The sequence below is a fragment of the Dunckerocampus dactyliophorus genome, chromosome 20 (assembly GCF_027744805.1).
Source record: "Dunckerocampus dactyliophorus isolate RoL2022-P2 chromosome 20, RoL_Ddac_1.1, whole genome shotgun sequence".
NCBI classification, from domain to species: Eukaryota; Metazoa; Chordata; class Actinopteri; order Syngnathiformes; family Syngnathidae; genus Dunckerocampus; species Dunckerocampus dactyliophorus.
The window spans coordinates 15840544-15983234 of NC_072838.1; the positions used below are offsets into that span (position 1 = coordinate 15840544).

General features: G+C 42.2%; 10 protein-coding genes across 12 annotated transcripts; 6 read left to right on the forward strand and 4 right to left on the reverse strand.

The window, feature by feature from the left end:
* The first annotated feature begins 6360 nt into the window (after positions 1-6360).
* kpna6 (karyopherin alpha 6 (importin alpha 7)) lies at positions 6361-21664 on the forward strand. Its single transcript, XM_054764312.1, has 14 exons — positions 6361-6680; positions 8565-8698; positions 8788-8880; positions 15367-15466; positions 15553-15647; positions 15723-15854; positions 15942-16030; positions 16108-16207; positions 16475-16638; positions 16707-16785; positions 16875-17000; positions 17071-17198; positions 17293-17474; positions 17750-21664. The coding sequence occupies exons 1-14, from the start codon at positions 6677-6679 to the stop codon at positions 17935-17937; spliced, it is 1614 nt and encodes a 537-aa protein (XP_054620287.1). The 5' UTR covers positions 6361-6676; the 3' UTR covers positions 17938-21664.
* A 230-nt stretch (positions 21665-21894) lies between these two features.
* Positions 21895-27759, forward strand: txlna (taxilin alpha). Its single transcript, XM_054763839.1, has 10 exons — positions 21895-22037; positions 22664-23078; positions 23159-23250; positions 23334-23504; positions 24482-24676; positions 24749-24868; positions 24953-25027; positions 26320-26412; positions 26483-26578; positions 26815-27759. The coding sequence occupies exons 2-10, from the start codon at positions 22673-22675 to the stop codon at positions 27097-27099; spliced, it is 1533 nt and encodes a 510-aa protein (XP_054619814.1). The 5' UTR covers positions 21895-22037; positions 22664-22672; the 3' UTR covers positions 27100-27759.
* Positions 27760-28055: 296 nt separating this feature from the next.
* Positions 28056-31256, forward strand: eif3i (eukaryotic translation initiation factor 3, subunit I). The gene is made up of 10 exons (XM_054764351.1): positions 28056-28189; positions 28462-28554; positions 28620-28707; positions 28818-28883; positions 28958-29107; positions 30138-30265; positions 30338-30448; positions 30527-30616; positions 30688-30854; positions 30919-31256. Exons 1-10 carry the CDS (start codon positions 28187-28189, stop codon positions 30998-31000), a joined length of 978 nt encoding a protein of 325 aa, XP_054620326.1. The 5' UTR covers positions 28056-28186; the 3' UTR covers positions 31001-31256.
* On the reverse strand, positions 31248-37388 carry LOC129173430 (probable histone deacetylase 1-B). Its single transcript, XM_054764350.1, has 12 exons — positions 37279-37388; positions 36650-36762; positions 36462-36579; positions 36306-36380; positions 36096-36234; positions 35267-35408; positions 35107-35199; positions 33683-33791; positions 32388-32768; positions 32121-32273; positions 32023-32056; positions 31248-31946 (listed from the first exon to the last, which is right to left on the reverse strand). Exons 1-12 carry the CDS (start codon positions 37325-37327, stop codon positions 31919-31921), a joined length of 1434 nt encoding a protein of 477 aa, XP_054620325.1. The 5' UTR covers positions 37328-37388; the 3' UTR covers positions 31248-31918.
* A 521-nt stretch (positions 37389-37909) lies between these two features.
* Positions 37910-40844, reverse strand: sh3bgrl3 (SH3 domain binding glutamate-rich protein like 3). Its single transcript, XM_054764049.1, has 3 exons — positions 40742-40844; positions 39856-40023; positions 37910-39105 (listed from the first exon to the last, which is right to left on the reverse strand). Exons 1-3 carry the CDS (start codon positions 40784-40786, stop codon positions 39040-39042), a joined length of 279 nt encoding a protein of 92 aa, XP_054620024.1. The 5' UTR covers positions 40787-40844; the 3' UTR covers positions 37910-39039.
* Positions 40845-41191: 347 nt separating this feature from the next.
* paqr7a (progestin and adipoQ receptor family member VII, a) lies at positions 41192-49122 on the reverse strand. Of its 2 annotated transcripts, XM_054764473.1 has the most exons (3): positions 48977-49122; positions 45375-45520; positions 41192-44111 (listed from the first exon to the last, which is right to left on the reverse strand). In XM_054764473.1, exon 3 carries the CDS (start codon positions 44068-44070, stop codon positions 43006-43008), a length of 1065 nt encoding a protein of 354 aa, XP_054620448.1. In that variant the 5' UTR covers positions 44071-44111; positions 45375-45520; positions 48977-49122; the 3' UTR covers positions 41192-43005. The 2 variants fall into 2 exon arrangements, with proteins under 2 accessions (XP_054620448.1, XP_054620449.1); XM_054764474.1 differs by lacking the exon at positions 45375-45520 and having other exon boundaries at positions 48977-49091.
* On the forward strand, positions 47703-51727 carry tmem222b (transmembrane protein 222b). 2 transcript variants are annotated; one of them, XM_054764476.1, is made up of 6 exons: positions 47703-47863; positions 48305-48389; positions 48474-48505; positions 48579-48675; positions 48742-48894; positions 48986-51727. In XM_054764476.1, the coding sequence occupies exons 1-5, from the start codon at positions 47745-47747 to the stop codon at positions 48874-48876; spliced, it is 468 nt and encodes a 155-aa protein (XP_054620451.1). In that variant the 5' UTR covers positions 47703-47744; the 3' UTR covers positions 48877-48894; positions 48986-51727. The 2 variants fall into 2 exon arrangements, with proteins under 2 accessions (XP_054620451.1, XP_054620450.1); XM_054764475.1 differs by having other exon boundaries at positions 48742-48872.
* Positions 51728-54313: 2586 nt separating this feature from the next.
* On the forward strand, positions 54314-60719 carry tpbga (trophoblast glycoprotein a). Its single transcript, XM_054764776.1, has 2 exons — positions 54314-54962; positions 55539-60719. The coding sequence occupies exons 1-2, from the start codon at positions 54697-54699 to the stop codon at positions 56389-56391; spliced, it is 1119 nt and encodes a 372-aa protein (XP_054620751.1). The 5' UTR covers positions 54314-54696; the 3' UTR covers positions 56392-60719.
* A 4603-nt stretch (positions 60720-65322) lies between these two features.
* On the forward strand, positions 65323-67002 carry LOC129172974 (uncharacterized). The gene is made up of 4 exons (XM_054763329.1): positions 65323-65798; positions 65873-65934; positions 66089-66915; positions 66988-67002. The coding sequence occupies exons 1-4, from the start codon at positions 65776-65778 to the stop codon at positions 66991-66993; spliced, it is 918 nt and encodes a 305-aa protein (XP_054619304.1). The 5' UTR covers positions 65323-65775; the 3' UTR covers positions 66994-67002.
* A 2043-nt stretch (positions 67003-69045) lies between these two features.
* On the reverse strand, positions 69046-113354 carry arid1ab (AT rich interactive domain 1Ab (SWI-like)). Its single transcript, XM_054763328.1, has 20 exons — positions 112068-113354; positions 93104-93325; positions 91288-91881; positions 90508-90624; positions 80237-80477; positions 79645-79734; positions 79329-79499; positions 78589-78889; positions 77698-77840; positions 77060-77157; positions 76770-76979; positions 76483-76687; positions 74616-74748; positions 74347-74522; positions 74137-74266; positions 73920-74039; positions 73724-73820; positions 72850-73651; positions 72225-72355; positions 69046-72148 (listed from the first exon to the last, which is right to left on the reverse strand). Exons 1-20 carry the CDS (start codon positions 112941-112943, stop codon positions 70286-70288), a joined length of 6720 nt encoding a protein of 2239 aa, XP_054619303.1. The 5' UTR covers positions 112944-113354; the 3' UTR covers positions 69046-70285.
* Positions 113355-142691: the final 29337 nt, after the last annotated feature.

Genomic DNA, 142691 nt, shown 5'->3' on the forward strand with positions numbered 1-142691 from the left:
TGGCCATAAATCTAACACTGTGATTGGAGAGAGGAGGTAATGAGGGGCCGAGTGCACTATGTAACTACACACACACACACACACACACACACACACACCAGCATTGCTCGGTAAATAACAGCAGCATTGACCTGGACAGCAGTCAGAGCATTCTAGTCTGCCACAAGCGCCTTACCTCTAGTAAATCTGTCTAATTAACTGCAGGCAGCAACTGAATCAAGAGAAAAAGTTCCCTGTTTTTACTTCTTGCTTTTATCTGTTGTTGTTTTTAAAAGTGTTGATCTATTCATGTCACATCAAACCACTTTCACTGTCTCTCCCTGTTTCCGCCAATGGAATAAGACGAGAAAGGTAAAGCAAGATTGCGGCAACGAGCGCCGCTATTAAATTAAGTCGCCTATAGCCGCCGGGCGCGTGGTGCACCAAAGCAGATAGACCGCCAGGGTCTCTACTTAGAACACAAAAGCACAGGCATTAACAGCAACCTGCTGATGTAGTTTTTAGGCCTGTCACAAGATCTTGCGAGATTAAAACATGACAAGATTTCTCGTTCAGAAGAACACAGTATTTTGCCATGTGCATGCGTGTCTGTTGTCCTCCTCTCTCGCCTCCAAACACGTAGGATGAGAGTTCACTCTGTGCATTGGTTTCAGCACCTTGGCGCATTTGTTCCACAGAACAACGGCATGACAGGTGTGAGCCCTTCTGTCAGTCATACAGTCTCTTTGTCTTGGTGGGGAGAGGCGGGACCAGTAGCATACACACAGAATGCAAAAGAGTGTTACATAGTAGAAATAATATTAGTAGATTGCAATATATTGTCATACTGTATATGTTTTAGATTTTTTCATTGTACTTTTCTTCAAAGTAATATTAAACTCTCGTCTCGTTCTCGTAGACTCAATCCCATGTATCATCTGGCAAACTGAGTGTCTCGTGACACCCCTACTAGATTTGCATTTGAAGTATCATGAGTGGTCAGCATCCAGCAGTCTTATCTAACTCTGTGTGCGCTTTAAAATGCCAGTTGCACTACTTAGCTGTTGGTGTGAAACTGGACTCATCTGCGGTATTGATGCTGGCCAAACAATTTGCTCCTTACCACTGTTACAACACTGGTTCTATTGCTGCTGTGTCATGCTACAGTGTAGACTGTAACAGCTGTGGCTATATGCAACTTCTTGATGCCGCTGTTTTAGTAACACCACAAGATGGCAGTAGCCGCATTCAAAGTCATGAATGGTCAACTTTATCTACCTCTGCTTGAGCTTTAAAATGTTGCTACTCAGCTATTTTGGTGGGAAGCTCATCAGCAGTATTAATGCTGCCTTACCACTTACAACAATATGCTTGTTAGTAAACAATAGTTTGTTTTCCTGCTCTTAACCAATTTCCTCAATCGGTCTGGTTCTGTTTCATGTTGGATAAACTGCTGGAAGAGACGGGCTCCTTTACAGGATATTTAAAGTTAACAGGATGTACTATAGTGTCCGCCTTATTGGTATCACAAGCAGATTTAGTGGAAAAATGGGGGGAAAACATCCCCTTTTGATGATAAATGAATTAGAAAATTGCCTCGCTGCCCTTTCGCAAGCTTCAAAAGGTCCTCCCTCGTTTCTTTCCTTTTGACTCCAACAAGCCGATCGCAACCTCTGCTGACCTTTTCCGTGTAGCGACTGAGTGATGGAATGAAGAGCGGGATAAAGTTAATTAGCTGCGGCCAAACTCTGTGAAAGCTACTGATAATTAATCAGGGAGATCAAAAAGCCTCAGCTTCACCAGATAATTATAAGTGAGCTCCATCCAAAAGCCTGGCTGCGTCTTCTCTGACCTCCAGTGATTGTATGTGTGTGTTTGTTTGCTGCACTTCTGCTCCATTACACGTACAACAATAGGCGTTGAGCTTATTGTAACATATCACCGATATCTGGAATCGTTTCTCAAAACCTAATTAGCGGATGATTGCAGAGCGTCAGCAAGACATGCGAGCAGGCTTTTTTTTTACAGATTAAAATGACTTTTGTGTGGAGAATAGTTCAGATGGAGGGCCATATTTACCCCCCCACACATGCGACTTTGCCTTACAACATTGTAAATGTCAATACCTGTAGTACTAATGGTCACGTATGAGGATTATAGACGTAAACAATCTAATGACATGACGACAAATAAATCTACCTTTGTAAAAGTTTGAAGTGAAACATTTCAGGTACACTTCCCGAAACCTTCCAGAAACTTACCATGGGAAGTAAACTGAGGAATTGTTGAAGAATATGTTATGGTACCCTTAAAATGGGAAGATGATTAACTCCAACCCATCCAGCCATGCATTTTCTATGCCACGCTGATCAGTCGCAGGGCAGATTAACTGGAATTAACTGGACATTTGGGTGACATTTTTTTTTTACAACCGTAAGACACACAAACATAATAACAAATATTATTACTTTATTTTTTAATTGTTTTTTATTTTAATCATTTTTCAATTTTCTACCATCATTTTATGTGACTCATCATTGAGTAGATTTGTTTTTTTCATATTTACACATAACTTTAACACAATAAATTGCATATGAAAATGTTTACATTTAAATTTCATTTGGAGAAAATTGGCATAAAATTGTCATGTATTTAGTAGTTGAATTTTCCACTGGGTATGATAATTTGTGTAATAAGTAATGAAATATAAATTAATACAAATTCTATTAACAACCATTAATTTTCATGGAAAGTTATTTTTCTTTTTTTATTTCCAAACCTAATAAAAATTGGCAGTGATATAGTCTTTGTAGGTACATAGGCCTACTTACTGTACTCCAAGCAGTATTTTTTGATATATCCCTTATATACGGTAGTTTAATGGATGTCTTGGGGAGTCTGTAGGGAGTTTTAGCCATTGTTTTAGTATTTTACAACCTAGACCCAAATGTAATGTAACTAACCATAGCACCACATAAATCAGACAGGCTTGTCAAATTAAAGCAAGATCTGTACAACTGTCGCCTTCTCAAATCAAAAGTATTTGCCGTATTTTTCGTACTTGCAATAGATTTGTCTCTCTCTGCGTCTATTATCCTTTCAGGTGGGAATTACTCATTGTTATTCACACGGCTCTCGCAAATCTCCCACCTCTTGTACAAAGAGGAATGATGGAATGATCCTTAAGAATATTCCAAAATCACCTCGTCAGCATGGTACTTATCTGCTCCGCCACCTGCTAGAAGTCACAAAGCTAGCGCCAGACAGCCGGAAAGAGAAGGCACTATTCATCAGATAAAAAAGTAGGGAAAAGACAGCGGCGGATGAATTTTGAACACTATATTAAAAAGATATATCTCCTTTTTTTTCACCCTCCATGTGTGCCCCACATGCACTGACACACAGCATTCTCCACTGCCCACATAGTGTTATCACTAGCTCTGTATTTCTCTCCCTGCTTGTTTTCACCAACTATCACATTGCATGTAATTGAATTAAGCAGCTGTTTTTAATTGGCACAAAAATAAACCGATGCTTTTTACTCAGCAAACATGCCCCTGGATGTTGTCAGCTCCCTCCTATGGACTCAGTAGCCTATTTGACACAGAGATCACACAAAGGTGTCACATTAGAGCCACAACAGAAGATCCAGGATGAGGCCTTTTACACAGAACCATGCAAAATGGGGATATTGCAGCGACTATGTGCGCTTTTACACAGCGACATGGCAATTAGATATTTAAATGCGTAACAAATAAAATACTAGTTGGACAGCCACAATTGCTTCCAACACAACAGGGCATTAAAAGTGTGTAGCCCCTGTCACACATACCTGTAAAAGCACTGTTGTGTGTGTAATGGCATAATGTAATAGGGAGACAAAATCAACCCGGCAATTTTCCACCTTGTGAGGGAGTATCAGAGCCAAATCTGATTGCGGGATGCCTTGCCAGTTTGTGAGAGCACACCCAGTTGTGGCAGTATCCCCCTCTTTTGTAGGGTTCTGTGTAAAAGCCAAAGGGAGATTACTACGGATGCGGCGCTTCTGTGTAAAAGAGGTTATTTGGGTCCCGTCCACCACCCTGGCATAAACTCTTACACAGCCCCTTTTACACACAATGAAAAAATCCAGGATCTTTCCACCTTTTTTTCTTGCTTGCAGTTCTGTTAAAGTGGCACCGACACAGACTGGACCTACAAAGTCATCCCACCAATGTTCCATCTTCGGGAGAAGTATCAAAGGTGTAGCAGAGGTGGGACAGCACCTGTGTAAAAGGGAATCCTGGCTGTTGCAGGCAGTGTAAAACGAGCTAATGTGTGCTTTGAAGGCAGAAAATAGTCCATTCTCCACCCAAGTGGTTGTCAGGTCTCCTGTGTGCAGAGGTTATACACTGACCGCAGCTCTCACCTACACATGCCCTGCATATATTACTTACTTTTGCCACCACACTGGTCTTTTACCTGCTCTCTCTCACACAGGGGTCAACTAACCTGAGAGTCCCTCCACGTCTCAAGAGGCCTCACAGCATGCCTAGCCCTATTTTGACTCAATCTGCGGTGGAGAGTACAATCACACTTCCTGATCGTGAACCCCCAAAGCTCATTGATATGGCCAACAGAGGAGAGGCTATTTTGTTTGTGTGGAGATTCGTTTTGCCAAGTGTATTATGCAAAAGGAGTGCATGTGAATCCTCTCCACCGGTGGTCTTAGAACAATCAAAACACTAGTTAACATGCACAGTGTATTCTTGCACAAAGGGGCTCCAAAATATGCAAGTTTTGTGCAGAAAAATGGAATAGAAATGATTGTTTATTTGTTGCATCTTGAAGCAATTAAAGCAAAATGTATTGCATATCCTCACTGTTACTAGCAGAGGTGCCATTGACTAAAAATGACGGAATAATATTTAAAAATAACAATGAAGTGATTAATTTTCCTGAATGTCAGTCAAGCAATTTTACTAATGTTGATACTGGACGGCATTTCATTCATCTATGTGTGTTCAATGTGCTGAATGGGCCTTTTTAATTCACATAATGATGACTCATCCTTGTGGTCTCTAATGAGGCATACTGGAAGGGGTCCTTATGTCTGCTAATTATCTCTGCCGTATGGAAGACAAGATGAGCAAATAACCTCCAAACGTTGTTGTCTTTACAAAGCTTTCCATTATTAATAATCATTTGGTTGAACAGGCACAAATCAAAATCTAACACGTGAGGTACACCTCGAGCACTTGGAAATGTTTGCCATTGAAGAAATTGCAATCATGACAGAGTATCTGTGATCGTTTGACCTCCCACGCCCTTTCTTATACGCGCTTTTGTGTTTTATCTGTGCAACATTGCCCCCTATTGTCTGTTTTAGGCGCATCTCATATACAAGCAAGCCCCACTGGGACACGTTCTACAGAGGACAACGCTGCATAGCAATAAAGCACAGCAATTTACAAGCAAACTGACCATGCATGTGCAATAACCACCTCTAATGTTTGATTTGTTAAAAACACCAGGGAGCCATGACTGTTCCCACAGATGGAGATATGCAGATGAAACGAGCACTGAGTGGAGCCATCCCATTGGTTATCGTGTTTTATGTGCATATCCTGTATCTCCACCTTCTCCCTTGCCTTTATTTTCCAATATATACCCAAGGCTCCAGAATTCAGCACACTTATGTGCAGGTGAGGCTAAAAGCTTCCCTGAATTGAAACACACACAAGCTTGTGAAGGGTAAACATTGGCAGCAGCATCACAGCACAATTTGCTCTATTTGAAACTCACTGTCATGGCCAGAGTGGGACTCGCTTTTAGCCAAGGGAGTTGTCCTTCCTCCCTTCTGATGCATCTGTGAATGCATGAGGTGGTGTTTACCAGCTGTAGCCAGCCTGAGTGTCCCGCATAGAGCCCAGAATCACCAATTTACTGTAGGATTTATCCTGCCATAAATTAAAAACATAAATATACAGGTAATTATCCATTGTTATATTTCACATTTTAATTAATTAATTTATAAGTTAATACACGAATTCACATACTATTTAATTCAAATTGTAATTATTGATTCAATTAACTTTATTTAACTTACAAAAAATCACACCATATCATTATATATTATGGTTATTGTTGTTTGTTATAATTTGATTAACAAGTCACAACATTTTACATTTTCTTATCTGTGCTATGTTTTATTTAAAATCTTATTATATTTTAGATACAGTGTGGCAACCTAGTCAATTATGAAAATAAGTTCTCTAAAATGACCAGCAGGCGTCAGTGTCGCCACTGAGTGCGATAATGTTGAAGGGAAAGTCTCGCGTGATTTCGTGAGACTGGACTAAGGCAGACTGGTATTAAGAAATTGGGATATTTTGCTTGTTTGCGGGGCCAAAATCACAAAGCTGCAAAGAAATGACTAAATCCAAACGATAGGATTGCAATGAATTTTCACTAATCATAAGAAAAGACCATTTGACAAATTAGTGAAGAATAATTAGGGAAGAATGTGGCCGTTTGTGGATGTGGGGCGTCCCCTGTTGGCAGGAAGTGGTCGTTATATTAAGGTTTCCGCCTCCGGCAGACATATTGCCGAACTTACTGGAGCAAATTATTGAACATAAGGAAAGAGAAAGGACTTCAAACTTGATTAGTTTTTTTTTTTTACTACACTGCGCCATACAACTAAACATAGAGCACAATGGGTAAGTTGTGTCGTAACGCTGGAATGTAGACGTACGCTTGGGGCTCTCTGCTAACTCATAGCTGTAATGCTTATGAAATTGACATTCTGTACTTGCTAGCTCAACCAGGTGGACTTTTGACGGTTTACATGAGTTACCCTTTATTAACACGTTTAAAGTGGACTTTTTATCGTAATTGTACTCGTCTGTCAACAGTTTAGAATGATTGGCGCAGTTCATGCACACTGTAGCTCAGCTGACGTTATGCTAGCACCTTCGTTCATTGCTGGTTTATTTTACTCAAATGCTCCCACTGATGAAACATTTGGTGATTTTTCAAGACGGTCTAAGTCATTGCATGTATATTCAAGACGGTTGAAATGCAATACAAAGTACAACGTTGAGCATAGGTGACAGTTATTGTCACGAGGCTTGTCAAACTCGCTGCTCAAACCAGGTCATGTGACAACAGGACAGGGCTGTAATGCTCATTAATAATGTATCACAACATATCATAGCAATCCACAATTAAACAATTGGGAGGAGTTAATCTGCCAGAAATTGCTAGAACCACTGCATGTTTGTGTGAAATCTTTCTATGTAACCCTACAGAGATCCTGGGTACAATTTGTGCCATTCTTTTCATTCTTTTTTTTGTAATTTTCAAGCCATTTTGGCTGTTTATTCATTTTTAAAATGTAGAATTGTCTTCTGTCTCTAAAATCAGCCTAAAATGGCAACACTACACTAAAACCGACACCTTTTGTTCCTTGCATCAGAAATGTCGCAGTGGAAAAGCCATTTCATAAAATAGACATTATGGCACTACTCCATACCCTTTCACAGCCTGCAGCACCTTTTGCTGTTTTCTGGGAAATATATTTAAGTAATTGCAAATAAATGGCTGAAATACCCAAGATACTAGTAATATTTGATATGTATATTTCAGGCAAAAGTAGTTTTAAAATATTGATTTGTTTAAGGTGGAAAGAAATATTTATTAAAAATATAATTTGTGGTATATTTACAGCAGTTTCTCAGCCCTTTTTTGAGTTTCTGATGTTAATCTGACGCAGCACATCATATAACTGCATGAATATTTATGTTGTTGTAGAACGAGACCCATCGTAGTGCCTAACAGTTAAAATAAAGAAATTTCTCCTTCCTGCGCCGGCCCCGAGACTGGGCGCGGTGGCAGTTGAAGGCCCTAAAAATCAAAATTCTGTATGTATATTTCAGAATGGCCCAATTGAAAGTGTAAGGATATATTAATGTATATTTTTCCAGCATTTTTTTTGTTAAGCTGACATTTTTTGTCATTATAGTCCAATGTGTGATTGAAGTTTAATATCCTCTGAGCTTTTTTTTTTATGGTGCTAATGCCCCTAAACCAGTATATGATCTCAGTGTGGAAAGTTGTTGTGACATTTAAACTCAGATAGCCTGCTGTTGTGATTAAGGCCCTCTGACTCTGAGGTTTGGCACCATTCTGCTGTTGGTGGCAGAATTCACTCCCTGTTGCCGCGGGCAACAACCCAGCTTCCTGCCTGGTGCCATGCTCTGGTGGCATGGCGGCAGAAATGCTGAGAATGGTCAGTTGTGTCCATTGCGTGGGCAGCGGTTTATGCAAACTCTGCTATTTAACTCAACTGACTTTTGTTCTTCTGAATAGTTTTGCTATGTGTGTGTTTGTTGCCGGGTTGTGAGTGTGGGTGTGTGTGCGTGTGTATTTTTAGGCTGTCTTGTCCACTCATGGCCACTCGTTATTATATTTAGTTGTTTACAAGCGTCATGATGTCCTGCTCTTGGAGAAGTATCAACTTTGGCCAACTACCCTATCTTCCCCATTCACTTAGTTCTCTTTCTCGAAATGAAAGCATTCTCTATGTGTCTGTTGCCCAACAGAGCCGTCAACCAGTCCGGCCAAGGATACCTCCCGGATGAACCGCTACAAGAACAAAGCACTCAACCCAGAGGAGATGAGACGCAGGAGAGAGGAGGAGGGCATCCAGCTCAGGAAGCAGAAACGAGAGCAGCAGGTAGGGCTAATCTTTACACATCTTGAACCTCAGTGTGTACAAATATAGCCGTCTATTTGTGACAAGAGTTGTCTCCTTTTTGTCCAAAGCTCTTCAAAAGGAGGAACGTGGACGCCCTCACTGAAGAGGAAGCCATGTTGGAGAGTCCCCTAGTGGACTCGCACATGAGTCTACCAGTAACTGTGAGTTTCTTTATGCCCCGCACACAGCAGATTTACTTGTTTTCAATTCAGTAGTTTGGGATAGAAAAGGAACACACCCGAGATTGTATAATTCACAATTTCGAAATGTATGGGGGGTTTGAAGCACTTCTGAAGTTACACATAATCAGTCAGCATAATCCCACACCAACACATACATACAGTGGAGTGAAAAAGTGCTTGCCCCCTTACTGTTTTTTTTTTTCCCATGTTTGTCACACTTAAATATTTCAGATCATCAAACATATTTAAATATTCGTCAATGACAACACAAAATGCAGTTTTTAAATGAAACTTTTTATTATTAAGGGAGAAAAAAAATACAACCTACATGGCCCTGTGTGGAAAAAGTGATTGCCCCCACCCCCTGTTAAAACATAACTTAACTGTTGTTTATAACACCTGAGTTCAATTTCTCTAGCCACACCCAGGCCTGATTACTGCCACACCTGTTCTCCATCAAGAAATCACTTAAGTAGGACCCGCCTGACAAAGTCAACTAGACCAAAAGATCCTCAAAAGCTCGACATTATGCGGAGAGATAAAGAAATTCAGAAACAAATGAGAAAGAAAGTAATTGAGATCTATCAGTGTGGAAAAGGTTATAAAGCCATTTCTACAGCGTTGGGACTCCAGCAAACCACAGTGAGAGCCATTATCCACAAATAGCGAAAACATGGAACAGTGGTGAACCTTCCCAGGAGTGGCCGGCCAACCAAAATGACCGCAAGAACGCAGCAACGACTCATCCAAGAAATCACAAAAGACCCCGCATCAACATCCAAAGAACTGCAGGCCTCACTTGCCTCAGTTAAGGTCAGTGTTCATGACTCCACCATAAGAAAGACACCTGGCAAAAATAGCCTGCATGAGTTCCAAGACGAAAACCACTGCTGAACAAAAAGAACATAATTTCCTAAATTCCGTTTTTTACTTTTTACACTTATTTTATCACCATAGATTGTTTTTTGTGTCAGTGAATAAAATCAATGAATGAATCAATAAATAAAAAAAAATGTAACACGTCTTACATTTATTGATGCAATACATCATTGGACAATTTTGTCCAGCATTTTAGAAACGGATGTAGCTAACTTTTCATTGCTACAAAATCCTCATCAAACGATCGTATCCATACTTGTTAAAGAAGACGTACAGTGGTATGAAAAAGTATCTGAACCTTTTGGAATTTCTCACATTTCTGCATAAAATCACCATCAAATGTGATCTGATCTTTGTCAAAATCACACTGATGAAAAAACTCTGTCTGCTTTAACTAAAACCACCCAAACATTTATAGGTTTTCATATTTTAATGAGGATGGCATGCAAACAATGACAGAAGGGGGGGGGAATAAGTAACTGAACCCTCACATTTAATATTTTGTGGCCCCCCCTTTGGCAGCAATAACTTCAACCAGACACTTCCTGTAGCTGCAGATCAGTCTGGCACGTCGATCAGGACTAACCTTGGCCCATTCTTTTCTACAAAACTGCTGTAGTTCAGTCAGATTCCTCGGATGTCTGGCATGAATCGCTGTCTTGAGGTCATGCCACAGCATCTCAATGGGGTTCAAGTGTGGACTTTGACTTGGCCACTCCAGAACATGTATTTTGTTCTTCTGAAACCATTCTGAAGTTGATTTACTTCTGTGTTTTGGATCATTGTCTTGTTGCAGAATCCATCCTCGTTTTAGCTTCCACTGTCTGACAGACGGCCTCAGGTTTTCCTGCAAAACATCCTGATAAACTTTTGAATTCATTTTTCCATGAATGATTGCAAGTTGTCCAGGCCCTGAGGCAGCAAAACAGCCCCTAACCATGACGCACCCTCCACCATGCTTCATGGTGGGGATGAGGTGTTGATGTTGGTGAGCTGTTCCATTTTTCCTCCACACATGACGTTGTGTGTTCCTCCCAAACAATTCAACTTTGGTTTCATCAGTCCACAAAATATTTTGCCAAAACTTCTGTGGAGTGTCCAAGTGCCTTTTTGCGAACATTAAACGAGCAACAATGTTTTTTTAGACAGCAGTGGCTTCATCCGTGGAGTCCTCCCATGAACACCATTCTTGGCCATTGTTTTACATATAGTTGATGTGTGCACAGAGATATTGGACTGTGCCAGTTATTTCTGTAAGTCTTTAGCAGACACTCTAGGGTTCTTTTTTTACCTCTCTGAGGATTCTGCGCTGAACTCTTGGCGTCATCTTTGGTGGATGGCCACTCGTTGGGAGAGAAGCAACGGTGCCAAACTCTCGCCATTTGTAGACAACTTCTCTGACTGTCGATTGATGAACATCCAGACTTTTAGAGATGGTTTTGTATCCTTTCCCAGCTTTATACAAATCGACAATTCTTGATCGCAGGTCTTCAGACAGCTCTTTTGAGCGAGCCATGGTGCACATTAGACAATGCTTCTCATCAAGACAATTCTTACCAATTCTGTGTGTTTTATAGTGGGCAGGGCAGCTTTAAACCACTCATCAGTGATTGGGCACACACCTGACTTGAATTGTTTGGTAAAAATTGGTTTCAATTGCTCTTTAAGTCTCCTTAGGCAGCGGGTTCAGTTACTTATTCCTCCCCCTTCTGTCATTGTTTGCATGCTATCCTCATTAAAATATAAAAACCTATAAATGTTTGGGTGGTTTTAGTTAAAGCAGACAGAGTTTTTTCATCTGTGTGATTTTGACAAAGATCAGATCACATTTGATGGTGATTTTATGCAGAAATGTGAGAAATTCCAAAAGGTTCAGATACTTTTTCATACCACTGTAGTTGCAGATGCAATTGTAATAGCTTTATTAATGTAAGCTTTTTTTTTTTTTAATTACACCCTACTTTTATTACCACTATTAGCCAGGGATGTGCGCCGCTCTTATTTTGAAGTCTGGAAATGTGATGTGTGTTGAAAATGCTTTGACCTTTGCTAAGTGAGTTAGGTATCCGAGTGCCTCTTGCAGCTGTGGCTGTCATCCCTATTTCACACACAACTTGCGCAAAGTCAGCGGCCAACCTAAAACGCACGGTCACATTAACAAGCACTAAAGCGCAACTCATACAGTCTTGAGTGGCACACACACAGCCGCATTAGTATGCGCCACGTAACTAAACTAAACCAGTTAGCTTACACTGGCTATTGCTGTAAGCGAGCTCACGCTCGGTGACAAGAGTTTCCAAATTTTTCCGCCGACATAGCCATTGTTTCCGGTTGCCGCCTCGACATGTTTAGTTCAGGAGGGGGCTGGTTAGTGTTTGTGAGGACTCGCCGCGATGAATGAGCGGTCCGCAAGGGAAATATTTCCCCACATTCGCGTCCCTTCTCCTCACTGTTACAGCATTTCATTCACACTGTCAATTTCCACGAGGTTACGCATTTAACAGTAGATTCCGTTTTTATTGGCCAATTCCGCGATTCCGTTAACGCCAAAATTATAGGGCCCTACAAGATCTTTGGGGAAAATACTCTGTGGTCTGGTGAGACAAAAGTTGAACTTTTTGTAAGATGTGTGTCCCATTACATCTGGCGTAAAAGTAACGCCATACCAGCAGTTAAATGTGGTGGTGGTAGTATGATGGCCTGGGGCTGTTTTGCTGCTTCAGGATCTGGAAGACTTGTTGTGACAAATGGAACCATGAATTCTACCAAAAAATCAAGCTCAAACCAACCTAGGTTCTGCAGCAGGAAAATGATCCAAAACACCAGCAAGTCCACCTCTAAATGGCTGAAGAAAAACAAAAAGAAGACTTTGACCTGAGTCCTATTGAGATGCTGTGGCATGACTTTAAAAAGGCGCTTCATGCTGGAAAACCCTCCAATGTGGCTGAATGACAACAATTCTTCAAAGATGAGTGGACCTACATTCCTCCAGAGCGCTGTAGGAGACTCATTGTAAGTTATCGCAAACGCTTTGTTGCTGCTAAGGGTGGCCCAACCAGTTGTTAGGTTTAGGGGGCAATCACTTTTTCTGCACAAGGCCATGTAGGTTTGGGGGGTGTTCTCCCTTAATAATAAGCTTTTCATTTTAAAAACTGCATTTTGTATTCAGTTGTGTTGTCATTGACTAATATTTAAATTTGTTTGATCTGAAACATTTAAGCGTGACAAACATGGAAAACCCCAAAAAAAAATCAGGAAGGGAGCAAACACTTTCACACCACTGTATATGAATTCTGATGCCCTTTTTTGTGTCAAACTTATTGAAAAAAATAATAATAATAATTACTCCGAGTTAATAATTATTCAAATGTTATTTAAGGATCAAATTATTCATTCATTTATTTTGTTATATTTATTTTTCAACAGAACAAACTGAAAGACATCAATATGTAAATATATGTACACTCCATTACTTGTAAAGTTAAGGTAGAGTTTTCAGGGAAAAAAATGGAAGAAATAACTAGAGATCCAATAAAGTAAATGATATAGTATTTGGGATTTTAATGATCTTGTTGCATATTTATTGATGGCAAGACAAAAAAGCTATCAGTCTGCTTTGTTACTTATAAAGTTATGGTACAGTGTTTTAATTAAGACGTGTTAACTTCTTTTTACACTTAGTTGACTTTTAATAATGTAAAAAATTGGTCACCCTCATCATTAAACTTACATTTATGCATTGCTATTAAGAGTACTAAACTTTATTTTTCATACCTGAATGTGAAAATACTACCTACCACATACAACCCCTGGCAAAAATTATGGAATCACCAGTCTCGGAGGATGTTCATTCAGTTGTTTAATTTTGTAGAAAAAAAGCAGATCACAGACATGACACAAAACAAAAGTCATTTCAAATGGCAACTTTCTGGCTTTAAGAAACACTAAAAGAAATCAAGAAAAAAAGATGTGGTAGTCAGTAACAGTTACTTTTTTAGACCAATCAGAGGGAAAACATTATGGAATCACTCAATTCTGAGGAAAAAATTATGGAATCATGAAAAAAACAACAACAAAAGAATACTTCAAACACACCACTAGTACTTTATTGCACCACCTCTGGCTTTTATAACAGCTCGCAGTCTCAGAGGCATGGACTTAATGAGTGACAAACAGTACTCTTCATCAATCTGGCTCCAACTTTCTCTGATTGCTTTTGCCAGATCAGCTTTGCAGGTTAGACCATTTTCTTCAACTTCCACCACAGATTTTCAATTGGATTGAGATCCGGATTATTTGCAGGCCATGACATTGACCTTATGTGTCTTTCTTCAAGGAATGTTTTCACAGTTTTTGCATCCTGAAAAATGATTTCATCATCCCCAAACGCCCTTTCAATTGATGGGATAAGAAAAGTGTCCAAAATGTCAACGTAAACTTGTGCATTTATTGAAGATGTAATGACAGCCATCTCCCCAGTGCCTTTACCTGACATGCAGCCCCATATCATCAATGACTGTGGAAATGTGCATGTTTTCTTCAGGCAGTCGTCTTCATAAATCTCATTGGAACGGCACCAAACAAAAGTTCACCTTGCCCAATGCAGATTCGCGATTCATCACTGAATATGACTTTCATCCAGTCATCCACAGTCCACGATTGCTTTTCCTTAGCCCATTGTAACCTTGTTTTTTTCTGTTTAGGTGTTAATGATGGCTTTCGTTTAGCTTTCCTGTATGTAAATCCCATTTCCTTTAGGCGGTTTCTTACAGTTCGGGTACAGACGTTGACTCCAGTTTCCTCCCATTTGTTCCTCATTTGTTTTGCTGTGCATTTTCTGTTTTCAAGACATATTGCTTTAAGTTTTCTGTCTTGATGCTTTGATGTCTTCCTTGATCTACCAGTATGCTTGCCTTTAACAACCTTCCCATGTTGTTTGTACTTGGTCCAGATTTTAGACACAGCTGACTGTGAACAACCAACATCTTTTGCAACATTGCGTGATGATTTACCTTCTTTAAGAAGTTTGATAATCCTCTCCTTTGTTTCAATTGACATCTCTTGTGTTGGAGCCATGATTCATGTCAGTCTACTTGGTGCAACAGCTCTCCAAGGTGTGATCACTCCTGTTTAACTGCAGACTAACGAGCAGATCTAATCTGATGCAGGTATTAGTTTTGGGAATGGAAATTTACAGGGTGATTCCATAATTTTTTCCTCAGAATTGAGTGATTCCGTAATTTTTTCCCTCTGATTGGTCTGAAAAAGTAACTGTTACTGACTACCACATCTTTTTTTCTTGATTTCTTTTAGTGTTTCTTAAAGCCAGAAAGTTGCCATTTGAAATGACTTTAGTTTTGTGTCATGTCTGTGATCTGCTTTTTTTCTACAAATTTAAACAACTGCATGAACATCCTCCGAGACTGGTGATTCCATAATTTTTGCCAGAGGTTGTAGTTTGACCCTGATAAAATCAGATTGTATTATTTCCTACGGGAGAAAGTGTTGTGAGATTGCAACACTCAAAGGTGAAACATTGTTATTGTAGAGGTTGCAATGCTCAACCATTGTGCGTGTGTGTGCCAGGAAGGTGTCATCACCAGAGACATGGTAGAGATGCTTTTCTCCGAGGACCCGGAGCTTCAGCTTGCCACGACACAAAAGTTTAGGAAACTTCTTTCTAAAGGTATTCTGTAGTAGAACTTATATGAGGTCATCATGAAGGGAACCAAAAAAAAAGGTTAGCCCATTTTCCTTGTTCCTTTCTTCCAGAGCCTAACCCTCCTATTAATGAAGTTATAAACACGGCTGGAGTGGTGGAGAGGTTTGTGGAGTTCCTAAAGAAGAACAGCAACTGCACACTACAGGTGAGTGTAAACAGAGTGGCGAGACATGAAGAGAGACGGGTTTAATGGATGCATTTATTGCACTCGTGTGTGCAGTTTGAAGCTGCCTGGGCTCTCACAAACATTGCATCAGGCACGTCCATGCAGACCAAGACAGTCATTGAAGCTGGAGCTGTGCCCATCTTCATCGAGCTACTAAATTCTGACTTTGAGGATGTCCAGGAGCAGGTAAGTCGTGTGTAGTGTATTGCGCCTTATACTGGTTGTGCCCAAGTTAACTTGTTTTGTGTGTGTGTGTTTTATTTTGTCCTTCAGGCTGTGTGGGCACTGGGGAATATCGCAGGGGACAGTGCTGTGTGCAGGGATTATGTGCTAAACTGCAACATCCTTCCACCTTTATTAATGTAAAATGACGACTGACACATAACTTTGAGATAAATTCTAGATCTATTTAATGACATTTTTGTCTTTGCTGTTGCAGGCTCCTGACTAAATCCACAAGACTGACCATGACCAGGAACGCTGTGTGGGCTCTGTCTAATCTCTGCAGAGGAAAAAACCCTCCACCTGCTTTTGAAAAGGTTGTTGCCATGAATCAAACACAGCAAGCGTTTTTGGATTCTTTATTGGGCACAACTGCACAGATCTTGTGTAAAACATAGTAAATATATTCTGCCAGAAAAAAACAGTCTAAAAATTTACATCAGGGGGTTCCCCACAGACACACTGTTAATGCACAAGTTTCAAAACACAGCATTGTTATCCTTTTTAAGAGGGATGTTAATGCCACTGGGTGTCTGCAGAGATATATGAATGATCCTTCTCACAAATATACACCATGCTTCCAGGTGTCGCCCTGTCTCCCGGTACTCTCCAGACTTTTATTTAGCAGCGACCCAGACATGCTGGCAGATGCGTGCTGGGCGCTCTCCTACCTCTCAGACGGCACCAACGACAAAATCCAGGCTGTCATCGACTCCGGAGTCTGCAGGCGCCTCATAGAGCTGCTCATGTAAGGCCACATCACGACACGTCGCACTGGTGAAATTCCCATCCTGTTAACACACCTCCTGTTTGCAGGCACGCAGACTACAAGGTGGCCTCTCCTGCCTTGAGAGCAGTGGGGAACATTGTGACAGGAGATGACATCCAGACACAGGTGGGAGTCTGAAGAAAGAACAGGCCCCGGCCTTAAAATGATGTATCATTTTACAGCTGCTTTTGTTAAGATTTTATCGCTGTGAACAGGTGGTGTTGAACTGCTCTGCCCTGCCTTGTCTGCTGCACCTTCTCAGCAGCGCCAAAGAGTCCATCCGCAAAGAAGCCTGCTGGACCATCTCCAACATCACAGCAGGGAATCGAGCACAGATACAGGTGTGACCCAGCACACACTGGTGGTACTTGTGGTTCTTCAGCTCTGATGTTTGGTCATTATTATCTACAGACGGTTATTGATGCTAACATCTTCCCGGTGCTTATTGAAATTCTACAAAAAGCCGAGTTCAGGACCAGGAAAGAGGCCGCCTGGGCAATCTCGAATGCCACTTCTGGAGGAACGCCGGAACAGATCAGGTTTTTTACAAGATTATCTTTAAATAAACTCACCTACAAGTATTAACCTCTCATTGGGTTTAACTGCAAATGTTTTTTGGTGTTATCATTTTAGGTATTTGGTGAACCTGAACTGTATCAAACCGCTCTGTGATCTGCTCATCGTGATGGACTCTAAGATTGTTCAGGTGGCCCTCAATGGCCTGGAGAATATCCTGCGACTGGGCGAGCAGGAGGCCAAGCAGGAGAACAGCACGGGAGTCAATCCGTACTGCAGCCACATTGAAGAAGCATATGGTACCGTGCAGGACATGCAGTACACAACATTGTATTGCCTATTTTCCACTGCACAGTACATACTTGGCCCACTACTGAGGCTTTTCTAAAGCCAGGTTCCCAAGCAAATAAACACACATGCTAACATAGTTTGCCCTGTTGCAGTATTATGCTCCATCACTCTGATCTTGGATAAAATGCAATCTTTTTACACACTGGATGTCCACATTCTCCATCATTGTTGTTTGTGAACTCTTTCCAACGGATACATTCAGTACAGTGTCTCCCTGGTGCAGGTCTGGACAAGATAGAGTTCCTCCAGAGCCACGAGAACCAGGAGATCTACCAGAAGGCCTTCGACCTCATCGAGCATTACTTCGGAGTGGAGGACGAGGACACCAGTCTGGCCCCTCAAGTGGACCAGGCCAATCAGCAGTTCCTTTTTCCCCAGCAGGAGGCGCCCATGGAGGGCTTCCAACTGTAAAGGATAAGATTTGTCTCATTTGATTTGGGAGCTGGTGTAGCGATTTCTAGGTGTCATGCCTCTGTTCTCTATCGCTGATCTGAAACCAGCCATACCCCGACTTACAGCGCACACACACATCTTGCTGCCACGTTTTTGGGGGCGGGATCTGTTTGTGGCAGTAATGATACAAATATTTATAGACATTTTATTATTTTCTTTTCCAAATGGGACATTCCTACTTTGAGGAAAGACGCTCACCTCCTTGATATCAGCCTGACATAGTGCAATTTAACAAATGTACTTAAAAGTATATTTTCTTTTTTTAATGTTCTACCCTAAACACATAGGAATTTTGCTTTATTTTCTTGTCAGAGAGGCTGATGTTCCCAAGGGAGGGATCAATCTACACACAATCCAATGCGGGAGGGGACACAAACTAACATGTATCTTTGTTTTTTTTTGTTGTTGTTGTTGTTGTTTTAATGGGGATTTTTTTGTGTGTGGAGGGGTGCTGGTGGGAAAAAAATGTAGAATGAATCTGCACTTGAGAATGACAACGGGCGAGGTTCAAAGTTCTAGAAATATCAGGGTTCCTGAAGGTGGTAAAGTTAGAGATCAAATGTTCGTAGTGTGCTGTGTTATTAATAATAAGAGTTCATTTAAATTAGGAGGTGATCTAACAAGGCAAAAGCTGGGGGTGAGGAAAGAGGGGGCAGCAATACAAGCAATCCATATTTACAGAAAGGGAAATTGCAGTGGAAACATGCTGCCCCCTCCCTATCTGCTGCATGTATTGCATGGTGTTTTGTCGCACACTGTCTCTGCACATCCTCAGCCACCAAGCAGGTAGCAGGAGTCGGGTGGTCAACTACTAATGGTGTAGAGATGGTGTCATGTACTAAATGGGATGTACACCAGTGAGACCATTGACACGGTTCTGTTATGAGCTTGTGTTACGTAGCCCCTTTCTTCCTCTTCATGCCACGGTGGTGGATGTGTCTCAGACAGCGGTGATTCAAAAGTGTAGTTTCAATCGGGTAAAATTATCTGCATTGATATTCATGTATTTGTTTGCGCACGCACACACACACACACACACACACACACACTTGCATACAACACCAGCACACTGTACACGCACACATCACACTGATGAGTGGCTACTAGCAAGATCTTTTCTTTTTTTTTTAAGTTTCCAGTCTTTAAGTTAGTGAATTGGCATACTTTTTTGTTCTTTGCCAAATAAAATTTAGTTCAAATAAAAAGCCAAATCTTTATTAATCCGAAACTACAAAGGTGTATTAAGACCACTGGTGAAAAAAAAAATGCTATGAAGTGCAGAAATGATAAGACTCAATTGGTCATTTTTCAAGGAAAAAAGTTGTAATATTACACAAAATAAAGATGCAGCTTTACAAGATAAGTCTTTTTTTTTTTTTATAGAATTAAGTCAATTTTTGCAAGATTGAAGTGGTAAAATGAGAGTATTGTCAGGTTCCACTTCAGTATAACTTTCACAAACAATGCTAGTCCTAGACTGTTGATTTTGTCAGGTGGGAATTTTGACATTCAAATGACAACAGGTTGTAATGTAACATGCTCATTACTTTTTTTGTGTGTGAGCCTAATCATACTTCTGATAAAAAAAAATCCTATTTTAATTCTTCGTAGTAGTATGATGATTTTCTGAGTATTACAACTTCATTCTACACCGGCTACATTTTTTTCCAGTGTTACCCAAATACTCACTGTAAGTGCATATAAACAAATTTGGTTATTTGTTTTGGGGTTTTTTTTTTTTCGGTTATTCTGAAAACATGCAGCTTTTCTTCTAACTTTTATTTTATGGTAAGATTATGATTTTTTTTCTTGTAATTGTACTTAATTTTCAGACCTTCATCCAAGGTCTGGTTATTTCATATGGAAACTGTTTTTGGTCCTTGCTTTTAGCCACTATGACTTTTGTTGATTTGAATGAGCCGTGTGAACGCTGACCCTTGGCTCGCCGGGGTCGGGGGTCAGTGTGGAGGCTCGTAACGGAGTGGAAGCGTTGTGGTGTGATGTTTGATGACTGAGTGGCACCGTGTGAGGAACAGCTCGTTTGCTTGACTCTGTGACTTGGTCCCCCATCAGAGTCCAGAGAGCCTCTTGTTCTGTGGAGGACTTGTTGGATACCAAACATCCCTTTCATCAACATCCACATTGACTTACCATAGCAACGATGAAGCTGTCATTTCTTGAGATGTTCTCCACAGAACATGTGCGCTCTTTGAAGACATACACTAATGATAATAATTGAGCATCAACAGCATCTCTACATGACAAATGTGCAGAGCAGGATTCATCAAGGAAGTCTTTGATTTCATGGAAAAATTGCAATGTTTAAAGAATCAGGAAGGTGTTTAATTTCCGCAAAACTGCACTCCTTTTCACAAAAGTGCCAATCTGACCAACAAAGACTGGAGGTTCTTATATATCCTTCTTGGACCTATAGATTTATCTTTTCTTTTTATATAAATATATATCTTTTATTTACTTGAATGTGCACATATTGTGCAAAAAAAAACAACATTGCTGCTCTATTTTCCTTACCTTTTTTTAAGTTACATTATTTTGCCATTGGAAAAGATGGCTTTCTTTTCTGTGGGCACCTGAATAAGAAGTGATGCATTTAACTAGTCTTTCCAGCTAGCCCCGCTTCAGTATATTGCAGTCTAGCAATGGCTTTCACTGTCATATAGTGGAGTGCAAACCACTGTATTGGGAATGAGTCTGCAGCCAGTCCTCTCTTTACACATGCTGCAAGTTAAGTGAACAATTTCAGGCGCTTTCCTTCAAGTTTACCAAAGTTTATCTTCCCAATTTTAAGGCTGTGACGTTTACTTCCCAGCACCTTGTCACAATGGGAGCTTTCTGCAGGCCATTCTAAGTCACACTTGCTCCTTTTGCTTCATTTATGGGTTAAGGAGTTGATGAACACACAAAGAAAACCTCCGAGACTGCAATATATATTTTTAAAAAAACAACATGAGGCCCTCTTGAGGCAGAGATGACATCTGCTCATACTTGACGTTTTTCTAAGTTATAAAAAAATCTGGGATTCATAAATGCAGTGATTTACATGAAAAGGTATTATATGTATGTTCTGATACATTGACAGGGATTCACATAATTGTAATCACTTCTGAGAAGTGGGCATTTGGAATATGTCACAGGAAAATAGGCTTTTTTTTTCCTGATCGGGATATTCTGAGATATATTTTTGGATAATTGTGTTTAGATTAAAAAGAAAAAGCTGCCTAATCATGAAATCATGTTCAAGATGGAATAGTCATTACAAAAAAAAAATTCCCAAATATGACTTTATATGTCTTCCGTCCTACAGAAACTGTTGGCGTATGTATCACAAAACAACGCCACGCTTGGCTTAGTCACATCATGTCGTCTAACGCTGCAAATGTTTACAATGTTTGTATACTACTTTTCATGTATAACATCACTGACCAGTCCTCATCTTTTCTACTCTGGTCCTTTTCATTTCTTTTTATTTATTTTCTCTATCCTTTTCCCTGTTTGTTTCCATTTGCTCCAAAATAACCCCATCTCTCTTAAACTGTGACTCGACTTGACTTAACCGACGGTATGAATGAGTGACAAGAAAACACTTCAAGTGAACATGACACACAAACATGAACATGGGGAAAAATACATGTCAATAAAATATGTAATGGTATTAAATTACTGTATGAAAATAAAATTATGAAAAAAAACGTTTTTGAGCATACTCTTGTTTTTAAATTGTGTAATTTAACCTATTCTAAATATTTTTGGCTATTTACTGTCACCTTTCGCAACAAAATAATATTCTCAGCAATCTCCAAACATCTTTGTTTCCTTTTTTTCTTTTTGAGATTGAGATTTTCTTTTTTTCATATACTAATTTTATACGTGTAATACATTGTAAATCCTGCAGATGGCGGAACACTGATGTACTACAAAAAGCGCCTTTATAACTAAAAACGAAGCAGAAGTTAAAACCGGAAGTGTAACCTGTCTAACCTCACGTTCCTCACAGCCATTGACTCAACAGGAAAACAAGTGCAATATCATCTACAAAGGTTGGATATAGTTCAAACATAACGTTCATTCGTGTTCATTAAATCGATGTCATATTTTAATGAATTAAATTACTTTGCCACCGACGCTAAGTTAGCCCACAGTGTTAGCTATCCAGTATTAGCTTATGCTAGCTTGTGTTAGCTAGTGAATAGCGAAGCAAAAAAGCGAGGTTAAATTGTACATTACAGCCTGCCAACTTAGATTTATACGTTATAGTAAAGTAATAAAATACACCATATAAGGGCCGCATACGTGACAGGTAATGTTTTGGCGTATACGTGAGACTTTGTTTTGCGAGTAAGCTACATCGTCGGAAGTTTCACTTTGTATTATTTCCTCAGCTGTAAACAACCCACCAGTGTTACATTTACGTGCTGCTGTTTTGTCATTTTATAGCATATCGTTTAGTGGTTACATTAGCAGTTATGTACGGGTGTAAGTCACTCATTGCCTTCATCAGTTTGATATTTGAACGTCACTAAGTAGTTTGACACGTTAATGTTAGTTACATTTGCATCTACAGTAAATACAGTGTATTTATCTGTAAGGATGAAGTGATAGCAGGGTTTTTGTGAGAGTACGGGCTCAAATACTGTATCGATCCCAGATTTATTTTTTTTAACAGAAACTGGATATGAAGAAGCAAGACACGGAAGAGTCGGTCGCCTCATGCAATGAGGATGCTCCATTTGCCATAGAGGGAACGGAGTCACCCGCAATTGCAAAGGACAGACTGGACAGCGGCCCTAAAAAGTCCCAAACACCACCTGGGGGCGACGAGGCAGTGAGTGAAGGTACGTTAGCTCACTCTCAATGCGACAAGGCTGACGAGTTGAGCCGGCAGCTGGAGGACATCCTCAGCATCTACTGCAGACAGAGCCGTTCCGACGATGCTGGCGCCCTTGCCAATGGCCAGTCGCACAGTCCTGAGCTAAACGGGGTGGAGAAAGAGGATGACAAGCCGAGCAAATCCAAGGGTGGCAGCGGAGGTGAGAAGGAACAGAAGAAGACACAGGAGAAGAAAAAAGTGAAGGGTCTAGGTGAGGAGCAGTTGTCGTCTTGTTTAGTTTGTAAGTGTGAAATATCTATGAATGTTTTTGTTGGGGGGTTTTTTATGCAGGCAAAGAAATCACACTCCTCATGCAAACTCTCAACACACTGAGCACACCAGAGGATAAACTAGCAGGCCTCTGTAAAAAGTATGCTGAACTGGTGAGAGCTTTCTGCTGCCTTTCTGAGCATTTCATCAAGACTTTATGATGTCTGTTTGTCAGTGAATTCCATGTGTATTACAGCTGGAAGAGCACCGCGATAGCCAGAAGCAGATGCGAGCGCTGCAGAAGAAGCAGACGCAGCTGGTGCAGGAGAAGGACAACCTGAGGAACGAACACAGCAAGGCCATTCTGGCTCGCAGCAAACTAGAGAGTCTCTGCAGGGAGCTGCAGAGACACAATCGCACACTCAAGGTGCAAGCAAACACTAAAATTATGACTCTTAATACACTGGTACTGGACACGTTTCTAGAGACGGCCGCACGGTGGCTGACTGGTTAGCATGTTGGCCACACAGTCAGGAGATCGAGAAGACCTGGGTTCTAATCTCCGTTGCACATCTTCCATTCACACTCACATTCATACCTATGGACAATTTAGACAATTAACCTAACATGCATGTTTTTTTTAATGTGGGCGGAAACCGGAGTACCCGGAGAAAACCCACACACGCACGGGGAGAACATGCAAACTTCACACAGAGATGCCCCAGGGGAGATTCAAACCCAGGTCTTCCTGATCTCCTGCCTGTGTGGCCAACATGCTAACCCACTACAACATTTCCAATATTAAAAAATACAACTTGATGGAATATTACAACTTTGATTCTCAAAAAAATAGTTTTTGTTAGTCAAATGTGTTTTTATTTTAGATTTTTATAAATAGTTTTTCTTCAAACTTATCCTTATAACTAATAATTATTATGACTAATTTCTTTCTAATGTAACTTTATATTCTCGTAGTATTAAAATCTTTGTGGAAAAATTGCAGCTCTATTTTTGTAATTTTACTTTTATTCCTGGGACATTACAAATAAATACATTTATCTACATATTTTGTCTTGTAATATTGGAAAAACCAATCTTGCAAAAAATATATATTATATATTTTTGTCATATTGCAACATTACTCTTATTGCTACAACTTCTTTCCTCATTGTTACTTTTTTCTAAATAAAATATATCTATACATTCACATTGACTTAACATGTTTATCTATATTTTTACTTTACTACTATTTATTATTATTCTGTGCTTCCCCCTCCAATGTATTCATGGGTTTTAAACACCATAGTGGGGAGATTTAAAAAAAAAAAAAAAAGTTTATTTCTGTCTTTATTAATAAATGTTGTATTAATGTGAACTAATATTTCCATCCTGTTGTCTCCACAGGAAGAAGGCATCCAGAGGACCCGTCTGGAGGAGGAGAAAAGAAAGGAAGTAACATCTCATTTCCAGGTGACGCTCAATGACATCCAGGTGCAGATGGAGCAGCACAATGAGAGGAACGCCAGCCTGCGGCAGGAAAACACGGAACTGGCCGAGAAGCTCAAAAAGCTCTACGAGCAGTACAAGTTACGGGAGGAGGTGCGTCACTAACTGCAGTATCAGCAGTAAGATGGCTAAATTGGTGCCAACTGTGATGGTGTTGTGTGACAGCACATCGACAAAGTGGTGAAGCACAAGGACCTGCAGCAGCAGCTGGTGGACACCAAACTTCACCAGGCGCAGGAGCTGCTCAAAGAGTCGGAGGAGCGCCACGACAGAGAGAAAGATTTTGTAATTCTTATTACGCAAGCGTTCACAACACACACTTGGCTGCTAACTGCTAATGCTAGCTGCTAACCCGCTCTGTGCCCGCAGCTGCTGAAAGAGGCAGTGGAGTCTCAGCGGATGTGCGAGCTGATGAAGCAGCAGGAAGGTCACCTCAAGCAGCAGGTAAGCCTCTCCCATTCCTTGCATCTTTATCGTGACTGATTGCTTTATTTTCCATTAATGGAAAATGAGAAAAAGGTCAAATCTTGGAAGCGGTGAAGTTATCCTGGCAAATGATTTATGCTCCCCCTGCCTAGTGAGCGAATGCTAACATGCTAAAAGTTATGTTCATGCATGTCTGTGGGCAACTTGTCTTCTGGAACATAAAGGTACAGCTGCTTCTAGCCGTGACGACACCAGACAATCAAATTTGCACTTCTTGCGCTTCACTTGACTTTGTCACAAAGATGTAAAGTCAGGACTTGGCGCCTACAGACAAAACTAGTGACTGCAAGCTTAAAATGGTCAGCATGTGTGAGGTTTTTCCCTCTGCCGCGTCCACAGCCTCCGTTCTGTCCTCAGTCGATTGACAGGCATGATGGGCATGCCTGTGCTGGGTGCAGTGAGATGCAACATATCTCTGATTTCAGCAGAGCAGGAATGACTGGAAAGTAATTCCAGTTTGTCTTAATGGTCCAGCTTTCACTCAGTATTCCTTTAGAAATGAATGGCATCTCATGTAGACTAGCTGGTTAACTTACAATGGCAATAGAGAGATGTGCACATTTCTTATTCCCACTCTTGGTGTAAATGACGATGGCAACATGAGCGTAGATATCAATCAGTCAGTTTCACTTCATTTTGTAACTTTTAAACAAATCAAATGCATTCAAAAGGCTTGACAAGGTTGACTCAACATCAAAAATGGGCAGCAATAGACTGTTTGAAATGTGTGTGTCGTCTTCTTATTACAGGAGTGAGTGACAATGTCAGGAAGACAGTCAGAGGTCAAAAGTGAGTGGATGGAAGACCCCCAGTTGAGGGACTGGCTAAGAGGGGTGTTGGGAAATGTACACACAGGGCATACTGCACGGTTTGCAGAAAGTCTTTTGACTTTGGCAGCATTTGTTTGTCAGCTGAAAACACATGAAGACAGCTGGACAATTCAAGGATGAGAGACGAATGAGAAGATTTGATGAACATTGTAACTCTAGTTTGTTGTGCTAATGACGTGCTGGGCTGTAACCTGTGGGTGTGTTCATATTCTATGGTGCATTTGTCATAGATGAATTCTAGCCACAGACTGCACATCAAATGTCTGAGTAATACGCATTGAAACAATGTGGGGAAATGCAATTTACAAGTGTAGGAAGAAACACTCCAAAGAATGAAGGTCACAGAGGAATGTATGAAGTGCGTGACATAACTTGAAAATGTCCTGAGTAAACCTGACACCTTGTGCTGTGCCTTCACAGCTGTCACTCTACACGGAGAAGTTTGAGGAGTTCCAGACCACCTTGTCCAAGAGCAACGAGGTGTTCACCACCTTCAAGCAGGAGATGGAGAAGGTGAGGTGTTGTCGGTTTCTCTCTCCCTCATCTCCCGCTTGACTGCTTTTTTTTTTCTAAATGCTCACAGATGACCAAGAAGATCAAGAAGCTGGAGAAGGAGACGGCCATGTATCGCTCCAGGTGGGAGAGCAGCAACAAGACTCTTGTGGAGATGGCTGAGGAGGTAAGGCATCACTTGGTAACTATCGTCCCCTTCCCGCCCAGCGCTACAGTTAAATGGGTTGCATCTCCCCTGCGACAAGCGTTAAACAAGCTACTTTCAATCCATTTTCTAGATCATAAAACAAAAGTGCCCATTGTCTGTCCCTTTGGGAGCCTTTTCAGTAGAAACACCAAAAAATGTCATAATTTTCCCCTCCCCCAGAAAGTTTTTTTTTTTTTTATGTAAAAATTCCCCAGAAAGCCGTACGAGACCGTGACTTCGAGGCCCTCCAGGGCAAAGTGCAGCGGCTGGAGAAGTTGCGGCGAGCCCTCAAAGTGGAACGCAACGAACTCAACAAGAAAGTACAGACCCTCAGCGGGATCTCAGAGGCACCCGCCTCCGACGCCGCGGCCGACTCCCCTTCCCCTCCACCGACGAACTCTCTGCCAGAAGGTGGCGGCGAGGCCTTGGATGCCACCAGCAGCCCTGACACCCCTGAAGAGAACACAGACGCGCTGCAGCCTGTCACCATGCAGGAATGATCAGTGTTGATTTGTATTTCCTGGAGGAACCAGTGACTTCTTTCAGGGGACTTCCTGTTCATTTACATGCACATTGCAGCTGCATTGACTGTGAATCACATGGTACAGGGTACATGGTTTCCAGCAATATAGCCTCACAGCCCTCAGATTATCATTAAAATACTACTTGGCATGTGTGTAAACCTCAGCAGTGCTAACTCATGTTACATTCACCCCCCCTTTGACAAACTAATGCTTACAGAGCCAATAACACACACACACACACACACACACACACACTGAGGTCCTTTAGTAACATGCAGTATTGTCAACACCACCTCACTAAGGATGTCAAGTAATATTGGCCAGTATGAATGTTCACATTTTGCAGTGTTCAGGGACCGCTATGCAACACATTGCGTTGATTGTGTGGGAGTTTGAAGTGAAAAGCACTTAGAATGTACCTTCATCATATCCACCGTGCTGTGTCAACACACACGATCCTGGTCTAAGTTGTAATCATTGAGACAAGTTGAAAATGTTTTTATTCCACATGACTGGTCATTATTTCTCTAAATACTAATTCTTGTGTAGCGCTGGAAACAAATCCTTCCTCCCATGTCTCACTAAACTCATTGAACATGTAAAGGAACCAAAGATATTCCTTGTCCTTTCTTTTGCTCTGATTTTTTGTTAAATAAAAAATCTTTAGAGTCTAGAAATTGTTTTGTTTTGTTTTTATTGAAAGCCTCACGTTTGATATCAATGTAACAGACTCAACATTTTTGATGGGAAATGTCACATTTTTATTTTTTTAATTGCCCTTATTTCTGATGGGATATAACATTCTCATTCACGCAGCTGAATTATTACACAATTACTGCAGTACCAAAAGCCAATACTGTAGGAGTCAATTGAAATGGTTGCAATTTGTTATCCAGTACGCTAGAGGGCGCACTCAAAACCTTTTCCTATCAGTCCCTGAAAAGACGCCACTTCCTTTTCCGCCCCAGCTTCGGCGTCTAAAACGCACGAGTGTCCATTTTTCTGTCTTCAATGCGGGTTCATTTGCTGTCATAGAGTAATAAACAACACTTACGTGGAGATTATGGTTAGTATTTCACGTATATTCGTCTTTTTAATACTGTTGCGTTACTAAGTTTGTACTTTAATAGCATAGCAAGCGCCGGCTAATGTTGGTTTAGCTTCCGGTACTAGCTAGCGTTAGCTGTGTGGTGTAAGTGATAGACGATACAACAATAATAATTGGATAGATGCTGTTTTGTCAAATATATTTTATTTAGTACTTATTCTGTCCACATTTGTTTCCCTTTTGGTGTCGAACGAGCTGCTCCGTTGACTTGCTCACTATGTCTTCCATAGAAACCCATTCTACTGCAGGGCCACGAGAGGTCCATCACTCAGATCAAGTACAACAGAGAAGGAGACCTGCTCTTCTCTGTGGCCAAAGACACAGTAAGTGTAACATTAAAACACATACAGGCAATTAAATGGAGTGTTAATACTTTGTTTCCTTGTAGGTGGTAAATGTGTGGTACTCTGTCAACGGAGAGCGTCTGGGCACCTATAATGGACACACGGGAGCTGTGTGGTGTGTTGACTGCGACTGTATCCTTTTTTTTATTATTTTATTTGAAATTGTAAAAATAGACATTGTGCTGTAATCTTGTGAGCTCAGTGTCTGCAAAGCCTGGCTTCCTTAATGCATGTATTCTCAGGGGATACAAAAAATGTATTGACTGGATCGGCAGACAACAGCTGTCGACTGTGGGACTGCGAAACGGGTACGCAAACAGATTATATTTGTTCCACTGTCGGCTTGCAGACCAAACCAAATCCTAAAAGGCCGTTGTTGCAGGTAAACAGTTGGCCCTAGTCAACACCAACTCCGCCGTGAGAACGTGCGGCTTCGACTTCAGCGGCAACATCATCATGTTCTCCACAGACAAGCAGATGGGCTACCAGTGCTTCCTCAACTTCTTTGACCTGAGGGATCCGCAGCAAGTTGGTAAGCACATATTCTTCCATCTTCTATACATGTAGTGGGTGAGGAGGAGATGCTGGAATATAGTACCTGTAAGTGATGGTACACCTTTTCCACCAATAGGAAATAATCGGTTCCAGGGTCAAACTGTGGCCATGATAAGACCCTATAATTAAGTGTAAACTTAAGGTAAAAACACTAAACATTCTGTTTTAACTGTCACAAACAATGCGATGGCTGCTGATTTACCTCATGGTTTAAAATTCTTATGGGTTGCGCAGGTGTAAAAAGAAGTTAACCACTTTAAAAACAACATAACACATGGATAACAAGTGCTGACACTTGATCTTACTGTTTTGAATGTGAACTTCAGGCAACTTTAGGTAGTGTGCATTCACATTGTAGTCATATGACATTTAAAAAAATATGTTTTTATGTCATGTTGTGTATTATGTTGTGTAAACAGCTTTAATATTGACTTTGATTCATATTTTTTAAATGATAGAAAATACATAATACAGCATGTATTGCCATTAGTAGTATAAGAAAAACATATATTACAAATATGTAGATATGAAAACATTTTTTAATTATATTCATAATGGCGCATGTAGTTTATACTAATGTATTTACATAAATTAATAAAAAAAAACAAATTATTATAAACCATTATTATTTATTGAGGTAATTGCTTCCAGACCCGACTGCGATAAGTGAATTTCGAAGTAGGATTCAATATTAATAAATTAAATATTTTTGTAGTTAGAGCATAGAAAACCTGTTTATGACTTTCTAAATACAGGTTTTAACATTATAACACCCCTATAATAAATAATACCCCTATAATCACTTTGACGTAGCGCAGGCTACAGGATCACTGCAGAGACATAACAGGCATAACAATTTATTTTTTACAATGATTAAAAATGCTAGCCTCAGTGTATGTTAGTATGATAGTGATATGAAATTGGTTGAAATCAGTATCCACTGTGTATATCGCTACCTTTTCTTACTCATGATAGTCTTTGCCTGAACATGTCGTGTGTTCCTGCAGATGACAACCAGCCCTACTTGACAGTCCCGTGCAGTGAGCAGAAGATTACCAGCGCCGTGTGGGGGCCTCTGGGCGAGTTCGTCATCGCTGGCCACGACAACGGCGAGATCAACCAGTTCAGCGCCAAAGTGAGTTTTTCTTGTAAGCTCAGTGTCTACGCACTTAACGCATAAACTGATTTGAAAATCTTTGTGCTTCAGTCGGGGGAGGTCCTGAAGAAGGTGAAGGAGCACACCAAGCAAATCAACGACATCCAGTCCTCAGTGGACCTCACCATGATCATTACCGCATCCAAGGACAACACGGCCAAGGTAGTACTCCTTCTCCATCACTAACATAGCTTGATGTGGTCTTATTGTGCTCACCTAATATTTTGTTTAAATTCTTAGCTTTTTGATTCTTCCTCCCTGGACCACATCAAGACCTTCAGGACAGAAAGACCTGTCAACTCTGCCTCCATCTCACCCATTATGGACCACGTAAGTACACACACCACAGGAAGGTCATGTAGTGTTGTGTGTCTTCACTGTGAGATGTGCGTTTCACTCAGGTGGTGATGGGTGGAGGTCAGGAGGCCATGGAGGTGACCACGACCTCCACCAGGATTGGTAAGTTTGAAGCCAGGTTCTTCCATGCCGCCTACGAAGAGGAGTTTGGTAGGGTCAAAGGTCATTTCGGACCCATCAACTGTGTGGCTTTCCACCCAGACGGCAAGAGGTGAGTACACCAGAAGCTTTTTTTTTGTGTTATCAGTGTGTTGATTTGCGTGTTTGTGTTACAGTTACAGCAGTGGAGGAGAGGATGGATACGTGAGGATTCACTACTTTGACCCACAGTACTTTGACTTTGAGCTGGAGGCGTGAAACAGCAGCCATTAAGACTCACACCACCTTGCAGTCACCACTAGAGGGCGACTGTTGGCACATTTACCACAGAGCCTCACACAACAGGTTCGTTTTTTTTTTTTTTTTAAACAATACTCAAAACTGTTGTGCAGTGGATCTGTAGCCCACTTTTCAGCATTTAATCTGTTAATACAAAACAGAATTATTGATGCATTTTTTTTGTAATGACACCATCCCACCAACAATGCAACATAAAATTGATCTTGGTCATAAAGTGCCTGTGTTGTTTTGTAACCAACTTGTTTATTTGAATGTCAGGACAACACATTCATCACAAGCACACATGTTCACCAGCACTCTTACAGGTGAAACAGTAAAAAATATCACTTCAAATAGAAAATCATTCATGTAGGAGTGACCCTGTGGAGCTCTCAGAGCTTTTGTGTCCTTGAGGTCATAGTCAAGTATGGAATAAGTTTACTTGCTGGTACTAGTACTACTACTACAACAACACCACGACATGGAATACTTTTTTTTTTTAAGTGCCTCTTGAGGTGAGAAACTCCACAGGGTGCACAGACAACACAATTTATAAAAACATGGACGGTGTAAAATAACTTAACAGTAGGTTTAAAATTTGAATACTGACCAAAAAGGAGCTTTAGCATGAGTCCTCTTGAGCAAGGATAATTTTTATCTTCTAAGGAAAGGGTTTTTACATGAGCACTGCATTTGTTTCATACTACAGGGAACATTATCTGGGTGGAGTTGAAGACCCCCACGTTGACTTGTGAAAGCATAGTGAGTGTTCAAACAAATACGAGAGCTACCACTGAGTAGAGAAGAGGTTTGTTTGGTTGAGTGTGTGGGTCACCAATAAAAGCAGGATGTTCGCTTAATTCAGCAGCAGAAGACTTTGAGTGCCCAAACATAACTTCAAGTAGTCTTTGCCTCTTCTTTTGCTCTAAAAGTGGAAACATGTTCAATGAGTGACAGAAGGCTAATTAATGTCAAGGTAAAATGAAAAGATATATTCTTACACTGATATATCCATCTTATGTTCTTCCTTTACATCTACAGAGACAAAAAAAAGTCAATGAATGCACATTTCCTCTTTACTGAAGAAAACACATCTTACCTTTCTTATCCTCCCCTTCTCGCTCTTCCTTCTTCACTCGTTTCGCCTTCTTGTGATTGGCTGAGTTCCGGCGGCCGCCACCCTGGCCTTCAGCCTCATCGTCTGAGTCGGAGAACTCCTCGTCGCAGGCTATCCTCTTGTCATGTGCACGGACTTAAAGCGTAGAACACAACCGTTTATTTATATGCCCTCACTGGCCACAACTTTAGGTACACCTACTAAGCTTTACCAAAAAAGGAGCTAACTGATATGATCACTTTCACTTACTTGACACACGTTTGTCAGAATCCTCTTCATCCTCGTCCCCACTGTCCGCGTGGGGAGCGTCCTCAGGAATGGCCTGCATTTGCACACTGGGCGCGTGGGGCAGCATGCGCAGGTTTTCAAAGAGCCGCTGTTTGATCTTCTCTAGGTACTCGTTTGTGTTCTGGTTGGTCATGTTGGACGGGCTGATGTGGAGCTTGAAGTCGGGCCCGAAGTACTCAAAATAGTCATTGTAGGGCAGCTCGTTGGGGATGGAGCAGTCCAGCGCCACGGCCGTCTCATAGGTCCAGCAGCGGGCTACGTTGCGGATGGTGTAGCCGCCGCCGCCCAACATCAGCAGTGGGAGGTTGAAGCTTTTCATGTATTCCACACACTTGGCGTGGCCTGAAAGAGCACATACACACTCGTCAGCTTCTCAATATCAACACGTTTAACGACTGCTAAAATACTCAATGACAGGTCATGGAATTACCTGCAAACTTGGGCTTCCTTTAGAGAAACTGCATTATATTTACTAAGATATCACACAAACAGACTTTAATTGCCACAAACAAATATTGCAATGAAGCCAAAATACAGAAGGTCCTCAATTTATGACATTTCATGGTTACTGTGCATAAATTACTTACTAAATTAGTTTCAACCTCAGCTGTTTGGTTTGTAAGACTTGCTAGAGAAGTTACATGCACATGGAGGAAGTAAACATCACGTTTGTTATTGCAGATGATCTTCTCCAGGCTAGGGTCCTCCACATGCTAATCACCTGATTCAAATAGCCTTGGGTGTCTAGGCATGCAAGTCAGCCCGTCATCGTCTCTGTCCCCTCACAGGTGCAGGAGATTGCCCCGCCCCTCGCATATGTAGTTTCCGATACTACCTCCATTTTAGTATGAATAGACAGACGTTTTCTCTAGAAGCCATTTGCTCAGGTTGTATTGATTTGTCTCCCTGCATGATTGTTTTATTCACTTGTACCCCTCATTATATAACTTGTCTTGTCTCATCTATTTTGGAGCCAACAGTAGATTTTCCCTTGACTGACACACACACACACACACACACACAGCTACACGTCTCCCTGAAATTAATATAAAATACATTTTTAATTAAATAATGAAACAATTAATTTTAGCCATAGTGTACCAGGGAATTAGTCATTGAGGGGAGGCAGCCATAGAGATTATATTGTTAATGCTTTTCCATTTATGTCATGTCACTTTTTCAGTTTTCCATTTTCACTTTATCATGCAATTTATGATTTATTGTGTTGTTGCAAGCCAATGGATGGCAGCTGCTACCTTTAATGGTGAGGTTGAAGCAGCCCAGTCTGTCTCCTGATAGTGAATCAGCTCCACACTGCAGCACCACCGCACTTGGCTGGTACATCTCCATCACTTTAGCCATGATCTAACAAAGCACACAATGCAAACACATACACTGGTTACAAACAACTTCAAACGTCACTACACACTAGTAGGACAGCATTTTTAAATCATGACGCACAATAATCCCTCATTTAGCGCGGTTAATCGGTTCCAAACCACACCATAAATGTGTTCCCGAGGGGAGCTGAGTGGCAGGCCCTGGGTTACAGCTGCAACAGTAAACCCTGTTATTAGGGATTATTGTGCCTGTTTTGAGATCATTCAAAAACTGCAATAAAAGCCTGCTGTTCCAGCCTTCAAGTCTGGTGCTTGTGTCTCACCGAACATTACAGTAACATTACTGCCACCTAGTGATCGGTGTAAAACACTACATATCACTCACAGCATCTTTGAATGCGTCTGCTGAATGCCTTATATTTGTATTTTAGTTCAATTAATTATTTGTATGCTTGAAAATGCTTCATTTAGGCAAAAACATACTTAAAATTTGCTTCAATGTGTATATTTTCTGTCCAACAGCTTGATTTATTCATTAATATATTTTGGAGAAACCATTGAAAAGTGAAGCCGCGAACTTTGAACCACTAAGTGGCGAGGGAAGACTGTATGACAGTTTTTAGCATGATATGATGACATCTTATATATAACGATAACATTTTAATGACATGATGGTAGGGCTGCACAAATACATTTTTTTTAAATCCAGATCTCGATTCAGACGAACATTCATTTCTAAATTGGCTTTTTTTTTTGTTAATTGTACTTAACCACTGTCGTTGGCATGGTTGCCAACACTTGCCCTGCTAGCCTCACCCGGTCAGGATGAGTTGGGGCCACTGCTGCGGTTCTACCCGTTGATGTCCAATAATTCATCAGTTCGCAGGAGGAGCGATCGCATTAACCAATTTCTCTATAGACGTGTCTTTATTACGTGCATGAATGCACTGTCGAGTGAGCGAGCGTGTCACGTTTTTGACTTAATGGATTATTTTCTTTTTTTTTTTTTTATTCATTCATATCTATTATCCAGCAACTCCCAATATGAACGCCAGAAAGACCATTGGAGGTTTGTTGAAAGCACAAGACACTGAAGTCTAATAATTATATCATGACAAAATGGTCTTATTTCTTTCAAACTTAAGCAAATGGCCATGAACATGCTGTGTGTGTGTGTGTGTGTGTGTGTGTGTGTGTGTGTGTGTGTATAAACACAAGTGCACGTTTGTGAAAACAAATCAGCTCAGAGGATGGAAATCTTAATTGTAAGCCAGGAAATCACGATTCACCTTTTTCCCCCCCAGAATGGTGCATTCCTACTACAAAATAAAAGCACTTACAGGTTTAAAGATGGCTTCGTAAGACTCGTCATCAATTCCGTCTCTGAGTGGGTAGTTCACAGCGTAGTACTTCCCTTTCCCGGCGCCGATGTCCTGCACACAACAAACACACGTGTTTAGAATTGTGTGTGTATGAGACGACAATAAAGAGTAAACTCACTCTCAAATCTCCGGTGCCTGGGAAGTACTCGCCGTACTTGTGGAAGGAGACGGTCATGACTCTGTCAGTAGTGTAGAAGGCTTCCTCCACGCCGTCGCCGTGATGGATGTCGATGTCGATGTACAACACTCGCTGGTGGTACCTGCACACACGGCACGGCGGGTCAACGTTTAGAGCAGGGGTGTCCAAACTATTTCCACTCAGGGTGATATACTGAAAAATCAAAAGATGCTGGGGCCGCTTTTACATTTTTTGTTGTTTTTTTTTAAACCAACCCAAACAATAAATTTAATATAATGTATGTATATATTTACACATAAAATATATTTATTCATTTTATCAGTGACAAAGCATATTATTATTATAGACTGTTTCTCCTTACATTGCTTTTTGGCCGTTTTTTTTTTTTTTTTTTTTACAAATATAACGTTTTACTAGTACATTTTTTTCCTCCTACTAATATGACTTATTGTCATAATATTTTGACTTCATTATCATAACATTATAGTATTTACGCAACCTAATTTTCCTAAAATTTCAACTTAATTTTTTGTTTGGTTTGTTTCTTATATTACAAATTTTTTCCTATATTTCAACTATTTTTTCTGTTACTATAATGACTTTACTCATATTTTAAAATTACTGGGTTTTGTTTTTTTCATTTTTGCTGTTTTTTTAAATGTTATTGTTTAATCACATTTTTAGAATGTGCTGAGGGCCAATTAAAAAAAGCAGCAGTGGGCCGTCAATGGCTCCGGGCCGCACTTTGGACACCTCTGATTTAGAGGATATCATGTTTATTCATGTGCTGAAGCGCAATTGCGCGTACTTGAGCAGCTCCAGGATGGCGAGGACGATGTCGTTGACGTAGCAGAAACCGGAGGCTTCAGATTTTTTGGCATGATGGAGTCCTCCCGCCCAGTTGACGGCGATGTCAGTCTGCTGCTTGTTTAGCTTCACCGCTCCAGCTAAGAGGACAAGTCATCAGATTTAAAACGTATGAAATAAAGTGTGTTGATGTTATTGGATGCCAACACACCCACGGAGCCGCCTGTGGAGAGCTGGCAGAACTCAAACAGGCCGTCAAACACCGGACAATCCTCTCCGACATTGACTGCATGGAAAAGGAGGAGAGTTAAGTGCTTTCACGTTGACATTATTTGTGAATAAAACAATCTTCTGGTGGATAACACACATCTCTGCATCTGTTTGCTGTGCTCAGACATGTTGTCCGGTCGGATGGACCTGAGGAACTTGATGTAGTCGTCACTGTGGTATTTGGTCATCTCCTCACCGCTGGCTTTGTGTGGCCTCTGCAAACGCACGCAATAGTCACTTTAATATCAAGTGCTGATGCAGTGGAAAAGAAGATGTACTACTCACGTAGATCTCCATCTTCCTGTAGAGACCATAGTTGAGGAGGAGGTTGTGTGTCATGCGGATCCTGTGGGGCTTCATAGGGTGGCCCTGGCCATAGTAGTAGTTACCCACATCACCTATACACAAAAACGCAACGTGCATGTCAATTTAGAATGGAAAAAGGGGAAGGTCAAGTTGCCTCGTCAGTTCCTTAGTCATGTCTATAAGCACACTTTTAATTCAAATAACTGCAAGTGTGTTCATTTATATTCGACGAATCCTCACGACGGCCGCCATATTTGTCAAGAGAGTCCTAGCAAATCAGTGACCATCGATGTTACTAGCTGAATGGGATAATTGCCAAACTCACCAACTGACCAATAAAACACAAATGAGTAAGAACAGCCACTGTTTTAACGAGATAAAGTGGTTTGATGAATTTAACTCGTTCGAGCACACAGTATTATCCTGTGTGCGTTCAAGATTGCAGCTATATTAGCTTAGCAGGCGACTAGTTATAGTTAGCCGTAGGTGGCTAAGGCTGGTTAGCTCGACCAGTGTGCGGCGCACTTTCATGGGATGTATATTTAATCGGATCAACAACACGCCAACACCGCTGTATTTCTTCGAGAAAGCACAAAAGTGATATTTACCGTCATAATAATAGCAAACTTTTCTCTTTGTTCCTTGAGACAGCGCCATTTTCCACCAATTAAGTCACGACCGATTTGGCTAACACCGGTTCCTGGTCGCTTGCTGAGTGCGGGGCGGTACTTAGCCAATCACAGCTGAGGATGCTGCACCGCCTGTCTGGGAGGTGCCGGTAAAACAACCAGACAGAGCCGAGACGGACCAACAGTCAAGTGTCTAGACTGGAATTTTTTTGGTTTGTTAAATTATGGGCCTGCAAAGGAAAGCGCAGCAGCCCATCCTATTATTCGTCATAGTAATACATTTGTTGATTGTTTTTTGTGTTCTGGTGGAAGGGGCCTAGGGCTTTAAAGGCCGCATTTTCCAGGTATTCAGAGTAGTGATGGGCGATACCAGATTTTTTGATTCGATACAACACCGATTACTTTTATGGCATTTATGGCAATACTGATACCAATACTTCGTGTGTGTTTTTTGCCCAATAGAACACATGGCAAATACTGGCCAGTTAACTTTAAAATGTATTTTTCATAACATGAGTCGTAACTAATTACAATACTTTATCTTTACACAATGCAACCTAAAGAGAACACTAGACAAAGAAAACAACTCCAGAGGTTGATTCTACTCCATTTTTTATTTGCAAGCCATAAATCACATATCACAATCTTCTTGGAAGACAACAGCATTTTATTCCCTATTTTCTTCTTCTTTTGGCCAAGGGGAATTGGTCCAAACACAAAGCTAGCGCTCAGAGATATGGAATATGTAAAAACATGACTTTGATCACGGTACGTTATCATGTACTACAGAGATACAGCCATAGAGAGATACAAAACCTTGCACAAACATTGTGAAGAATACAGGCTGTCGTTGATCAGCAGAGACAAAAATCATGTTGAGGTAAATCAACTTAATGAAAATACAAAGAAAAAAACTAAAGAATGAAGCCGTCTTATGTTCCCATGTGGTGAGTGCTCCCAGAGTCAGGTCCATTAAAACACAATATTGTTGTACTTGGTACTGTTAGTTGTTTCAGTGCATAAAGTCCCATTATGGACAGAAGAAGAAGCTACATGTCACTTTGTTGTTTGGTGTCTTTTTGGTCCTGTCGATCCACAATACAAAGCTTTAGTAAAAGAAATAGCAGGCAGGTAAGCCTGTTACTACACTGACGACATATTGGCACCAAATGTGACAATCTGAAATGTTTCCATGTTGTTGACAACTATTCTTTTTCCTCACACATTATGCTCCGTTGGACCCTCTCTCAGGTGGTTAGCAAGGATGATCTTTACGCTTAAATTCAGTCATTGCCTTGTCAACATTTACACAGTAAAATGCCAAATTCCCTGAAAACACTTGATAAAAAGAACAGGAACACTCAACAAAGAGGTTAATGTTGTAATATAAGATGCTACTAGCATGAGGATGATAACACGCGGTATGTAAGTGCAATACGGGAAGGTGAAGGCTCAAAGGAGAAGCAATCATTAAGACAGAGTGATGATAGTGACAGTTCAATGTTATCATTAAGTGGATTAATTTAAACCCACCTTGGTCGACCTAATTCCTGCATTAAGACACCACGCTGGCTCCTAGTGGACAAAGATGGGAAAGCAGTGTTGAGAGAGTAGCAAGGGAAGGTGTGTGTGTGCCCAGGTTATTTGGCATCCTTCATGATGGCAATATGAAAGTGGTGTCAGTGTGGTTGACGGGATGAGACGGGGCGGGGGTCTGTTAAGATGAGAGACGTTCTTTCTTCACGCCAGCTTCAGGAATTGGTCCACCGTGTCTCCCTCCACCGCCTCAGAGAACATCTCATAATCCTGTGGAGGGAAACACAAAGTGGTTTGTCCAAATAGAAACTGAGAAAAGCACACTGCATTGAATGCATCCGCATAAGTACACAGAGGAGACGGGGTGGGGGGCAGCAAGAAAACAGGCCGCTGCAGCAAAGAGGAGACAAAGTCACACTGCAATCCGTGCAGAGCTTAGGCACAACTGACACCTTAGGTCCGATTTCAGTAGACATGATTTAAGTAGACATAATGAATGCAAGGGCTCCTCCTGCCAGGTATTACTAATGATAACCGCCACCGTGCACAATAGAAATAAACAGAACAAAATAATCCATGAAGTCAATCCTCAAGGTGATTTCAAGCATGCACGACCAGCATACACGTGGCTAATAATTCATGTGAGCACTCCTCCCACCAGTCATTAACAATAACCACCGCCTTGCTTAATAGAAATGGGTAGAAAGACTTGAAGTAATCCACAAAGTCAAATCCCATACACAGTCATGTACAAGCAACATTGAAGTGTAACAAAATTCATGTAAACACTCCTCCTGCTAGGATTTACGAATAATAATCAGCCATCTTGCATAATAAAAATAAATAAAAAGGCTTGAAATATGACAAAAAGTAAGGAAAGTTGCAGTAATACAGCACTGTCTAAAGAAGACCTCATTTAATATGTATCCATATGTACCCACTTCTATTATATACAGCACTGTGGAAAAGTAGCATTGTTAGCAGCGGTTTACATTTTTTTTTTTAAGTCAACATCCTCACCCCACAATACTTGTCTTCGTTGAAAAGCTGCGGAGGAACGGCTGCAGGGTTTCCTGCTTTGCTTCTCATCTCGTCGCGCAGCTCGCCGCCCACGGAGATGTCGATGAGCTCGTACTGGATGCTCTTACTGTCCAGGATGCGCATTACTTCGGCCTGCTGGGACTTCACCTGCAACCACAGAATGAAAATAAACCCCGAAATATGAATTGTACGCGCAGGGAGGGACATGACATTAAAACACTAGCAGTATTGTCAGGAACTAGCGGTGTTTTCTTTATTACTTCTGCTATCTCTCTGGGGGTCACAGGAAGTTGGGCTGACCACACCCAAGCACAGCACTAACTGGAACACTATGAAAAAAAAAAGGAAAAAAAAGGAGAGAAACTAAAAAATGTTACATGCACGGACACAAACGTCTGCAACAAAAAGAATTGTATCATAATTAATAAATTGGGATGTTTAAAGTGCAGTGCAAGCCCAAAAATGTTAATAAAAGCAACATATATTGTGAATATAAATGGGGAGGGTTGCACTTCACTTCGTCCGCCCCTGTCAGCGGAACTGTTGTAAGTGTCCCTGCCCCTACAACTTAACATTTACGCGTAACAACGCATAGCATAGAGTTATCTTCAAATTAAATATAAGTTATGGTTCGTCTTCCTTTGATTTTGAATTAGCAAAAAAAAAATGTAATATTCGTGATAGGCTAACAATGCTACTGCTGATGGCCCACCGAGCCGCCGGTCAGCAGGCAGCCGGCAAGCAAGAGGGGCCGCTAGGTGTGTCTTGAACGCCGGATCGCTACTGTTAGCTTACAATAAAAACTAATTAATACACGCAGAAAAACACAACAGCAAATTTAATGGCATTAAGTTGAGATACTCACCGTCCGTGAGGCGGTAACAGTGGTGTAGTATAGTTTAATCCCCATTTTTGGTCCCTGTGTTTCTTCTCCGCTTTTCGTGTGCTTGCTCGCGAATGGTCTAGGAAGGACGTGCACCGGTGTGATTTTCAAAATAAAAGTCAAAGTGTGAATTTACTGGACAAAGTCGGAGTTTTAGCGTTGTGCCATTATATGCCACAATATAAAACACTACAGATGCGAAGAGACCATGTACAGAAAGTAGTGTCGTGATGCAAATCAGCAGCGCATTGATGCGTCAATGCCAAGTGTGCAGCTTCATTAAGTCTGACGGCATGTGATGACATTTAATTGGGGGTTTATTGCCAAGAACGGGAGGTGGCTGGAGAGAGTCCAACATCATTGGTACTGTACTGAGTGGATCCAAACGGTGTCTCAACAAGTAAGGTTCAGAATAAGCACAAGAAAGACATCTCCCAGGCTTTTATTTAGTTGAAATGTACGAATAGCACCGCCACTAGGAGGCAGCAAAGAGGCACAGTAGGTCGCCCAAGGGGGCATCATAAACAACTCAACTTTAACACGGAATCACACAGCAGTGCCTTCATAATTCAAACATTTTCTTTCAGGCATCTTTGCAATAAAATGAGAGAATGTGGCAAGTATTAAAATATACAAAAAGCATCACACTTATCCTCGCATAAATGCCACATTTCTTGGAATACCCTTAGACATAAGTACACTTGCAAACAAGAACAAACACACAAATTGTTTTCCACCAAATTAAGTGTCCTAGCTAGACATTCACACATTAGTGCTAATCACTAAAACATGACAGTGTGTCCATATGCAAATAGCAGATTAGGGTCCTGCAGACTGGAACATTGGCTTAAAAGGCTGCTATGGAGACCAAACAAGCAGTGTGAGACCGCCATCGAGAGGCAGCCAATCAGATGTCCCGTGTGTGCTCTCGGCACTGCATATATTGCAACGATTATAGCATCAAATGCATTCTTTTAACCTATTATTGCACAGCCCCATCACATGAGAATTGCCCTTAAAGGGTGCAAAAATATGACAGTTATTTCACTGATTCTGGCGAGTTTTTACCACAACAAAGAAGGTGTTGCTGTAACAAAAGTCAACATAAGAGACTGCAAGGCAGGTTTACCTGTTATACAACAGTGGAGGCATTTAAATCACATTTGGTAAAATATACCAGTGTTTTGAAGGATCCTGGGGCTATACTGCTGTTGAACACTTAGCTATCAAGTGTTGCGGCACAGTATGGTAACAAAAAAAAACTTACTTTGCAAGCTCTCACGTCTGCAACTGTGTCTCAGACCAGACTTTTTTTTCGCTGTTTTTTTTTGTGCACTTTTTATGGCATATATTTGGCCCCATTTAAAAGGCACATCAAAACACTACAGCATTAAAACATGGGCAACCCCTTCCAGAGCATTGATATCCAAAATGTATTAAAATCTATGTAAAATTACCTGTACTATGAAAGGCACAGAATCCCACTTTCTGGCATCTTAAAAACGCAATATCATAACATGGCTTCAGTTATAATTAATCAACATTAGGTCCCATGTTAAGTACAGTAGTCTCAATGTTACTGTCATCTACCGTCTGACAATCGCTTTAAATAAGCGCTTTAAATAAGAACATATTATAATTTAAAATAATGCAAGTACTGTGTCGACAGCGTTGGTGACAAATACACACAGCGGCCACATGATGAAGTGCATCTAATGAGATCCAATATACTGTAGAGCTGCATCAGGAAGTTTGCCTTTACAAAGCTGCACCTGATGTGTTGGTTTGGATTGAACTACAATTTTCAAATGTCCAACAGACTTCGCAGTTCAAACCCAAACCATCATCGTGTCAGCTGGCATCGACGGGATTCAACTCCACAAGGGTGAAGGGTGATGGTAACCATAGAGCCAAAAATGACAACTGCGGTTGCTGGCAGACACACGCTTTCTGCAATACCTATAAAACACCACTAGAGGACAGTGTTGCTCTGCAAAACGAAGGTCGGTGAGTAGTTTTACATTACTGTAGTTTTATTTAGTTGTATTTTACAGTGCTTAACTGTAATGTTTAGTGATACTTTGTAAAGGCAGACATTTTCAATTGTGGACCTCAGTAGATTGTGCAGGTGTACCTAATGATTGTACAAGTAATACTATTCAAAAACAACAATGCTGCTCTTAAAAAATGACGTTTAAGTGCAAATTAGGAGATTTTCCCTAAACTTCTGCAATGGAATTAATCTTTCATTTCAACTTGGCCTGGCAGTCAAGCAAGCTTTTGGCTTTCCTGAGCATGACAGCAGCAATGAGTAGGCACACGAGCACCGTGAGCATGTAGAGGCCCACCAGGAGAGCAGCGTCGCCGCTCCCGTGGAGCCGCACGTACAGCTCCCTGCGGGCCACGTAGTCCAGGTGGGAGGCGTGAATCTGAAACATGGTGCAGCAGGAGAGCAGCACGTGGAAGAGCTGATGGCTTTGCCCCAAGATGTCACAGCGTCCGGGCAAGCAGCGTTCCAGCACGGGGAAGGCGAAGAAAAAGGCGCAGCTGATGAAGAAGCCGATGTGACCAAGGTGGTACATGGCGGCGGGGTCGTCTAGACCCCCGGGCTTGAAGAGAAGTCTGTGCATGACAGGGCTGATGTCCCACATGTAGGCGAGGGAGGAGGGCGTCACCTGGCCAACTTTACGCACCCAAGCGGGTAGGAAGTGGTTACAATATTTACCGTAGCAGCAGCCCAGGCACGAGCACCAACTGAGGAGCACCGCCACAGGGATGAAGATGGCATGCACTTGTGAGTAGAAGTCTTCCTCTATGGTGTAGTAATAGTGCACCACAACACTGCCATACTGGTACTGCGCCACCCCTACGTAGTCCAAGAAGAAGAAGGCGTAGTGACACAGCTCCGACTTACCGCCAAGCAGATGAGCCATCACGCTCCAAGCCGTGTAGTTGATGGCTGACACGATGAGGACCAACAGCGGCCACGAGTGACGGTCCCCGGCAAAGTCCACCGTCTCGGCCACTTGGCACAGCTTCACCAAAAGAACCAAGAGGGCCAGCAGGTGAGTCCAGATGTTGACCGTTTCGTTGTGACGCTGGAAAATGGACAGGAAGTAGTAGCGCCACCGCTGATGGAGAGGACGGTAGCCTGTGCAGACGAAGCGCTCCCGGAAGAATTGAGGGACCTCGGTGTCCCGCACCGTGCCGGGGACGGACGGCGCCGCCTCGGTCAGCATGCGAGGGACCTCCTTGATCTGCTGCAGGCTGATGAAGAGGCGGCAGATTCGGTCCATCACAATGGTCGTCATACCGGCAGGAAGTGGACTTGGGAAACTTGCTTCAGACAGGACTGAAAAATATGTGATTGACACTATCACAGAGGTATGAACTTCATCTCTTTATTATTTTACTTGCAGTTTGCAACGGTGGATGCATCATACAGACAGAAGTTCCTAACATTTTGGCATTTAGATAAATTAGGTCGCAAATATACACTTTTTTTTACTTTCATTGTGTGCACGGTACAATATACTGTACATGTACATATGTATGTGTACATGTACATACTAGGGCTGTAACAATACGTGTATCCGCATCGAACCATTCAATACACATGCGCACCGAACCGTGACCTCTGTATCGAACAACACAGTTTCATATTTATTTTATCAACTTCTGACGCCGCTCTGTGCTGAAAGCTTAGTGTATCTGCGATCGTCTACTCTGACTTAGGTTGCATTGTCAAGCACAGAGCCACTGAGCTCCGCCGCCCACATTCATACCATGCTGAAAATGTTGTAAAATGAGAAAAAGGTGAAAAATGTTGGCAATTTCAATCAAAGTTTTTCAATCCATTTTTTGTATCAAAAAAATATCGAACCGTAACACAAACATATCGAGCCGAACCGTGATTTTTGTGTATCTTTGCACCCCTGGTACACTCATATCCATATAATCTTATTATGGTTTATTACTGACTTATGTTTATTTTTCAAATTAGTTTGTCATGTAAAAAATCTTACATGCAAAAAAAAAAACTAAACACAAATAATATTACAATAAATAATATATAATAATAATAATAATAATAATAATATATTGAAATCTTATTATATAAATAATATAAAGAATTGTTTGTGATTAAAAATATACTTGTATTGCATTGGATTAATTCGTTCATTCATTGTGATATATGTGAAGAATAATATATTTAACAATAAGTTATTATTTCTAATTATTTATTCTTTACAAAATGGATCGTATACAATTTTTCAATGCAATAGGTAGGCGCATACCTAAAGGTGACGTCACAGCGACTCCACCCCCTGCACGCGAGACAGAAGATGATTGAAGGACTGACTGGAATACATTGTAGGCCATGATATACTTTACATTGCTTTTTAAAAATTTCAAACCTAGCCGGACAACTATTCACACTGTCGGGGTAAGGAAAAGTAGTTCAAAGTTTTCCTGGTGAGAGGACTTGTTGAACTCTTATCACCAACGTGAGTCGTGCCCATTCAGGCGAATAAGGAAAAATTCAGAAAAGTACTTTTACACTTTCGGAACTATCCATAAGACAATGTTTCATCGATGGGAACATTTTTCTCACCGTGTTGGCCGCGTTTCTTGCTCTCGCTGTAGCAGAAAACAACCTCCTGCTCGCTCTTCCTCGCCCAGATGAGAAATATGCAACAGATGAGTCGTTTGGAACGTCAAGTCCGTGAACGAACTAAACCGGAAGTGCGGCGAAATGTCCTAGAGAATAAAAGCACACGTCTGAATTTTCGTGTGGGGGGAATTGTTCACATTGGCAAAATGAAATTATTTTATCCCATATTGCCTTCAGTATTGCACTATTGCATCCACAAACTGCAAAAACGCCGATACTGGCAGTATATGTCTCATATGTTTTAAACCACGACCTTTTACATTGAAATTACAGGTGCAGTTACATCCATTGAAGGGAATGGGTTGAATGCTACGATCTTCACTTTCTTGTTTAACATTAATGACAGACCTACATTTCTTTTGTATTTCACATATTTGTTATTTGATATTTTCATATTTGGATACATCTATTTAATAGCAATGTGCTTTTCCAAAACGCTTAAACCAAACACACAAAATACTTTTCAAAAATAACTGTATACATTTTAAAATAAATAAAAAATAAGGGTTTGACAGTAAATAAATTGAAAAATGTGGCTGTGTGCATGCTGTATATTCTTTATTAAGTACTTTTCTTTAGTAGAAATGCATGCCTTTAGTTTTAGATATAATTCTCACCACAGAAGACGAGAATAACAACACAAGTGACAGACACACAATCAAACATCAGAGTGGTATTTATGCATACTTTACTGTGTAGGTGTTGGTTTTGACTTCATTATTTCAAAGTGACAGCACGATAATTAGTGAGAGACGGGCTTTTCCGGCCATGTCAGTTTGATATTGATGCCTAGAATTGTAAGGTTTTAACTTGTTAAACGACTTTCAGTGTAGACGTATGCCCGTAAACATACGGTACTGCAAACATGCAACAAAAGCCATTAAGTAACATGTAAATTAAGTCATGTAAATATGGCTGTTTTGAGTATAGTTTTACATTTCCTGAGGAATACATGAAAATTAAGGTTAATAAGGTTAATAAGGTTACGACCTCTTTGCTTCTTAAAGAGTAAGCGTAGCAAAAACAAAATCATTATCCCAGTTTCAACAAGTTACACTTGTATTGACCAGTTGTGTTTATGTGTGTTTTGATTCCTAGTTCCACAAGTTAGGCTTTAATGACAATGCCACTCAACAATCTTATGCTGCTCTGGTGGGAGACTTTTTCCCAACAACAGCACAACTTTTGTTTTCTTTACCCTTCTGTTCTAAGTCTATATTCCCAGACGTGTTTCATTTTAAACAAGGAGACACCTGGCATTTCCCTTAGCAAACCTTTGACTTGGAAAAGGATATAGCATGTTCACCCCAGCAGCACATCTTGGGGCCTAATTGGGTTGAATGGCTCAGTCACATATCGAGGTGGCATTTTGCTGGAGAATTCCCCTGAGCTCTCCTATGTGGAGCCCAGTGTGACTTCACTTATCAATGTCCGCCTCTTTTTGCTGAGCAGTTTGTTTTTGCTTTTGGTACAATATATCACCTGTCACATCTAATGGGAGCCGGGATGGAGTACGCGAGGCCCCAGTGGGTCCCATGGGCACGCCTTTGTTTCCAGTTGTAACATAAGATAACGCTTCAGTTGCAACTTTCTACCCACACTGTATTGAGCTGCTCCTTTTGTGCTGTTTTAAGTATTTTGGGGAGAAAATGTAGATAACATCAATGGCTAAACAGTTCAAATTTATAATTACAGTCGAAGATGATACATTGCACTTGAAAATAATAAGGTTTCCCAGCCATGAGAGTCAGAACCCCACAATAAATCAGTGCCATGTGACTTGAGTTAAACCAACCAAACCAAACGCAGGTGATTTTGACATCCACATACACTAACTTTATACTGACAAACGTGTGAGAATACTGAGAACATTCTCAAATAAAAAGGTGATTGTACAAATTAATTGGCTCATTTAATAGAAACAATAACCACTATTGTTTGGACTCAGAAACACCGGAAGTTGCTTTGTTGCGACTGACAAAAACAAAACAAGTAACGCTACATTGACTAGGATTCAAACTTCCGACTATTTATTTCAAATTATAACACCATTCTCAACCGTCAGAATGATACAAACCCTATATCCCAAATCCAAACCAGCCGTTCTTAGCCTCATAACATAGATAACATATAAAGCAACATGTAATCAATTTTACTAATTCTATATCACGTTTACAGTCAGCACAAACACGAGAGGTTTGTTTTATTTTGAAGTTCATATCCGCGAATGGAAAAGTCTCCGCTTGGTTATTTTTGGTCTAACTTGACTGAACCGTGAGACGGATGAAGTTGAATTTCTCGTAGCTGGCGATGGCGGATGTTGACGGGAAAGAAACCATGAAGAACTATCACATTGCGTCCGAGAAAATCAACCCCGAAGCCAGTCGCTATCCTCACTGTATCGTTTGGACGCCCATACCCGTGTTGTCGTGAGTTACCCACCACTGACTCGAAACACCCGGATGTGGGACTAAGGAAGTGACAGCCTTATATTAGCCCAGCTAGCTAGCTAGCGTTCAGACGTACAATACAATCCTGTTGCTGGCTAATTTACGTTCATCCTAATATCTTAATGTCAAAATGTCGTTTATGCGCTTAGAGAAGTGACACAGGCGAATACAATTTTTTGTACTAATAAAACATTCAATAACTTGAATTATGAGTAAAAGAAACAGATAAGTTTTGGTCTTAATGATTTTGTGTAAGAGTTACTCCAGATTGTTGTGTGTCGAAATGTTCTCATAAAAAGGTAAATATGTATCATATTAGCCACGTTTTCACCTACCAATAACTTTCTTTGTTATGGCAGTAGCCTATTCGGACAGATTGTATAATCAAAGTAAAATCTATGCTGGAATGTGTTTTGCTAGATGGTTATTTCCAATTATTGGACACATGGGCATATGCACCTCCACTGGAATTATCCCAGACTTTGCTGGACCCTATTTTGTTTCAGTAAGTAATGCCATGACACCTATTTAATGATTCCAGTTGTATGGCATTGTGAATGACCTTATTGCTTTTCTGGTTGTTTTGCAGGAGGACAACATGGCTTTCGGGAAACCCACAAAGTAAGTAAATGTGATATTGTGATTCTGATAAGTATGACTTACTGTAAGTGTCCCTGATTGTTTCTCATTCAAGGTACTGGATGCTTGACGTTAGCAAAGTCTACGCAAGTGGCTCTCATGCCTGGGATATTGCCGTGCATGACGCTTCAGAGGAGTACAAGCACAGGATGGTAAGCTCTTTTTGTTGTTTTGAAGAGAAAACACAATTGACACTGTTTTGTGTGTTGTGTTTCCAGCACAACCTGTGCTGCGACAACTGCCACTCGCACGTCGCTATGGCTCTAAATCTGATGCGGTATGACAACAGCACCTCATGGAACATGGTCAAGCTTTGCCTCCTGGTGCTTGTCCACGGGAAACATGTCAGGTGAGGGACATCGCAACGCATCGTACGTAGAGCTTATAAAGCTACACAATGGGGAAAAATGGGCAGTATGTCGTACTACAGCTTGTAATAATGTGCTTGTTTACCTGGTGCAGCTGCGCGGGCTTCCTGAAAACTTGGCTGCCGTTCCTCATACTGCTGGGCATCATCGTGACGGTGGTCCTCGCCGTCAACCTCCGGTGACCTGGGACGCTCCCTTAAGACGTCGGGAACAATGCTGGTGCGATGCCTTGGCTACAAGACTTTTTCAACCTGTAAGAGACAATTGTTAAAGCGGGAAAGCCAGAACATCCAACACGTCTGTCAATTAGCATGGCTCCACGAGGTATTTATATCTAGCGCTTTCCTTTAGAGCAGAGGTGGGCAAACTTTTGGGCTCTTTTTTTTTGTGACAAAAAAGTGACAAATGGGCCAGGCTGTAGCATAAAGTATAATATATACATTACATTTATTCATCATTGAAAAAAAGGAAGCCAAAATGTATGGCTTAGGGGCGTAACGATTCATTCACTACATGGATGCATCGATTTATATTTGTACGATCCAACTACATCGATGTGTGTTTAGCAAGTTTCCATTCTGGACGGCATATATCGATCTAACATCGTTTGAAAAAGTTAATCGATTGAATCGATACTACGACATAACGCATTGGATTTAAGTACGGCATGTGTTATATGGATGTGTACTTTTAATGATAAAGACGAAAAAGAAATTCAGTCTGTGACGTCATCGTCTTCCGGGTATGTGGTGGTCATGAGTGGTGTAGTGGACCTGTGAAATACAGTCGATTCGCCTTTTCCTCTTTTGGTCGGTTAATTCTCTTCATTTAGTATTCATATTTAACTCCTCTGTCTTTATTCGAAACTCCTTTTAAGTGACATTTATGGGGACTATATGCAAAGTAAGGACGTTTTGTACGTGTGGTAGTTTACGGTCGAGTAGCAGTGACGCTTAGTGACGTCATCCTGCAGCGCGGCGTGTACATGGAAGCAATAAAGGGTGCTCACTTGGTTGTGCCGGGGAGGACGGAGAAGAGAGGAAAAGCTGGAAAGTCGTCATTTTTGTTGAGCGTTTGTTTGTTTTGTCACACATTTACACTCGCGTTTATCATGTATTCTTCTTTTGCATGAGCACGTTTCCTTGCACTGCTGCACGTCATCACTTCACATGCAAAGTATCTGTTTGCTCTAAACCCACCACACCACGGTATCCTGTTCAGTGTCTCCGTTAAGTGCGTCATCAAGATGGAGGACCCATCCCGACCCTGTCAGCAGCAAAAGGAGGCCACATTACTTGCACATTACTGTTCTTTCAAATGGCTGCTATGATCAGGAGGATAATCAACACACACAAAAAAAGCCCCTGCTGCCATCGACCCGTACAGGTGAGAAAGTTTCAACCCATAATCGAAGATACCGTACCACATTCTTTTGCTGAGGAATTTGCATAATGTCCCTCACCTGAGGGTGCAAAGTGCAGGTTTGGATCGCGCTATTTAAAGTAAATAATTCATCATGGCGAGCTATACCACCCTCTGTTCAGCACGATTTTGTATTGCATTTTTAATACATTTTTGTAGTGATTGACAATTTATTCTTAAGTACGCATTTTTAATAATTTATACCCGATTCCCTTATAAAAAAACAACGGGAATCTAGGAAACCTTCACTGTCCAGGATCCAGGTATTTATTTCACAGTTTTTGCCTAAAAAGTTACTGAATCGATTTAAAGTTACTGAATCGTTTCAGATCGTATCGTTCTAAATGAACCAAAATCGTTCTTGAATCTCGTCAGCAACCGTGAATTGTGATACGAATCGAATCATTATTAAAATGAATCGTTACACCCCTAGTGTGCCAAGAAGAGACCAAAGTAGTTCACTTTAATTTCTAAATACCTGTTTTCTTTTTTGTGATACATCACAAAGTAAATTTAATGAAATAAATCTGCTGAAACTAAAAAATAAGGCATTAATTGCAGGGGGGAAAGAACGGCAATACGTTGCCCTCCCCTGACTTAACACACCACCACCACTGCCAGCACCACAGAAACACACAATGGACGTATGCCTTGGCTGAGCATCTCTTGGGTAAATGTATCCACTCATCATTTATTACTTCCTGTTTGCTCATTTTTCTACTGGCTAAATCAAAAGAACATGCCTTTATCCATTTCAATATCTTTGTGCTTCTACAGGGCGACACCCGTTTTCTTGGTGCGCATTTTCTTACCGTATCACTCACACTGCTTTCACTTCATCATCGTGCCTGACACGTGGCCTCAGGGTGAATGTCTTCTTGCCATTTAACTGCAGATCAGTGCCATGATTGTGTCACATGGAAGCATACGAGCCTGTGAAAACCGACACAATTATTTCAGATAAAAACGAATGTGCCAAATGTGTGGGCGAGCTATGAGTTGTACTTCCTATAATGGAAGGCCAGAGGCATTTAATTACTCAGCTGCAGATGTCTTATTGAAGGTAAGGCCTTTATTTTGACAAATGTCAACTTTACAGATGCCACATCTGCTGTTGCAGTAATGATGTCTAATGGGCCCATCAGTCATAGTTTTGCTATTGTCACCATTTGAAGTGCGGCGTTTATTTATTGAAGGGGACAACCCACCTGGCGCCTTTTTGAACGAAGGCCACCGCTATTTGAGGAAATACTGTACAAGCTGATGATTGTAACATTTTGTTCAGTGTTGTTTTGTTGTCTTTTTTTTTTTTTTTTTGCAATGACAGCACTCACAAGCTAAATTCCCCACAAAGCCCGCCTGCACTCCACATCAGTTGCCATGGCTGTCACACACACACACACACACACACACACACACATCACACACACATCACAAATCCCCTCATTGTTAACAATCAAATAGAAAAGGCTTTAAGCCCCCCCGTCCCTCTTCGGAAACAGCAGGTAGCCAGGATGGCTCAGGTTTTCACGCACGTCAACCCCCGCTGAATACCCCCTCCATCCACACACACACACACACACACACACACACACACACACACACACACTCCACGCCATGCCTGACTAGTGTCACTCCTGCTGTTTTCCACCTCTGCAGCAGCGACTTCAAAGTCAGTATGCAATGTCAGCGCCGTTTGGCAGTGCTGTGATGTGCAATGCTGCAATAATAATCCAGAGTCAAGGCTAAGAGCGTGTTTGCTCTAAGGTGGAAAAACTTGGAATTTCACCCAAATCTGGTCATGTTATTCTTCTCCCCCCCCCGACTCTCTCACACTGTATTACAAGAGAGTGCGATACCTAATGAAGTGTCCGGTAAATAGACAGGGCATTAAGTGAACTGCAGCTCTGCCTGGATTCATAAAGCAGGAGCTATTTTGTGAGCCTTTTATACTATTTTCTCCAGGGGTTCCGTGTGGACGCCCATTTATTCAAACCTCAATCCTTTATAGTCTTTGCAGCAGTTACAACACAGTTCTCTTTTATAAACTGTAGCTACGTTTTAACAACCAGAAACACGATGAAACGTTCAGTGGTTCTACTTTGTAAATGTCGGGAGACAATGCACTTCAATAAAAAACAAAATATTTAGGAATGAAACTTCTATTCATTTAGCTTTTGCTGCTCCTAAAACAACACATGTAACATTGAGCATAAACTCAAACTGTGCGCCGGTCTTCTTAATTACGTAGCAGTACTGGTGGAAATCATTTTAAGAGGTTTTTAGAAGCTGCCCGCTGCTGTGCCTTGTAACCAGGAGCCAGGTTGTGGAATGCGGAGACCTGTGGTCCGCTGACAAAAGACAGTGGGGATGCTATTATGAGCGCCACTATCAATATATACTTAGGTCTAGTCGGGAGAGTTCCAAACTTTTCCCTCGAATCCCGAGAGCATGTCACATGCTGCACACCATAGCTCCATGCAGAGGTACTCTGAACAAGAATGTATTTATGAACATATATACAAATAAAGATGTCTATTGTTCTACAGCATGAGTTTTTCTCTTCATTTTTTACACATTTACATCATTAAGATCGCTTGTAACATTTATTATAAATAGTCAGAATACACATTAAGGAAAATAAACCCCCTCACTGCTTTGATACTTAAAGCCTCCCCCTCCAAAGTCTCACTCAGGGGGCCATTATTCTGCACATGAAAGGAGGCCCCTTGCATGTCTGACCCCTGCTCTACCCCAACCCCCACCCGACAGTGCTGCTGACCACCTGGGTAGGTGGCAAAGATCCAATGAGTGTGAAGCAAAAGTCCCGCAATGCATTTTAAATCCACATCAAAAAGCTTGCAGTGTCAAAGGGAATTAGCAGGATGAAAACGGCTGATGTGACAGGATGTGGTCATCCTGGGCGCTCAACCATAACCTCGTGAAAAAAATCAATTCCTGAATTCCTTGTTTATGTTCCATTTTCTACATTGTCAGATTGTATTTTTATATGTTTTGTAGGGCTGTCACAAGACCTCATGAGATTACAATTTGACAAGATTTGTCGTTCAGAAAAACCCGGGACCATAATGAATGAATTGATCACACAATAAATGAAAATTAACTTGTTAATTTTGCCGACCTTAATAGATTGCCATGCACATGCGTGTCTGTTTTCCTCATCTCTCGCCTCCTATCAGGCAGAAAAAAGTTTCTCTCTGTGAATTGCCTTCAGCATCTTGGCGCGTTTGTTCGATAGAACAACAGCATGAATGGAGTGAGCCCTTTTGTCAGGCATACAGTCTCTTTGTCTCGGTGGTGGAGGCAAGGCCGCTAGCATACACACAGGGTCCAGAAGACTGTAACACTGGAGAAAGTATATTAGTAGGTTGCATTATATTGTCATGTGTTTTTTCATTGTACTTTTCTTAAAAGTAATGTGAAAATCTCGCCCTCGTAGACACAATCTTGTGTATCATCTCGTCTCATGAAACCCCTCATCTTTTGTCTTAACAACTTATATTTTTTAATTAAGTAATCTATGGCTCTGATCCAAATTGCATTTTAAACTGCAAACTCTAGATTGATACATTTAGGAGCAATTTCAATTCAGATCAGATACAGATTGTATGTGTTTAATGTATAAACATGAAAAACAAATCCCGATAACACATTAGGGAGCTATTTAAATTGTGTATCTTGATTTCAATCGCTTATCTAGATTGCTCATTTGGCTGCGGTTTAGAAATGTAATCCAGATCTAATCCAGATTGCATTTGGCAGCAATTTCAGATTTCACACACATTCGAAATTGCAGCCCTGATCCAGATTTCATGTTGCGTGGCTAGTTCAGCTTTCTCTGATTCAGCAATTAACATTTAAAACAGCAACTCAAATTATAGCATAATCAGTTATATGGCAGATAACGGATGATGTCATTTGTTGTGTTAAGGGTAAAGTTTGTATTAGAACTAGTGTAACATTTGAAATTGACCCTCGCATGGTCATAGACGTTCCACTGGAGCCTGCCCACAACGTTAAGCTCCGCCCCTAATATCTGAGACGTAGGCGACGGTCTTTTTAACTTGATTGTTTGCAAAGAGACGCCCTCTTTTCTTTTTGCAACGGATCCCAAAGCTCACCCCTCCTCCCACAACACACACACACACACACCTCCTCTGTGATCTAAGCGACCCCCCCACTCGTGACTGGTGGTTGTTCACATGGAAGTGTTCGGAGGCTCCACACTTTGTGCGAGGACGCGCGGCTGAGGCGCACGGCCACTCGGGACAGCAGCCGGTGGAGATGTGTTGCAGCAAGAGCTGATTCTTCTCCACTTTATCCCTCCTCTTCTTCTTCTTCTTCATCATCCTGTAACCAAACATGCAGGACTTAAGTCACAGTCTGCTTTTCTGCGCGCTCCTGGGCTCCGTTTACGCAGCAAACGGAGCCTCCTGTCCTCCGGGCTGCGAGTGCTCCGAGGCGGCGCACACGGTGAAGTGTGTGGCCAAAGACCTGCGGAACGTCCCGGTCGGGATCCCCGGATATACTCGGAACCTCTTCATAACAGGGAACCAGATCATGCGAATCGGTCCAGAGTCCTTTAAAGGCCTGGATAATGTGACCAACCTTTCTCTTTGTAACAACAGGTAATTTATATATGGTTTGTTTGCATGCAGTTTTAAACAGGCTTTGTCTTGACCACTTAAAAAAGACCCCCATGCCTGCACTGGATATGGAACAACTCCATTCACGACAGCACACTTTATATATGATTGCAATTTAAGCCCTCCTGTTTGACAGGTGTGGACGTCCACTTCTCCACGTGTTCCATTTAAATGAACTTTTTCAAATGAAGAAAGCAAATACGAACTGTTAAATGTATGGGTCCTTACATGATCAAAACACGCTCATATTGAGGTAACTGACCCCTCAGTGTTGAGTTAGACTACATCTTTCATTGATTGCTTGACTAGGAGGCATGTTACAATTTGCTGTATAAAGGCTTCATACGGATTTAATCCAGGTGGCATATTGCAGATTTAGTTGCAATTTAAATGACATTTTATTGACAATTTATACCAATATTTACTTTGATTTGGCAGCCATTTAAATTGCAGATCTATTCCAGATTGCACATTTATTTGCAATGTAAACACTGGAGCTGAATCTGATCCAGAATGCACATTTGCTGACAATATCAACAAGATCTACCTTCACTTCAGGATCTCCGAGGTGGAGTCGCACACCTTCGCTGGTCTCCAAAGTCTGCGCTCTCTGGATCTGAGCAACAACCAGCTGGCGGTCATCCACCCAGAAGCCTTCACGGTGGTCAACAAATCCCTACGCGAGCTCAACCTGAGCCGAGCCCTCTACAACCACTCCTCGGTGATCGACCTGGCCACGGCGCTGCGTTGGAGCTCGCTGGTCACGTTGCGCGGCCTGGACCTGTCCCACAACAGCCTCATCTACCTGCCCTCGCGCATCTTCTCCCACTTGAGTGGCCTGCGGCGCCTGCTGCTCTCCAACAACTCCCTGGTGGCCATCCACAACGCCACGCTGGCCGGTCTGGAGGAGCTGCAGGAACTGGACTTGACCCTCAACTCGCTCAAGAATGTGCCCGAGGAGGGCTTGCGGGAGCTGGACTCACTTTCCGAGGCAGAGCTCCTACTCAGGGAGAACCCCTTCACATGTACATGCGGGATAGAACCTTTTGTCCAGTGGCTCAACCGCTCGCAAGGACGCATTAGAGATGTTAGTGAGCTGGTGTGCGCCTTCCCTGTCGCCATGAGGAACACCTCCATGCTCTCTGTGGGTGTGTCTGGGACTCTGGGGTGCCGCCAAAGGGGAGCAGGGGCAGACCTGGCCCTGCAAACATCCTACGTCTTCCTGGGGATCGTGCTGGGCTTCGTGGGCCTCATTTTCCTCTTTGTGCTCTATCTGAACCGCAAGGGCATCAAGAAGCGCATCTATGACATGCGTGACGCCTGCAGGGAGGTGTGGGAAGGTTACCATTACCGCTTCGAGATCGATTCGGACCCCAGGTTGTCCCAAGTGTCCTCCAGCGCCGACATGTAAGACCTGAACATTTAAGCAAGGCAGTGGAAAAGTGTAAAAAATGTACAGATTTGTCTGTAAATATATACATACAATTGCGTTAATAATAATAATAATAATAATAATAATAATACAGCATTGTTGCCTTGCTTGGCGAAAGACTGCTCTGCTCCACTTCCTCTGTTACATAACTAATATGCTTAATGTACGACTTTATGAGGGGAGTTCGCTGTTTCCTGTCTTCCACACAAGAGCAAGAGCAAGTGCCTCATGTCATACATGGAATAATGCCATCAGCTGTATCCATTAGGTACACCTGCATAATCTAATTGCATCCACTTCAAGAGCTGTAGCAACAATTATGCTTTTCTAAACAATAAACAACATGGAGTGCACTACTTGGCTACAACCACCAGAGGCACTGTTGATTCAGAGCAACATGACATCGGCAATGCTGTCTGGTTAATTTTATAAAACAATAAAGTTATCTATGTAGGAAAATGATATTAAATAGTTTTTAAATAATTGTATAACATTCTCCAAATGCTCTAATTACACCCAGGGTAGGCTGCAAGGTGGTCTCCGTTTGCGTGTTCTCCCCGTGCGTGGGTTTTCTCCTGGTACTCCGGTTTCCTCCCACATTCTCCCACATTCCAAAAACATGAATGTTAGGTTAATTGGTGACTCTAAATTGTCCATAGGTATGAATGTGAGTGTGAATGGTTGTTTGTCTATATGTGCCCTGCCATTGGCTGGCGGCCAGTCCAGGGTGTACCACGCCTGTCGGCTGGGATAGGCTCCCGCAACCCTAAAGAGGAGAAGCGACATAGAAAATGGATGGATGGCATGCAGGTCACAATGGAAAACATCTCATGATAATTGGGTAAAAGGTTGTTATTTCAAAAAGTCATGATATGCAACAACTTTATTTTTTAAACCTTAAAAAGGGACATGAGACGGCCACCGCTTTAAGCATAGCTTGTTACTGCACTAGCTAGCTAGCCTCCAATGTATTTATTGTAACCTTAAGAAAGGGTTTTCAAACAGAGTGGGGAAGAAGGACAACGTAAGAAGCCAAAAACTTACCACTTCCACACGAAATGAGAGGAGAACTTGTTTCCAGTGTGTCATGTCGGACATCCCATGGGTGACTCCATGCAGTGTTGAGGTAATGTAATGTAAGGTAATGTCTCATCAATGTAACATTACTGACGCCTAGTGAGCAGAATACTACATATGACTTGTCTGGCAATATTTTTTGACTAGAAATAAGCCATAGTCAACCACAAAATAGCGATAATTCATTAAAAATACATTTTTTAAAAAAACAAATAGAGTGAGGGAGCGATGTTCGAACTGTGATGTAGCAAGGTACGACTGTATATTGCACGACACAGTAGCAACAGAACCAATGTTGTAATAGCGGTAAGGAGAAAATATCGCATTAACAGCGCCAATGGGTCCATTGTAAACAATACGGCAAGCGTAATACGCAAGGGTTTCACACCAACAGCTGAGCACATGCTTAGATAGATAAAGCAGCTGCTGCCACCTTGTGGTGTTACAAAAAAATACATCAGGGGGTTGACTACAGCCACAGGTGTTGATGCCAATTTTTTATTTATTTATTTTTTAATCGGAGCTAATTAGAGACCTTGGCGGTTGCTTTTGTAGACCACACGATTAATAAAATTAAGTGCAGCATTTACAGTAATAAAAACGGCATGTTTATGCTTTAAATATCATTACATTGATATTTAAAGCAATGTAAATCATTACATTACATTAATATCATTAAATTGCGCAGCTGTACCTAATTTGGTGCCCGCTGAGTGTATGCCACCCCTAATCGGGATTTAGCTTGTGTAGACTGGCAAGAAAACATCGTAATCAGGTCCTAATTTACAGCAAAGCACTTGGAATTCCATCTGAGTGACTGTGATAGCCTCTCCTCTCCTTCTCGGATCAGGAAGGAACATAATTCGGCACAGGCTAAGCAGGAATATCCTAGCAGTGCACGCCCCCCGTCCTCTTCCTTTTTTTTTTCATGAAATGTTGCTTTGTTTCAGTGCCTTGAGTTTTATTGTCAAAATGATGAGAAGCAGTCGCAGGTTGAGGCCACTAAAAGCAGCCCCACTTCTTCAAAGAAATCAGAGCCCACTCAGTCGGCCGCTCCATGTTTTTCTGTTTAAGAAGACCCCCCCACCCACTTTCTTTCAATGATAAGATACAGATGATTCAGGAACACCAGCCACATTGCTTCATTCAGCGGGATGAGGAGGGGCTTTTCTTTGACAGCACTGAACACGCGTCATGCCATATCTTTTCTGGCTCAATCTCAAAAAGTCAATCATTCCTTTTTGGCCTTTTCATGCTGCAAACAGATGAGTTTATTGCCCCAAACTGCTGTGTTTTTAACTATTTAGGATGGTGGTGGGGAGGCGGGGGTGTCAGCCACAACAGCCCCCCATTGTTTAAAGCCAAAGAAGCATCCTCCTCCTTTCAAGACGCTCGGAGGTATTTTACTGCATGTGCAATAACACAATAAAACTACACAAAGCGGTGGTGGTCTCTGTGCTTATTTAGTGTCACGTCGTTAAAAATGCATGATGGTAGACTACTGCTATGTATTCCCCCAGGCTAAGGCGCTATTTCACCGGTTAATGGAACACATTTTTAATGATGCTTGCATCTTTGGGAAATCGTATCTTTTTCAAAACTGAAGAAACAGACTCCATTTTTGGCCCATGTTGACATCTCCAATAACTTCACGATCAAAGTAAAACTGTGGCTCGTGTTGAAACACCAATGTAAGGTATTCAAAAGACACAACCCAAACACGTTGATAAAATCTAGTATTCTACACTAGTCACCAGGTGTCGGTCGTGTTACGGAAATGTTTGGTGAGAGACACACAAGGATCAGAATTGATCCCCGAAACAGCAGGCTTTTATTGCAGGTTTGAATGATCTCACAACAGGGATGATAATCCCTAAAAAAAACACTGGCTACTTTTGCGGCCGTTACCCACTCAAAGCTGAAACTCAACTCTGAACCCATTGGGGAACACATTTATGGTAACACACGCACGCATGAGTCTTACTTATGGCTTATTTACCCTTATTATGTCTACTATATTAAGTATTACAAGTGTAAGGGTGAATATAAGGGTGTTATTTCATGTCTAGAGGGCTCCAATAATGTTAAAAAACGTATTTAGAAGGTTGTAGCAGGTTTTCTACGTGCTAACTACAAAAAGTATTTGATTTATAAATAAGAACTCCTCCTTTCACTTGTTACTTATCACTTATTCACTTATCACGGTCGGTTTTGGAACCACCTACCGTGATAAACGAGGGATTACTGTAAATCCCATTCATCTGTTCCAGACACTCAAAAGTATGAACAAAAACTATATTTCACAGAGTAGAATTATGGTTTTACGTGCAGAAAACAATGCTAAACTAATTAGAAATGACGAATGGATGGAACTTATTGTCAATGCGGACTTCCCATACTGTACATCCTGGCGAGATCAAACTCAATCGGGTTTCTCTCCTTCTTCATCAAATTGCTGGCACTCGCAACTTTCCCCGGCTCCATGGCGGGTTTTTTATCAGTCACACTCAATAAAAAAATGCACAGACTGTGAGTCAGCAACGCGTAGGGCGCTTTGCTCGAGCACTTAATTTCACTGAACGACACCATACAGGGCAAATGGGCTAGTTGGTTACGTGCAACATCGTACAAAAACTGCAACAGCGTATGAAGGCAAAATCTTTTGCCAAAAACCGGATGCATATGAAAACGGTTGGACTTAATTCTATCGCAAACTGTACATTCATTGCAGTCTTTATTCATCCCAAGTCTTTAATTATGTAAGGCTAACAGTGTTTCTTTACAAAGCGGCATCGCCCCCTGCTGGCCTGGCATGCATATTACAGGGTCTTCAATTGTTTTCATGTAAATGTCTCTTAAGGATCATGTTATTCACTGAAAAAGTTGTACACGTTACAAACAAAGGCTTATTTTACTACACTCAGCAAATATGCAGTAATAACGTACATAGTTTTTCCTTAGACAAAAGGACTTTTTGCATCATCTTGCAAACTAACAAACAAAAGTCCTTGGGGGAGGTAACCATCATGGCCGTGGCCAGCTACGGTGTCCGCAGTGCAGCAGCTCCACATTAACTCACTGAGGAGAAAACAATTGAGGCTGGACACAAAGCTTCGGCTCAGATAGCACGAGAAAAAAGCTTTGTTTTTTTCCAAACACCAAACCCTCCCCTCGAGAAAAGACGCCTTGTGATACTCTGTCTGCTTTCACAGGCGGCCATTATGCCGGCCGGCGAGTAATAGGATTCCCTCATGATGACAAAGTTGAGCACTCTACAGCCGCTTTTGTTTAAGTGTCATCATTCTTAATCATTGGCGGTGGGACCCAATCCCGGGGGGGAGTTTTAATTTGCTGTTACGCAACATGCCACAAGCTGGATGGTGGTGCTGGGGGGGGGGCTGGGTTATTGGTGTCAAATAACAAAGCGGCCCCGGCGTGTCATTACTTCTGTTTCACTCATTAAAAGCGGCGTTGCCTTGTTGAAATGTACGCTGTGTTTGCTCGGCGGGGAGGCCATGGCCAGAGAGCGACAAACACTTCCTGTTTCGTCTTCTTCTGCAGAAGCTCGTTAACAGCAGAAGAATGGCCCCAATTAGAGCAGCATGTCTGATTAAAAGATTACATCTTTGCCCGTGTATTCCCACAAGCAAGTCTTTCCACGTTGTTGCATGTGGTTTCAGCCACGTTGGACCGTCAGGCCTTTTTATATTTCATGCGCCTCCTCGTCTCTGGGAACGTCTTGGCACCAGGACAAGGCTTTGATGGCCATGTTAGGGAATGTGGCTTGAAAGTCAACGGCCACATTTGCCAGGAATCGAACATGTTTAAAAGACTTTTTTTTAAAGAAAGCGACCACAACAGTCGCGGCGTGACGACAAAAGTGACATCAAGCGTCTGCCGCCAGCACAGATGACAAATGCAGCTGTTTCCTATAGGTCTGTAACACATACATGTGGCCACAACATTAGGTACGCTTGCACAATTGAATGGGAACCAATAAAGTGGTGATAGAATAATTATAATATTTGCAAAAATCATACATGTACTGATTAAATAAGTCAATTAAGGAGTAGTAGAATAAAATAAAATAACAAAAACAATTTAGGATGTCGTCATGATTTTCTGTGAGTCAAATAAATAATAGGAGTAATATAATTAAATAATGACGATGAAGATTATTTTTTTTTCTATTTTTAATATATTGATTCATTAATATATTTAACTACTAGCTAAATAAATACATTTATAAATAAATAAATACTTGTGGTCCTTCATAGGTACTCTTTACACAATTTAATTAGACTCAATCAAGGCGCAACATAATAAAATAAGAACGTAATTATTTTTACAAATGTGAAATTACGAATAATTAATACAGTACATTTTTGAAATGTAAATAATAAACATGTAGTGTTAGCACTTTTAGGTATTTTATGTGCAATTTATTCAGAGTTGATTCAGGGGCAACAAAATGAAAAAATAAATATCTTGTTTTTAAAAAAATTAAGAAATGATTACGGAATCTCTTCAATTTCATTTTGAACGTATGACCACAAAAGGAGGTAGAGCAGGTCATCCAAGGTTGGCGGTTCCATCCTCCCTGGGCATGATGCTGCCCACACTGGTTTCCGTCGGACCACCCCAGGGCAGCTGTGGCTACGGATGTATGGTACCACCACCAGTGTGTGACTGAAGAGTGAACAAATAATGGGTTCACTTCATTGTGAAGAGCTTTGGGTGCCTTGAAAAGTGGCTATATAAAATCTAATCCATTATGAATTAGTTTTGGTACATTTGAGGTACTCTTGCACAATTTAATAAAAGCCAATTAAGGAGTAATATAATGAAATTATAGAACAAAAATTATTTTATACCAAACTGCAATGCAATAGTAAGTATTTTTCTCATTAAAGCTAAATAAGTACATGAATAAATGAAGGTATTGGTTGTAGACGGCCACTATGTACCACACAGCATCAAATTCCAACAACTACTTCATAGAGCTAAATGAGTTCATTACGGTAGTGTTGCCTATCCATCATTTCCAACCACAAGGTGGAAAGGGGGTGAGCGACCCACCAGAGTGGTTCCATTGGGATCTTATCCATTGTTCTGCTGCACTCTTGATCAATGTGACTTATAGTTTGCGATAAAGCATGCAGCTTACTGCTTTGCCCAGACTGGCAAGCTAGGCTAACTAGCTAACAGCTGGAACGTGGAGGATAAAGACAAACTGTTTAGAGGAGCACCAGGCATAATGAAGCCCTTCTATTTATTCAAAACAGCGGAGGATAATAACTCTATGATCCATTAATGTCTCTCTCTCTTTCTCTTCTTCTGCTGGTTGATTATAAATGGCCTTGACCCATTTTAAAGAAGGGACAAGATACTCGCCACTCGTGGAATACTTCATCATCTGCTTCACGCGTCGATAGCTCGGGCTGGAATTGAGCAGGGAGTCGGCCAAATACAATAGTCCATCCGCGAGACGCAGTCATTTAAAGACGCCTGGGATTATATCTGTCTTCGGTAGGGTCAAAGTGATTCATTTGTGGGGACATAAGTTATTACTGCTGGTTTTCATCTAGTTACGCTACTGGTCCACGACCTTTTGCTTCCACCATCTAACCTTTTTCAATTTGGGCCAAAAATGGGTTTGCAACTAGCATGCTGCTAGGTGAATTTATTATATCACTGGTTCAAAAACACAAAGCAGGTCTTTGTTGGATCGATTCTAGCATGTTTCAGCCAAGCAAGTTATTCTAGCACTACAGTGGACCTCCACCAAGGCCAAACTGTTGACTAAAGTGAGAAACAAATACAGCACGTGATGATGCATTGCAGGAAAGTGGGGAACGATACGTTCAAAGGTTCCTCTTCAACTATTCTATACATTTCTGTTCTGAATGAAAATGTCAGCAAATGCCTGATAGCCAACTAACCTAAGCATGGATTATGCTCCTGCGTAGTCACTACGCCGTACCCTCCGTCTCGATCCTTTTATAACGCTTTGTCAATTTGTGCAATTCTCTGCCAAACCACAAGGGGCGATGTTTTCAGGAGAGTCAACTCAGTAAGCACACATGGCGCTTGTCGACTATTACCTTGTTAAGTTCAAACAATGGCAATTAAATAGAGACGCAGAGTGCTGTTGGAGCAGGAACTAATCGATGTGTTGCAACAGTCAATTTTCTTGCTAATATGCATCCGAAATCACCTCGCTGGCGCCTCGACGAGGGAGCATAATCCAGGCATAACTAACTAGGGAGCTAGGAAGTGTGACCTCACTTAAACTCAGTTAAATTCAATGTTGTTTAAGCTAGCTCATTAGCTAAATTTGTTTGACGTGACTACTAATGATGTGCGATACCACTGATTTCGTTTCCAATTCGACACCGAGTAAAATTTGGGCTGGTATCGACGATACCAATTTAATTATTTTATTAATTTAAAAAATTACAATTGAAATGAATTAATAATTTAAATAAATTCATAATTAACTCAAGTTATTTTTTTATTTTATTTTATTTGTTTATTTATTTTAAACCCTGAAGCCTGTGCATCACTAGTGACTATACTGATGCACTGGAAGTGGTTAAATACATTTTGGGTAATCCTGATCGCTAACTAACAAATTAACTAACTAATTAGATAGCTAACAAGTCTTGCTAAACCAAAACTCAACTTTAAAAGTGTGAGGCACAGTTGGTAGCTGGGTAAATAGCATTTACATCGTCCTACAAGATTAGTAGCTAACTAACTGAAACAGCATTACATTTTGTGGCGACAAACGGCCATCAATACATGACTGGTGCTTGGAGCAGGAGGGAACAGACATCACAGAACACCCAGAACAAAAAGTGCCAACTCCCTGGTTGTTTGACCTCTCACCATGACACCGTGAAGCTCATTATTATTATTATTATTACCTTCATTATTCCAAGTGCTGGACCAGATGCCAAAGCGGGAAGGGTCTCCAGCTTGTCCCGGCGGGGATTCCAAGTGTCTGATTGGTCGAGCAGGAGGGGAACAGTTTGTGGGGCCAAAAGGGTGGATGGAGGCTTCTGGAGAGGGGACGTTGTCTGCAGAATGTGTTGACATTGTCATTGTACTGCAACAAGGGCTTTCTTGCATCACTGTAAAAAAATAAAATAAAATCATACAATACGCCATAGCGAGAGCTGATTCTGTGTACTATGAGGCGACAACAGGACACAGTTGGGAGCAGGCCTTTCACTTCCATGTCACATGGAAAGAATTCCGAATAGAGGGACTTAAAAAGGAGAGCGAGGGGAAAAAAAAGAGTCCTCAGTGCTATTTCCTCTGACAGGAAATTGTGTCTTTGATGTAAGCCACCACACTCATGTGGTCATTGCATGGGAACTGTCGCTGTGCTCCTTCACTACTCAAAAGTCATTACAGCACTACTATTAAAATCAACCTATTAAGTCTAATTAGGCTACTGTAGTGCCTTAGAAATATGCTGGATAATCAGGCGAATGTCACATATTTTGACCCTCGGGTATTACTGACGCCACTTCAGCTACATAGCGAAAAATTAACACAAATAAACCTGATAACTTGTGTTTCAGTCTCGAAGAAACGACTACTCCGAGTCAAAACCGTGCTGCTTTTAAAACCATTCCATTACGTCACTTTTGACTATTGTGTTGTCTTATGCTTCTGAAAGCAGCGAGATGTCAAATACGTTTTGGCCCCCAAAGGTCGCCATATTCTATAGTGGCAACTCCTTAGGTACTAGCCATATGAGCTAGCGAATTAGCGACAAAAAAATAGACATTATAACGTGTTTAAACTGGAGCTATAGCTCAAATGAGTTTTTCAAAATAAAACTAGCGTTTAAACCTGATTCAAAGACGAGAGTTAACGAGTGGAATGTGTCAACGGAGGAGCTCTGGGGAACAACCTGCGTCACGTGGCAACTCACGGGGTCCCGCAATGCATCATGGGACCTGTAGTGTCATTAATGCGAGGGTTTAGTTTAGTTTAGTGTAGTTTATTGATTAAAATATTATTATGTGGTGCAACACACTTTCCGAGCTTCTTAGGGGGTAAATAATGTTGGAATGTAATAATAATAAAATGCTATTTACATATAGTAAATATATTGGTGATTTTCTTTTGGGGCACACACCTGTAGGCAATCAGCTTTGCTAGGCTGTAATTGGCTGCAGGACGCCACATAAGCCACTTGTCTTGGGCATATGACTGTGGAGCGAGTAGTGTTAAGTGCGGCTACTGGGGGGCTCTGACATACACAAGAACATGGCTTGTGGGATTCATTTGGGGTAAGTTGTTTTTCAAGCTAAATGTGTTGCGTTTTATGCTTTTGTATTTGTAACTGTTAACTACTTGTGTGCAGGTTCTTGCTGATTTGTTTAGTTCAAGCAGAGCATGTACGCTGTTTGTGGACCCCTCAAAAAGGTAAGCAAGTTTTAATGTCATAGCTGCATGTAACTAAAAGTGACCTGGAACTGGCAGCCATTTTAGGCTGGTTTTATGTTTAGTGGACAGTACGGTTAAGAAAACGGCAAGCCTTTACTGTGTTGCTTTTTACTAGCTGTAGATTCTGTTGCAGCTGAGAGACAAAGAGACAACGCATATGTTGGCTACTTGCAACAACGCCTAACACCAAGACTTGGTGGCAGCAATCCCCAGAATGAATTCAGACAAGCTTTGAGTGGTCCAGCCTCAGCCCAAAGCAGCAACCGCAACAAAGGACTGGCCATGAATGTCTATGAAAAACTAGCCCAAGAGTCTGCCCAAAATGGATACGGTTCAGTCAAGGTGGTGCGTGTCCGCCCTGTGTCCAGACAAAGTGCTCCCCTGGTGCCCAAAAAGTCCCCAGAGCTGGACCCCTCTGCTTCCATTGCAAGCGCTGGCACTTTAAAGCAGCACGAGAGCCAACAGGCCAACAAGAAGAGTTGGGCCCCTCAGCAGGGTACACGCCGCATGAGCCTTCTGCCCAAAAAATACGTTACAGCTCAAAGTCCTGCGGCAAAGCCGCAGCAAGAAAAGCGCTACCAGCCTGTGGCTCGCAAGCAGCAAAGCAGCCTCTTTGTGTCAGGTTACGGCTCACGAGAGTACGTTTCTAACATGCAGACGTCAGCCACAGGTGTTGCATCCACCTCTAATTCCGCAGGAAGCTCTCAGCAGGGCAAAGTATTCCCAAGCTATAGCCAGTCTTCCCACAAGCACTACGTCCCACTCGGCTACAGACGGAACTCCCAGCAGTCCGCGCCCACCGATGTGCTCCGCATCCCTCAGCGCTTTGGTGGGCACCCAATCAAGCGGCTGAAAACTCCTGAGACCCAGGTGTTGAATGAGAAGACCCAAAAAGCTTCCCTGCAGAAGAAACTCTCTTACAGACTGCCTGCCCGCAAGGGTCAAATCATGTCAGAGATGGTAAGACTTAATTGTGCCCACACCCCAAGAAATTTATCAATTGCATTTCTAATTTTATTTTCTTTCCAACAGGAGTGACAAGTGTGGTTTAAAGTTGATTGGAAATAAATATTTATTTGCTAAACTATCTGCTCAGTGTGGTGTTGTAGTTCTAGTGCAATCTTGTGGCTAAAGGGTGTGTTAAAATAAGGTTTTCATGAGCTTTAATGCAAGTCCTGAACTTTTTTTTTACATATTTTGGAATTTTCAAATACTTCAATCTTAACTGGTAATCTTATTCGAATTGCCTGAAGAAGCTATTGTGATAGTGGGCGCAGTGGGACTGCTTTTAACAGAGGGATGTCCTGTTTGAACATTTAACACTGATGTGCAATACCATGATAGCGAGTAAAATTCAGGCTGGTATTGGTGATGGATAGTTTGTACTAATGTGTAGCACATGTGAAAGTATTTCAAATCGCAGAGTGGGTTTACAATTCAGCAAAGCTACTATACAAACGGGACAAAATCGTGACAGTAAGCAAAAATGTGATTTTCTAAAATTTTGCATATTAAAATACAGTATCAGTATATAGTATCAGTTCTGTTCAAATTTATGAAAAGCTTGCAAAAAAGCATTTTTGGTATATTTTGACAGCAGGGCACAACTGAAATATGCACAAATGCTCCAATTTACTTTGGATGCTTCATTTGCACTTGGTATGAGTTTACGTCAAGGGTTTTGGAGAAAACTTCGTCAGTTGAGGTCAAGTACGTCAAAGTGTTTCAGTATCTATTTTAGAGCCTAACGATCTGATATCGGAGGTACAGATTTCAGTATCGATCTGCACGTCCCAAATGAACAGTTTAACTGAAGTTTACACTTGTGGATGTTGTAAATGACTAAAGGTACATTGGCGGCAATGTAGGAACTAATTCGCAGAAACATTCAAATCTTGCTCGTTCAATTTGTAGGCTTGTACACAAACCAAATGGGAGTGTGTAAATGCCCACCTACCTAGAACATATACAGTAGCGTATACGCTAAGATATTCTGAAACCCTTTTTGCTCTGTAAAACATTTCCAAAAAGGGACAAAAAATGACAAGCTATCATCGGCTAGCTTTTCTGGAACGCCAATATGGCGGCGATCACGTCGGACGCAACCGAGTGTAACGTTACAAAGCACCCGGATGTTTTAATTAAACTAGGCTATTAAGGTCTTTTACCATTAAGGGCTGTAATCGGCAAGTACTAAGGTAATTATGGGGATTTTAGCAATGTAATTGCAGGCTTGAAAATGACTGTACTTTTTGCATCTACTTATATGCTTACCTGTGTGCGCTTAAGCCCCCGGCTTCGCAAACCGTGGTACAAGTACCACTGGTGGTACGCATGCGCCATCTAGTGGGAAGTAGGGACAATTTGTTTTAAATATGGGAAATGTATGAAATCATACAAATTGTATTAGTTTCACTGAAATGAAATTAAAATTAGATTTGCACATACATGCCACGTTTGAAGCTAAACAGTCATGGCGGTACTACGGTGTTTGAGAACTACTGCACTAACATGGCTGTGCATTTAATCAACTGCACACTTGAGATGTGCAGATTGATACTGAAATCGACAACAGCTCTTTAAACTCAAAAACTGATAAATCAAAATATCAATACTTCAGTCTTTTGAGGTAATTTACAGTATTTCACAACAGTGTGAAGTAACAGTTTGAATTGATTGTGAATTAATTTTCATTCTAGTAGTAGCTCTTAGCTTATTTTATTGGTTTTATTCGTTTGTCTTTAATACACCATTTTCACATGATTTTGGACTGTTTTATGTTGTGTAGTACCTTGGATACATTGTAAATCATGCCGCTAACTCATTAAGCCTAAATATTTTTTTGATGTATTCTTTATGCTATGAACTACGTTAAGCTTTGAAATACACTACTTTTGAAACATTTTCCAGACACATTAGATGTAGTTGTACAAAGTATTGGATCGGTATGGCCGATACCAGCCTGAATTTTACTCATCGGAAAGGAAATTTGTGGTATCGCATATCACTATTGCACACTGCTACAACTGAGCATACAACTATGTCTGCATACAATTGTCAACTAAATAAATGCACAGCAAAGATCTTACGAAGATTTAATGTACATTTATTCTTAACACGTGGAACATATAGTATAAAGATTTGATACTGAATAAATGATATTCATTGAGCCAAAAAAAAGGGGGGGAAAAGAAGAGGAATTTACATCAAGTTTTTAGCTACATCATCTGAAATACAAATATGCAGAATCCGCATCACTGGAAAAAAAAAAAACAAAAAAAATAAAAACTTTTTCTTCATCAAGGTCTAGTTGTTATTCATGAAGGAACCGCAGACATGATTTGTTATATTCTCTACACCCGCACCAGACAGTTTGTGTGTGTCTTGTGTTTGCTGGGAGAGTGAGCTGCTGCTAAACTCTCGCCAAAGTGGTAACTGTCAAAGATTTTTTTTTTTTTTTTAAAAACGGTGAAGCGACAGAATTTGAGAAAGAGAGAGAAGTGTAATTAATGTACAACATCATATATACACTGCAGCCTGGACTGCATATATCTAGAGCTGAGGACCAGTCCTAATAGAAGGGTCAAGTCATACAATCAAGGGACAAAGAAGAAGAGGTCGGGGTGTTGTAGGTTCACCGTACTTTGGGGGGAAAGCCGTCGTCGTCTCTCTCAACATCAACTAAAACTGTTTGAAAAACTACAGTTTGCTGCCAAGCCAGCGTATCTCAGTGTGAAACAGTATTATTACAGTATGTTTACAGTTTGTTTTAAGGTGTACAGTACAGAAAAGAAGTCCTACAATCTACTGCACAGGCCTCCGACCACAGATGTCCGCTCACAGCCCCGAATGTGGTTCCTGTGGGGGGCCGAGCGCACGACATCCCAAGTTACAGCAGTCTTCCCGCTCTGCCGTCTGCCTCCGCAGGGTTCCCCCTCACGCCCCCTCATGGGAGAAAGCAAGCACATGTATCCCCAAAACTCACTGTAAACGAGACAGCAACTTTGGTTACAGGTTTTTTTTCTGGATTTTTTTTTCATTTTAATTAAAAAACAAGTCCTTTCAGGCTAAGCACAGGTCCTGATCAATTCATCTCTTCCAGTATCTTTAAGCATAAAATCCACAGCTACTTCATGATAATCCTTCCTTTCGTGACAAGCAGGGGGTAGAAAGACAGTGGAATCCGAGGTGATTTTGCATAAATAAAAAAAAAAAAAAAAAAAAAAGACAGTCAGTTTAGCTGTTTTCACTCACACGCAACAGACACACAAAAAAAGTGGGGGCCGGGTGGAACGGAAATAGGGCAGAGTGGAAAACGCCCCCACGGCTGTCATGACTGGCCGATGCGAAAGAGTACGTCACAAATGACTTGGGACACCATGGAGTTCATGAGCGGAGACACGGAGATGTCTAGTAGCCGCGACTCGTACAAGGTGAACTCCGAGTGGTTCTCCTCCACCTTGGCGAGGGCGTGCAGGGCCCGTGCTGCCCGCCGCATCATGTCCACACTGGTGGGCTCGAAATGAGCCTGCATCTGCAGCAGGGAGCTCTGGCTCTGCTGGTACTGGGTGGCGGCCAGGCTGTCCTCCAGGAAGCCCAGCAGGTTGCCCACGCTGCTTTTCTGCACGGCAATGGCCCGTGCCGCCAGGCTGTCGCCATGGGCCAGGTTGGCCAGCAGGACGACGGCCATTTCGCGGCACACGGCCACCTTGCGCTCGCCCACCAGACGCACCAGCGAGCCGTAGAGCTTCTCCAGGCGGCTGAAGGGCGGCGTTGCCAGAATGAGGTCCACGTTGTTGTCCTGGATGCTTAGCTTGCTGAGGGTCTCGAGGACCAGTCTCTGTGGGGAGAGCGAGCCGTGAGGTCCCAGTGTGGGGAAAGGGTCCAAGGCTTCCGCCGAGGGGCAGACGGCCCAGTGGAGCAGTCCGTCTAGCAGAGGCAGGCATATACTCTCCGAGTAGATGGAAAGGTCTAGCTGGCCGGAGATGTTGGCCAAAGTCACTAAGCAGTTCTCCCTCAGCACCTCCAGGCAGTCCCACCACCACTCGTCTCTCTCGCAGCTCACGCCCTCATCCTCCTCTTCCTCTTTCTCGTAGGTGACGGGTGCCTGTTTGCGCTCCGGGTGCCTGTGGTGGAGCAGCACCAGTCGGCCCAGCAGCAGCAGGAGACCAGGGTGTTTGGACATCTCCAGGTCGTTGCCGGGGACAAACGAGAGGCTGCGTATGATGTTGGAGACGCAGATACAGCGGCGAGCGAGCGAGTCCTGCCAGTCGGACAGCGTGCTGAGTGGCGTCTCGTCCTTACTGTGAGGCTCGTCCTCCAAGATCTTAATGTTGCGGCGGCTCTGGAGGTCAGGGTTGATACTGAAGAGGTACTTGCCATTCTCTTTCTGCTCCTCTGCACCACCACGGACCACCTCTTCTGTGACCGATCCTGGCCGTGCGGACAGTACGTCGTCAATGGTGGCGGTGACTGGAGCACCGATGGGAAGAGGAATTGGCGGGGTCTTCTGAGGGTCAGAGGATGGCGGTCCTGGTTTGTTCTCACCGTTAGACTTGTCAGACGTTTCTTTTGTTGTCTCTGACGTCTTCTTGCTTCTCGCCGAGGGTGTCTGCTTCCGCTCCTTGAGGTGGCTGACGCGGCTCTCAAAGTGGGTCTGGATGTGTTCCGTGATGTCGCCCCCACCGACGCTCCAGTGTATCAGTCCACTGTCAAAGTTCTGCCGCTGGCCCAGCTTGGACTGGTGGTTCACCTGGAAGGGATTCTTCTTCCGCACGACCTTGATGGGGAGTTTATCGAACTTGCTCGCCTGCTTGGGCTTCTCCGAGTTGAGGTCCTGGGAAGACCCTGAGGTAGAGGTAACGAGTTGTTTGACAGACAACTCCTTCTCTTTCTCTTCTGCCTCGTCGTCTGAAGACTTGTCTCTCTGGGAGCAATCGTCCTCCTCTTTCACCTGAACTGATGGGGTGTTGGCCTTTGTGTCCTCCATTTCCTCCTCATCATCGTAATCTTCATCCGTGTCCATGTCCTCTCCCTCAGGCATTGGAATTTCATCATCCGAGTCTTCAGCGGCGTTGGGGTCGATGAGGGTGCGCTGGCCAGGGTCTCCCACCTCGTACTCCTTCAGGATGCCGAAGATCTCAATCAGGCACCTTCTGAAGTACTCCACCACCAGCTCGAGAAATCCAGGAAGCTGAAAATAAAAAGGACGTCAGCAAAATAGGTCACACATGCAAAATAATCCAATTGATCCTGCTGGTGGAACTTACCTGGCATAAGTTAAAAGTGGAAATACTGTTGTCATCATAGAGTAAGATGTTGATGGTGTCCAAGGCCCAGGTGCTCTCTGCTAATAAACCTGACTTTAGTGACATCATCACCCGCCACGCTTCAGGAGTGCCTGTGAACGCACCACAGAACATATGAGTCAATTTGAAAACGCAAGCTAATAAAGCCTGGATCTCTGCAAGCTATCCGTCAGTGAGCTACAGACCTGGGAGATGAGTGATCATTTTGTTTTTCTTCTGCAAATAAGCTAATGTAGCGTTATGTTGCTGTTAAAATGTGGCTGTAATGTTAACAGTGTAACTCGCATACGTAGCTATGCTAGTGTTGCTAACGTCCTCTAATGTGTTCCTGTCCCACTCCTTGTTGTATGTATTATATGACATCTATTACATTGGACAAGTGCAGCATTAGACCATGTAGAAAGTGTGCTTCTTGAAGGTACATACACAAACACAGCTCTTTAGCTTTAGTTAGACACAAGATGGCATGTTCCAAAAAGGGGTCACTCAAAGCACTTTCGAACTTCTAAATTCCAGCTTGAAGGCTCCGTTTTGCCCAATAATTGTGGGACCTTTGAGGTGTATTTAAACAGTAACCATTCTTTACCTATGTCCTTCATAGTTAACCGTCTTCGGGGCTTGAGGTGTGGCTGGGAGCACTCCACAGATCCAGGAGGAAAACCCGCATCTCGTCGCATCATAGGCTGCTGCACCGGGGCCTGTCCGATGTGGGAGGCGGGCACTGGAGGTCCAGCTTTCTGCACTTTGATGCCTGGATGCATGTAAGGTGACTTGCTGGGTGAGGTCCTGCTCTCCATGGGCCTTGGCATGGGCGCCGGACTCGACACTTGAGGAATATGGTTCTGCGACGTCTGGTAAGTAGATGGAAGAGGTCTTGTCATGGGTGGGCCGGAACCACCGGGGCCGAAAGGTGGTTGCCGCTGGTTGACGTGACCGGGCCACTGCCCATCGTGGTTCATCCGTTGGTCTGACGACATCATCTCCTCTGAGCGATTCATGCTGTGGTAGCCGGGGGCCTGGCCGGGCACGGGAGGTCCCTGACGGTTGGGATAGTTGGGGTAGCCCATTTCATTGCGGCCCTGCCACATGGGGCCCTGGGAGCCATCGGGACCTGAAGGCATGGGGCTCGCCATCATCTGGGAATTTGGACCACCAGATGATGGTCCACGGTCCCTAACGAAGGGAAAGGGAAACTGGTTCTGTGGACCTGGTGGTCTACGCTCGCCTCCAGGGTAAGCATTATACTGATTATACATGTCCTGTTGGCCCTGGGGTCCAGAAGATTGGGGTCCCGGTTGCTGCTGACCAGTGTAAGGGACATTGTACATTTCCCCCTCATGCCGCTTGGCAGGGGGGCCGTACACGCCATCAACAGGACGCTTGTAGTTCTGTAAAAAGCAACATTCAATTAGCACAAATTTATTCAACTGCTAACACAGTAACTTCAATTTTGTCCTTACCGGTTGCTGCTGTGGATACATTCCTGGTTGTTGATTTGGATACGGGCCACCAGGGGGCGCTCCTTGGCCAGGGTACTGATTAGGATAGGAGTCATGTCTAGAGAATATCACAGAAGTGCACAAGTTGAATTAATTGCACATAAATCCAAAGAATAAAAATATAAATTGTGTGTTTTATAAATTAAATGCCAACTACCGTTGCTGAGGAGGGGGTCGGCTAGGTGAGTACATCCCTGTGTCTGCTCCAGAAGGCATCATGTTAGGCTGAGCGGCTCCAGGTCCCATGTTGCCATCGGGGCCCATGCTTGACTCTTGTCTGCACAATTTTAAATAAATGAGTGCATTTAATATAAAATATCCCATACTTTAACCTGTTGGGCATCTTTTCCCCTCTGATGAATTTGAACAATTACCTGCGGTCATATCCATAAGGATACTGTTGCCTCTGGCCCATTGGCATATTTCCCATTGGTCCTGGTGGACCTCTGTTGTACTGTTCTCCCATCCCACTGTTAGGACCAGGAGGCATGAACTGTTCTCCAGCTTATATAAAACAAAATACAGATGCTTAGTTTTCACTTTCCCCAGCCCTTACAGTGGTACGTGCTCCAGTGGTCACTCACCTTTCCTCATGCCACCAAAGGGGTCTTTGCTGGACTCATAGGGACCCATCCGACCCATTATCTCAGGCCCGCCCATTCCGGGCTGGTAGTTCTGTGAGTTGGGAGTCATGGTGTTCCTTCGGGGGAATGCTGGATCTCCGCCGTCGGCAAAGGGGTCTTGCAGATTTACGCTACTCCTAAAGAATGCAAATTGTAGTTCATAGTTCACAGTTGAAAGAATAAAAGAATACAGAGTGACTAAATGTGATACAATAGTGTCTAACTTGTACCTGGAGCCAGGCATCGGAGGCATCTGTGTGTGAGGGGTGGAAGCTGGGGTGGGAGGCTTTAGTTCCCCCCCTTCTGCCATAGAACTACTAGTGGACTGAGGAGTCTGGGGGCCTTGGAGCGATCCGGAACCAGCTGCACAAGAAAACAAGGATAAACGGATCTATTACACAGGTCCACAAAATTTTATGAAGTTGCAGAAATAAGAATGAAAACCATGTTTTTTAGCTAATTTCAGGGCACTGATTTCAAAAACGACATTGGCTTTGTCGGAACGGGTCACATTTTTTTGGAAATGTGATATTTCCTTTACTGTTGCACGCCAAAATGCATTAATTCATGTGAAGCTGTCAAGACAAAAGCAGGTACTAAGTGATGGATACGGCATAAATTAAGCACAGGAGGAGGAAATAAAATTACTTAGAACATAATTTTATGGTAGCACCTACCTTCTTTTATATTGACGGGAGTGTTCAGCATCCCAAGATTCACGTATCAAGCAACAGTAGTCTGCTATCATACTGACATTCAATCTTCCCCGATACATTTTTTCCATCACTTTTATGTCCTGGTGAAATCTTGCCTCATGGGGGAGATATTTTCCTCTTTGTTTCAAAAATTCTGTAGACCACTGTTATTTGTCCATTATATGGACATGTTGAGTTGTGCAAAAGTAAACATTATGTTCTGTAATGTAATTCTGTTAAGCATGTTGAATTGAATTAAACCTGACTATGTTTCTATGACATACTGTAGGTGTGAGTTGCTGGTTTGCAAGCAAGGCAGGATAAGATTGTTGATCACTACTGGGGAGCTTTCCTTTCAGGAGGTGGTTTTGTCAATTCCTTTAAGTAATTCCTGAACGCTGCACACAGTTAGAGTGTCAAGGTGCCTGGCTTTAAAGTAAAGTGCACCGCCAGGAAAGCTCTTCAATCCTCCAGCTCATCACGGCATGCCATAGGAGCACCAGTCTCGCACCAGCCTCTTGGAAGTGACCAGGAAACAACAACCTGAACTCTGCCGCTGACAAATGGCAGTGTCAAAACTGTGTTGTGTGCATGATGCTGAGTGATAGATGGTGTTTGTGTGTGCATGTGTGTGTGTGAGAGAGAGAGAGACACAGTGTCATGCTCCATCCAGCTCAGGACTCAAGTCTGATGACTCACGGTTTCCCCATTCATTAAATCGGCACACGCACACACGCACACACACACGGTGGGGTCAGTGCCAGGTCACACTTATTCACAATTTCTCACGTCACCCTCGCGCCTCTCTCGCTCTCACACATACACACACATTAAGCACCACCCCTCCCCCCGGGCAGGGATTTCCCTTCTACAAGGGAGGAAAGGAAAAAAGGCGAAGGGGAGGCAGAGTCGGAGAAATTGTGTGACTTTTACACACACAAGCGTCTCCCCCCACCCCTCCTTCATTCATCATTTCTGGCTCAGTACTAATCTCCAGGGAGTGTTGCTTTTGTAGCCCTGGGCCAGGCACCAATCACGCTCCAAACATCAGCCCCCCCCCCCCCCCCCGCTCTTCCTTCATAGTAACTACAACGTCTGTGCCAGCTGACAAGCAACCTGATGTATCCTGTGACACAGCAACACTGACTTCCTGCACCCCTGCATGACAGCCAGGGCGGCTCTCAGAAGCATGTGGCTCCCCCACCCCAACTGCACACCCCTGTATTGACACACACAAGCAGCGTCTTACTCAGAGTTCATTGAAAGATTTAGCATACAAGACTCAAGGGGTGGCGGAGACTGAAAGGACAAGTCTGTCGTCATGTCCTGTGCAAATGCCAAGTACAAATTCCCACAAGAAACTCTCCTTGGCTCAACATTCATTCAATACAATAGCACCTACCAGGGCTGGGAGGCTGGATCTTGGGCTGGTTCTTTTTGGTGTCCGTATTAAAGAAGTCCGGGGGCGGGTCCTCGCCGCGCTCTATCTTGCACTCAAAGGCATACAAACACTGAATGTACTGTTTCTTGAGGGAACTGGCTGCACTGCTCGACGTGCCCACGTTGAGGTTGGTGGCGAGCTCCCTCCATTTCTTGTTCTTGTTCACCTGGTGGGCGACCGGAGCAAACACGCGTCTCAGGCAAAGCTTCTCCCTACATAACAATAAATCAGGCGGAATGCTGGCTAACCTGGGTGAGCCCTCCGATCTCTTTGACGGATACGTAGAGTCGGAACAGATCGAGAGGCTTGCGTCCCACAGCGGGGAGGTTGTTCATGCCCATAGCCTTCTCTTCGGCAAAGGCCAGGTACCTGTCCACCCACATCTTCCTCTCCGGTTCTGGGCCAAGCTCGTACAGACGAGTGATCTTCTCATTTGTAATGGTGGAAGAACTTGACTTCTGTAAAACAAGAGATCAAAGGTGTTGCGCTAAAACACGACAAAAAAAGACAATTATGTTGTGCGGAGGTTAATGTCTACCTTTTTCGAATCGGTCTTAGGAGTCCCGTCCACTTTATTGTTCATTTTCTGGGCTGGATTAATTTTGTCCATCCCAAACTCTGAATTTGGAGCCATTCCTAGGATTGAGGAGTAATAGAAAGAAGACATTAAAATAAAATATACATGGGTTGTCTGAATTTTTTCACATGACATTTGTGGAGTGTCCTATCACTTGTGGTCAAAATGCCTGGAAACACAGAATGGCATACGGGTAAAACAGATATCCTCAAAGTTTTATAATCATTTCAGAAATGGACAATGACTTATGGACAATTAGTTACTAAGTCGCGAAGTCGCGCCCATCCCTTGCAAGGACGTTTGCGTGATGGTGACTATGTTTTTCCATCCTAAAAATTTACAGACGCGCTTGTCAGTCCACTAAAATTTGGTGGTGATTTTGAAGTTACATGAGTGTTTTATAGGGTGCCTGTGAGAAATTTCAAGTCAATCAGAATGAATAAGTGCCGCCATGTGGTGTATATTATATCACAAATATTGTATCACAAGCAACACATTGCATTTTTTGATTTTTTTTTTTTTTGTTGAGGAGTAGAAGCTCACGTTGTCGTGTCAAACAGGAGTAGTGTACTCTGAGTGTACGGCTATGTTGCACTCACCGGGGGTGTTGTTGCCCATGTTTCCACCCATTGGGTAAGGACCTGGTCCTCCCTGGTTGATCATACCATGCATGCTGTTCATGCCAGGGCCGTATGGAGAAGCTGAACCCATCATGCCTTGAGACATGGGGTAACCAGGTGGCCTGTAAAAGATACGCTGTTAGCTCACAAATTCATGTAAATGATTCAAGATTCAAGATTCAAGAGAGTTTTATTGTCATGTGCATGGTAAAACAGCAGTTATACCATGCAATGAAAATCTTATTCTGTTCATTCTCCCAAGGAAAAGAAAGAAAAACACAAGAAAGAATAAGAACATAAGAAACATAAACACATATACATAAATACCAAGAAATTAAGCAACAACAGAAGAGACATTAATGCAAGTAAATAATACAAATAAATAAATAAATGATGCTTTTATAATAATTGTTTTGAATTGATTTCTATTCAGTTCTCTAACAACTCTGTGCTTTTGTTCTAGCATTGTGTTTTTGTGGACAAAAAAAAAATCATTTTACATCAAGAAGTGATTCTAGCAATTGCCAAACTCATGATGACTGAATGTCTGGAGGCTGATCTGGCATCCTCGCTTGGGAAAGAAGTGTTTCACTGATCCGTTCTCGCCTGCTCTCTCCCTCCCTCTCCCTCTCTCTCTCAATCTCTCTCGCTCGCTCAGATAAGTGCTTGGTCTTCTGCCATGCACTCTACAGCACGCTCAAACTAAACACAGCACGTGGGAAAAGCGGATCATTTTTCATGGTCACACAGGAAAGCATTGCAAGCAATAAAACACACAACTATACAAGTCTTATTACGCTGAAAGATTGGAGCTTTACATGCAACAGCTCTAATGCAAGGGGTCATTTTGCCGTGTTGTGTTTCGCCCACCTGTTGTGTATCGAGTTTGTAGGTCCATGGTGCATGGAGGGGCCGCCGTCTTTACGGTTCATGCCTGGAGGTGGACACATCCCGGACACCACTTGGGGAGGCATGTTGGCCATGTTTGAGCCCATCCCAGGGCCGTAGGGCCTTGAACCCATCTGGCCCGGGCCCACTCTGCCGGGAGGCATGTTTCCATAGGGTGCCCCGCTGCCCTGGCTGGGCATGGGATTCATGGAGCCACCCATGCCAGGCCCGCTAGGGTAGTTGGCATTGGGCATCCCTGAGTAGCCGGGCGGCCTGGGATAACCTGGAAGTATACAACATGGAAACGCTTAATGTGTTGCTAACATCGAGCTACTTCACATGACCACCTACTGTGTTCAAAGTTTGCCATCTACGTAAGTGGACAGCCTTCTAGTCAAGCATCTCTCTGTGGTCCAGTTCTAAATTTACCTCCGTGCTGCCTGTTATGACAGGCAGTCTGATGAAGCGGCCTTTATCTGGCCCTGCCGGTCTGTTGCTATGACTCATTGGGAAAACTTCTTCAAAGTGCACAGACTTCAAAGTGAAGTGATAATTTGATACGTATATAAAAGTGAAAGGAAAATGGAAGTCTGGGTTATCTGCATAAATCGAGAAGAGTAAGGTCAGTCGTACCTTTAGGGTTTCCAGTCCATAATATGCTACCTTGTCTTTATTGTTTTATGTGAGTGTGAAGGCAGGAGTACCCCATGGCCTTGCCTCACCTTGAGGGCCATACTGTCCCCCCTGAGGCCCATAGTTTCCCATGGAATTGTTCTGAGGATAGGGTCCCATTCCACCATGCATCTGACCCCCCGAAGACTGGCGTGGAGATAAGGCAGAGCCAGGTTGTCCAGGGGAGCCATAAGGAGGCATCTGTGGGTTACGCATGTACACTGGAAGGCGAGTGCAACGCTATTAGTTTAATTTATGGCTCAATTAAAATGTACATAACATTTGTGTGCAAGCATAGAAGTGTCATCTTACACAAACAAATGCATACAATTCTGTATGGACATTTACTCCTTGCTTTCTACTCACCCCTGTCTTGGCCCATGGCCGACTGGTTCATGGAAGAGTGCATGATGCTGTCTGACTGGACGCTGGGCGGCCGGGGAGGCATCTGATTACCTGTAAGGACAAGCAAATTCAATCCAATGAGTCACATCAAATGGAGCACAAGTGAAATGAAAACACAATCCTGTCGCAGGCAGCGGCATCTCTGCTGTTTGGCTGGTTTACAAGCATTGTGATAGTAGATAGAGACTTAATGTTCCCATCTGGCAAGTCACTTCATGAATTACAAATGAGATCTCGTGTTTTTTTTTCCCTTTTTTTTTTTTTTTTTGGAGTGTGCCAGTTTTCTGTTTGGACTCCAAATCTCCTGCTTTCATGCGGCATCTGATGCTGTCAGCTCTTCAGTGGAAATGCATTTGGAATTAGAGTGGTTGGGTTGTTTTGTTTTTGTTTTATTATGCCTTGTCAGGTGAAAATTGCTTCCATTTGTTTTTTTTTTTTGGTTCTTGCTTACCCAAATCATTTGACACATTTTGAAGACCTATTTTAGCAGTCAAACAATGTCATATTGAAGCAAATAAAATGACATCAACCCTCAAGTATCATGTAACTTTACCTGGCACAGCAGCGGGTGACAGCGGGCCAGTGCGGGAGGGGGTGACGCTGGCAGGGGAACCCACAGGTGACGGCGAGGGCCCGCGTATGCCTGGCAGGTGGGGCGAGGTGTGCGGCGAGAAAGGCGACTGGGCAGGGTTGCTCTGCTCCCCCTGACTGCTGGACACGCCTGAGGTGCTGACACCGGGGCTCAGGGCTCCTTCGGTGCCGGTGGGAAGGTCGTCGATGGAGCCCGACAGATCCTGGAAGAAACACAAAGGCGGCCATTTTCTTTTTTTTAAAGTTATGCATCGTATTCAAATATAAGGTTTTCCACTGCAACAAGCAGTTCAGTTCAAGAAGGTCAGAGAGGAAAAGAGCTGAAGGGGCAGTTGCTGGGAACAGTCTGGTACCATGTGGTGATGCTATCGAGCCTTTCCTGGCCCAAGCACAAAGGCAGCCGGCCCGGCAGGAAGGCAGCCCACAACGATTATGTTTGTGGGAAGGTGAATGTTTACACACTGGCCACTCACATGGAGCCCATGTGCTTCCTCAGAAATGCAAGCTCATCTGCCAGTCACGTCAGAGGAAGAGGGGAGGGAGTAGAGAGAGAGAGAGGGAGGAGGAGGAGGGGCGGGGAGGGAAAAAGCATTGGTTGGAAGGTGGCCAACAATTCCCATAGAAATCTCACACTCGCAGGCTGGCTGCAGCCTTGAAGCCGGCGGTTTTGCACTTGAAACAGCGCCCGTTGCTATTTTTGGGATGTGACCTGATGGAGGAACCACAGAAGGATTCACAATAAACGCTGATTCACAATAAAGACCTCCCTCCCTCTTCCAGACCGCCTTCTCTTTCGGTGACTGCACTCACCCAGGCCTCTTTGACCTGCACAGGAGAAGCATGTGATGCACAGCAGGGATGGCTTTTCTACATTAACTAACCCATTAATGCTCATAAAATAAAGGTCAGGATGCAAGCAGGGGAGCAAGGATCAAACAGCGTCATGTTCCTTAAACAACCATGGCGGGATCCTTTTCCAGCTCCCAATGTCATTAGGTGACATTTAACCACCCCCACCTCTGCTGAGACATCACAAGACTGGTCATCTGACAGAAGAGAAGGCTCTGTCTGCTGGCCAACACAATGACCACCCCGGTAGCCGCCACGCTCAAAAGAGTCATGCCATTGTTACAAAAACACGCCAACATCAATCTCCCTTTGCTTGGCCCCAGACTGCAGGGCAAAAAAGGGTCAGGGGTCAATGCCTAGAGGTGTCTCTCTGAGGGCACGAGGGGTCAACTCAGCCGGGAGTCATTGTAAACGGCTGACACGCTTCAGTCACATGACAAGAAAGACAAGCAAGGAAGGTGGAAGTGGGCAAGTTGCACAGAATAGGAGTCAACAGTACACAAGCTCGATTGGTCATGTCTGTTTCATTTGTTGACAATTGCACAAAAGGAAAAGCCAACAACCACAGAGCTCTACTTCTCATGCCTTTATGAAACGTTACGTACAAATTTCCGCAAGAAAAGGGATCTCAGTCAACAAGCAAGTCTGACTAGAACCTCTGACACCCGGCATTTTGCCAAAGGAAAAGCAAACAATAACATGCTTTTGGAGGGGAACAACAAATAAGGTCGACTAGTCATGCCAATTTCACTCAGGAAAAGGAAATCTCCAACTCAACAAGCTAAGCTTGAGTAATCATGTCCCATTCACATGTTTACAATTTCACAGAGGGAAAACAAAGTGCCCTGTATGCTTGTAGAGGATAACAACTAAATACTAAGCCAATTTCACCCCGGAAAAGCATAGGATCTTATTTATTTTTAAGTCAACAACAAACAAGCTTGACGAATGATGTCTGCCTGTTGACTGGAACAGCAGGTGATGTCTTTGAGGACAACAAATGCGCTTGAATAGTCATGCTAATTTCACCATGGAAAAGCAACTAATTTCCATCTCAATAAGTGATCTCAATAAGTTGTCTTTTTTATAAGAAGGCAACTAAACGAATGGCAATGTCCACACAAAAACATATATAAAAAAATTATCCCCATCCACACCAGCGGAGTTAAAAAAAAAAAAAAAAAAAGGCTGTCCACATAAACAACACATTTACTGTCTTGTGCATTTCGGCTTATCAGAAGCCTGAAAAAGCAACCACAATGGACTTGTCGTGCACTACAACGCTTCTGTTCATCAATATAGTGACATATGAAATGTACAGTGACATGCGCATTATCTTTACAAGCTTACATGGAGCCCAGCAGACATGTTTCTTGTTTTAAAATTGCCTGTCTGTGTGTTATAAGTGCCTACCGCTGCACGATCCATTTTATTTTCATCCAACCATTAAATTCTGGACAAAGATGTGAAGTATAGAATGACATAGGCTCCATTGCCTATTTAAAATTCAGCACATTACTACTACAAGTCGTCGTCCTGCCCCCCATTAAAAACAAATATACCGCTTAAAAATTAAGTAAGCATCTGGTATGTGGCAGATCTGGCCCCAGAGCCCAAATAAGTGGAGGCATAGTCACAAAAACCCACACCGCAACACACAAAGCTCCTTCCCGCTCCCACTCTGCAGCCATTGATTTTTTTCCCCTCCCGGCTCGATAGAGCACACACCGGCCTGTTCTGCTGACTGCACAGGCCTGGACACAGAGAGAGTAGAGGAGGGAGCGGTGGGGGTGCTTTGATGGTGATACTGATGCCCTGCTATTCAACACACTCATAATTACAGTGGAGGGGAAATGATGGAGAGCAACGAGGGTGAGAGCGCGAAGGACAAGTTGCGGGACAGTGAGGTAGCCTTGCAGCAAAGGTGGAGAGTTCTCATGAATCTGGTGGCGTTGTAGCAATTATTAAAATGTACACAAAGACAAAGAAATGCTTATTGGCAGTTTAACCATGACGAAAACAACATAAAACAGCGCTGCAGAAAGGAGAAATCTGCAGCACTTTAAGCAGAGCTTGAAGCTTCTCTCTCTGGCAGCCATTTTGTGTTTTCCCCAGCTCTGCCTAACATGGACCTCCAGAATAGACTACACCACAAAAGCAAGAGTGCTTCGTAACGTCTGATGGCTTGAGAGTGGACCGGAAATTCCATTTGTATGAAATTTAATGAGGAATTATTATTTAAAAAAAAACAACAACAAAAAGAATTTGTTGGGAAATGCAATTATTGTTGTATGAACCAATTCCCATGTTCTCCACATCTCCTGAGTCATGCGCTCGTCCTAGCCGTCGTCATCTTAATGTATTCCATTTGCAGATTACTTCACTGAGCCAGTCAAGCCCGACCACAGCCATTAGTCTGCCAAGCCAGTCGGTTTCTCTCTTTTTTTTTTTCCTCCTAAGAGGCTGAGGGAAAAAAACAGAGTAGCAGCCTTGAGATAATGGAAGCTATCTGGTGTGTGCAACTCAGTCAAGGAAGTAGCCCTAGTGCTAAGCAGGATGCACGACCTGGTCACAAGTTCAACACCATGTCTATGACCTGCTCTTCTCGTCTGTCAGGCATTGGCAGCCAAAAGCTTTTTCATGCAAAAAATAAATTAATAAATTAAAAAGGCAACTGTACATGTGCTAGCTGTATTGGGGGCGGGGGTAGAGCTGCATCTCCACGGTTACCATGGTTACCGTGATCCACGTGCTTGACACATTACCACAGACGCAGCACCCCCCTCCCCCACCCCTTCGTAGCTGCCATCTCCCTGTCTGCCGCTCGCTCTTGGGCCTCCCTGTGTGCTCGCCAGGGTCACTGCTCAGTCAAGCTACTACAAAAGAAGAAGCCAGTCATTGTAAGAGGAGACGCATCAGAGCCGATGCTTACTTAATCACAACAGGGGAACAAGGACACCTGGGAGACACGCTCACGCAAGGTGGACATATGACTGAACATTGAACTCCTTGCACATGTGCAACAAATGAGGACTTTAGACGTCCAAGCAAGTAACATGGGAAAAGTCTCTTCCACAAATCAACTCATCATCACCTCAAACACGGGATTAACACTGTGACTAAGCGGGGGATGGGCAGGACTTCCTGACACCTGTGCCGCCTAGCCGGGTGTCCCATTTGCATCTGGGGGCCCGCCGAACTTGCTGAGGCTTCTCCAAAGTCCAGAGAAGACTTTAGGAGAGGCGGATTCAGCCCTGGCTCAAGGTTTGCAGGGCTAAGCTCAACCATAAGGGGGCACTCCCATTCCACTATGGAGTGAAGAAGTGGTGGTGAAAGGAAGAGAAGCAAGGCAGGCCCCAGTCTCATGATGCAGCAGCAGCCATTACACGGTTTCACATCCAGAGCAGGCAGAAGGGACAACATAGAGGAGCACCATACAAGCCTTATGATAATCACATAAAAAGCCAAAAATGTAAAATGGTTCCTTATTTTACATATTTAAGATGTGACACATAAGTAGATGTAGGTTGCATCCACACAAGAGCTACTGTTGCTCCCCAGGGGTCACCATTACCTTGCTACTTCATCACCGGCAGCCACATGGGCGGGGGAAAAAAAACATGAATAAGCAAAAGTTAGGAAGAGCGCATCCAAAAGTAGTCAAAAACGCAATCAAAAGGTAGGGGAGTTACTTTTTAAATTCTCCACATTAGCCTAATTGAGGTTCTCTGTGGGAGGGGAACAATAAAGGTGGGATTCAGCACACGCAAACACTGCACCAGCAGCAGTCTGTGTGTTGCCTGATGGAAAGCGGTGGTGAAGGGGAGGAGGGGAGTGTGTGTGTGTGTGTGTGTGTGTGTGTGTGTGTGTGTGGGAGGGGGCTCTGATTGCTGTGAATAATGTCGAGATGGTGTGTGTGTGTGTGTGTGTGTGTGTGTGTGTGTGTGTGTGTGTGTGTCAGCGTTAGGGGCCTTTTGTGGTGATCACAATGGTAGCAGGGAGTCCCAGAGCAGTGCACAGATGCCGAAGTGAGGCAGGCATCTGAGGAACCCTGGCCTTCAGAGGGATGGAGGGGCCTCAGGGAGATGTGGGGTTGGAGGGGTCTAGAGGGCGCTGTAAAAAAAAAAACTAATATCTAGCAGGGGAGATAGGGTGAAATTATTTGGTGGAGTGAGGGCTAATTCCATTGTAGTGATGCTCTCATCCATCCAGTGAGAGAGGGAGAACGCAGAGAGGACAGACAGTGCTGCAGTCAGCCACAGTCTTTGTGCTGCAAAACTAGCTCAGCCCAGCACAAATGGAGGCAGAGGGGAGGGGCATGGGAGAGTGTGTGAGAGTGAGAGCCAAAAGGGAGCGGGGAGAGTGTTCCGTGTGCAGGCTCACAAGAGCAAAAAAAAAAAAAAAAAAAAAAAAAAAAAGAGCGCTTGCCGAGAAACCAGTTCACCCAAGCAAAAATGCAAAACAACACACTTTGTCAGCACATTGAATTTTCTCGACTACATTAATTAAAAATCACACATTGAGGGAGGGAGGGAATGCAAGGGAGGGAGGGGGATGGAGTGAGAGAGAGTGAGAGGCACCCTGGAATCTGAATAACACAAGTCCACACAGGAAGCAAGGCCCCCAGAATAGCAACAGGAAACCAGCCCCAGACTCTGAATAAGTCAGCATCAGAGCCTCGCAAAACAAGGCTGTGCTGCACAGCGTTATGAAAGCTGATTTACTGAGGAGGGAGCCAGCGAGGAGGTGGAGGAGGAGGAGGGTGGAGAGCGCAGGCAAGGGAAGGAGAAAGCAAGAATTTAGAGAGCAGGGCTAGAGAGGCATAACGCTGAAAAAGAGAAAAATAAAGGACAATAAAGCAGCAAAATACTAAAGTGCAATATTGGGGGGAGGCAGTGATGGGGGGGTTGGGCTGGTTGGAGAAAGAAGGGGAGGCGGGGGGAGGGAAGTGGGCCGGCCTTGTCAGGCTGATTGCTCCACAGCTATGTCGCAAAAACAAGCTTAGCTGCCGCAGGAGAGCAGAGCTGGGCTGGGCTGAGCGGGGAATGAGGGCTTTGTAGGAGGAGAGAGTGGAATAGAGCGGGACAGGAGGATCCAAAAATCAGGAGTCTTGCCTTGTTAGAGGTGATTTGGTGAGAGGGCTGTGGTTTTTACATGCAGGTGGTCTCAGAGCATTGCAAAGGCAGTGGATAAGGGATCTGAGCTGCTCTCTTAAGGTGGTTTGAGTGAAAAGCTTCATATACTGTACATCAGGGGTGCCTGCAGCCCCATTTTGATTGGTCCCTGGGGATATTCTATACATATAATTAAAAATGACTCATGGAGGGTGGAAGAAGTTGAAATCTTGAATGTTTCAACAAGATATCTCACCAACAATAATAATTTGTGAAATATATTTTCACGTCTTAGCATATCTTCAGCAATGCTGGAGTGGTTTTAGTGTGTTTCATTACAGAAAAGTTAATATAAAAGTGGACCATGCATCCTTTTTTTGCATCCTAATTTTTCTGGATGTGGCCCTCGGCTGCAGTAGGTTTTACACTGATGTATGTACATTATCCCTATTCACTGCTTGTGATATGCATGCCAGGCCAGTAGTTGGCGATGGCTTGTCCTTTCAAGCAAAACTCTGTCTTTAACACCAGAGGTAGGCAACCTGCAGCTCTTCAGTCTCCTTGCTATGGCTACGTTTGGTCGTGAAATAATAATTTTAAAAAAGGTTATTTATTAATGTAATTATTATCTATATATTATTTCACTTTGGTTTATATTTTGGCGTTCAAAGTGAAACATTAACATACATTTTTTTAAATGTTTATAATTAGTCAATAATTGACTAATTAAAGTATGCATCACAACCACGTCTATGGCGCTTGGCCTTTACCTGTAGGCGGCTTCTTGAGCGTGCAATCCTCACGGTAAGCTAATCATGAATACATTAAAAAAAATTAATAATTCATCAATATCTGTCACAAATGAGAGCCTACAGTCCTGTGTGAAGCACTAAGTCATATCTGACACTGCCCCAACATAGGGAAGATCAGCCTCGGGCGTCAGAAACAAGTCATATTAAACAGACGAAATCACTAGCAATTAAAAGGATGTTATTTTTCAGAAAAAAAAACATTTATTTCAGACCTGTCAAGAAATGTTCCTAAATTTATGTTTACTTTTATGCAACTGCACAGCTGCAACTACTTAAAAAAAAACATTACAGTAGCTACATTTTATTTTCACTTTACACAATTTAATGCAGCAAGGATTCAAAAAAGCCTTACAAATTGCACTTCTGTTTGTTGTATTCTGCTTTTGAAACGGATGAAATTAAAAAGGACTAAACCTCGTGGCTCCAGTAAAGGTTGCCGACCCCTGCACTATGTAATAAGCATTTTTACAGATTATTTTGTAATGGAAAAGGTCAAACAATACATATTTTAATCACTTCTATGTTAAAAACGTTCCCCTCTTAGCCTCGGCCTTAACCCTGGACCAACAGCTCTTATTTTGGTGAGAGGCGGAAGAAACCGTCAGTGGGGGGAGCGAAGTAAAACAAACTCAAAGTGCGTGACCAACATGTGACCTTCCTCTCGAGTCTGAAACACATTCAGGAAACATCAAAAAGAGTAGCAGCACAGCCAGTGGGCGGCCTTTAGCGGGATTAAGCCAACAGTGGAGAAAGAGTGTACAAAAGACCTATACGAGAGGACAAGGAGGAGATTAAAATAAAAAGAGGGCAAGGTGGAGGGGAGGGTTCGATATGCCCCCATTCCCGTGGCTTGACAAGGAGAGGAAGTGTCACTTCCAGGGAGAGTGAAAGCCATGAGTGGGGTAATGCAGCAGACGCAATTTCCAAGACTTTTAAGGCACTGTAAATGAGACAAGGTACAACCCTCATTCTACATGTCATTGAATCCAACTGGATCTTCTTATCTGCCACAGCACAACATAGACTGTTAGAAGACCAATGAATGTAAACTGAATTGATAAGATTTATAAGTGCAAGGACATTTCCTTGGACACAAGTTGAGGAGCAGCCGACAAAGCGGTTAATGCTCAACAGTCACCTGCGCGCGTCCTGGAGCCAAGGTGAAAACAAACCAGAAACCAGTTTGACTTGCTCAGCAAGTTCTGCTTTTTTTTTTCTCCTATCAAACTACCCCCTACCTCCCAAACTCTAATCCACAGCTGCTTCTCTCACTACACCTTCCAGCAGGCACTGAGCCTCCTGCACACGTCAGAGTCTTTGCACCTGGCTCAGACAGATTTGGGATGAGGAAATGTTTCAGTGTAACCTGGCTAAATAAATGATGCTAGCTTCCCAAATCGACTTAGGGCTGTGTGAAGATAGTAATAAAGTAGAACAAATCACATCATAAAATCAACGCTACTTTTATATTCATTAGAACCTTTTATAGGTATATTCAATGTTATTATTCATCTAGCCCACAGCTATTTAACTAGATTGTTAAGGGGGCCACAATTTCATTTTTAACATTTTTCCCTTCACTATTATTCTTACTTTGTGTATAGCATCAATGAAATGCTCTGCCATATCTTAAAAACGTATTACTTCACTAAACGGTCATGAGGAATGAAGTAACTAAGTTAGAAATTAAGTCGCAAGAAGCCCTATCTTAACACTTGTCAGGTGCGCTCTGTTGTTTTTAAAGACTAACTGAAAAAACACTAGCCAAAGATGCGCTATATAACACCACGCTTTGGTGTTTTAGGAATATAGGGCTAAAAGGCATGTACTCCAAAAGTGCTAGTCAAAGATCTTATATGACAGGAGCACTATGCTGTTTTTAGGAATCTAGTGAAAAAATTTGAGCTAAAAGGGGGGGTGCCCAAACTTGTGCATGCCACGCTATATGACCGAAAGCGCCGCTGTTTTCAAGGACTTAACTGCAAGAACACTCATCAAAAAATCTCTATATAAAATGAGCGATCTGGTGTTTTTAGGAATCAAGGGCACAGGCTGGTCAAACAGCATGGACTACAAATGTGCAAGTCAATCTTACTATATCACAGAAGCACTACCCTTTTTTTAAGAACCTAGTGCAAATGTATATCAATTTTGGAAGTAAGAGCTATTATTTAATTGGAAAAACAATACTGTATACTGTGAGAAAGCCCAGAACTGTTGTATGTTTTTGTCAGTTTGTTTCATTAAGTTTCCCCGAGCGTTTATCCCATTTTGTTCGTCAGTCCTTGAACGCACCATTGTTATGTGCTTCGAGACCAAGCCAAAGTAACTTTCTCCGGTGCTGTCACAAACAGACATATATTTTTCATAGTTGCCAAATGGTTATGCTGTGCATGAATGCATCATGGTGAGTTTTGATGACATTATGTCTGTGTTGAGTGCTAGTGTTCGTATTTGATGGGTGTCAAATAATTCATGCTAGCACACTGCTTGTCACCCACACATCAAACGATGCAATCTTCTCTCTGGTGGTGAGTCTGTCTGTATTCATTTTGCGCTTTTAATTTGATATTGTTTGATATTGAAGCTTTTTTCCTGAGACTCTTATGGCGTTCAGTGCAGTCAGAAGCGCACTACTGTTTTTAAGGATCAAGTGAAGGTAAAGGTTAAATCTTTTCCACGCAGTAAAACATTACATTAGATTCTAGTATTTACATTATACATAGCACATTTGATTACGTTTCTATACCCATTATCTTTGTTCCAGACATGTCCTCTTACCACTTGAATTTTGATACAAGTTGTCAGGCTTGAACTTTTTAACATGCTCTAATCGGTACACAGTGTCATGTGCTACAACACACCGACAGAAGCAGATTAATGTCTCACAGCCAATCAGCGAGCACAGATAGGGAATCCCCAATAAGTCTGCAGGGAGGGAGGAGGAGGAAAAAGAAAGAGTAAAAATAGCCCTAGCGTGGCCGGTTCAGCCAATGGTTAGAGCCCACAGAGATGTATAAATAAATAAAGAGAGAGAGAAAATAAACAGGAGGGTAACACGTCCTGAGGGCATCCCCTATTGGCATAGACAGAATTTCTTATCATTCCTCCCTCGCTCTCTACAGCTCCCACACAGACGAGATCGCTCACACACCATTTCAAGTTGTTTGCTTGCTCCATCCTGCATCTTCAACTCGCCGCTCTGACATTGCTCTCTCACTTTCATTGTCTCTCATTAATGATCTCATTACTCACTCTCCTTTCTCGGGGCCCGGAATGAGGTTAGCTCCAGAGATTGGCCTATAAACACTGCCAAGAAAACGGCAACGTGCTACAACCAAGCTATAATGTGGAGTTTGGGGAAGTTATCTTCGCTAGAAGGCTTTCAGACGCCCAGACTCCCTACTAAAACGGTCCTAAAACACACAAATTAAAAACGAAGATGCAAAAGGACTCACCGGTAAACTGGATGGCCGGCCCTGCATGCTATCTTCTTGACTGCTCTTGTTGGAAGGCAAGGGCTGATTGGAAGGGGGCGCACTGGACTGGGAGCTAAAGGAATCCTGGGAAAGTTCCTGGTCCAAGGGAAGAAAAAAAAAAAATCAAATCAAGCCCCTTGTCTTAAATGCTTGGCTCCTTCTGCTATTACTGAATTGACCCCAATATAAGACAACCAAGACTTCAAGATCCATTTTCAAGTTTTTAAGGCAAAATCAAAGACCATTTTTAATCATGTTATCAATCTTAGTTAAATCATATCCCTTAGCTGCCAAGCATTTGGTTGATGACTCTGCTTGACTCATCACCAGTATCTTACATTTAGCATCTCAACTCCTAGTCTTGTTTCCAAGTTGCGTTCACAATTGTCATGTTTGGTTCAATTAAAACTAAAAACTCTGGTGCGTTTCTTGACTTGGTTTGGTCAAGTGTCAAGCCAGTGTGCACCAAACAAGCAGACCGAGACCACCTGAGAGGTGTGTCCAAATGAAGTTCACCCGAGCGCAAATGTGAACGCGACACAAAATTAAGTATGCAAACAAAAATGATAGTGAGATAGACTGATGGTGGCAATGTATAAACCTGTACAATGTACATGTATAAACCTCTCCATGCTGAATATAAGAGGATCCGTCTAGTTCAGGCTGTTTTCTAGGGGAAAAATACAGTCCTATATTTGGGTCAATACGTTATTTCTTAGTGCACAGGCTTGATGGATTGCAGAGCAGCTGTGTGGATACCTGGGGAGGGGGTGGGAACCTCTGATATGGCGACTGTTGCTGCTGTGGTTGCTGCTGCTGAGGCAGTGGAGGGGTCTGTGAGTATGGTGATGGCTGACTCTGCTGGGCATGACTTGGTTGTTGTGATTGAGGAGGCTGGTTTCCTGGTTGCTGCTGCTGTTGTGTTTGTTGTTGTGGTGGTGGTTGTTGTTGTGGGGGCCCTTGTTGCTGCGGTGGAGTTTGCTGAGGCGCTTGCTGGCCCGATGCGGGAGCTTGTTGGTAGCCAGCTTGGGTTTGAGGTCCTTGCTGGTTCTGAGAACCAGAACCCTGCTGCTGTTGGGTCTGCTGTTGCTGGGGAGGTACATAGGGTGCCTGCCCAGGAGGAGCACCATGGGGACCTTGGGATTGTGAGTAAGGGGCCCCAGGTTGCCCGGGTTGGCCTGGGGGCTGTGACGGGTGCCCCTGCTGGGGGAAGGAAGGTCCAGAGCTGCCCTGGGGTTGCCCAGGGTATGGTGTCTGCTGCTGGCCCTGGTGAGGCGGGGGACCGTGTTGACCATAGTAGCCCTGACTCTGCTGGCCGTAGCCTCCTGGCCCCTGTTGTCCATAGGCTGACATCTACAGATGCAGGCAGGTGAATCAGTTCAGCGATAGTTCATGTTGAGGTCCAAAATTACTCAGCACACCTCAACTGTGTGAACATGAAGCACTTTCTGCAGTACAAACACTTGCTACTTGCTATATTCACTACTTAAATACATCAGTTGCAGGATCTACTGTATATTAAAAAAATATACAAATTGATTTTTTTTTTAATTCAACAGCAGCTCTTCATTTTTGTCACAAGACTAAAATGCAATAGTTCTGATTGTGAAAAAGAGTATTCCTCACAATGTGCATAATATTACAAGTATTTCAATCACAGTGATGCAAATAGAAACTGTTTTCTGGTTGAGCTTCAATAGGAAGCTTTTCCTGTTCACAGAAAGGCTTTAAGTATGAGAAGAAGTCTCAAAAGAGGGAGCGCTGACCTTGTGAGGTAACACTAAAAGAAAAACCATGAGGTCAGGTGCTAAAAAAATCTAATAAAATAAAACCAAAGTTAGTGCAGCTGTATTGTATCTGCCTAACAAGCATGGAAAACACTTTTCCTGTCTGGAGGGCACTTGTGGAGTCTACAGTCAGATACCGCACAGGCAAGCGTGACACAATAGGCATAAAAAAGCCTTCACTCAGCAGGATCTGTGCATGCATTTCACTGCCTTGTCTTATTCTGCAGGTGCATGCCACAAACTTTGCTGTTTCCAATTGTACAACACTGTAAGAAAGCAGTGCCCACTGTGCCGCCATGTACAATATGGATTTCCCCAGTTGTCGTTTTAAACATCAAAACAAAGCACGGTGTGAAATATTGATGGAGTGCTTTTGTCGCGCTTGTTCTTGTTGGTAGCATTTTTCTTTTGAAGGCTCCAGGTACAAAAATGAGTTACAACAGGCTCGCCATGCCTTTCCTAATGGCTTCGCATCGTTTTCAACTGTTAAGCTCTTGAGCTTGCCCATCACTACAAGCTGAGGCAGTAACAAAATAGTATTTTAATGGTTTCCTTCTGACATTAAACATCCTCTTGACATGAAGTACTGACTGAATTTAGTGAGGGCAAATGTTTCCAGAAGAGATAACCATGCTCATAAGCTGCACACCCAGAAAAAAGTTAATTTGGTATGAAAAGCTAGGACAGAGATATCACACAATCATTATGACCTTTGAACACCACACTTCAGTTCCAGTGAGGCTTTCCCATGAAAAGCAACCAAATCAATTTGTAAAAAAAATACTGACCTGCTGTCCATACTGCATGCCGCCCATCGCACCTGGTGTACGACCCTGCATCCCCACAGGATATCTTTGGGGGCCTGGAGGCCCATAACCCTGCCCTGGATAGGACCCCGCTTGCTGGGATCCGGCGCCCGAGGGCGGCCCTTGTTGCTGTTGAGAATAAGGGTTGGGTGCTCCATAGGGTTGGCCACGCATCTTCCCCACCTGGTCCATTGGGCTCGCAGGCTAGAGGAAACACGCAAAGAATATCAGTGAGCTGTGCATATGCACGTAATTGGATTGTAACTATAACATTAATTGTTTAGTAGGATTTGCAAATCGCAAACTTGCATTTCATTTAAAGAGCATTAAGCAAGGACGTAATGAAAAGCCAGAGAGGAAGACAAAAAAAAAAAAAAAAAAGAGTGGATTTACTTTCAAATTAAACATAAAAACATTGGCCACGAATGAATGAACGAGCCTACTAAAACTGCCAGGAGCGGTTTCCCGCCCGGGATCATTGTGCCAGTGGGTGGATTCTGTTACAGCTGCAAAGTCAGGGAGGAGTTCTATGGAGTTATGCATGAGTACTGGAAGTGTCTGCGGTGGCTGGACGTGGGCCCGCCGCTCAGCTGGAGCCACGTCAGGATGGCGTCTGGACCCTGGAAGATCCACATGGTCCAAACATACGGCTAGGAGGGAAGAAGGGAGGGGTTGTAATGTTGTAGTAGTAGTAGTAGTAGTAGTAGTAGTAGTAGTAGTAGTAGTAGAACTGGCTGTCAACAGCTAGGTCCAAGGTCATAAAAGCAGATGATGTAGCGGGAATCCCTCCATGTGTCACAAATGTAATGGTCAATAAAATGAAATCTGGATTTCCACTGAGCATTGCCCAAAAAATCCACATCAAGTGACCGTTTGGTGCTCATCTGTCACCTCATCATGCCGCTGGCAGCCCCTCTGTGTTCTCATCCAATGTAGCGCAACAGAATCAGAACCACAATGGAGGCTTTGAAGAAGCAACAACTCCTGCCCCGCTGACCTCGGGCAGCAGACACAAAGCTTTCATTGCTTCCCACGGTTATTAATCTGTGTGTGTGTGTTTTTCCTCCCCCCCCCTCCCAAAACCTCTTTTCCTTGGTTAAGGGAGACAACCACCAGGGCTATTTATAGCCAGCCAGACAGAGAGGGCAGTCTGCCGAAAATGTAACAGGTCCCAGCTGCACTGCTGTTTGAACCTGGGCCAGGCCTTGCGCTTCCTGGTCTTTAATAAAGCAGCAGGCTTTGGCACTCAATGAATGACAGTGCCGCAGTAACAAGGAGGTGGTCTGGAAGGTTTGGTTGGGGTTGGGGGAAGTGGTCCCAATATTTGGAGGAAATAGCGGTGTTGTGTGCAGAAAGCAACAGGCTGCACGAGTGGTCAAGCGAGATAACCTATTCCACTTCGGGTTTTCCCTGCAGCCTCCCCCAGGGCCACACTCTCCTGAGCCTCCAGGTTCAGGAGCATGTGTGTGTGTGTGTGTGTGTGTGTGTGTGTGTTATGTTGTGTGCCTGTGTGTCCTTTGGGTCATTACCGAATGCGCTGTGGGGGTCAGAAGTAACAGACCTGGTAGACACTCTCCTGTGACCTCTAATGCACTTTTAACCCCTGGCTGCATGGAAGTACACACATCTCCACCCGCCCTAACCCTGACTGACTGACATTGGGTGATGATGGACACAGCTCAGGCTGAAGATGGCTGGTGAATCCTGCTAAAACCATGGTGGGATGATGAGATGTCCACTTCCTTTAAGAAGCTTGACAGCTCAGCAGAAAGAGAGAGCTGGAAAGTACAGCTCAACTATAATCAGCGTTTTCCAGCTCCCGGAGCCAAATGGAGAGTCATTGCTGACACTAAACCGCCACTCAAGATGTCTTATTGAACAGACACTCAAAATGTGAGTGTGTGTGCCTGGTGGATCAGGTGATGATCCGTAACATTTCGAGATAGGACATTTCCTTAATTTTTCAGAGAATATTGCATAAGTTTTAATGTGGGTATTGAATGCCACTATTCCACAGAACAGACCAGTCGGTTTTTCCATTTCCAAACAGAACCTAAACACGTCACAAGAAAAACAATGGAAGATTGAGCTTATTTACTTCTCAGTATGTGGCCGCTGACCACAGTATGGAGACAAATTTTATCCATGAGAGTGAGGGTACCACAATAATGGAATGCTGCAGCTAAGTGAAGACTATGGAGTATAACACTGCAGTACCTAGAGTTAGGGCACATCACGCGGGTAAGCTGATGTTAGCGTGTGTTTATATTGGTCATCTTCAAGCAGTGTATCCTCAAATGTTTACATGGTGAGCGACCAACAATCGTTTGTCAGTACCTGTTTTTTGCCAATGAAGTGTCAATAGTAACAAGAGGCGAGCAGGTAGCATGCAGTAGAAAATAGGCGTGAGAAGGTGTGCAATTTGACTCAAATATTGGACAGGTCTGCTTGTCCTCCAAAACAAAACGTTCAACTTTGTGTAATTTTATAATCTCATCTCGATTGTTTGTTTCAGCTGTCAAAAAATCTCGGACTCATCTTTAATTGTAAAGCACCTCAAGAGGACGTGCGTTTTGCTGCTCTACAGCGTTCGATCACGTTAAGACGTCTGTGCTGCAGGCCTGGAGATAACAGCGCAGCCAGTTCACTGTTCAGGCCTTCATTGATCTGTTTACCAGTTGTTTTTTTCTGATGTTACTTAAGTCGTTCCCATTTGACACAGCATTACGTACTCTCTCCAAAGATCTCTGAGAGCTTTAAATAAGGCCATCCTGTATTTGTAGTTAAAACACATAAATCAATGGCTTCTTTTTGGTGTACATAACCATTAAGTACTGATGCTCTTCTGCCTCTGAGCCACTTTTCCACTGCTTGCACCATGAGGTAATGCTGCTGTTTATATGGTCAAAGACGCATTAGGTTTCAGTTCCAGTCTGCCCTTTATCTGTACACTGTTACCACTTGTTAACGCAACAACACTGGTTGCACAATAATCACCAAAAAAGATAAGCAAAAAATATCAGATGCACAAATAAGCTGACACAAATACTGGATGGCAACTATACACACACACACACACACACACACACACACACACACACCAATGTTTCCCTTACCATTATAAATGGCATATTTTATTTACCATAATTACATGATGGCATGTCATTTCTGTCTCTATATGGTTGCGTGTTTACAGTCCTCCTCTGGACGTATCTCGCAGGGCATGAAAAGCATTTGCATTAATTATATGACATGTCTTTGAGCAAGCGTGCCACAAGTGTTGACTTATGGATTATTTTTTGAGTCTATTGATTTCTTTAATAAAATGTGATGGTCATCATCTATTAATGTCGAGGAGCTATCGCTTTACAGTCATTCTATAACTCGGCTACCCTGCGTGCGTGTACATTTGTGAAAATTGTCTCCCCTTTCCCCTTCAAAACTACAAACCTGGGGGATAAGGAAGAACACTCACTGCACTCGCTCTCTTTCTGTCTGCTCAGTCATCTCATCAAATTTGAGAGGTAACTCCTCCCCTCCTTTTTGGTCTTCCATAAATAAATAACCGCAATTAGCACATGGCTAATCTGCATAGAGGAAAGCCCGAGTACTCTTGGCAGAAGAGGTTGCGCTGATGTACTGTGTCATGACTGGCCTGCTGGTGGATATCGCAACTATTCAAAAGTGTGTGTGTGTGACGTGGGATTTGTAAAGTGCTATAGTAGAGGGCTGGGGCCCTCTGGAGCAGCACTGGGGACGAGTGAAGCAGATGGAACGAAGTGGGGGTGTGGGGGGTTAGGGCAGTGAGGCGGGGGCAGACGATAAACAACTGCTGCTAATTTAATCCGCCACGGCACACACACCATTGTTCTGCTTTAAAGCCCCTCAGCACGCAACACACCAGCCCAAACACACGACCGTCGTAAGGCCACGCTCGTATGGTGGCGCACATCACATGTCACAAAGAGGGACAGGATATCCTATCCCTCGACCACAGGGGTCAATTTTATGGCCGCAATTGTGTTTTTTTTTCAAAGGGCAAGCCCCGTGGATGTGTGCACGTTGGTTTTAAAGGCTTACATCACACTGATGATGTTATCCACAGTCACAGTGGGAGAAGCACACTCTTTTAGCCAACAGAAGTAAAGGTTTAAGAAAACTTTCACCACATACATTGAGGCACAGTGCTTAAACTGAGAAGGAGCTTATTCTATTGTACCGGCTAACCTCAGCAACCAAAGGCTGGCTGACGCCTCATGTGTCTGTGCTTCTTATTAGGGCTGCAGCCAGAACTGATTACCATTAAACCTCAATATTTTCATCATTAACACAGTCACGTTTTCTCAGTTGAAAATGTCAGGAAAAAACAATTCCAGGAACCAAAGAATGGCTTCCAGTGAGGCCCCAACAAAAAAATAATTTCCCAATGTGGATATGCAACTAATCATAGACCTCCATAAATAAACTATTTGTAAAAGGCATTGTCTGGTAATAAACATCTTCAAATTCAACTGTTTATTACTCATTAACGGTCCAATTATTTTTCCAAGACAACTACACATTAAGAGCATTTCTGTTCTAATAATTCATCATGAAATGAAACAAACACAAAGCAAAGTATGAGCCATAGATGATCTCTTACTGAGCACAAAACATTTCAAGTGCTTTAAGTTAAAAATAACCTTAAGAGGAAGGTTAACAGACACTAATGGGAAAAGAGATCAGTAAAAGACCCATAAATGTGACTTAGCGTAAACAGGGGTAAGGGGCAACAAAACAACCAAAGAGGCCATGTTTTCAATTAAGTAATTAGTATGGCATCTCAATGCATCAGCCTTGGGGGTGCTGACCACTAAATGACACAGAATAAAAAGCAAAGGCGGGCCTGGGGTGGGCAGAAGAGGTGACAGTCTGTGCCTTCTGGTGCTAAATTTCCACGCCGAGCCGAGGCATCGCATCACCCAGATGTTCATCCAGCTGTTCCCAGGAATTTTAAAAGAGGCTCTGGGTAGAAGGAGGGCAACAACCTGCACTCTTTGGTTTGTAGAAAAACTACTTTAACATCTCAAATGCATGCTGTAAAAAAAACAAGGGGAGGGGCTTCGCTACACATCTTCACATAAACAGCCACGAGTGCTGTAAGTTTGAAAAAGTTTGCCTTTCTTCAGCGAATACGCTCAACTATCATGATAGCCTGTTAAAATGTGACTGTAATGTTAGCACTGTATCTTGCATAGCTACGCCTGTGATGCCCATGTTTGTGTCCTCTTGTCCCACTCCTTAATGTTACTTTGTCGTATGTGATATTCGGCATATATTGCGTTGGAAAAGTGCAGCGTTCCAGTGTATATGTGAAAGGTGGATAAAGTGCAAAACAGCTCTTCTTCAAGCCACACTGTCAGAAACAGGCGTAAGCAAACACAGCACATTAGCGTTAAAGCCATAGACACAAAAACAGTGTGTTATCAGTAGGCTAAATAGTCCAAGTTTCAGCCTCCTGTATTGTTGGAACCCTGAGATTTACTCACATTTGCTAAAATAGCATAAGTTTGAAAAACACAAAACCAAAAATTTGTATTTAAAGCCGTCTGAGAAGTTTCTTCACAGTTTCAGTCATAAGTTGACTGTTACCTGGCAGCTCGGTGTGATTTTGAAGGGGAGTGAACGATTGCCCGGACTGCAGCCTGTCAACATTTCAGGCCAAACTCATATTTTCCTGAGATGATTCCCATGAGACGTTGTGAGGCGTTCAGGCCGAGATCGGTTCATAAATGCTGGATGCTGAGAATAGCTGGTGTGTGTCTTTTATATAAAAAACTGTCCCAACAACACACAGTTCCACTGATGAATGAATGAATGCCTCAATGAAGGCTCTGCAAATCTGGAAATGTTCCTGAAGTTTTTTTGACGGGTCGATAGTACGTACAGTCATCCCTCCCTATATCGCCGTTAAAAAAAAAAAAAAGTTAATAAAATGATCACTGTTTTGTGGTTGACTATGGCTTATTAGTAAAAATATTGAAAGCCAAGTTATATGTAGTATTCTATCAGTAGGCATCAGTAATGCTATGAGACACAACGTTAAGATTAGGTTACCTTTCCCACTCAGTGGCTACTGAGCCAGCAGAGCCAAGCAGGCATGTCATGGCTGAGACGGACAAGCCATGGCTGAGATTGAGTGGGGAAAAAAAGGTTCTCCTCTCATTCAGTGTGGAAGTGGTAAATTTTTGGCTTCTTTGTCCTTCATCCCCACTGCATTTGAAACACTTTAAGCTTAGAACACGTAATTTGGAGAGGCTAACTACGTAGTTAGCTTGGTAGCTTGGCAGCCATCTCTTATGCCTTAGACTGCACAATGTGATGTATAATAGGTGCGTGAAAGTGACTATTGGGGTGTTGTTTCATGTATAGAGGGGACTATTGTTAAAACCCATATTTATAAAGTAACAAACAAGTTTTCTATGCTCTATCGGCACATCCAGACAGTCCCATACGGAACTTCTGCTCCACTACAACGCACTTCTCTGTGAATTTCTGTTGTTTGTTACATATTTATATTATGCCCGCTCTGTGTGTTGAAAGCTTTTGCTGGAACACTCGAGGAGACTGAGTAATCTTGTTCACATTTCTAAAAGACACCATTTGCCTCGTCAGATGCCGCGGCAAACTTCGTAAATAAAAAGTCAAAACCCACAAGACGTTTGACCCTGGAAAAGCATGCCAAGGTGGCAGTAAGTCAAACTATATTTCGCCTTGTGCTCTTGGCAGCTAAGGCAGTGCTAATCCCTATCTGGCTTGTTCTGACGCACTAGCTAGGCGGCTAGTGTGGTATCTGTTGTAGCATGCAACAATAAACCCAAAAGGTCGTGTTTTATTGCAGCATCACCACGAATTTTAAAATCTGTGTTTTCATGCCAAATTGCTTGCTAAAAAACATTATCGTCTTCAGCTCTGTTCAGTGTGCAAAGACCAAGCTGATAGCTGTCAGTAGCTATCACTGCAAGTAAAACATATCATATGCCACACAATACAATATTAGTGAATGTTATTATTGATGTGAATATGTCACTTTCTTCGTGTGCGTTCATGGCTGCCCTTGTTTGCCTAGTTGCCGGTGTCACTCCTAAGTGTTCTCGACCTGAATTGTCAGCAAAATATGGCTTGTTGTCACTCGCCTGTCTAGCCTATCTTACAGTCAATCTGTCAGTTCTAGGAAGTAAATCCATAATATTTTACTAGGAATTTTAAAATAATAGTATGGGGGCTCATTCCAGGGCTAAATAAGCAGCGATTAAGGTTTACTGGTCTTTTATTTTGCAGTGTGCATAGAGTTATCAATGCCACTTACTGGCAGTAAAAAAAAAAACATACTTGTGGCCATTTTTTGTGTCATATCATAGTTATCACAACACTATTAGTGAATGTTGTTATTGTGTTATTGTTGTGAAATGTTACTTTCTTGGCTTTGCTGTGATTTCATGGCTGCATTTGTTTGAATTTGGTTCCTGGATCATGTTCTGGTTATGACGTCACAGCCAAGATGGTGTCGGTTCAGAAAACTCGCTGGGGGATGTGTCAAAATCACCACTTTGTTTCACTCGTACTTCAGAGTCGTTTATGACAGCAGTATGGCAAAAATGTTTTACTAAGTGAGTACTTTCATTTTGTTGTTTTTTTCCAAAAAATTGGTGTCATGAACCATTAATGAAAGCATCACACAGCCACTACACAGCCCAATGGTTGGAATCTCACCTTGACACACTGCACTGCCCACAGACACACAATGACCTTGCAACATGGATTATTTTACACCCTCACTATGCAAATATTCTTACCATTACTTCTTCTCAAGTTTAATATTGGTATGTCAATAATTCATGTACCAGGCATACCGCGCTCAATAACAAATTGCTAATTTACTAGTCCTAGCTTCTTTTTTTTTTTATTTCCTTGTGGGGAGGATTACAATGTTTGCGCTTGTATTTACTTTTTGTAAATTTGCATATCTTGCGATTCCAATATTATTCCTATACCAGAGCTCTGTTTGCTTACACACAAGTGCTCAGCCTGACGCATTCATGGCTTCTCAGCCAGTCGGACAACACATTATTGTTGACTGATTGTTTTTGATTTTATAGGATTTTATATGAGAATAAACTCCTCTCTACAGGCAGGTTTTGTGTGGTGTTGGGCGTGACGTCAGACTGTTTTGTGTGGCTACGAACAAATCAGGCAGAGTGCTCGCGGCGCTGCAGTGCATGTGTGGAGACAGCCACATTCGCTGATACTCTTTTGACTACATTTGCTGATATTTGACTAGCTACGTTTGCTGGTGATAACATTAAAGCACAGACATGGGTCATGGATCGGAAACCTCCACAGGCGGCATGGGAAATCTCTGTAACGTCAATTACGCTGGCATGGGAACCCGATACGAATACTGGATTGGCTTAGCCCCCATCCCAAGGTGTATTATCTCTTTTTCACACATTTTGGAAGCACAACCTCATCGGGTACAATTATAGGCTAAGTATCTCATTGAATTGGTTTTTAAAATGTGTACAATGAAGAAATAAAAACAGTAATCATACAAACACATACCACCTCTTAAGTACCTGTACATTCACGACTAAAACCTTTGAAGTCGAAATTCAGAACGAAAATGAGTACTACCCAGTAGCATCAATATGTACACTTTACCATCTAAAAGAACAATCTAAAGTCTCCCATCTTGTTGTGATACAAGCTCATCCATGTAGACCTTGTTGAGTCAGTGAAATAACTTCAGTTATGTCACTTTTGAGAAACATGGCCGGGGCTTAAGGGGTTAGACAGCACAAGCCATTGAGAGAAAAAATATTCCTTTTTTTGTTTCAAGCTATTAAGCATATGATCGCTACGAGGAAGCATCACTTTCTTCCTTCTGGTATCAATAACCGCTGCCATTTAAAAGGTTAACCACTTCAATCAGGCACCATACGTCACCTCAATGAAGTCTCCAGCCTCACACCAGCTCAGAAAAGGATATTACTATGCTAATCTGGAGCCTTTAAGAAGGCAAGTGTCAAAGGGAATGAATTATCTTTACATCCCCGCCCTTGCCGGTGCATTGAGACCCGCTTTGACATTTGTCCTTAAGTAGAGATTGTTTATCTCACTTTTAGTGCGCTTAAATGTGTCATAACAACACAGATTGGGTCATTTTGCACAAGATTAGGAGGCGGTTGTTTGGATAGTGTCCAGTTTCATACAGTGTGCTGCTTGGTGACTTTAAGGCCTACAGTGGGATGGGATGGGAAGCAAGGCGTCACTTACGGAAGATGAACGACTGGTGACGCAAGAAGCAAGAGCGGGTCAGAAAGGTTCCTGTGGCGGCAGCTTACACACACACACACAACCACCAAATAAGTGCAGCGTAACACAAACACACAGCTGTCAGGGGCAGACGAGGATCATTCACAAAACAACCCCTCCCCCTGGGTATCACTGACACCGTTTCTCCCTCGTATACACACACAACCACATCTCATACACACACACACACACAGACGCGCACACGTACGCATACATACATACACACACAGTGCCGGAAGGCAGCATGCTGTCCATGTGGCCTGTGGAGAATCATTAGTCAGCAGTGCAGGGCAAAAGAGCCAAGAGTAAACTTCCCCTCTTGAACGTAGCATGTTCCTCTTTTGTACAGCATCCAGCATCCATAACTGGCAGTATTGTATTTGATCCGCATATATTGCTCAAATTGAAACTCGTGTTTACAAAATCCCGTTACACCGTTTCACCTGCCACAATATTAGGGAGGTGCCTCGCCCACAATACGGTCAGATTAATTGTATTTAGTATATCGTGCCTAAATCACAATGGGCAGCATTTAAGGATACATTTCCTTAAATGTCACATGTTTACAATTGCATGCCCGGCAGGAGGAGCGATCGCATTCATTATATGACATGTCTTTATTTGAGCGAGAATGCTGCAGGTTTTGACTTTTTGAATTACTGTTGACCCTCGTTTAGTGCAATTAATTGGTTTCAAACCTGACCGCGATACATGAACTTCCACGAATTAACACAATATTTTTGTATTCAGAGCATGGAAATCCTTTATTACTTTCTAAATATGAGTTTTAACATTATTAGAGCACTGTAGACATGAAATAACACCCCGACAGTCACTTTTACACTCATATTATTCTTTAAATTACATCACATTGTACAGGCTACGGTATGACTGCAGGGACATATCAGACAGCCACCACTAGCATAGCAAGCTAACACGCTAGCCAGTTAGCCTCTCCAATTTACTTATTCTAAACTTAGTGTTTCAAACAAAGCGGGAAAAGGGGCATAGAAGCCAAAAACTTACCACTTCCACACTCAATGAGGAGAGAACCTTCCCCCCCCACTCGATCTCAGGCATGTCCGTCTCAGCCATGCCACTGCTGGCTCAGTAGCCAGTCTCCATGCAGTGTGAAAGGTAAGGCTCATAACATTACTGATGCCAAGTGACCAGAATACTACATACAATCATGGAAAAAATGATTAAACCACTCATGTTTCCTCAGTTCCTTGTTCATTTTAATGCCCGATACAACTTAAGGTACCTTTGTTTGGACAAATATAACTATGACGACAAAAATAGCTCATAAGAGTAACATTGTTTTGGCAGTACAATGCTACAGCTATTCGCGTAAAAAATTTATTTTGGTTACCAAGAAAACCATGAAAGTTGCTAGTTATCAGCTCTTAAATTAAACAGGCATTAAAAATGGATCAATAAACCGAAGAAACAAGGGTGGTCTAAGATTTTTTTCCATGACTGCATAACTTGTCTTTCAAGATATACTCTCTTTTACTAATAATAAGCCATAGTCAACCACAAAACAGCGCTCATTTATTCATTATTTTTTGAAAAACCGTGATATAGTGAGGGAGCCATATTCAAACTGCGATATAGCAGGGGACCACTGTATTTTGGAGTCATGCTACTGACTTCTTTTACAAAATGTGCCACTATCATATATTACTGGCGAGGTCCCATCACATCACAGACAATCTCTGCAAATCTCAATGCCACACTGCAGCAGCAGTTGTTGCTGGTGAATTCTTCTGAGTCAAGCTACCACCGATCATAGCTGTGATGCACCAAACAAGTATTTGTATGTGTTGCTACTGAATGACACGCCACAGCCAGGCAAGACATTTGATGTGATTAATATCTCCCGCCTTCATTACACGAGTTTGATTTGCAAGCTACTTTGCAATTTGCAGCGGGTGCCTCCCATCTAGACGGATCCATTAGCAGCAGTCAACTCAATAAATAACACCTTGCTTTGGTGCGTTTCCATTAGGATTTGGGATTTAATACAAACTCAATTCGGGGATGTGATCCTTCGAAGGAGGAAGACATCTTTAATAGGGAGAACACCTGACATAGCAGCCAATTCAATCACCTTTAGTGTATTCGCTATGCAAGGAATGATGAGCTCACGGATGAATTTAGGGATTTCATAAACTCCGCAAAAGTACAACCAACCACGCTAACAATGAACAAGTTTGCAGAGCTCACACTGACCGTAATGTGCACGTGGTGGTGCAGGAACATCTTTGTCCATGTCGTCGTTCTTGCATAATGATATTTAAAACATGAAAAATTTATGAAAAATTTGACTTTTTGATGATGTAACGTGTCCCTAGAGCTTGTTTATGAGCACCAAACAAGAGAAAAATCTATCATCTGCCTCGCCTGTTTGTGCCACTTTTAAGTGAAGGGACCCTCCAGCGGCCGCTTTCTAAAGTTCAGTGTTTTCATATCGTCATGAAAGGAAAAAAAGCGCACTACAGCACTTTTACAAATGAAACTACAAATTCTAGCACCAAGGCTAGATTTTGGTCAACAAACTTCCAAAACATATGAAATAGTTGAAAAATACTACAATATGGGACCTTTAAAAGGGGAAAAAACAAAAAGGTATTGCTTGATCACAAGTAAAAAGTTTTATTTGTGCTTAAAAAAAAAAGAATGAATTATGAATTATTTAGTTATTTTAACTTTTAAAAAGTGACCCAAAAGCCATCCACAAATGATTGTAACAATAATGAATATTTATTTCTGACATGCACTCTTTATACCACCAGACTGTATAATCGTTGCATCATGTGTGCTCAGAAATGTAGTATGGCACTCGGAGGACTTGAAATGGCCCCTGACACCCCCCCCCCCCCCCTTGATATAAAGCAGAGGGATGTTTCCAGAGAATTATTGTACAGATTAAAATTTGTTTCTGTTGCAACCATGACCTTCATCAGTGTCACACAGGTCTGCAGTCGCACATCGCTACTTTTAAAATAACCCATGTTATTTTCACTAACAGCGCTTCAACGCCTTTTTAGACATTCTTCCACATCTATAAAAAAAAAAAAAGTTAGCATCCAAAAAAGCAATGAGCCCCTGTAAAACCTCAGTTGCTTCTTCACAGTGCAGTCAACATGAAGTACTTTGTGTTTACAACATATGTAAATAAAGGTTTATTCTAAACACCACAACACTGCCCACATGCTAAGGTTCTAAAAGCCCCAAAATGGCAAGCATGCCAATTTCTTATGCCTGCATCATCTTCGATTTGACCTACTGATCTACGGCAGAGCTTCAGGCTATCAACCAAACAGAAACACACACACGCACACGCACACACGCACACAAGAGAAAACAACATGGCCAAACACCAACAATGAATGGGAGTCCCTTCAGAACGCAACTAAAAAAGTACTCTAAACCTCCAGAATATTCCACAAGTTGTACAGTATGATGAAAATCCACAAACTATTTTGCTAGTATTTTCATGTATGCATCCTTTGACAGTGGAAAAACAGATTTTTAATGTTAATCGCATGCTACATGTTCCAAAATGTCTTTGCTAAATGGAAAAGGTGGCCATTGCTGAAACCTCTGTAATGTTGCCTTGACTTCAGCTGCATTGTCTTTTGTATAATCACTTTCATTTCTTGGATATCTGTAATGATTGATAGCAAATGCGAACAGGACGTACAACATGAACTGTGTGTATTATGAACGCTACGTAGCTATTTTGACTGACATACTACTAATGTTATGTACAGAACTATTGGGGAATTATGTGTAAATATCTTTATTGCCATATTGAACTGAATTGTGAATTATTGAATGACAACCATTTTGATTGCCTGTAAACTTTGAAACTGTGAATGTGAAATATTCAATTTTATATAAACACACGTTATGTTTTTATGTTTTATAGGTAGGTCGTTTTCACTTGTAACTTACATGCTGAAAAAGTGCGTGCGCCCCTGATATAAGTGTATAATGTAAATAAATACACATAATATTTGTTTATAGTAGGAGGTAGATTGTTGGGACTTGGTCATTTTAAAAGTAGCTCACAGGCTAATAAAGTGTGGGCAGCCCTGTCAGAATAATAAAATAGCCAAGCTGTTCAACCCAGCAGAAAGCATTTTGTTTTGGACTATCAAGTAATAAGTGATGAAAGTTGCCCATACACGTCCTTAATTTGGTCCGATGGCAAAAGTACCAGTGTCAACTAGGGCTGGGAATCTCAGGGCACCTACGATACGATTTGTGATAATCTCAATATGGTGATAGAGAGGAACTAAACTCCAAAAAATGAATTTCATAGTTTATATTTTGCAGATTTCAGCTGGGATAGGCTTGTTTTTTATACATTTGGTATTTTAAAAAATAGGGGCTATTTTGCTGCATATTTTAACCAGAATAGAACAAGCAATGGTGCAAAAAACAATGAGACTGTTTTGGTGCAACATATCCGTAAACAGGATTTTTATTTTAGTTGTCTGCCAAACAGTGGCACTATTTTAAACTCATTCAGAAAACAACATCTCATGCCTCTCAAGTAGATCAAATCTATTAAGTAGAAGCATAAGTAGTGATGTAATCACTGGAAAGAGACAGAATGACCCAGATCAGGTTGAGCAGCACGACTATATTGAAAATAAACAACGTAAACTAAACACACATCTCTTGATTGAAAGACAACATTTAGCATTTGAATAGAAAAATCAACATTTCTCTTACTAGGCACAGTTTTCTCCGCGAGTGTGATGGCTTGGCCGTGCCGCCCGTGCGTCATATTTTCGTGAAACACTCCTTACGTTGTGCAAAATCCAGCGTTGTCACATCCATGCTACAAAAGTTAAAGTGGGTCCACGCTGCTTAACGTCATCCGCCATAACGCGGCATTGTTTTTCTTCTTCTGTGACTTCCGCCCAACTTTCTACCGCTCTCGCAAGGAGCTCCTCCTGGATGACGAGTAAAATGGTGACCCACTGAGGAACGGTGGAAGACGTTTATAGCGGCTGTATTTTAATAATAATAATTTTAAAAAGTTACTCGGCGAGAGTGTATCGTTAAACCACATAGCTTTAAACATCGCGACAGCTCAATATATCGATATTTCAAATACACCAAAATATGCACCCAGCAACTTTTTGGGGAAAAAATTTACAATCCTCCCTGGCAATATCGCAGTCCAATTATCGCTCCCTTGCTTTATCACGGTTTTTCCATAAATAAATAAACAAATGATTGCTGTTTTGTGGTAGCCTACTGTATGGTCTATTATTAGTCAAAACATTTAAATGCAAGTGATATGTAGTAGCCTGGCCACTAGGCAGCAGTAATATTACGTAGATGAGATCCATCCTTATTCCAATACCCTACCTTGCACTCGATGCAGACAGCCATGGATGCAGAGCGAAAAAAAGGTTCTCCTCCCATTTCGTGTGAAAGTGGTAAGTTTCTAGGTTCTTACTTTGTCCTCCTTCCCCACTCTGTTTGAACCCCTTCAGGTTTAGAAGAAATACATTTGAACTGTTGACTGGTTAGCTCGCTAGCTTACTAGTTAGCGTCCGTCTAGAGTCCTTGTAGCTTGGCAATCCAGTGTAAATGATGAATAATGGGGGCCGCACGGTGGCCTTGTGGTTACCATGTTGGCCACACAGCCAGGAGCTCGGGGAGATCTGGGTTCAAATCTCCGTTTGGGCATCTCTGTGTAGAGTTTGCAAGTTCTTTCCGCGTGTGCATGGGTTTTCGCCAGGTACTCCGATTTGCTCCCACATTCAAAAAATATGCATGTCAGGTTAATTGGTTGGAATGGTTGTTTGTCTATATGTTCCCTGCGACTGACTGGCGACCAGTCCAGGTTGGGCATAGAAAGCGACATAGAAAATGGATGTACAATGAATAATACGAGTGTAATGGTGACTACAAGTGTGTTATTTCATGTCTACAAGGCTCTAATAATGTTAAAACTGTATTTAGAAAGTCTTAAACAGGTTTTCTATGCTCTAACAACAAAAATATTCCTTTTATCAACATTGAATCCTATATCGTGGAAATTAATTTATCGCAGTCAAGTCTGGAACCAATTAACCGCTATAAACGAGGAACGACTGTACTATTATTTTTGGTCTGGACCAAATGATGATCATTTCAATATGATGATCAATGAAGCCGAGGCCTCAAACAATTATCAACAAACTTTTAATCCATATTGGGAACAGCACTAAAAGCAGTCTTGTACTCGGGGAGTACTAAAGATACTCCTTGTGGACCTGCATAAGCAAGACAAACAGATGGCTGATATTCCTTCATTTGGTGTTGGAGGCAATGACTCAAATCAAACCATTCAGTGACCTTGTAGGCCATACGTATTAGAGCATACATATTATACATATTTGTCTCTGTTTTCTTTTCTGTATTGGGTCTTCTGCCTGTGTAAATAACATACTGTAACTGTAGAGTGAACAAACACACTGGTATTACTCCAGGAAAGGTGTGCGGGTAAGCGTTGTTCACATGCCGTCTACATGGGCAGGTAGATTACACTATTGTAAACCTGCAGGGGGGGGGAAAAAACCTTGCTGTGACACTTGGCTGACACCTTAGCTGTTTGTAAACACATCTGCAAGCAGCCGGTCTGACGTGCTAGTGCCAGGACAACTTAAGATGTCCCAGAGTCAGCCACACAAAAAATTAACGTTTCACAAAACCATCAAACACGCCATCATCATACATTAACTGATCGTAGAAAACCTCTGTCAAAATTTCAAATTCATTTAAGAGAAAGACTGATTTGTTTACTTCTGCACACAGATTTGTGTATCAAACAAAAATCCATCTTAAATTTCTCAAGCGTAATTCCAAATGTTGCCAACAGTCACCAGGAACATAAAGCAATAACAAATAGACATTAGAAAGTGTCTGAAAAAGATGGGTCATCTAATATTTGTGCTTACATGCAAACCAAAAGGGCGTTGCCGTGTGCCGCCCACCCGGCGTATTATATACATTCTAATCATTTCTGCATGCTTTTTGCTGTAATTTGATTGCTTGTTTGTATCCTTGCTCCATAGGGCATTCAATGTGGCATGCTTGGCGCACGGCAAATGCACTCTTTAAAAGCATCTTTTAGAAGTTTTCCCCGAAATGTCAGCTGGTAAAAATAGTACGTTATGAAAAACTAACCAATGTATTCAACCCAGCAGACAGCATTTTGTTGAGTTTCTTCACTTTAGTCACAAAAGCCTACCAATCACACCCTTACTTTATATACTGTATATATAAGACATTGGAAAATTTCAATTCATAAAGCGCGCAAGGAAGAACATGGTTTTGCTTTTTCTTTGGCTTTTTTGTGACTGCTATTCCAACGGAAGGAGCAGAAACAACAAGGGGTGTTCAGAGAAGAATGTGAGAATGTTTACTCTATAATTTGTTATCAACATTAGTGTTTTATTGTTTCTTTGTGTTAACATTACCAGCGACTGATGTTTTGTTACACCTTGCAGGACAGTTAATGATACAAAAAAGTGATGGCAATTAAACTTTGCATTACCTTTTTATCATTTTTTGCCTTAATTATTACGGATGACCTTATTTTTACATTCCTATGACCATAAAGCTTGCTAAAATACAACGTAAAACATTACCTGTACAGTCACTGATTGTATGATGGCGACAGTTTGACGCTGGAACTATTTTTTTTGCAGGCCGAACAATTACAAGACATATTCGTAAGCTAAAATGATATGTAAAACAAGCTTGCACAGTAAATAAAAAGGTTGTATGATTGTGACAGTTTGACACTGGAGCTGACTTCCTTATTTCCTGTCCACATCTAAATAAGGAATGAATTGCGTTCAACCTTAGAAGTCCTATTGTATGCCATCTTACGAGTATATGTGGGTGTTTGCTACAAGAATGGCAGTCAGCAGGGTGCAGGCCGCCACGAAGGCCGAGCAATCAAATTTGTATCAGCACCAAACTGTACACATCAAATAACCACATATTATAAACAAGCCATACATTATTCAATGTGAAATTATGAAAAATCTAAATCCAAACACTAACTGGTTGTATAAGGGTTTTTATGGTCAAGTATTTTGATGCCATTCTGCTAACAAACAACTGCAACATGTAAACATACTATAATTGCATTCGGATAAGTCTATGCTAAAATGTTGCATAAAACAAGCTTGTACAGTTAATAAAATGTGGCATGATGGTGACAATTTGACCCTGGAACTGACTTTCCCCATTTCTTTATTTCCTGTCTAAATCTAAATAAAACAGAGTGTCAGAATGGATTGGACTGGACCTTAGAAGTCCCACCGTCTTCTATTTTATGAGTTTATAAGGATATTTGCGACAAAAACTGCACTCAGCAAGGCCAAACAATCCTAATTTGCTTCAGCACCTTCTTAAAAACACAAACATTAAAAATAATCATTCAGTGTGAAATGATGAAAAATCCTCATGGATGCGCCCATAAATCTAAATCCAAATGTTTAGGGGTTGTATCTGTTTTTGTGGGAAATGTCAAATATTTTAATGTTAGTCTTCTATCAATCAAACAACTGCAACAAAACATTGTATGATTATGTTCAGATTCATTTTTACAGCTGGATGAGTGTCAATAATGCAACAGCATGGTGGGAAAAGAGGAGGAAAAAGCAGCACTATTTTTCCTTGACACGGTGGAGGAGTATACAACAGTGTGGGGAGGCTGCAGCCTTTCCATTAGATTCAATTATAAATGGCCGAGAGCGGAGGGACGGGCAGCCAATCAGATCTCAGCTCGCATGTCAACCTAAGACCAACTGTCTAGTGGCTCTGACAGCAGGATTTTACCTCCATAATTCAAATCCCAAAGCAAAAGGCAATCTGCACTTAGCAAACTCCAGCCAGCGGGGCTCTGTTTACAACACAAATCGAGGGTGGGGAAAAAAACAACCACACTGACTGAAACCCCTTCTTCAAGACAAATCGCTCAGAATCACACTTTTGATCCAAGTTAAGGGGATGCAGTTGTTTGCCATTTGCACATTTTGTTGACTATGCAGCAGCATGGTAGCACATAGCATGCACAGTGCTCTCTTAATGAATATGCAAATAGCTTTCGCACGTCGATGGCTGTCATTTAGGTGCTGTTTTTAACACTTGACAGTTTCATAGCATGTATGACAACATATAGCAACAATGTACGTCGTATTGTTTAGCTTAACCCGGGCGACCTGGCTTGAATCTATCATGGAGGTTGAGAGGGAAAGAAATATCCCCTCCAGATCTTTAAGACACTTTCTCCTGCAAACTCTCACTGTACTTGGTCAAACTCTTGCCCGAAGACGACCACCACACACGGGCCAAAAGTTGTTTTTAAGCAGCAAAAACAGCCCCAAGCTGGATCTAAACACTATTGCAGGGAGGTGGTGGTGTGTGGAAGAGAAAGGCAGCCATTTTAGAGCTCTTGCTACATAGACAATGGCTGGTCCAATACAAGATGCTAGCTTAGCGTGTATTTCCGAGCTACTGAGTGACTTTAGGCAGTCCGAGAGTCTGTGTGAGAAGTGAGGGTTACCTGGTTTCTATTCGAAGGCTGTCCGGTGTTCCCCGGGCTCATTGGAGGCGGGTGGTGGGTCCTTTGTTGCCAACCCGGATGAACCCCACTATACTGACTGCTCACCATGTCCCCTGCTGCCTTGGTGCCCCCTTCCTGGTTGTTGTAGTCTCCTTGGGGGTAGTTAGGGTAGCTCCTGGCAGAGCTGGGGGACGTCAGAAGCTGATTTAAAGTTGGCGTGGACGTAGGTTGTTGGTTTCCCATGTTATACCTCTGATTGTTATAGGAGGTAGCCATTCCTCCTGCTGGTTGTTGCTGCTTGCCTGGCTGGCCCCCAGCCGCCGGAGGCTGGTTGTTACGCGGGGAATTCATGGCCCCGTATCCTTGACCCTGATATGAAGTCCTATTCTGGAAGTAGTTGTTGTAGTGGTTGGGGTAGCCATGTTCGTGGGAGTTAGCGGGGTAAGGGTCCATCATGCCCGGCCCCGATGCAGCTGCCATGCCAGGGCTTTGTTGTCCGCCATGTTGATGAAAAGGGGCCCGGCTGTAGTGCTGGTTGTAGCCGTATGGTGGTGGTGGGAAGGGGCCCGTGTGGTGGTGTCCCATGCCGGGATGGTTATTCCCTTCAGGCCCACCGGAATCATTCTGATTACTGCTATTATTATTTACCCTGGGCAGATTCCCGTTGCCGTTCTTCATGTCAGGATCCCCTCCTCCCCCAGCGTTCCCAGCATCGGTCCCGTCCTGCAGCTCCTTTTGGCCGGGAGATCCTCCTCCCGCGTCCTTGTTCTCATGCTGCTTCTCCCCCGGTACCACCGACTCCTCCTGCGAGTCCCGATCCGGCTTTTTGAGTTCGGATGGCGGGCTAGTGTTGAGAGTGGCGACCTGAGCGGCCATGATATCCCTCTCGCTCTCCCCCCACTCTTTCTACAGCCGCTTTCTCTCAGCAAGGCGACTCACTCACAATTAAACTTCGAGTAATCATTGAATATAAATACAATTTGATTGATCACAACGTACCCGTTGTCCCGGTTCATTCCCCCCCTTTGCCCTCCGTCCGGACCCGGTATCCGGTAAATCCACCGCGACTCCGTTTCAACTCAAAACAGGAGAGGGGAAAGTTTGGGGAAGGAGAAAAGGCGAATAGAGAGACAGGTCAGTGGATATCGCCGACGCCAGAGTGTGTTTGTTGCGTTAAATTAATGTAAAAATGAGGGGGTTCTATCACACAAGTAGAACGCCAGCGACAAGTCGAGCAAACCAACACGAGGCTCCGCGAGACACAGCCATCTTAGCGAGCTGCCTGGAAATCACGAAAACCCGGAAATGGATCTACACTCCAAACTGGATCAGGACTAACTGTGCTATTAACATTGTTTACACCCAAGAAGAGCCATTTTTTCTGTTCTAATTCGTTTTACCTCAACTCATACATAAACATGTCGACGCCTCTAAAAGGTCGTGTATGTTAGCTTAAAAGTGGCCCACTTTAAGTCTTATGCAAATCAGCGGCAATGGACTGCAAAATCGAGGGTGCGTTCACACTTGTCATTTTTAGTCTGGTTAAAACAGACAAGGGTCAGTTTGCTCTGCTAGGAGCTAGGGTTAGTTTGGTCCAGTGTGAACGTGGATTCCTGAGTGAAGCAAGTAAACACAGGGCCAGTATCGCCGATACAGATACTGATACCAATATACCAATACTGTTTACTTGGCCATTTTTCAAGATCACTCAATGATTTTGTGATTTTTTATTCTAATTTGTTCACTTTTTTGGCAACAAAACAAACCAAGTTTTTAAAAATACGTATTTTGGTGCTGTTTGTGTTTTAGCGGCCACAGTGATATTTTTGTCATCACTGCACAATAAAAACTTATGCAAACAGTAAGGACATTATTGGAACGACTTTCGTGACTTATTATGTGACAAAACTCAAATATTCCAAACCATTCTGCTGCCTGCTGGGTTGAATACGCCAGTTATTTTTATACTTGTTATACTTTATATTTATTTATTTATGTATGTATGTATGTATGTATGTATGTATGTATGTATGTATGTATGTATCTATCACAGAAAACATGACATGGAATGCAGGAAGTGAACTACATGTACTGTACAAGATGTAGATTTGGATGGGGGGTAGGATTAAATAAGCTTTGCTTCTTCCTACTCCTTTTGGAAATGTGGAACTGTGAAAAAATGATTCATGAGATGTATTCCATTTTAACCTTCATGTTCAAATAAACTAAACCAAACAAACCAAACCAAACCAAACTGTTATTTAACCAAACCAAACTGTTATTTTTTACAACTGAGATTTCATGAAAAACTTGTACTAAACTAAAATGTACTTGTAAAGCGCGCGGTTGCTGCGCACTGTTGCTTTTGGTTTGTGTGTATAAACCTGTAGACTCCAAATTTAAGACGACCCAACTTTTTCAGACTGTTTTTTGTGGGTATAGTTTCTCTCGAGATCAAAACAGGGACCAACGAGTGCAATGCATCACTATCATGTGTACAGAAAGCTTATTGAAAAGGCACAATACTTTTCTGTGTGTTAATGCTAGGAGCAACAGACTGTGTGTCTGCAGTTATATGAATAGAATAGAATACGTCTTTATTAGTCTCGCAATGGAGACATTTATCGAAGTAAAGTGGCCAGTAGCAGTCCACAAAAATATGTAACACACACATATATATATATATATATATATACACACACCAATTGTGCCCTATGATTGATTGATAGCTGCAATCGTCTCCAGCAGAAAATAAATGGATCGATGGAAGAACTGGGTGCACAATTTTCAATGGATTTTGGATTTTCTATTTACAATTTTCAAACGCAGGCTGACATATATGCACATCGTCAGCCTAAATCTTTTAATACATGGCCGCTGAAGGTTCCAGAATGGCTTTAGAATTTAACTTGACAAGGCCGAATGTGAGTGTGACTGGTTGTTTGTCTATATGTGCCCTGCGATTGGCTGGCGACCAGTCCAGGGTGTACCCCGCCTCTCGTCCGAAGTCAGCTGGGATAGGCTCCAGCATACCCCCGCGACCCTAATGAGGAGAAGTGACATAGAAAATGGATGGATGGAAGGCCGAGCCTTATATAATTCTCTTTAGTGATCACAATTGACTGCAGCTGATAGTGTCTCTTTGGTAGCATAAAATGATTTGTTTGATATTTGAACATTTACGTAGAATTTTGACCTCGAGATTCCATCCGGGATCATTGAAACATTTCTTTTACTCCTTTGCGATGTCCGTCTGATGCGGGTTGTGTTTCAAGACTAGTTTTATAATATGTAGAGGGCCACAAAGGGACCTCATGTCACACTTTAGACATACCTGTTGTACACAAATGCAAACTGGAGAATACTATGTGAATACTATATGTAGACAAACATGTATAGTTTATAGCATTATTAGTGTTAATGTGTGCATTATAGTCTGTTGCAACTTTTCACTAGTTGAGATTACAACAAAATGACCTTTAATAAATGTTAGCATTTGGTGTTGTGTGTGTGCTGCTGAGAGAAGTATAGTAGAGGGAAGCATGAAATTACAAGCAAGTGAGAGACATGGGGGGGGGGGGTTGAGCACACACATTGCTACATAAAGAACAGCCTGTAAGCCTTTGAAATTCACATGTTGCCATAATAAAGTGGAATTTCATGCCAACCGTGCAGGAGAACGGGCGATAGAAGCTAAAGTCAGCCAACACAATTAATAGGAAGAGACACACAGTGGCTCTTCTTCTTCTACTGTCTCTCTCCCCACCCCCTTTCTTCGTGCTCCCTGCCTGCCTTGCTCTCTCATGGCAGCAGCAGCCTAGTTGCTGCCTTCACTTACCCTCGGAGCTTCCACGGCCGCATAGAATGACAGGCAGTATAAGAAAATGAGATGAACGAGAAACTTTCATTTGCTCACGCTCGACACAGCGACAGCCCGACGCAACGATGAGGAAAAACGTGGTATCTAGCTAGATCGCCATCATGCTGAAAGCAACTGAAGCACGCACATGTTCTTCTTTTCCGCCCCATGTACCATATTACATTTTATTTTGGATGTTCATTAAACCAGGCTCAACGGCTACCGCTCGAAAGTCAAAATAAAACGACAAATGAAATTGAATGAATACATCGGGGCGACACGCTCACTCAGTGACAGCTTGCGTTTACGAGCCGCGAGTGCAGCCAGTGAAGGCAGCATCGGCGCTTGCAAAAGCAAGCAGAACTTTGCTATGTGAAGGTGGGGGATGGGAAGCACCAGCGCTCTGCTCTGCTCAGCCCTTTCTCTCTACAATGCGGAGCTCTCAGGGAAAACAGTGAAAACATCATTTTACTTCAGCTTTAAGTTGCACACCGGTGATGTTCGTCTGTGTGGCAAAGCAGAAAAGCAATTTTGAAGGCGTTTGTTACGTATAATAGAGGGAATGCAGAGTGGAGGCGCTGCATATATAGGCTATGGGAGGAGTGTGTGTTTTTATCAGAAAGCGAAGAGACAAGGCTGTGAGGGAGGAGGGGGTAGGGTGCTTTCTCTTTTAGCATAAACTTGCTGTTTATTATTATGGGGTGCGCTCACTCCTCTCTTTCATACATTGCACCTCTCAAAACACCCCTGCAGTACGCTCTGTATGCCTTTCCTGGTTCTTCAACACCTTGAAAGTCACCTATCTGTTGCTGGGCCTGGCTGTGACTTAAAAGCGAGTTAAACCTCTTTGGGAGAACAAAAACATGACGCTTTAAAAAAAAAAAACAGCTCCTATGCACAGCAAAAGAGTGTCATGCATTTATGCATGCAATCCTTGTTTTACACGGCGATGGTGTTCTCTGCCAGTCCGGACAAGCTTAACAGCAAGCACGAGGACCTTTCCACCAGCGTAGCATTAATAGAGACATTATGATTCCTGAAAGTGATGTGACTTGGAATGCTTAAACATGAGGCGGCCATTCTTGGTTAGTCTGCCAACCATGGCTTGATCAATTGAATTTCTAGTGAAGATTGTTGCATCAATTTGGCCTGGACTGTGTCACATTTGGTAACGTGGGAGGGGCAGAGGTGACAGGAGGGGGGTGGTTGATGATTTAAGAGTGTTTACTCAGTCCCCACCAAGCCACCCTCCGTGACCATGATGCATCACCCTCGCCCGTCACCAAGGCAGCAAGTTGGGCCTGCTTCTCATTTTGTTATTTCACTAATATTAGCTGCTAGTTCCGAGTTGGTGGTTGCAAAACTTTCCTTTAACTTTCCAACTGACACAATTCCACTGGAATGTATTCTAATTAAAAGCCCCCCTAATATGGAAAAGTGACTTTTAAATGATGGTCTATCAGTAATGTGTGTCCCTAAGGCAGGGGTGTCCAAAGTGTTTTTTGTATTGGCTCGCAGCGCATTCTGAAAATATAATTTAGCAAGAAAGCTACAAAAAAATTCCCCAAAATATGGAAAAATCAGCAGTAATTTTCCAAGAATAAAGTAAAAATATTAAAAGAAAAAGTCGGAATTTTACATGAATAATGTCGTAATCTTATGAGGAAAAATAACGTCATTTTAGTAGAATAAAGTTGAAATAGCAAAGAGATCTTTTTTTTTAAGTTGTAATATTATCAAAAACAAAAAAATGAATCAAGTTGTAATTTTTGGACAATCAGGTTGTTTTAATGTGACGAGAATAACGTAAAAATATTACGTGAATAAATGTACACGAAGAAATGAAAGAAAGAGCTGTAATTTCACAAGAATAAAGTCCAAAAATTAAGAGCAAAAAGTCGTATTCTAAGGGGGAGAAAAGTCGCAATTTTACAACAATAAAGTCATAATATTGTGAGAGAAAATAATGTCATTTTAGTAGCATAGAGTTGAAATACTAAAGAAAAAATACATTTTCTTTAAAAGTCCTAATATTATGAGGAACAAAACAAAATTTGTCATTTTTGGAAAATTATGCTGGGGAAAAAGTTCTAATATTATGGAAATAAAGTCCCAATATGACATGAAGAACATTTACATTATTTAACATTTTTATGTTAAACATTATTTAAGAAGACTTGAAATATTTGGGAAATTAAAAAAATAACAACGCAAAATGGGAAAACACTAAGCACAGAACGAAGGTCATGCTCATAATAGAAATATATGCACCCCCGCCCTAAAGCCTGTTTATGAGCACCACGTGTGAGAAAAATCCATCATCTCCCTCGATTGTTTGCGCCACTTTTGAGAGAAGAGGCGCCCCGATTGTCGCTTTAGAAGTTCCAGGTTTTCATGATGTTACAAACAAAATAAACAGGCTTCGCTATGCATCTTAAAATAAAGCCTGGCTGTAACTACACATCAGCTAATAGGCTAACCAAGCATGATGTTGCTGTTAAAAATGAGTGTAATATTAGAGCTGTAGCTCACATAGCTATGCAAGTGTTGCTAATGTTCGTGTCCCACTCCTTGAACGTCACGTTGTCGTATGTGATCGATACATGGCGTCTATTAAGCCTAGGTCACAACCGGACGTGCGATTTTTTGACTGTGCATTTAGACATTTTGCCCAAACCTAACACCAGCAAAACGTACGAAAGACACACGCTGGCCGTACGGATGACGCACGAAGATATCCTGAAAAAAACGTAAGGGCCTGCAGAGTTTGTCTGACATGACAAAGAACCTCTGCGGCCGGTCTACGGCCCGAAAATGTCACACGCATGCCCTCCGTGCGTTTCTGCTCATAGGAGCCCGGAACGACCGGTCGTGACCTCGCCTTTAAGGTGGACATAGTCACAGTGTGCACGGCCAGTCCAAAGTTTGGAGACACTTCATCATGTTACTGTGTGAGAAAGTGTCTCCAAACTTTTGACGAGTAGTGCATTTGTGAAAAGTGGATAATAGAGTGCACAATAACGCCTCTTGGTAGCGTTGAGGCAGATCGATCCAAACATTGAGATTATCGATACCAGTGTATTGGTATCGTATCGATACTGCCGTGTTTGTTGTTTATTTTCCACAAACATCTGTGTCTTTTTTGCTGTGTTGTTTAAATATATTGTATATATTTATATTTTGTGTACAAACTCAGTGAGTGAGTTCATGGACACCAAAGGCCATGAACGAGAGGCAATAGAATTTCTTGCTTATGTTCAGTTATTTTTTCATGATTTACATTTTTGCTCAAACAACTGTATGCAATAAAACAGAATAACGGCGTATTCGTGCTATTTTGTTGATGGCATTGCCATCCATTGTCTATACCGCTTGTCCTCATCAGGGTCACAGGTAAGCTGACTTTGGGCGAGAGGTGGGCTACACCTTGGACAGTTGGCCAGCCAATCGCATGTCCATATGGTCACATTGTTGCATGGACGTTTGTTAAATTGTTCACAAATAAGTGTGTTGTTCAAACAACACTAGACAGGGGGGGGGCACAACAAAAGCTACACGTGTAAACCAAACTAGAGGGACAGGAAAATGACCGTGCTCCTGAAATACATCCAATTTCCCAATATGAGAGGATTGGTCTCTTGAGAGCGCGCGGAGTGAACTCCCATCAGCGGCTTTATCAAGAATAACACGCAGAAATGCTTTGCGTAGAGTCGTCTCCTGACGGCAAAAAAGTACCTCTGCTTGCCAATCACCCTCGTCTATTCATTCATGTCCAATTCAATCTTCTCAGCCTGCCGCAGCGGCTCGTATTGATATATGTGCTCAGGGCCTGTTCCCTAACAGGTACCTTCATCGCTCCAACATCTCCATTTCATCCATCACTTTTTTCCGCTCCCCAAAACAAATCTATCAACTGTCCCTATTGAGTGCAAATCTTTACATCCGCGCATTTGAATGGCGTGCATTGTTTCCTATGGTTGCTATGGAAACACTAAAAGACTGCTTACCCTAACGTATGGCATTTGTCGTCCTCCCTGTGGGCTGTGGTCAAAATTCTTCAGAAGACACGCGGGCACACATGTAAGCACAGACATCCGCACAGTTTTAGCATCGTGAGACGGACGGTCAGTGAATTAGGGACAGTGAGACGTTTTGATTGGTTGCGGCCACGTTTTTCATCCAACCTTGCTCAAATTCGACACATGTGTGCTTGTCAGTCCCCTAAAGGTGTGTACCATATTTGATGGTACACATGATTGAGCCAAACACCCAAAAGCAGGGGTGTCCAAACTTTTTCCAGCAAGGGCCACGTAATGAAAAATGAAAGGATGCAAGGACCACTTTGATACGTTGTAAACCAACACATGTACAGGTATGCATGCTAAGAAGCTACATGTAGCCTTTCACCTTTGTAATACAGGTGATGTGCTACTAAAAATGACGTTTCTTCCATAATAATACAAGTTTACTCTTGTAAAATTGCGACTTTTGTTCTTCATTTGATTATGACTTTTCTTGTTAATATTTTGACTTTATTCCCGTTAAATTACAGCTGTTTTTTTTTATTTTCCAAATATTTAATTTCACATTTCCTCTTGTAAATTTTCATCTCGTAATTATAACTTTATATCTTTTAAAACAATAATGTATTTTTTCTTTATTTCAACTTTGTTACTAAAATGATATTTTTCCTAATTTTACAAGTTTACTCTCATAAAATTGCAACTTTTATCTCATCAGAAAATTGTTCTCCTAATATTTTGACTTTATTCCCATGTTATTGATTTTCCCCCAACCTATGTTTCCAAAAAAGACAACTTTATTCATTGTTTTGGACTTTAAAAAAACAAACAAAAATAACCTTTTTTTCTTTAATATTTCAACTTCATGCCACTAAAATGACATTTTTCCTCATAGTATTACTTTATTCCTGTGAAATGATGCCTTTTTTTTCCTTGCTAGATTACAACTCTTCTCTTAATATTTTGACTTTTGATTGATTTTCCCATTTTTGCTGCTGTTGTTGTTTTTAAGTTTCCTTGTTATATTACATTTTTAGACCGCGCTGCGGGCCGATGAAATCACAGCCGCGGGCCGCACTTTGGACACCCCTGCCCTGAAGTTACCTTGGGTGTTTGTCTTCCACGCACGACATGGTCAATAAGACCTCAGACTGCCGGCTAGAAGAATACTATGGATATGAAGTACAATACTTAAACGTGAGCTATTTTCCGACTAGATTCCCAGTGTGATTTACAGGGAAGGAACACACACGTCGTAGGCTCAGCGGTGATGAGTTCCTTTCCCAGAGAGTCAAGATTCCTAGCATGGCTGCCTTTCATCCCTGCAGAAAAGAGAGCAAAGCACTTCTTCCACGCGTCCTCGCAAGGTGGATGCCGTACGCTTGGAGAGCTCTTAACCTTGCCCGTGTGCCTTTATTTGAGGTCTCCCTTTCTTTTTATCAGAGAAAAGCGGAATTGACAGATGGTGGCTGTGTGGACTTCAACGAGTCTTTTTCGTGGGAAATGTTCAAAAGTCAATTATCAGCACACAGTCAGTATAACCTGAATTGTGCTATCAGTTTTGATCTCGCCCCAACTTGAGAGGGATTTCTAAATGTAAGATAAGGGGAGGAAGCGGCAGCCGAGGGGAGCAATTGACTAAAGTCATAAAATGTGATTCCATTCCATTATATCAGGTAAGATGTGACCGTATAAGGCAGCTGTTTCATTATCTTTAGCTATCAAAGCCGTATGTTTGGATTAAGCGTCCTTTAAGGACTCTGTTGTAAACGTCACTGGACACACACACACACACACACACGCACATACACATAGCGTCTGGGAAAGAGTCAAACGGCCATTGCACTTTGCTAAGTGGCACTTCCTTCCTTTACACACTCCAGACGATGTGTTGAACGGCTGCATGGCAACCATCTGGACAGGATCCAAGTTGTGTGTGTGTGTGTGTGTGTGTGTGAGACCGGGGTCAACCTTGCTTTAGGATTGCCGCCGCTGGTGTTCGGTGCAAGTGTGCATTCATCAATGGCGGACTCGTGGTGGCCCATAAAGTGTAAAGTGTGTACGTTACTGTCAGGTTATATGTGTGTGAGTGTGTGTGTGTTTGTTAGGAAATTCCACGCCACGTCATTGTTTTGCCGATTGCATGGCTCCTGGATAAAATATGACACAAATAAAATGTAAAATGTGTTGGTGTTTTTTAATTGAATTTTTTGCAACAGTCTGCAATGTTTTATATCTACTTCATTGAATGTTGCTTTTTTATGTACTGTTGTTTTTAATGTATTTGCTCTTCATTTTAACATCACCCTGCCCCCGGGGCTGCAGATGGAATTTAGCCATTGGCTCCAGTCTCACATATTTACCTGTCAAGCCCTCATTAATATGTATTGTTCATTCATAAATAAATTAAATTAAGAAAACATTGCATTTGAAGCTATATACAGTAAACCCAACAGAAGAGATCAAATAAATAATAACTACTGTGAAAAATACACATAATAATTACAAAAATAGAACATTTTAGCTCACTTAGGTGTATAAAATATTTCAAATGTGGCTCATTTCTTATTGAATTGTAGCCAACAGTCATTATTACGTTTGCAAAGCGTGAATATTTCTGTTTTATTTTTTTATTTCCAGCCAGCAGCCCATTTGACGTGGGAAAATAACAGATAAGAATCACGTAAAAAAGTCAATTTAGCATAACATGGGACCTGTCACGCAAAAAGCACATTAAAAGTGCAATTTGATGTCATGTTCTCCCCCGTCTTCAGTCATACAAGTGTAAAAATAAGTTAACTAGTCTTACTGTACTAAAAACGACTTCTTGACTTTTGTGACGAGCGACTTGGATGAAGACGGGAGGGGGCGGGGGGCACCTGGGAGCTAGTCCGACCCTCCAGGACAATTGTAGCGTTTTTAGACGTCGTAATAAGTTCTTGCTTGGTGTTCTGTGGTTGCCATCGCATCTTCCACTCTGCCACATTTGTGGCATCACGCAGAAAAGCCAAAGAAGAAGCAAAACAGGCATGTGCCGTTGCATTCGATTTGGATTTTTGATCAGATTGAAACGTGCATATAAATGAATGAGGCGTATTGCTACGTCTGGACCCTTGCATCGGGCTACCAACCTTGTTCACGCTACCGAAAGGTTGGAGATACTCCACTTTATCAAAGAACGCGTCCGCTAATAAAGCTCCAAGGAAATGCTGCAGGTGTCTATGAAGCATGTCAGGGCTTGGTCCTTGTGATGGAAATAGCTCCAACAGGGTGGAGTCCTCCAGTACAGGGGAGGACGTGGAGGCTCCAAAAAAAAAAAAAAGACTCCGCCCCGAGTCAAACTGTGAAAACGAAACTTTATCTCGACTCAGCGGGGGATCCGGGAAGATAGAGGCCGACGAGGAGGGCAAAAACTGCTCTTAATTACTGGCCTCCGGGCTTGCGGGGACAATGTGATGATAGGGCTGTGTACAGGCAAGCTGGTGGGGGTCGGATTTCAAACCTTTACATTTGAAGCCAAGCTGAGCTTTTGCTGCTCATGATGGGCGGATTGATACCAAATGATCAATTCAATAGCAGGAACTACCTTTCCTTCCACCTTTCGTAGCCAATTAGCGCTTATTCAAACACTTTCATAGTCTGTACGTAGTAAAGTACATGCGTGAAGGTTAGCGTTAGAAAACAATATAGACTCGACAAAGTACCATGCACACCCAAATATAAGACAGTATTTTTTCCCGAGTCTTATATTCGGGGTCGCTGTCACGGCACGGTGTTGGTGTTGGTAAAAGTCTTCACTTATCAGAAGGCTGCAAAGCAAGAGAAGGAACCCGGCAGCTGGCACGCAACACACACATGCACAGCAAGCAAGAAACAAACAGCACGCACCAATCTCAACTAAATAAACACACATTAGCAACAGGTGCGCACAAGGAGGAACGTAAAAGTGGCGCTAAAACAGGAAGTGTGTCAAAATAAGGGCATGGAAACCGGAACTTTGGAATAAACAGAAATAAACAAGCTGTCACGCCAGACGTGAAGCGGCGCGCGACAGTCTCCAGATTTAACCGTCAGCGTTTTTACGCAATTTATTTGTGGCAGCCACAAATAACACGTCTGACATCGTCACTCCGCTTCTGGACATACTTTATCCACGCCCGGTCGGCCACAGAATACCAAGAGCTAGCAGGAGTACTGCTGCACCACACAGACATCGAAATGAATGCCTTTGCACAAACAGGCAAAATTACACCCATATCAATGCACCGCAAGGCATGCTGGGTAACCCGCAGTACTTTGTCGTTACACTGCGTGTAGCATGTACGCGGATCTTTTTCAAAAAGGCGACTCGCTAGCGAGTAACTAGCGCGCTACCCGGCCTTATCAGACGTTGACATGTGGTGTTCTACACTGGTCACTAATGTGTCAGTAATGTTGCAGCAATCTTTGGTGAGACACACAAGGCCGGAGCAACAGGCTTTCTTTGCAGGTGTGAACAGGCACGATAATCCCTAATAAAAACTGTCTCTCAAGGTGTACTTGCCTGCTTGCTATCGTTTCAGTTTGTATGCCTGCACGACTGATATGCAAGAAACTTAACTAAAAGCATTTATTTTACAAAAAAATAAGCAATTATGGTGTTTGATATTGTTTACAAGTGTCAAACTATTTGTATCGGTGTCTGTGATACCCAAAATTTGGGCTATGTTCCATCGCTACTCGCTGCAGTCTTTCTGCGTAGCGGACACGTTTTCAGAGGCGTCAGGATGCTAATTAACTAGCATAATGGACTGTAGCGCGCGTCCATAAAGTCAAACGAGGCCACGCACATGACTTTCCAGTTTCCTCCATCTGTTTCTAGCGGACTTGACAAAACATAACGCTGCCTCTGAATACGAAAAAAGCACGTTTGGAGAGCGTCATTGGATCGTTTAGGCTGTTGGATGACGGCGTTTGAACCTTCATAGACACTGCTGGGCACAGATCCTGCCAAATAGGGCATTTATAAAAGCTTGGCACGGGCCTTGACGCCGTGAAGGCTGGCAGAAGAGTGATGCCCACATCATAGCGCCAAGCGAGCAAGGGTTTTGTTTGGCACGTGTCTCGATAGTAGGGCGACGCTGGGCCCCGATGCAGTTGGCCATTCTGCTAGGGAAGCATTACCCACGCAAAATGACTCATTAAGAAGAGATGACAGGATAGATGTGCGTATAGCCAACCTACAAAATATGCTATATTGCAATGCACTCAGCTCAAGCTCCAGTGACGGTGCTTTCTTTGAGAGATGTCCCCTGTGAGATAAGCACAATCCTCGCTGAGACTGTGACAATAAACTCTGAGAAATGTGCAGGGAGGGTGATGTGTGCAACTGTGCAAGTAGTGGGAGAAGTGCAGAAATAGCTAAAACAGTCCTAAATAGCCAGGGAGGCCTATTTTAGGAGAAAGTAATAAAAATAAAAAAAGCGGCAGTGAAGACACTAAGGAGGCACTTTATCTGTTAGTCAAGCTCAGTAAACACACACATAAGGGAGGGAGGGGGTTGTGATGAAGGGGTTTCCATAGCCACCCTTTTTAAAAGGCACAGCCGCACGGTGGCCCCTCTATCAGCAGCGCTCCCGTTTATTTGTTGTTGTGCTGTGGAAGAATTGTGGAAAGTGCTGATAGCGAGGCTCAACTAGCTGAGAAAAAGAAGAGGAAAAAGGGCCCCGGCAGAGTGCTGGGGACGGGCGCCGGGGAGGGGGCGCCTGCACATACAAGGCCGGTTATGCAGAAACACAGATTTAATGTAAGGCTTGGCTCTCTCTTATAAGCAACGGGAGAGAGGAAAAAGCTGGTCTGGAGTGCAGGAAGTAGGAAGGAGGAGAACAGAGCCTCTGAGGGTGACAGCAAAAATGGGCAAAATGGGCAGCATCCCCTGCCCCTGCTTTTGGGCAAACAGTCATGTGATAATGCACGGAATTAACAGCACAAGCCCTGGGGAAATCGGGTGCGTCTTCAATAAACTGTCCCCTCCCTACCACCTTTTAGCACATCTACCATGACTTTTTATGATGTCAGGCTCGGGCAACTGAAAATGGATAAAAATGGTAACCTTTTGAAAAGACACCGTTATTGTTTTGGTGTGTGAATTTCCGCAAAGAAGGATCCCTTATTTATAAACAGAATATTTTCGTACAAAACCCGTTTCCAACCCTCTAAAAACGCTTTTTAACATTATTAGAGCCCTGTAGACATGAAATAACACCCCTATAGTCACCTTTACACTCCTGTTACCCAATCAAGGAGACATAATAAGAGAAATTATTATGCTTGCTTGTGTTGCTGCAAATGTGTTCCTGTGTGAGTGGGGGGCGGACAGGAAGCCACGTCGGGGGCTCAGAGTTGAGTTTTAGCTTGGCGTGGGTGACGGCCGCAGCAGTAGCCTCTGTTGTGAGATAACACAAACCTGCAACAAAAGCCTGTTGTTGTGACGATCAGGTCTGGTGCTTGTGTGTCTCGCCGAACATGACAGTGATCAGTGTAGCGTGCTACATATCATCAGAACGCCTTTGAATGCGTCTTCTGTATGCCTTATGCTAGTTCATTTAGCCATTTTTATGCTTGATCATGCTTAGTATGCATATTTTTAAATATTTTCTTCATTAATCTATTTTTGAAAAATCGTGATAAGAGTGAAGCCGAGAAATCCGAGGCGCAAAGTAGCAATGGATTACTATTGTTGCGTGGTTAGCACCCAGCAGGTTTATCTACCTCTGCATATGCTTTAAAATGTGTCGAAATAAAAAAAAATGTAAGTGTCGGAAGTGCCGTTCTGCTGTTTACGATGAACTCACCGGTGGTATTAATGCTTGCTAAGCAGTTTGCTCCTTAGCGCCATTACACCATTGGTTCTGTTGCTGCTGTGTAGAGAGCTACGGGATGTTTTCCTTTCTGATTTCTCACGCACTCCAAACCATTATTAGTGTTCAAACAGTATACTTTTTATACTTATTGAGTTTTCACATTTTTGAAATAACAGCCTCTCTCCAATTATCGCCTGCTTGTAATTTTTTTGTAAACAAACAGTTGAATTTCTACGATATGATAAATAGTACCATGCGGTGACATGACGTGGGCTGGAATATACAGTAAGGATACGTCTTCCATTTCTTTTCTTTTTTTTTTTTTAGTGCGTTGCTCCTGGATGTTCACTTTGCTAACTTCTCCCTTGGAGGTCCTGGCTGGGCCAGCCCATAAAGCATCAGGCGTGTAAGCAAACAACACAACACAATGCCGCGGTGTGAAAAAGGGGGATATGGTTACTCGGCGGGGCCCGCATTCAAGCGCTCTGCAGACTTGTGATTGTGTTTGTTCTGTCTCTCCCTGCTGGAGAGCAGGTAGGAACCCCCTCAACTGTGGCTTCTCACCCGCCGCTTAATCTCGCCCACAATCCCATTCAGTGACAGGCGCACAAAGCCGTCTGGCGGGATCCAACAAGGCTCTGCTATTATGTAACTACTGACAGCTGGGCTTTCAAGGGAGGGGTGAATCCCCCCCCCCCACACACACACACCCTCACACACACACCCCCACGCCCCCATCTGTGTGGCAACACTTTGTGTCAACCTGATGTGACCGTCAAGAAAGGACTGGGTGGAGAAACTGTATAATGAGGACTTCGCGGACACAGCATTAGGTACACCAGCAGGGTCCAAACATCATCCAGTGCATCGGAAAGTCTGCCACGCAAAGTTAATAATGACCGACATGACTCACATGCTTGATTACAGCGTGCACAGCCTCCCTTTGGGCCGACAAAAACGATTATTTGACACACACAACAGAGCCAAAGGACCCGGATGCAATAGCGAGGGGCTAATCGACACGCAAGCGTGTTGATTTTGGCTCTCTTTACCCAAACAATTCCGAGCTCGCAGTTATGAGCGAGGGAAGGTTCGCGCTCGGTGGCGGCATTCCAGTCGGCAGATATGAGCGCAGGATGAGGGCCGCCATCTACAGAAGATTAAAACATGTCTGTGGTCACACAGACCTGGCCTTCGACGCCTTCTTGGGCCAAACCGCTTCTGCTGCTGCGCAGGATATAAAGAAGGAGACGTCTGGAAATAAAAGACGTTATACAAAACCCCGCTGAATGCATTTATTTAAGTAGGCCACAGCAGCAAAATACTAAGTAAAAGCAATATCAAAAATTCCTTTGAAGAGTAGCCTCCACTCTAATGGATGCCATGCCCCGCTCAATCGCTGGTGCATCGCTTACTTGAATGAACGCCGCCTGCTTCTTACCCTAACGCTTTACCATGACTGACAGCACCGTGTGTTGCTGGGGACGTCTTAAACAAAACACACACTGCCTGGAGAGCACACATGGCATCTGTAAAGCCGAAGTTAGGGCAGAGGTTTTCAAATGAACATTCATATTTATAAAGAGAATAATGGTGACGTAATCGTCAGTGAGTGATGGATATTTATACATACTATATTTATTATAATGTATGTTATACAGAAATACATGCCGTTATTTTCTTGTGTATTTAAACAACATAGTATTACTGCATATAACACGCTAATCAATATGTTCTGGTTTAATAAATGCCCCACCCCTAATAGACTTTAGCAAATGATGGAGGACGTAAAAAACAGTAGCAATAGCACAAATTATATGTATTATAATACACATTATATAGTAATACAGAATCTATTATATAGTAATATATCATTATTGCTGGAATATTATTCAAAAATACGCAGTATTTCTTTATTAGCTATAAAAAAATAAAAAATCCCCCCCGTCTAATAAGCGCCTTACCCCAACACACAGTAAAATATATATTTATATATTTTTATAATACATATCATGCAGTAATATCATTTATTTGTGGATAATTATTTAATTTTATTTAAATAAATAAATTTTAAATATTTAATTTATTTAAAGAATTGAACGTGATCATAATGTTGCATTTGTAAAAAAAAAAAAAAAAAAAAAAAAAGGCCCCCCGTCTACTAAATGCCTTACCGCTAACACACAGTAAAACATGATTTATATATTATATTTTTATAATACATATCATGCAGTAATATCGTTATTTATTTGTGGAAAATTATTTAAATATAAAAAAATTATTATTATAAAAATGCATTTGTAAAAAAGAAAGGCCTCCCGTTTATGCCTTACTCCTAATAAACTTTAGTGAATGACAAAGTCTGTAAATTATATAAATATATTGTTTTCATTGAAAAAAAATATTATATGTTGGTATATCATTATTTGTGGAATTGAAATGTATGCATTTTTTAAATACAATTATACAATAGGTCTAATCTATTAACGCCTTGCTCCTAATATACACCGGAAACCCTCTGCAGTTGAGCAAAAAAATACAGCCCACACTAACAGGAAATACATCAAAGAAAGTAGCAAGTAACATGTGTAGCTACTAATTACGTTTGTATTTCAGTAAAAAATGAAGTTTACATGTAAAGGATGGACTCTTGTTACAGCACTAGAAAATGCCGCTTGCTATGCAATGAAGAGCAACATAGCCTGATATGTAGAAATAACACATTTGCTTGTATAAAAGATATTTTGATGATGCTAACTGACCTTGACACTAACTGCAGGCCTCCAGTAAAACCAGTTGTACACCCCAGAATACAACTGCAGTCTGGCGCTATTGTGGAGTCTAGAGGTCATAGTACAGCAACCGCTCCCTGCCGGCACACAAGCAGCTCTTTTAGCACGAAAACATCACCGTACTTCAAATGTTGGACATTTTGAGAGTATATCCTTCAACAAAATGCTATTTAGGCAACGTGGAACACAACTTTAGTAGATTTTCATGTGTTTTTCCCGGTTAAAATGGAGATTAAAATCAAAATCCAGTCCGGGTTTTCCAGCCCTCCTCAGCCTCAATTTACTGTGTGTGCTTTCTGAACCGAACCACTCACTGGCAACCTTAAGTGTCCGTCCGCGGCTCACTTAGTATATGCTCGTGAATGCGACTGTGTTTTTCACAACAGTAAATCATTTGGCGGTTTGTGTCGACGAACAAATCGACACATTGGTTCGTCGCTTGATAAATTAGTCGCTACAACACGTTTGGACGTCGTCAGGTCAGCTTTGGGGAACTTGCTGCACTACTTTCGACCCAGCTGTCCTGTCTTTCCAGCGCATACAATACATTCCTGTGTTGCTCCGCGCTGTGACAAGGCCTGTGCCTGCCTGCTGTTCCTGTAAACTCCCGCCTTGACACACACGCACACACACACACACGCACACACACACACACACACACACACACACACACACACACACACACACACACACACACACACACACAGCTATGAAACAAGCAGGCCTACAGCTCCCACACTTAAGTTCATGTTCCGTATTAGAGCACTCATTGCTTCGGCTGTAATCACATCATAAAATAATGGCCTCATATAGGAAGGAGAGTGTGCAAAAAATATCAATCCATGCCTAGAAAACTGCATACACAGTAAATTATTCAGTTCTCATTAGTAGTGGGAAATGCAAATGAGTGGCAGTTGCAAAACCCTTTGCAAACCTCTTATTCGGCGTGACTGTGCAACTGTAGGCGGCATTTCGATAGTCACAAAATGTACACTAAGGATTCAATACAAGAGTTGCATCAATAATTCGGCCATTTTAAGACAATAATGCTCGATTTTGCGCCGCACTCCACCACGCCGAGAGCTGTTGCTAGTATTTTGCAGCTAAATAAGTTAACCCGCCTGCAGTGCAATTAATTAACCACCACATCAAAACTAAGTGTTCTGTTTTTTGTCATTGGCAACATTTTGACAGAGCTCTTGCTTTTGGATGTCATTAGACTGAGTGTGTGAAACGGTAACATTTTATCTGAATTCAATTTCAGCCGATCTTTGGTGAATATATTTCCATTTGTAGGATTATTTCATGAACTTGTTTATTTCCAATATTTGTTGTCAATTCTGTTGTTACTCCGCACCACTAGATGGCGCCAGCATACCACCAGTGGTACTTTCACCACAGCCTGAGAATCCTTATCCTCCTGATAAGTTCGCCCACACATTTGGTAAAAAGGCAAAGTGGGGTTGCTTCACATTAAAAGAAAAGACCACCTTAACGATATTCCGACATGAGCCTGCAGTGATTAACTGTGCTGTTAATCGCACATTTCAGTCCAGATACACCAAAACCAACACTTTAGCATCACCTTTTCACAACAAATGAACGCTCACCCCTAATAAGCGACACTTTATGATCTTTAGGCTTGCTTGCAAACATAAAAGTGAGTTATTTGAGCAAACACGTGCTCTCCGTAGCCTGGCAACCACCTACAGTTTAGCGATGAGATCATAAGAAGTTCATTTTTGCATGCATTAATAAAAACAAAGGAGAAGCTATTGTGTTAACTGAAAAAGCAGGTCATACTAATCCCCTTGTTTGGGCTGCTCACGCATTCAATGCTGCGGGCATACATAGGCAGACAAGCCACAGCAACAACATTTGTGTTACTTTGACGTGTAATTTGTCGTTGTATATACAGTAGCAGTAACCTCATTGCCAAGTGCCCTTGACCTTGCGGGACAAGGCCCTCTTAACCTTCCAGCTTGATCCTCCATGCTTCATCCTTGTTAAATCTATATGCATTGTTTTGAATGGCCATTGAGAGCAGGGGTCAGGGGCTCGCCGCTGCGGCCCAACTAAGCACGTGTTATGTGTGGTGGGCGTTAGGGTTGGGGGGGTCTTGCAGACACACGTATGGGCCTCACACTAAATCAGACAGCAACTGCCGCCTTCTTCTTCCTATGCGAACACCTGCTCGCGTCTCAGACGCCCATCAGAGGGTCCCGCTGATTACCTTTCTTTTAACCCGCAAAACGAAGCACAAAAGCGCGCCTGTTTGATTTCCACTCTTCATCTGTCATCCCTCATGATGCGATTCCTCGAAGGAGAGGATCGCCTGCGAGGAGGGTCAGGAGGATAAGGTGCTATTTTTGGTGTCGATTCAGCCGCAAAACAAATGAGAAGCTATTCTGGACTTTGAAGGCCCAACAAGCGTGACTACTGGCGCCGTGCGAGCTGTGAGGCAGGGGAGATTGCCATCTTGTGGTCACCCTTAGGCAGTGCAGCACGAGCTGTGCCAGTCTTCTCCTTGTCCGTCTCCTTTGCTGCTTCACACTAAAAGTAGGAGGTGTGGAGTGGAGGCAGATGGAGGGATGAAGTGCCACTTAGGATATTGCCTGAAGGGCCGCTCCCCTTGTTAAATTTATTGCTGAGAACATAAATATCAAGCAAGTGTGGGATGATTTATGGACCCCCCCCCCCCACCCCCTTCTGACAAGTGTGGACAAATAGAAGGGAAAACTGTTGCCTCAGTGGACTTCAGGCTTTAACGGAGTCTCTAAGAAGTATTACCTCTTTATTTGTTAACTAAGTAAGTCACTGGCAAATATCACATTTTTGTGTCTATGTGGCGAACATGGCTTGTTTCCATCGCCCGTGTGTGGCCAAAAAGTACACCAAACAACAAATACACTGGAAAGAACGGCACGGACGTCGCACAATTCAGAATTCAACCAAAACACGCCTCTAAAGCCGCGCAGCAGGCGTTTCTACACTTGTGTTCATGTTACGGAATTTTGCCCATTATCCATAATCCTTACGTGAGGCATGAACACGCGTCTTTCTCTATTCTATGCATTCTAAAGATATAAAAACAGATAAAAACAGACAGGTAAGAAAGCACATAACGGGATGCACCTGTTCTGCCTATGAAGCCTTCTGAAAAAACCTCCAAAAAGTGCCCCATTTACATAATGTGACCGAGCTACAGCGACATTGTTGTTATTGTTATTAACATTGTTACGCCAAATAACTACTTTACTGCCAAAGTGACACCTCGCCACGCCACGCCAGCTAGGTACTAGCCGGTTAGCTTCACCACACCCTCGTTCATAGCGCCGCGCTCACAACGCCTCAGGCCACTACCAAGGGGTAACGTCACTGTTGCTGCGGTTTTTGTTTTTGCGTTTGGAAGAGTTAACGCTAGGCGTAGCGTTCCTTTCTATGTTGCCACGTGAAATCAATGCGCCCTGGAAGGATGTTTGTCATGTGTCATGTGATCATCTGGCTTTGTGTTTCATAGCTTTTAATTGACTCCCGCATGCTTCCATGATTGACATTTGATTTAGCATTGGCCGAGGCAGCCAGTAATCACTGACAGGCCCGTTAAAGGCAGATCGCATGCAATTATAGTCATTTACATGATTATAGCAGCAGCACACGAGCATTACCTTCTTCCTCATTTGGTGGCGTAAAATTGTCAATCTCGCAGGTGGAATTGGCCCGCATTCATTTGAGGTCAGGGCTGTAAAATAAATAAGAGCAGGAGTTACGTATGTATACTGCCTGTGGTTGCTTTTGTGTGCACAGCAAAGGTAAGAAAAAAGAAGAAACATAATATTACTATTTAAAAATGAGCCATAAAATTAAAAAAAAGCAGAAGTCACGCTATAAATTGATTATTCATTTTAAAAAAACAGCAGATAAGCTGACAAGTGCTTATTAATTTAAATCAACAAGCAAGAAATACAATTATTATCCATTTAAACAAATGAATAATTGACACAAACTGGAGGAAAAGCCTATTAATATAAATAAATAAACAATTGATAACATAAATGCCTTTACTTTCTACCTTGTAAGGAGGTAACCCTATAAGCTAAAAATATATTGTTATGATATGATATAGTAATAGTAATAATACTGCTTTTCAGGAACATCAAAGATGCTTTACAGGTTGAGCAAAAAAAAATAAACACATAAATGTATAGTCTTTTAATTCAGTATCATTATTCATTCTGAAATAAAATGATTATATATAATTATTTCAAATAAAAATGCCTTACCGGTAATGAAGGCCTCGTACTCTTTGAGGTTGAGTGCATGACCGCCCCAGGCCAGCGTTGGAGGAAGTTGGGTATGTGTCATTATATTGCAGCGCAGTACTACCGTACATTCACAATAATTATGAATATCTCTCTCCTAAAAAAGTGATTATCATCTTAATTCAAGGCAAATATTTGTGGTTGCCAAGTGTATTTTTTTACTTGGTCGTCGCTCCCATTGCCATCACAGTTGTGGAGAATTTCCAGATGAAGTCATTTGGTCATTTCCTCCTTTCTCTTTCACAAAGTATCAGTCTGCAGGAACAGCCAAGTGGAAGGGAAAGCCTGCAAGAATTGAACCCTGCATGAATGAAGGTGCAAACTCCTTCAGTTCACTTCTTTTTCTCCTCTCCAACTCTCATAGAAGCCAGTTGGTCTGCCTCACCCCTAATAGACTTTAATATATGATGTAAAAAACAGTAGCAATAGATGCCAATGATATGTATTATAATACACATTATATAGTAATATATCATTATTGGTGGAACATTATTCACAAATATGCAGTATTTTTTTCATCAGTTCTAAAAAAAAATGAAGTTGTAAAAAAAAAAAAAAACAACCTCCCGTCTAATAAGCGCCTTACCCCTAACACCCTAACACACAGTAAAATATATATTTATATATTTTTATAATACATATCATGCAGTAAGGTGATTTATTTGTGGAAAATTATTTAAATATAAAGGATTGAATATTGTCATAATAATGCATTCGTTTTAAAAAAAGGCCTCCCGTCTACTAAATGCCTTACCCCTAAAACACAGTAAAACATGATTTATATATTTTTATGATACATATCATGCAGTAATATCATTTATTTGTGGGAAATTATTTAAATATAAAGAATTGAACATAATGTATAATACATATCATGCAGGAAAGTAAAGAAGTGGATGGCAAAGGCTGCAAGAATTGAACCCTTCATGAGTTAAGGTGCAATTCACTTCTTTTTCTCCTCTCCAACTGTCATAGAAACCAGTTGGGCTGTCGTGCATAGCAAACCGCCCCCCACCCCCACTACAGCTGATGCAATTACCTCTCCATGCAAATTGGCCCAGGCCTTTCATTTCTCGGAGGCTTCCTCGGATGCCATCTCGTTGGTCATCTCAGCGATTAGGCAGCTAATGCATCTGTTTGTCACGCTTTGGCGAGACGGAAAGACACAAATCAGAAGAAAAAAAAAATCATCAAAGAACAGGAAACGGGGAAAGAGCTCCCGCATGAATGCAAAGTTGATTTGAAACATTCCATTAAGGCTGATATGCTAAAAAGCTTCTTCAAACCAGATTCTTCCTTGTTGGGGCCTGCTGCTCGCATCATGAATCATCCAGAATTTATATGCATTTGCAGTGAAACAGTGTTGTGTTTGCTCCTGTTTTATTGTTTATCTAAGTTCCTCATGAATAAAACATGCTGGAGTCACACTATTGCATCATATCAATCATTTAAAACTGCAGTGCCCCTAATTGGATTCTCAGCATACCGACGGAAACAAAGCAAAATGGGAAATATGGACACGCCGCACGGTGGCCTAGTGGTTAGCATGTTGGCCACACAGTCAGGAGATCTGGGAGTTTGAATCTCCGTTGGGCACCTCTCTGTGGAGTTTGAATGTTCACCCCATTAACTGACGACTGTAAGTTGTCCATAGGTGTGAATGGTTGTTTGTCTGTATGTGCCCTGCGACTGACTGGCAACCAGTCCAGGGTGTGCCCCGTCTCTCGCTCAAAGTCAGCGGACAGATGTAGCCTATCCCAGCGGCACAGACGATGGATGGATGGACATGTCTTCGTTTGTTTGGCTATCAAATACGTATTTTACGGGATTCATGATGCTATTGTCTTCAACAGAATGCACATGATAATGCAGGAAGCACCTGGCACTACATGATGTTTTCCACTGTAGCCACCAGAGGGCGTCAATACATCATGTAATGAGCGTAACGTGCAGACAGTTTGTCACATACTACATACAACATTAAAAAAAAATTACTATCCATCAATTCATTGTCTATGCCGCTTGTCCTTACTAGAGTCGCGGGGGAATGCTGGAGCCTATCCCAGATGACTTCGGGCGAGAGGCGGGGTACACCCTGGACTGGTCGCCAGCCAATCGCAGGACACATATGGACAAACAACCATTCTCAGTCGCATTCATACCTGAGGGTAATTTAGAGTCTCCAATTCACCAAACATGTATATTTTTGGAATGTTTGAGGAAACTAGAGTATAAAAATGTCTATTTCTCGCTCAAACTAACTGCTGTAGGTGCATTTCAAGTACTTTTAAAGGAAGGTTAAGGAGTTTCCATTGATTGCGCGTCGAATCCAATGCAGTGTAATTTCAACCACTGGCCATTGGGTGGCAGCAGAGTGCCATGACGCTGTGATTTGCCCATTCACGGCAGAATAGGAAACGAGACAGTTTATCTCTCGCGTGTCCAAACATGATTTTTAAATGCAGGAAAATGCCAAAACACTGCATAAATGCTTTTAAGCAAAAGTCTGGAAAACGGAATAAAAAAAACGCCTGCGTGGGGGTTTAATAACGTGAATTTAGGCATCTTCTCAAAGCCGGAAATCGTGATTACGTCTACACGTGACCGGAAATAGAATGTTGTGTTCAGTATCCCCCCAATTATTCTAGTTCAGTGTGTATGTTTACATTTTCTGTGGTGCTTTCATTAATTTTTTACATTTGTTTTTATTTCAAACTATTGCTGATGTTTTCCTGCGTTAAAATGCATAAAAATCAATATATGTGACCCTGAATATAATACATCTACTGCTGCTGAATTCAAGAAATGCAGTGACGAATTGCATATAGTCGCTTGAGATGCAGAAACACATTTCCAGTCATAAATCCGTGTGCTGTTATTTTGAAGTGCATTATCATGACATACATTCCAGGAAACTGTTACCTTTACTGTCACCTGGGATAAAACAGTCTCCAAAGTAAATAAACGCAGGGGGCCTGCTGTGGTGCTGGGAGCAGTGGCTCGGTGCTCCCAGCCTCGCTGGCTCCCCCTGCAACAAAGGAGCAGACGGTGATTCGGACCAGGCTCTTTTGTCTAGGTCCACATGGGGCCATGATTAAAACAGTTCAACTCACAGAGGGGTTTCCGCCGGCCCTCCCCTTTTGCCTTGACAGTTACACTATCTGCAGCTCCTTCCACGCAGGGCCAAGGTGTCATTTACGGCCTCCTGTGTAGCTAAAGGTAAAATATTAGAAAATATGTCAAAGTGGCGCACTTTGCACAGTGTTAATCCAAATTATTATCGTTACAAAGGCAGAACTTCTGTAATGGATCTCATGGGGAAGCCTGAAGCGCGACGTTAGCCGCCTATAAGGTGTCAGTCAACATGTTTGCACGCTATTCATGACGGGATGGTCGACACTGCGTGCATTTGTCACCGTGTAGCTTCCCGAGTGCGACCCCGGCCACTGTTGACACGTCTTACACTGTGCTAATTCATCGTCTGTCTATGGATAGTGTCACTCGTCCATTCCCAAACTGTGGTACGGGTGCCGCTGGTTGTGCTCGGGCTCCATCTAACGGCACTCAGGAACACCAATTTTTATTTTTATTTTTTTCATAAAAATAAAATAATAGTAGAAACATATACACATAAAATAAATGCACAAATACAAATGTATAAACCAAATATTTTCTGAAATATTAACGTTCAGTCACGTCACAATCCAATTACTGTGCCTGCAAGTACAAGCCACATTTTCCAGGCTAAACCGCGATGGCAAGCCGAGGTCACAAAAAATGTTTATTGGTTCAAGATTCAAGAGATTCAAGATTCAAGATTCAAGAGAGTTTTATTGTCATGTGCATGGTAAAACAGCAGTTATACCATGCAATGAAAGTCTTATTCTGTTCAAAATTAGGCCAAAAACCCCCACAAAAAACAGCTAAAATAGAGCAAAAGGGCACAATGTAAAGTGAGAAAGCTGACATGTTGATACTAATAACTAATAACACAAAGGTTTGTTTTTAAATAAAAAAACAGAAGGTAATAATAATAATAAACACGTCTTTCATGGCCAGGGTTGTGTAAGGAAGGGCATCCGACGTAAAAACTCAGCCAAACCCATTCATTCAGTGACTCGCTGTGGCCAGTGAAAAGCTGAAAGTGGGGAGAAAAAAAAGAAAGAAAGTAATAATTTTTTTTACAACATTTTAAAAACATAAAAACATCAAAGTGCCCCCCCCACATCCTTTGATTTTACAGCATGTGGCTCTCCCTCGGTGGAAAAAGTTTGTACACCCCTGGTCTAGCTTATCAATGATCTGTTGACTGTTTTCGTCGTTTTAGGCCTCAATCAGTCGGCAACCTCAACAGAGGTCGGGTGAAAGGTCGAGAGGGTCTCTCTCACACACACACACACACCCACACCCACCCACACATACACACACGGTTTAGATGCTTGGCGTGCTTGTTAAGGTAAGTATTCTTTGTTTACACATCAGCACTAAGATGGTGAAAACTGAATGGTTGTGCTTTGGAAGCCTTAGAAAAAAATCAAGCAGAACGTGTTAGAAAATGCGAAAAAAAAATTGAATTGAATCCTGAATCAACTTCTCAGCCAAAGGTGCTTAGCAAAAAAAAAAAAAAAAAAAAAAAAAAAAGCATAAGAGAAAAGGGAAGCGGTGTAAAAGAGGAGACACTCCAAGATGAAGGGCCAGCAGAAGAAAAGGGGCAATTACTGTTCCTTTCTTATGGAAATGGTAATGAAGTGGGACATGGGGCCCGGGACAATAGAGGGCCACAGGCAGGTTGAGCGTCACCGTGTAAACTGCTTCCTGTTAGGGAGCCATTTAGCCCTCACTTTTACTGACTAACAAGCCATCTCCAGGCCAAACTACAAAGAGGTGTCCCCATCAAAGCTGGAGGCTGCTGCTGCTTGTCTGCGGACAAGGCGGACGAGGCTTTTCCCATGGCTGCTCGGACCAGATAACGGCACGCAGCGCCAGCCCTTGGTGGAGGGACGATGGTCTTGGAAGCCCCCTTTCCTTCCCACATGTCTCCCGTGTTCAATGTCCTACGATGGATGCTAGTTTTGTCCGATGAGTTTTGAGTTTTGACTTTTCATGTATAAAAATGTAAAGGCAAACACAACATGATGAAATATAAAATAGAAAGATAAGCTGGGGAGTCACAAGGCTAATGTTGATTAAAAAGCATCATAGATGAACAGAAATGAGAAGAAATGATAAGTAAAGTACATAAAAGTTGGTTATTGGCACATTTCTTTTATAATCCACTGTTGTGCAAATTGTAGTATAAAAGTCACTCAGTTATAGTATATATATAGTATATTTTTAAAAACTACTTTTTGCTGTATTTTATAAATGAAATATTGTAGTATTATTATGAGACATATATTGACTATATTGGATTAATTATTCACTCAATTGTCATTATTGTAATGTCTAAACATGTAAAAAAAAATCTTCTAAAAATATGTTCATTATTGTTCTATTATGTGAGAGTTCTAATTACCTTTTGCAACAATTTTAGCAAAAATATGTAATTTAAATGACTTCATTTCCATTAAATTATATTGAATTATATATTCTAACTTTTAAAATAATTTCTTTATTACTATTTATTCATTGTGTCATGGAGAAATCCCATGGCTCTACTGCGATATTCTCTAGTGAAGAAGAAATAAATGTTTCTTTTTTTTTTTTTTTACAACCTTTTGTGCACAGTTTCTATTCTTATGATACTTTTAGTGCACCGCGTCTATAATAATAATAATTATTATTATTATTATTATTATATAGTATTCTGTTCTATTTTAAAATGATCAGTTGCATTATTTGCTGCTGGCTTGAGTGTCCATATAATGACAAAACATTTGATTATAAAATCAGTTTCTTGTGTATAAATGTGCATTTGGGGGACTGAACAGAAGGGGGCAGTATAATGGCCACATTGGTGATGATGGTGGGGGTGTTGTGGAGTGTGTGTTGGGGGGGTGCATCTATTGTCTTTTAATGAGAGCCTTTGATGTGCCCCCACTGTTTGCTGTTTGTACACCTGGGACCATGTGCCTGCATTCAGATTGGCTGTCTTCTGCAGAAGGGAGGGGGTGGGGGTGGGGGGGTCACTCACCATATTCCAGGTAACACTTTTCAATCAGCTGCTGCCTGGCGTGGGAAGGCAGTAAAAGCAGCCCGGCCCCCTTTGTTTACCTCCTATGGTTTACGGTGCAGTAGTGCCCCCCCCCCCACCAAACTCTAACCTCCCAAATCCTCCGCCTGGCTGCCAGACTGTGCAGGCAGACGCTGGCCGCCTCTGTGGAGGCACCCCGAGGAGGCTAAGATGCCTGCTGGGGCTCCCGGGCAGTGACGCTTCCTATACCAGGCTAACAGGAAGTGACTGCAGCCCATCATACTGAGAGGGGGTTTCGAATATTCTGACCCTCAAAATGAGGTGTCACAGAGTTCTTTCATAACAACTTTCAAGCACAATTTAGCGAATGTAATCCCGGTTCAGCGAATACGTCAACGTTACCTAAAATAAAAGGAACATACATCATTATTTACATATGCAAATGAGCAAGAACCTTCTTTTTTCCCTTCAGATGACCACTTGGACTGCAAACATACATTTTAGAACATGTTATTTTATTTAATCTCCCTTATAATTAAAGCACTTTGACATCTTTCAATGCGCTAGCAAGAATATAAGCGTGCAATGTAAGAATATATGTTTTGACCCAAAATCATGGCATACTAGAGATGTTTTTGGTAATGGCTGTATAAATGAGTCCTACTGGGTTGTATTCCATACAGGCACGGCCGAAAACTGTGGCATCTTTGGCCAGTCAATACTTTTGGCCATGACTGTATGTCAGGGATGTCTAAGCTTTTTCCAGCGAGGGCCACATCCTGAAAAAAGACATGATGCAATAAGGGCCACTTTGATACTTTGGAAAGCGATGCTAAGAAGTTGTACTGTACATATTTCATGACAAAAACCTGTGCTATAGGCCAAAAACAGCTATTATTAGTATCAACTACACTCTATGCTCTTTTTCTGCAATTTTTGCTATTGATTTTCCAAATATTTCAACATTTCTTTGTAACTTTTCTTCTCGTACTATTATGACTTTATTTCCATCATTTCAGAACTTTTCCCCGACCTAATTTTCCAGTATTCACAACTTTATTTTGTTTTGTTTCTCAAAATATTACATTTTCTTAATACATTTTTTCTATAACATTTCAAGTTTATGCTACAAAAATATGTTATTATTGCTCATAATATTATGACTTTGATTTAAAAAAAATATTATACAATCGGTACAACTTTTTTCTTTCAACTTTAGTCTCATAAAATTACAGCTGCTTTTCCCATTTCTGCTGTTTTTTTTCCCCAATGTTCAAACTATTTCAACTTTCTTCTTGTAATTATGACTTTTTTCCCCATATTATAAAGTTTTCCTCAACCTAATTTCCCAAAAATAACACTTTTTTTTCTCAAATATTTCAACTTTACAGTAGTAAAATGACACTATTTCTCCTCATAATATTACAGTTATCCTTGTAAAATTGCAACTTTTTCTCATTAGATTACAATTTGTTTCTCTTAAATCATTTTTTTCTTGTTAAATAATATTAAAAAAAATAGCTGTGGGCCGCAAATGCTCCCCAGGCCACACTTTGGACACCCCTGCTGCATGTATACAAAATAAAAGCATAGTGAAGACATTGCTTTGAAAAAAGTAGACACATTTGTCATGCAGAACTGACTCATTTGTAACATTTTGGTTGCAGAATTGATCGCAGCGACGTAAACACAAACACACAAAATAACACAAAATTAAGTAGGAATAAATATGCAAATAATGTAATACATTTAAACGTCAAATAAAATTAACACATTTTTGCATTCTATGTTAGCATTTAGTTGCAAATTTTGTGTAATTTATTGGACCTTTCAACCTTTATGGCAACGTTTTGCATTATTATTATTATATTTAATTAGTCGTCATATTATCATACAAATATATTTATATATATATTATATTATATACTTGTCATTAGAATCTATTAAATTATTTTCCCAATTAAATATATTTTTGCAGTTTTAAGCTTGCATTTAAAAAATACCATCCTAAAATATATTGCAAGAACAGCACGATATATTTTTTTCCTTTTTTGTCACATTTTTTAACTGATCTTCTGAGTCCTGTTGCCTCATACAATCACTTGTGAACACCACCCACGGCACCAAAGACGGTTCCCGGTGAGAGGCTACCCTGTCAATCACGTCTCTTTTCCTTCACCATGGTCAAGATCAGCCAGCACATGTGAGAAGGTGATAAGCGGTGATCAAACATAAGCAAAAAGGGGGTTCCTCCCGCGAGCTCATTGCAAGGTGCCGCTATGCTGCGTGAAGATCTCATTTTAATTGTGCATTTATAGGGAGAGGAAGTGGTGCTGGAGGAAGAGAGAGGGTGACGAGGCGGCTCTCAAGTCACACATCCTGCGACTGTGGGTAAATAATGTTCCTGGCTGCCTGCACCTATCATTAATCCTCCTGTCTTTAACACTTACTGTTTGTCAGTGGAAAGTGGCCCTCGCTCCTTTTGATCTCCCCCGCTCGGCCGTTCAACCCACTCACATCTCACCCGCAGCTACCACACAGCACAGGCCGTCCCCGCGTGAGCCATTATATAAAAAAAGTCTTCCCGCCCTAAAAGTCGTGATTAATATCTGCTAATATTTGCTGATGCCTTCCCAGCACCGCCGCAGTGGACA

Excerpts from the sequence above, each read along its gene's own strand:
- kpna6 (XM_054764312.1), top strand. Across the intron at positions 8,881-15,366 it reads ACATGAGTCTACCAGTAACT|GAAGGTGTCATCACCAGAGA; the intron begins GTGAGTTTCTTT and ends TGTGTGTGCCAG. Across the intron at positions 17,001-17,070 it reads GGAATCGAGCACAGATACAG|ACGGTTATTGATGCTAACAT; the intron begins GTGTGACCCAGC and ends TATTATCTACAG.
- arid1ab (XM_054763328.1), bottom strand. The coding sequence starts at position 112,943 with ATGGCCGCTCAGGTCGCCACTCTCAACACTAGCCCGCCATCCGAACTC. Across the intron at positions 80,478-90,507 it reads GCCGGCCATCCAGTTTACCG|GATCTGTCGGGCTCCATCGA; the intron begins GTGAGTCCTTTT and ends TGTTTCTTCCAG. Across the intron at positions 78,890-79,328 it reads GGGACAGTATGGCCCTCAAG|GTTATCCCAGGCCGCCCGGC; the intron begins GTGAGGCAAGGC and ends GTATACTTCCAG.
- sh3bgrl3 (XM_054764049.1), bottom strand. The coding sequence starts at position 40,786 with ATGGGGATTAAACTATACTACACCACTGTTACCGCCTCACGGACG. Across the intron at positions 40,024-40,741 it reads CTGTTACCGCCTCACGGACG|GTGAAGTCCCAGCAGGCCGA; the intron begins GTGAGTATCTCA and ends CTGTGGTTGCAG. Across the intron at positions 39,106-39,855 it reads ACGAAGACAAGTATTGTGGG|GATTATGAGATGTTCTCTGA; the intron begins GTGAGGATGTTG and ends TTCCCTCCACAG.
- LOC129172974 (XM_054763329.1), top strand. The coding sequence starts at position 65,776 with ATGGCTTGTGGGATTCATTTGGG. Across the intron at positions 65,799-65,872 it reads GCTTGTGGGATTCATTTGGG|GTTCTTGCTGATTTGTTTAG; the intron begins GTAAGTTGTTTT and ends ACTTGTGTGCAG. Across the intron at positions 65,935-66,088 it reads TTTGTGGACCCCTCAAAAAG|CTGAGAGACAAAGAGACAAC; the intron begins GTAAGCAAGTTT and ends ATTCTGTTGCAG.
- tmem222b (XM_054764475.1), top strand. The coding sequence starts at position 47,745 with ATGGCGGATGTTGACGGGAAAGAAACCATGAAGAACTATCACATTGCG. Across the intron at positions 47,864-48,304 it reads ACGCCCATACCCGTGTTGTC|ATGGTTATTTCCAATTATTG; the intron begins GTGAGTTACCCA and ends GTGTTTTGCTAG. Across the intron at positions 48,390-48,473 it reads CTGGACCCTATTTTGTTTCA|GAGGACAACATGGCTTTCGG; the intron begins GTAAGTAATGCC and ends GTTGTTTTGCAG.
- eif3i (XM_054764351.1), top strand. Across the intron at positions 28,555-28,619 it reads TCTCTGTGGCCAAAGACACA|GTGGTAAATGTGTGGTACTC; the intron begins GTAAGTGTAACA and ends GTTTCCTTGTAG. Across the intron at positions 30,449-30,526 it reads CCAAGGACAACACGGCCAAG|CTTTTTGATTCTTCCTCCCT; the intron begins GTAGTACTCCTT and ends TTAAATTCTTAG.
- LOC129173430 (XM_054764350.1), bottom strand. The coding sequence starts at position 37,327 with ATGGCGCTGTCTCAAGGAACAAAGAGAAAAGTTTGCTATTATTATGAC. Across the intron at positions 36,580-36,649 it reads ACAGGAAGATGGAGATCTAC|AGGCCACACAAAGCCAGCGG; the intron begins GTGAGTAGTACA and ends GTGCGTTTGCAG. Across the intron at positions 32,769-33,682 it reads CTTCAACCTCACCATTAAAG|GCCACGCCAAGTGTGTGGAA; the intron begins GTAGCAGCTGCC and ends GTGCTCTTTCAG.
- txlna (XM_054763839.1), top strand. The coding sequence starts at position 22,673 with ATGAAGAAGCAAGACACGGAAGAGTCGGTCGCCTCATGCAATGAGGAT. Across the intron at positions 25,028-26,319 it reads AAGGTCACCTCAAGCAGCAG|CTGTCACTCTACACGGAGAA; the intron begins GTAAGCCTCTCC and ends GTGCCTTCACAG. Across the intron at positions 26,413-26,482 it reads TCAAGCAGGAGATGGAGAAG|ATGACCAAGAAGATCAAGAA; the intron begins GTGAGGTGTTGT and ends AAATGCTCACAG.
- tpbga (XM_054764776.1), top strand. The coding sequence starts at position 54,697 with ATGCAGGACTTAAGTCACAGTCTGCTTTTCTGCGCGCTCCTGGGCTCC. Across the intron at positions 54,963-55,538 it reads CTTTCTCTTTGTAACAACAG|GATCTCCGAGGTGGAGTCGC; the intron begins GTAATTTATATA and ends CCTTCACTTCAG.
- paqr7a (XM_054764473.1), bottom strand. The coding sequence starts at position 44,070 with ATGACGACCATTGTGATGGACCGAATCTGCCGCCTCTTCATCAGCCTG.